Source organism: Equus quagga, chromosome 12, assembly GCF_021613505.1.
Source record: "Equus quagga isolate Etosha38 chromosome 12, UCLA_HA_Equagga_1.0, whole genome shotgun sequence".
Taxonomy (NCBI): domain Eukaryota; kingdom Metazoa; phylum Chordata; class Mammalia; order Perissodactyla; family Equidae; genus Equus; species Equus quagga.
This window is the reverse complement of record NC_060278.1, coordinates 87783905-87916091: the sequence shown is the minus strand read 5'-3', so window position 1 is coordinate 87916091 and position 132187 is coordinate 87783905. Positions and strand designations below refer to the sequence as shown.

The window sequence follows — 132187 nt, the reverse complement described above, 5'->3', positions numbered from 1 at the left end:
GCCCATCCTCCCCTTTTTGCTGAGGAAGACTGGCCCTGAGCTAACATCCATGCCCATCTTCCTCTACTTTCTATGTGGGATGCCTGCCACAGCATGGCTCGCCAAGCGGTGCCATGTCCGTACCCAGGATCTGAACCGGTGAACCCCAGGCCGCCGAAGTGGAACATGCTAACTTAATTGCTGTGCCACCGGCCCGACCCCTCAACATCATTTGAAGTTAGTTGTGAAGTAAAATGTGGGCAAATTTTGTTCATTTTTGGTAACATTGTCATGACTTTCAACTGAGTTTTGGTTAGGAATTTGCAATGTGTTTTTTCAGAAAGTGCATAATCAGGCAAATTTTGAGTGTATGACAAATGTAGCATCTTAAATAAATTAGTTCAAATTGCCCTTAAGTAGATTGTTTTAATGCCAGAAAAACAAGAATGAGAAGGTGAAAATAGTGAATAGTGATACTGGGGAAAGTATTGATGTTAATCAGCAGACAGTGACTTCATTTGCGCCTCTTTGAAAAGAGAGTATATGGGAGACAGCTTTTAAAAATATGGTTTTATCAAATGTGCAAAACCAACAAAATGACATATACTAATGTATTACTTGTAATTAGAATCTTGCAAGTGAAAGCTAAAAGCCATCAAAATTAAAAAGATACTTGGAAATATGACGTGCTGAATTAGTCAATTCCTTGAATATTTTCAAAAAAAGAAAAATATATATAGTATGATTGGCAAATTTTCTGAGTCATGATGTAGCTGTCAATGAGAAAGCCTTATTATCATTGTATTGGGTTGCATATTATGTGCCCAAAGAGAAAACTGCTGTATTTTGGTGTGTACAGTTTTTATGGTAAATTCATTGATAAAAATATATCTTAGCAATAATATGATTTCTCCTTAAATCTGTACTGTTGCAGAACTTTAGAAACAAGGCTTATGATGCTGTTACAATCTGGTATAGATTTTGTGATCCGGTTTGAGAAAGACAAGTTGAAAATTGCAAAACACTTAATGTCTGATACAAATGGTAAGGCCATTTTAAGGAGGGTTTGTTATGTGTTTGCTTAACCTCCTTACACAATGCTGGATTAAAATGTTTATAGAATTTGACAAGTGCAATTTCAGTCAATATAAATTAGTCTGGAAAAATGAAAATATAGCAAAGTTATTTAAAGATTGTTAGAAGGATCTAAAAACAATGTTATTTGGCATCCTCTTTTATATGTTGTAGTCTTTGGAAAGCACAGATCCTGCTGAAATTCATGTATGTGTTAAAAAAAAACAGTGAAAGTTGTTAATTTTATTAAAGGAAACTGACAAAATAGCCAATTGCTTGAAAACCCTTTTTCAGGGGTTGGAGCTGACCACAACACTTAGTTTATCATATCAAAGGTAGTTGGTTGTCTTAAAGGAAGGTAAGTCCACAGCAGGTTATAAGAATACAAGGATGAAATTCATTTTTTTCTAGCTGAAAAGCAATGTTGTTTGGAAAATGTTTTCAAAGTTGTTTTTGAGTAACAATGTTGGTCTATTTGATATGTTTTCTAACATTCTTAGAGAATTAAATTAGAAACTTTTTGGGAAAACCGTTGCAACATTTCAAGCCTATCCAAGCATTTCAAATGACATTACCACTATGGCAAGCAAGATTTCAGTATATATGCCTCTGGATTCGTGGTTCTCGAATGTGGTCCCTGGTCCAGCAGCATCAGCACCACCAGAGAACTCGTTGCAAATACAAATTCTCGGGGCCCCACCCCATACCTTCTGAATCAGAAACTCTGGGTGTGGGGCCAGCAACAAGCATTTTAACAAGCCTGCCAGGCAATTCTGACTTAAGCTCAAGTTTGAGAACCAGGCTACTAGGTATTCCCAAAATCATTGCAACAAATTGATGAGAACTTATTAATAAAATCAGTTTGAATTAAATGAAATAAAATTAGAAAGTTTTAAAAAATATATTTTTAAAGAGTTTATTTTTCTCCCAAAGCACCCCTGGTACATACTTGTGTAGTTTTAGTTGTGGGTCCTTCTAGCTGTGGCACGTGGGATGCTGCCTCAGATGCGGCATGTGGGATGAGCAGTGCCAGGTCCATGCATAGGATTTGAACTGGCGAAACCCTGGGCTGCTGAAGCAGAGTGCACGAACTTAACCACTCGGCCAAGGTGCCGGCCCCCTAAAATTAGAAATTTTCATTGCACCTCATCTCCTGAGTTGGTATTAGTGTTATACTGGCCTTGTAATGTCAACTGGGGAATGTTACCTCTTTTTCTGGTCTTTGGAAGAAATTGTGTATTGTTGGTATTATTTCTTTGTTAAAAGTTTGGTAGATTTCACAGCCATTTGGGACTGGAGTTTTCTTTGTGGGAAAGTTTATTTTTGCTGAGGAAGGTTAGCCCTGAGCTAACATCTGTGCCAGTCTTCCTCCACTTTATATGTGGGTCGCAGTCACAGCATGGCTGACAAGTGGTGTAGGTCTGCACGTGGGATCCAGACTTGTGAACCTGGGCTGCTGAAGCGGAGCACACCAAACTTAACCACTATGCCATGGGACTGGCCCCCATGGGAACGTTTTTTTAATTTTAATTTTTTTATTTTTTATTGAGGTTATGATAGTTTATAGCCTTGTGAAATTTCAGTTGTACATTATTATTTGTCAGTCATATTATAGGTGCACCATTTCACTCTTTGTGCCCACCCTCCAACCCCACTTTCCCCTGGTAACCACTAATCTGTTCTCTTTGTCTGCGTGTTTAACTTCCACATATGAGTGGAGTCATACAGAGATTGTCTTTCTCTATCTGGCTTATTTCACTTAACATAATACCCTCAAGGTCCATCCATGTTGTTGTGAATGGGACGATTTTGTCCTTTTTTATGGCTGAGTAGTATTCCATTGTATGTATATACCATATCTTCTTTATCCAATCATCAGTTGCTGGGCACTTAGGTTGGTTCCACGTCTTGGCTATTGTAAATAATGCTGTGATGAACATAGGGGTGCATGGGTCTCTTTGAATTGCTGGTTTCAAGTTCTTTGGATAGATACCCAGTAGTGGGATGGCTGGGTCATATGGTATTTCTATTTTTAATTTTTTGAGAAATCTCCACACTGTTTTCCATAGTGGCTACACCAGTTTGCATTCCCACCAGCAGTGTATGAGGGTCCCTTTTTCTCCATAACCTCTCCAACATTTGTTATTTTTTGTGTTGGTTATTTTAGCCATTCTAACAGGTGTAAGGTGATATCTTAGTATAGTTTTGATTTGCATTTCCGTGATGATCAGTGATGGTGAGCATCTTTTCATGTGCCTATTGGCCATCTGCATATCTTCTTTGGAGAAATGTGTGTTCATTTTCCTGTGGGAAGGTTTTTAAATGATTGATTCAGTTTCTTTAATAGTTATAGCATTATTCCAATTTTCTGTTATTTCTTATGTCCATTTAGGTATATGAGTTTTTTTCCAAAAATGGGGTCCATTACATCGAAATTTTCAAATGTGTAGAGATAAAATTGTTCCTTAGATCCTCTTATGATCTTCTTAATGCTGAAGAATCTGAAATGATGTTCCCTTTTTTCAGTTTTTGATGTTAATTCTTGGTTGGAATCTATTCTTTTTTTTTTTCATAGAGTTTGTTCTAATTTGATTGATTGCTTTCTAGGATTGCAGTACAATAGTCAATCTGGGATTTTTCTTACTGCAGCTTTAAAAAAACCAACAGAAGGGGCTGGCCCCGTGGCCGAGTGGTTACGTTTGCGCGCTCCACTGCAGGCGGCCCAGTGTTTCGTTAGTTCGAATCCTGGGCGCGGACTTGGCACTGCTCATCGGACCACGCTGAGGCAGCGTCCCACATGCCACAACTAGAAGAACCCACAACGAAGAATACACAACTATGTACCAGGGGGCTTTGGGGAGAAAAAGGAAAAAATAAAAAATCTTTAAAAAAAAAAAACAAAAAAAAACCAACAGAAAAATGATGGTTATGTAAGGTGTTAATATGAGGGAAATCCGGGTGAAGGGTGTAAGGGAGCCGTCTGTGCTGTCCTTGGGACTCTTTTGTACATCTAAAATTACTCCAAAAAAAAGTTTTTTAAAAACCCCAGAAAAATGTTATTAATCATCTACTTATTCACCCGGCTCCACTCAGAAGGACTTTGGGTTGTTTTGTAAGACGAATCCACCAGCAAATTCGAATTTGCCATCTGTGAGGAGGTTCCAAAGAATTGTAGTAAAGACTCAGAGGCAGTGACTTTTACTTAGATTCTTCTTTCTTTTTAAAATACATTTTTTTTGGATTATTTCCAAAGAAGAATTTCAAAAAGGGATCGAACCTTTGCAACTTTATTGGAATAATTATCCTATTTTAGGAAACAAGGCTTTGTGTTAAAAGGAGGAAAAAAGTAATCTGGTTGCCTTATCTTTCTATCAGATGCACTTTACCTAGGAAGGAAAGAAACCACTAGAACTAATTACAGAACAATACTAAAAATAGGTTTGTGAGCAACGGTTAAGTTGTGACAGTCTGACCAGAAGTGCTCCCAGAGTTCTGAAAGGGGCAGGAACTTGGTCTTAAAGGAAATGTGGGATGTGCAGAAGGTGGGAGACCTCACCTTTAGCATGACGGGGGATCTCTAAGGATCCCATCCGCCAGGAGGACACGTGGAGGAACTGTGGGAATTTGACTTGAGTACTTAGGGGTAGAGCTGAGTTGTGTAGAGTCTTAAAAATGCCAGTTTAAAGCTGTTTAATTTTTCATATTCTTGAGCAGAAAACCTATGTGATAAAAACAGTGTAATAATAGCTAATGTTTTTAGTGCTCACTTTGTGCCAGGTCCTTTATTAAGTGCTTTATATCTATTATCTCATATACAACTCAGAACGATCCATTGAGGTTGGTGCTGTTATTTTCTCCATTTACACGTAAGCAAGTTGAGGCTTCAGAAAGTTAAGGAAGTTGTTCAAGATTATGAAGCTTTTGTGGATTGGAGCCAAGATTGTAATTGCTTATCTATCTGTCTTCCTCCACTAGACTCTGGCTTATTCACAGATGTATTCCTAATTCCTAGGACAGTGCCTGCAGATAGTAAATTCATCAAATTAAGCATTTAAGATCTATGCATTTCACTGTATGTAAATGATAACCTAACAAACCAAAGGAAAACAGAGTAAAAACAGTAATGGATTATAACACATTAAATAGAAAAGAATCCATGAATCCATGGTGATACCCCTCAGATAAAAAAGGGAGTAGCTTCTTTTTTTCAGGAGAATATAATCTAATAAAAGGGGAAGAAATGATAAAATTAGAAAATCACTGTTTTGCAACCACTAGCGTAATAATCCAGGTAGGGATGATCAGACAATGCTAAAAACTATGGAGTGAAATGTAATTGGAGAACAAGACATTTTCAGTATAGAAGACCACAATTACTTATTCATTATAAAGGGGAAAAGATACCTTTCCAATAAAGACACCACATTAGCCATGAGATCAAACTTGGCATTATCAACAATGGGATAAATTTACATTATTTCCTCCTGATGTGAAACAATGGGAAAGATGTACCATCACCTAAGTAGTATTCTTGCTAAAAGACTTGAGCCCTAGTCTAATCTTGAGAAAATAGACAAGATCCAGAAGGTAGAGCATTCAGCAAAGTTGTCTCAGACTCTTAAAAACTGTCAATGCCATGAAAAAAAGATGAGGGGATCTTCTAGATTAAAAGAAACTAAAGAGACATGGCATTCAAAAGCAATATATAATCCTTGATTGAATCCTAGATTAGGGGGAAAACAGGCTATAAGGGATATGCTAGGGCAATTGCAGACATTTGAATATGGACTATAAAATAATATATCAACCTTAAAATTCTTGGGTGTGATGGTGTCATGGTTATTAGGAGCATGTCCTTATTCTTGGGAGATATGTGCTGAAATATTGGGGTGAAGTGTTATGATATCTGTAATTTACTTTGAAATGGTTTAGTAAAAATGTGATATAGGTATGCATATATGTAGATGTATGTATATGTATGTAAATAGATGGGAGAGAGAGAGAGAGAAAGAATAGATATAGGTAAAATAAATTGGCGAGTCTAAGCAAAGGATATATGTGTGTTCATAGTATTGCTCTTTCAACTTTTCTGTAGATTTGAAAATTTTCCCCAAAAAAGCTGAGATAAAATGAGATAGTGCAAATAAAGTACTTGGCCAATGGTAAGTGCTCAAAAAAGGGTGGGTCTTACACAAACCTATAAGCTCCATGAGGACAGGGACTTTGTTTCTTTTATTTAGCACTGTATAGCACCCAGAAACCCCTCAACGGTGCCTGGCACATAAGACGGCACTCAACAAACATTTTTGATACAAATCCTTGAGTTTGTACATTGGAAATGTAATGTGAAAAATATGATCATCTGACATAACACCACAGGATGATGTGTGGTTACATGGGACAGCTGTTTCGATGGTCTGAATATAACCGTGCCAGTTGCTTTAATTAAAATGACATCTTTGTGATTAAAAAATATGATTTAAAAAAAATTTCCCCAGAAAATTCATCTGCCCAACTGAGATGAGTTTGGTAGCTCATTTATGAGAAGTGATAGTCTCTGAGTAACATCAGCATGTTCGGTTAAGCCATTTGGGATTATTGTGAAGAAAAAATTAACCAGTTTAGGAGCTTCATTTTTTCTAACACTGACCCAAATTGACGTCAAGGGGCCTCTTATGGAAGGGGTACTCCGCCCTCTGGTGGTGCAAGACATTCATCTGCTTTCTATGGAAAAGGCCCACAGAACAGACATGAAGTGGGAAAAGGTGCCTTTATCCAGAGGTTTCTGGAAACCTGTTTCCTTAATTCCTAGTCACACATTGACCTTAAGGACTGAATTTGATGTGATCGGTTTTGACTCAGTGAATAGCCAGCTTTGGGGACTGTCTGGGCCAGGCTGGATTGAGGAAAGTACAAATTTAGGAATGGAAAGTGACATTTGTAGTTGGGTGAAAGCTGAGGTGGGAAGACTTGTCCCCAGTGTGATAAGTGCCAAGGGAAACTTGAAGGGCCATTTGAACTGTAAAATTTCTCTTTTTTTTTCCCGAGTGTAAAAGTGATACATGGCCTATATAAAAAATAATGAAAAATATTAATAAAATTAAAAAATCACCTGAGAGGCCAGCCCTGTGGCTGAGTGGTTAAGTTCACATGCTCCGCTTCGGCAGTCTGGGGTTTCACCAGTTTGGATCCTGGGCGCAGACCTAGCACCGCTCATCAAGCCGTGCTGAGGCAGCATCCCACATGCCACAACCAGAGGGACCTACAACTAGAATATACAACTACCTACTGGGGGTCTCTGGGGAGAAGAAGAAGAAGAAAAAAAGAAGATTGGCAACAGATGTTAGCTCAGTAGCCAATTGTTAAAAAAAAAATCACCTGAAATCTACGTACATTGTGATAGCCACAGTTGACATTTTTGATGATGTTTCTTTCGGGTAATTCTGTGCATAACCATATAGAGTAGGAATGTCTAATTATACGTTAATGGGATCCTAATATACCTATTCCTTTATAATTTGCTTTATTTTTCTTTCAACAATGTGTGGTGAGCATCTTCCTGTCCAGTTATAGCTATATAATTTTTAAAACATTTTAATTTTAAATTATTAAAGTTATGTATGCTTAGAATAAATTGCAAATAATAGTGTAAAATTTAGGAAAATGAACTTTCTTTCCCTACCTCCTAATTTCATTCCCTAGTGGTAATTGCTTTTAACTGTTTTATACATAATCTTCCAGATTTTGTAGTGTATACATATATAAATTTATATAAGTAGATAATTTTTTACACAAATGGGACTACATGATACATATTGGTCTTGCATAAGCTTTTTTAAGTTAACTGTGTCATGAGCATCTTCCCATGTCAGTGTGTGTATCTATTCCTTTTAGTGACTGCATGGTACTCTACTGTATCAATGAACCATGGTTCATTTAACCAGTAACCTATTGATGGCTATTTAGATTGTTTCTAACATTTTGATATATAAATACCTTGCTGGATATTTTAGTAATACATCTTGGTATACTTGTTTAGTTGTTGCTAAAACATAAATTCCTAGATGCAGATCAAAGAATGTGCGTGTTTAATTTTATTTGAAATCTTAGTATTTTATTTTGTAAATAATGATATTCAATGGCTCAAGTATTCCATTTTATTGAAATACCAGAATTTATTTAACTATGATCCTATTTTATGGTTATATTATTTCTGTTTTTGCTATCACAAATAATACAATAATAAGCATTTTTGTATGTAAATTATCATCATATCAAATAATATCATTAGGAGAGATTCCTAAAGGAGTAATGATTGAGTCAAAATGTTTGGATTTCTTTATGACAATTCATATTGCTAAAAAATTGCTTTCCAGGGGCCAGCCCTGTTGGTAACTCTGGTGCACTCCGCTTCAGCGGCCCGGGTTCGCTGGTTCAGATCCCAGATGTGGACCTACACCACTTGTCAAGCCATGCTGTGGTGGTGATCCACATAAAAAAGAGAGGAGGATTGACACAGATCTGTATCTTCCTCAAGCAAAAAATGAGGAAGATTGACAACAGATGTTGGCTCAGAGAGAATCTTCCTCACCAAAGAAAAAAAATTGCTTTCCAGAAAGATATATCAATTTATATTTTCACCATCAGCATTCTATTAGTACAACTGAGGAGGGGCATCTTTTTACACAGTTAACGGCCATTTATTTTTCTTCTGTGAATTGCCTTCTCCTTTCTACCTATTTTTCTATTGTGTTATTTGGTTTTTCCTTGTATTTTTGTAAGAGTTCATGCATCTGTTCATTAATTCATTAAGCCAATAAATAAATATTTGATTACCTACCTACTATGTGTCAGGTACTATTCTAGGTGTTGGAGATGAATGCAGCAATGAACAAAACAGACCAAAATTATACTCTAGTCAGGGGGAGGGATGCAGAAAGTAAACAATTATATGTCAGGTGGAGCTAGTGCTATAGAAATAAACAAAACAGCTAATAAGATGGAGAATATAAGGAATGCTGTTTTATATGGATGGTCAGGGAAGGTCTCTCCTTGAACAGAAACCTGGAGTCCATGAGGAAGCAAGCCATTCAGAGAGCTTCCTGGGGATGAGAACTTCAGGCAGAGGGTACACTAAGTTCTTCATAAATTCTGGATATTGACTCTTTCCCCAAATATCACTTGCTTTTTATGGTTGTTTATAGTGTCTTTACAGAAGGTTTTAATGTTATTGAGGTCAAACTTGTCAGTCTTTTCCTATTCGTGATTCTGAGTTTTATGACTGAGCAGAACTTTTTTATCCCCAAACCATAAAAATATTCTCATAGACTTCACTTCTAATATTTTTACACTTTGATTTTTAACAACTTTATTGAGGTATCATTTACATATCATAAAATTCACCCATTTTGAGTGTACAATCCAATCTAACTTAGAGTTGTATAACTATCACCACAATCCAATTTTAGAATTATACTTTGATTTTGTTATATATAGCTTTTAATATGTCTGAGATTCAGCTTAGCTTTTGGTGTGAAGTTAAAGACCTAACTTTTTTTCTTTCTCCATTGATGTGAAGTATCTCCCTTGCCACATGCTAAACTTTCATGTATACTTGGATCTGTTCCTGGTTTCCCTGTTCCAGGATCACAAACAGACAGGGTTTTATGTGGCCCATGGAGTTTTCAAAACTGGGGAATTCACATAAAATTCCAGATTTGTGGCTTTTCTGGCATAACTAGAAGATCCAGCAACAATCTACTGGAGGCAAGTAGAGACCACTCCTTTTAGATGGGCATGAGGATGTTGACCATAAGCCAAGTTTGCTGGGGACAGTCCCCCTATATGTCTGCTGTCCCAGTGTATTTATTAATAGCATCTTTTCATTCTTAAAAGTGTTCTGGTTTGAGCTATAAATTATGAGTCACAATCTCTACCATTCCTTATTGCATCACACCCAGCACTCCTCTTTCATTTATGTTACAAGACTCCTCCCCCTCATGCCCCTCCAGGGGAAAAGGTGAGGAGACTAGCGATTCTGCTGCAGAAGTTTGCCAAAAGAATGATTACATGGACTCAGAGTAGAGATAACACAACTATCTGGTAGGGAGAAATTAGGACAAGGTTCCCTTGACAGAATAAAATGTCACAATTTACCAATCCCTTTCCCTTCCTTTATTTCATTTAACTTCACAACCACTTATCCAGCTACACAACCTGCCCAGCTCCTTATTGTGCGTTTATCTGTGAGTGGATTTGCTGTCTTCCCTTGTAACCTGCATTCCAAAACAGGGACCTAGTTAGTCTGTTCTGCTCACCACTGTATTCCCAGTGACCTGTTTGGTGCCGGGAGCAGAGCAGGCCCCTAGGAACTATTTACTGGCTAAATAGGCTCCCAGGAACTATTGATTGAATGAACTAACGAGGAAATTGAGGGCGGGCAGGCAGTCGAGGTCCGCAGCGAGTCAGGGGCGGAGAGAGAGGCGGCCTGATTCCTGGCCTGGAGCCCAAGATCTTTTCCTAGTAGCTTGGCTGTAACCTCTCCAAAGAGGCAAGAAATGGGAGGGTGCGCACGGAGGAACTTATCTTCGACCCCGAGGGACCTCGCCTAAATGCAGGACCGAGGGGCCCAAAACGCAAGAGGCGCAGGAAACGCCCCACAGCTCTTTCGCACCTGCCCAGCCTGACAGCAAGACTACATTTCCCAGTAGCCCCCGCGGCGCGCACGGCCCCTGCCACGCGGCTTGTGCCTCCTCCGTCGGCCCGCTGGGGGCGCTGCGACGACCCCTCCGCCGCCCCGTAGAAATCTCCGCGGCCCCGGGGCTGCTTGCTTCCTGTTTGTCGGACGAGGAGACATGGCGGCGGCGCCGGCGCCTGCTGAGTCTGGGGCCGGCCGAGGGCGACGGGCGGCGGCAACCGTGGCGGCTTGGGGCGGATGGGGCGGCCGGCCGCGGCCCGGTAACATTCTGCTGCAGCTGCGGCAGGGCCAGCTGACCGGCCGGGGCCTGGTCCGGGCCGTGCAGGTACGAAGCCGGCCCGGAGGGGCGGGGCGGGGCCGACCGGGCGGGAGCTGGCGAGGGGCCGGGGAAGAGGCCTTTCGAGGCCGCCGCAGTACGGACCCGTCCTCTCTTGGCCCGCCGCGGGGACTCCCTGTGGGCAGTCCGGACGCTGTCAGCCGCGGCGGGGCCGTGGGCAGCGGCTGGCTAGGGGCCCTCGGTTAGGGGCCCAGCAGAGTTGGCCTGCATCGGGCACTGATGGCGTGTACGAGCCCTGGGCCCAACTCCTGGATCCTCCCTTCCCTGCGCCACGTCTACACGTCTGGGGGGACCCTGGGCGAGTTTGCTTTAGCCTCTACCGGCCTCGAGTTTCGCTCCCGTGAATTGGGCGGTGGGTCACATCGCAGTCCCCGAAAGGTTCCCCAGCCTATCATAAATGTCATTCTCTTAGGCCTTTCCTTGACATCCCCTCCACTCTAAAGTAGGTCCCCATTGTTATTCAGTCACAGCCCTGAATTCTTTTCCTTTACATTACTTTCTTAGCCTGTAATTACATATTTCTTTGTTGTCTGCTCTTTTTTTCGCTTGTATTCCACATTAGGCTGGGCTCCAACGGGTGCAAGGACTGTCTGTTTTGCCAATGTAGAGCGTCATAGTTAAGAGCGAGGACTCTGGAGTCAGGTCTGGGTTCAAAGCCCTGCTCTCTTTTGCTTAGGCAAGTTACCCTGCTGTGCCTCAGTTTCCTCATGTGTAAAACGGCGATGATAGTTAGTAACCTACCTCTTAAGGTGTTGTGAGGATTAGAAGAGACAATTGTGTGAAGTATTCAATGCATTTCTGGTGCGAGTAAAGGTTGAAGGGTAATCAGTTGGTATAAATGCTATACTTAGTATTTGGCTTATAACAGGCACCCAATATGTGATTAGTATTTTTTTGACTGAATGAAGGACACTGCTTTAGGGTAAAGCAGGATGAATAAGACCTAGGCTCCTTGCTCCTCCCCCTTTGCCTCCATGTTCCCAGAATTTATGTTGCAAAAACACCGGTAAAACATTAGCTTAATTTAAAGGCAGCTTTTGCATAAAGTAGCTTTAGAAGGAGACCCAAGAAATTAATGAAGTGGTTAGTCGGAGTAGGGTGGGAATTGGGTAGATGGGGGAAAGAATGAGAGTGAGATTTTTTGTAGTATAACATTATATATATGTAAACTTAATTTTGAACCACTTCACTATTTCTCATATGATTGAAAGGACAGAATAAAAGATAAAGACCAAGTGGTCTGTGTTGTGGAGGATTACAGATGAAAAAGCAGTTCTGGGTGAGCAGTGTTTCCCTGGACATCAGATAACCATAGATGAGTAACCTTTTCCCGCTTGCATTCTTCTCTATCTGCCTTGAGATCCTGGAAATACTTGCGCTATCCTTCTTTAAGCCAAAATACCATACTGAGTTGAGTGCGTAGGGACAGGCTGAAAGGGAAGTAACTCACTTTTACTGAGGATATACTTTGGGTCAAGCATTGTGCAAAGTATACCATGTCTTTATTTAATCCTCAATCTTTTGAATTAAGTGTCAGGATTCATCTCTTAACAGAAATGAGGAAACAGGCTCAGAAAGAGTAGGTAATCTGCCTAAACACCCGTCTTGATAATCCTCTATGTTCTGAGGGCACTAGGAAGCCACAAGTTCTTTAGCATAATGACTGAGGCAGTTTAGGACTCTTAATTTGTTTCCAGTGCTGGATGACTTGGAATGGGAGGAGACTGGACAAGCTCACCCAATAGAAGAGTGCTGGAATATTCCTGAGCCTGGTTTAGGCTGGTTCTTGTGGTAATCAATAGTTGTATACAGGCGTGGGAGCTATTTCAGAGGTTGAGATGGAGATTCCATCCCAGAACTATAGTGAGGATAAAGTGGAGACCTTCATCTTTCAAATATGTCCTTTCTTGGTAACTTTCCTTGATCTCTTCCTTGCCACCACTGCCTCCCCCACCTTCCCCACGTTACAGAATAAATTATTTCCTTACAGGTATTTCCATAGCACAGTAAGCATATCCATTATGGCATGTGGTATACTGGGAAAAACCAGATTAAAAAAATTTTTTTTAAGTTGTAGTAAACATATAACCCGAAACTTACCATCTTAACCATTTTTGAGTGTACAATTCAGTAGTGTTAAGTATATTCACATTGTTGCGAAACAGATCTCCAGAACTTTCTCATCTTGCAAATCTAAAACTTTGTGTCTGTTAAACAACACCTCCCCTTTTGACCCCTTCCCCCAGCCCATGGTAACCACTGTTGTACTTTCTGTTTCTGTGAATTTGACTCCTTTGATACCTCCTATAAGTGGAATGATACAGTATTTGTCTTTTGTGACTGGCTTATTTCACTTAGTGTATCATCCTCAAGTTTCATCTGTGTTGTAGCATGTAATAAGATTTCCTTGGAAAAGACCAGATTTTGAAGTAAGATGGACCTGGATTGAACCATCATTCTGTCACTAGCTGAGTGACCTAGGTTACATTATTTAACCTTTTTGAACCTCAGTTTCCTCATTTCTAAAATGGAAATAATAATATCTACCTCATAGGGCTCTTAGGAGGATTAAGTGAAGTAATAATGTCTAAAAAGCTTGATTAAAGTTTGGCACATAGTAGATGTTCAGTAAATAGTTGCTATAAGCTCATAGTTATTAGGCTGGACTTCTTGAAGGACTTTGTCTTATTTTTCTTTGTGTCTACAGAGTCTGAAACTGTGCCGGGCACTTGATACTCAGGACTCAGGAAGTTGTTTGAATTGAAATACTGTATGTGAGGGATCAGTTCGCCGCCTCCTCAGTCCTCTCTCCACTCCCAAACGGACCTTTGGCTTTAAAGAGTTCTGGAGTCAGATCACCTAGGTTTGAATCCCACCTCTGGTGCACTTTCTTTGTGCCTTTGGGCAAGTTAATCTCTTTATGCCTTAGTTTCTTCATTTGTAAAATAGGGATAGTCATGGGAACTAACTTGCTAAGATTGTGGTAAGGGCCAAGTGAGTATACACATAAAGCACTTAAAATGGTGTCTAAAACATAGTAAGATGCTATAAAGGTTAGTATTGTTTTTAGTAACCACTCTATATTCTCATGGGTCCTAAATCTATGCTTCCATCCTGATTTCTCCCTTTAGCTCCAGATGGGTATATCCAAAAGCTTCTCAGCTTAGATGTCTAATGAGCATCTCAAACTTAATATGTCAAATAAAATTCTTGATTCATCTTCCACCAAACCTCATCTTCCTGAAGTCTTCCCCATTTCTCTAAATGGGACTTAAGAGAAGCCTGGGAGAAGACTCTGGGCCACATGATTTATTTATTTTTAATTTTTTTTAAAGATTCGTACCTGAGCTAACAACTGTTACCAATCCTCTTTTTTTCCCCCTACTTTTTTTCTCCCCAGATCCCCCCAGTACATAGCTGCACATTCTAGTTGCGGGTCCTTCTAGCTATGGCATGTGGGACGCTGCCTCAACATGGCCTAATGAGCGGTGCCATGTCTGCGCCCAGGATCCGAACCCTGGGCTGCCGAAGCGAAGTGCGTGAACTCAACCACTTGGCCACGGGGCCGGCCCCTGGGCCACATGATTTAGAATGGGCCCGTCCTACTTGGATTTTAGTGTGCTGTATTTTCATCTCTCCCTTTCAGTTTGCCCTGTGTCAAGATCATAAAATATACTGGTATGACGCTGGTGTTTACAGAGCCTGTTCACATTTATCAGCACATTTGATCCTTAAAGCAAATCAGGTCTCATAATCTCTTGTTTAAAACTCTTCAGTGGCATCCCACTGCAGTTAGAATCACATTCTGATTCCTTACCATGGGTACACAAGGCCCTGCATGATCAGTAGGAGTTGAGGGGAAGGGATAGACTAGGAAAACCCTAGGCTCAGGGCACAGTAACTCACACGGGTCATGACCCACGACCCCTAGAGATGTTGCTTCGGTTTGGCCATCTGGGGACAAGCTAGGTTATGGCATCCTCATTTTGTTTCCCAAATGCCAGTCATTGCTTCCTTCATGACTACTGACATATCTGAATTCTACCTGAGTGTTACTTCATAGTTTTTCTTTAGATTTGACCCTTCCTTTTTATTTATTTTTAAATTTCAGTAGGCATTACTTGTTTTAGTCTCATTCTAAGCATGAGTATTTGTGAAACCTAGGGGTTTAAGTCAAATACAGTCTTCCCTTGCCTGTCAAGAGTAATTTGATACTGAAAAAACCCTGGATAGGATAAATTCTCATAAATTAAAAAATATGAATACCATTGATTTTAACAGGAAGTTTATGAATTTACAAATCATAAAATTCAGTCTTAATTATATTGAAAAAAACAAATCCCGTTAAAGTAGAAACAAGTATTAATTGGTTAATGTTTGTTATCAGAATAACCTAACAAGGTGTTTAATCTTCATTAATTATTCTTTAACACAGCTATTTACCTGCACTTAATATAGTATTTTGAGGCATTAGATATCTTAGGACTAACAAATAAGGTATACATTTATGTTTATGGAATTCAGTCTTTAATTATTTAAAAAGAAGAGCAGTGAAGACAACCGATAAAAACTGGAAATGTCTGGAAATGTCATATTCACTAAACAGGTTGATAGCTTAGGTGGCATGATGTAAGAGATTATCACTGCTATAAACTGTCAAACCACAAGTACTCCAAGAGGAAAAACCCATACAACACCTGCCAGTAATTCAACTTTGAAGATGACTGGATGGGGCCTCTTTCATCACAGTACTCAGCTGTTCACAAGGAAAACAAATCCCAATGATTATTTTTAAAGGAGACTAAATGCCTTGTAAGACAATGTAGAGGTAGTAAAAGGAATTTCTTGTGAAGCTGAATATTTGGAATATGATTGGGAGAATCTGAGTATTGTGAGCCTTGTAACAAAAAACAGCAGAGCCCTGCCCCACTTTTCACCCACAGATTCGCCCCTTGCCAGGCAACCGCTGTCCGAAACTGTAACTGTTTCTGTTGCAGGGGAAGGGTCCAGGAGACAGGAGAGCCAGTATTTCTAAATAATGTGCTTGTAAGGCTGTTCCTTGACTTTTCAATTTTAGATGTTGTCTGTTTTCTTCCTCTTCCAAAAGATTAGGATTTAATTCACAGCACCCTATGTCACATACTTTGTCTCCATCATTCTCTTAATGTAGTTATATCACAGTTTTGTCTGTTGGTGGTATTTACATTATGATGGTGGTAATGCTATAATTGTTTATGGCAAAACCATATAGTATACAATTATATTTGTTTTGTATAATTTTTTCTCTTAGAGTTAAAAACTACCGTATACCCCTTATTTTTTAAATTGAAATATAAATAGAAATGTAGTAGAAATCACCATTTTTAGTGTATAGTTCTGTGAGTTTTGACAGACACATGCAGTTGTGTGACCACCACTACAGTCAGGATATAGAAAGTCCCTTCATAAAATCCACCCCTTCCTCACCCCGTCCTCTGGCCACTGGTCGTCTTCTGTCCTTTCTCATGCCCTTTTACAGACTGTCATAGGAATGGAATCATGCTGTATATAGCCTTTTGAGCCTGGCTTCTTCCACTAGAATAATCATTCTTTTAAAATTTGCTTTGCTTTTTGTGTCCTTACAATTTATTCTCAAATTCTAAAACTCCTCTTTTTTTATTATTATTTTTCTTTTCTTTTTCCTCTTTTTTTGAAAAAGAAATCCTTGGAACTCTCCATCCTCCTCCAGTTTGGACTAGTTAGTTGCTAGGACAGCTGTACAGATGAATTCTTGGGGTTTCCCTTCACCAAATTCAGAGAATTTTACTTCTTTTTCTCGTGTTTTAGATCCTTTGTTCCTGAATCCTGTCTTCCTTTTTCTTGGGGGAGTACCTTGTCTAGTAGCCTCTTAAGACAGAGTACATGGGAGGTAACATTTTTTTTAAGCTTGCATGTCTGAAAATGTCTTTTATTCTTAGACTTTTCTGTTTCATTTAGCTGGGTATAGAATTCTAATTTGGAAGTTATTTTCCCTTAAATTTTTAATGATGTTATTCCATGGTCACTTTGTGTAGATATACATTAAAATATATAATGACTATAAAAAAGTCATGTCTATCCTCTGACATTAACCCTCTCTGCAAAATGTTTGCACTAAATGTTCTCTTAGTGTCTTCCTATTTTTAAGAGACATTTTCTCTCCTATGAAGTTTGGGCTGTGATTGTTTTAGAGAGCTTCATGAAATTGCTGAGACTTGAGTTGGTTCTCAAGAATGAGTAGAATTTGAACAGAGTAGCAGAGATATTTCTGGCACTAAGAACACTGCTAAGAAAGTCCTCATAAGCGGCCATTAGAAGACTGGAGAGGGGCCGGCCCTGTGGCCAAGTGGTTCAGTTCATGCACTCCGCTTCAGCGGCCTGGGGTTTTGCCAGTTTTGGATCCTGGGCGCAGACCTAGCACTGCTTGTCAAGCCGTGCTGAGGTGGCGTCCCACATAGCAGAACTAGAAGGATCTACAACTAGAATATACAACTATGTACTAAGGGGCTTTGGGGAGAAGAAGCAGCAACCAAAAAAAAAAAAAAAAAAAAAAAGGACTGGGGAGAGAAAGTGAAATGCCTGTATGGGAGGTAGGTGGGAGACAAGTTTAGATATGTTGGGAATAGGGTGTGGAAGGTAGTGAACGTTTATTGAACCTCCACGGTGTGCCGTTGTGCAGCAACATGTTTTTTAAAAAAAGTTTATTATTAAATATTTGACCTAAAAAAAAAAGCCGTAATAGGGGCCAGCCTGGTGGCATAGTGGTTAAGTTTGTGTGCTCTGCTTTGGCGGCCCAGGGTTTAGGGGGTTTGGATCCTGGACACAGACCTACACACCTTTCACTAAGCCATGCTGTGGCGGTGACCCATGTACAAAATAGAGGAAGATTGGCATGGATGTTAGCTCAGGGACAATCTTCCTCAAGCAAAAAAAAAAAAACCAAAAAGCAAAAAAAGAGGAAGATTAGCAACAGATGTTAGCTCAGGGCCAATCTTCCTCACAAGAAAATAAAACAGAAAAACTGTAATAAGTAATACCACAGTATTACCACAATAACTGTGCACCCACTGTCAAACTTAAGAAATTACCAATACAGTTAGTGCCCCTTTCACGTCAGTCCCTCCTCACCAGAGGTAATATGTGTTTTGAATAGAAAATGCACATATGCAAAAGGGTTACAGAGAAAAGTAAGTCTCCCTTGCAAAAAGCCCACTACCACCTTTACTAGCACCCTCCACTTCTACTCCCAGAGATAACTATGGTTATTGATTTCTTGTGTATCCCTCTAGACACATTCTGAATTTGGAAAAGCAAATGTGTCTGTGTATCTTTTTTCCTCACACAACTGGTATTGTACTATACACACTGTTGTGCATCTAGCTTTTTTCACTTAAAAATGTATCTTAGAGGTCCTTCCATAATCAGTACATATAGATTATTTTGTTTGAGGCCTTTAAAAAAACTTTGTGTTGAAATAGAACAAACAAATAAAAATGCACAAAAAATAAATGTATAGCTCAATGAACAATAACAAAACCATCAACTAATTAGCAGCCACCAGGTCACCTCTGTATCCCCTGTCAACCACTCTACTCTTCCTCTTGTCCAAATAAAATTACTAGCCTGACTTCTAACATGCGTTTGGTTGTGCTAGCTTTTATGCTTTTAGAGAAATAGAATCAAACGGTATGTACTGAGTCTGCCTTCCTTCAGTTAACACTTAGATTCATCCATGATGATGGTGAAGCTGTAGTTCATTCATTTTCATTGCTGTATAGTATTCTGTTATATTAACAAACCACACTTCATTCTATTTTGGATGACTGTTTGGGATCTTCCCAGTTGTGGACAATTATGAATAATGCTTATATGAACATTCTTGTACATGTCTCCTGATGTATTTCCACACAATGTCTTTTGGGTATATACTTAGAAGTAGAATTGCTGGGTTTATAGGATATACATAGGTTCAGCATCAGTAGCTATTACTGAGCAAGTTTCCTGAGTGGTTGTACTAATTTACGCTCCCACCAGCAGTGTATGAGAGTTCCTGTTGTTCCATGTTCTCGCTAACCCATGATGTTGTTAGTCATTTTAATTTTGGCCATTCTAATGTGTGTGCAGTGGTGTCTCATTATGGTTTTAGTTTGTGTTTCCCTGATGACTAATGAGGTTGAGCACCTTTTCAGAAGTGTATTGGCCATTTGGACATCTTCTTTTGTGGATTGCCTGTTTAAATCTTTTGCACATTTTTCTGTTGGGTTTTTTCTTTTTTCTTTTTTTATTGAAGTTCTCTCCATTTCCTGGATGTGAGCCCTTTGTAATGATGTTTTGCAAATATTTTCTCTCATTTGGTGGCTTACCTTTTTAGTCTCTAAAAAGATCTTTTGATGAACGGAAGTGCTTAATTTTAGTACAACTCACTGTTCTACAACTCACAATATCACTATTTTCCTTTATGGTTAGTGCTTTTTGTATTCTGTCTAAGAAATCTTTACCTACCCTAAGGTCATGAAGATATTCTGTTTGTCTTTTAAAAGCTTTATTGTTTGGCCTTTTACCTTTAAGTGTATGTGCCACTTGGAATTTATTTTTGGGTGTGGTGTGAGCTTTTCCATAGAGACATCCAGTTGACCCAACAAAGTTGAATTTATTGAAAAGTCTCTTTTTTCCCCCAGTGCTCTGTAGTGTCTGTTTTCATGCCTGTTCTGTTTCACTGGTCTATCCATTTATCCTTATGCTGATAGCACATTGTCTTGTTTTCTCTAACTTTATATGTGTTGACTTGGCTCTAGTATATTGAGTAGGAGTAGTTTCTCCTACTTAGTTATCTTCAAGATTTCCTTGGCTCTTCGCCATTTCCATATACATTTCAGAATGAGCTTGTACATTTTTACAACAGAATTTTAATTGGGATTGCATTCAATCTATTGAATACAATACATTCGTTCTCTCTCCCCCTTCTTCTCTCCCTCTTTTTCTTTGGTTGGTCTTCCTTAATCTCTCTTGATAGTGTTTTATAGTATTTTATGTAGTAGTCTTCATAAGTTTTGTTAGATTTATTCCTTGGTATTTGACTTGTGAGTGTGTGTGTGTGTGTGTGTGTGAGTGTGTGAAGATTGGCCCTGAGCTAACATCTGTTGCCAGTCTTCCTCTTTTTGCTTGAGGAAGATTGTTGCTGAGCTAACATCTGTTCCAGTCTTCCTCTATTTTGTATGTGGGACACTGCTGCAGCATGGCTTGATGAGTGGTGTGTAGGTCCGTGCCCAGGATCCAAACCCGCGAACCCCAGACTGCTGAAACAGAACAGGCAAACTTAACCACTATGCCACTGGGCTGACTTGTCACTAATTTTTTTTATTAGGATTTTTTTTCTTTGTTCATGAGTGAGAATGGCCTATAATTTTCCTTTCAACAGGTTTTAGTATCAGGTTTATCTGGCCACTAGTCATAGCTTTAGTTGCACCCTACAGGTTTTAATAGAAGTATTTTCATTCTCATTTATGTCAGAATGTTTACAAATTTCTACTTGGATTTCTTCTTTGACCTATGCATTTTTTAGAAGTTTTTTTTTTATTGAGTTCATAATAGTTTACATCGATGAGAGATTTCAGTTGTATGTATTTCTTGCCTGTCACCACATAAGTGCTCCCCTTCACCCCCCCCTTTTTCTTTTTTTTTTGCTGAGAAAGATTAGCCCTGAGCTGACATCGTGCCAGTTCTCCTCTACTTTATATGTGGGTCACTGCTACAGCGTGGCTAATGAGTGGTATAGGTCCATGCCTCAGGTCTGAACACACAAACCTGGGCCACCAAAGCAGAGCACGCCAAATTTAACCACTAGGCCAAGGGCTGGCCCAGAAGTATATTTCTTAGTTTCCAGACATGGGAGTTTTATAGTTATCTTTCTGTTACAGATTTTAGGTTAATTGCACTGTGGTCAGAAAACATAGTCTGTATTTCAGTTCTTTTAAATGTGTTGAAATTTGCTCTATGGCCTAGCAGCTGGTCATTTTATAAATGTTCTCTGTATACTTGCAAAAAATGTATAGAGATTAGTTATTAGATGTAGTGCTGTAGATGTGTTTTTTGTTTAATTGTGTTAAAATATTCTATATCCTTACTAATTTTTTGTCTACATATATCAGTTTCTGAGAGAAGTTATAAACATCTTCTATGATTCTGGGTTTGTCTTTTTCTCTTTTTAGCCCTGTCAATTTTTGCTTTATATATGTTGAAGCTGTTTATTAGGTACATTCAAATTTAGAACTGTCACATTGTCCTGGTCCACCTTTTTACCTTATAAAGTGTCTTTACCTCTGTTAATGCTTTTTGCCATAAGTCTCTTATGCTGATTTTAATACACTTACGCCACCCTTCTTTTAGTGTGTGTTTACATTGTGTATTGTTTCCCATTCTTTTACTTTCAGCCTTTCTATAAGATGTTTCTCTGGTAAGCAGTATAACACACTTTGTCTTTTAATTGGAGCATTTAGTACTTTTACATTTAATGTAATAACTAATATTTGGGGGGTTAAATATACCTGCTTAATATAGTATTTGCTTTTTAAATGTCCTCCCTGTTCTCTGTTCCCTTTTCTCTTCTTTCTTTTCTTTTTATTTTCTTAATGTTCCTTTTTTAAAAAACAGCTTTATTGAGGTATAATTGATTTACTGTAAAATTTACCCATTGAAGTATCCAATTCAGTGATTTTTAGCAAATTTATAGTTAGGTGACCATCACCATGATTGTTTTAAGAGTTCCTTTATGTCCATAATTAATTTTTTTAACAGCTTTATTGAGATATAATTCACATACTACACGTCACCCAATTAAAGTGTACAAGTCAGTAATTTTTACTGTGTACACGAAGTTATGCAGCGACCCCCGCAATAAATTTTAGAACATTTCATCACCCCCAAAAGAAACCCCATACCCATTAGTAGACACTCCCCAATACCCACCACCCCCTACCCTCTCTCAACCCTAGGCAGTTCCTCATCTACTTTCTGCCTTTATGGATTTACCTATTCTGGACACTTCATATTAATAGAGTCAAACAATATGGGGCCTTTTGTGGATGACTTCTTTCACTAAGCATAAGATTCTTAAGATTTGTCTATTTGTAGCAAGTATCAGTACGTCGTTCCTTTTTATTGCCAAATAATTTTCCATTATATGGGTATATATTACATATTATCCATTCATTAGTTGGTAGACATTGGGTTTTTTTCACTTTTGGGTTATTATGAATAATGCTGCTATGAATGTTTGTGTACAAGTTTTTGTGTGGACATATGTTTTTATTTTTTTGGCCCTCTACCCAGGAGTGGGATTGCTGGGTCATATGGTAATTCTCTGTTTAACTTTTTGAGAAACACCAGCCTCTTCTTCCCAAAGTGGCTGCACCATTTTACATTCTCATTTTACATTCCTCCATGTATGAGGAGTCCAATTTCTCCATATCCTCATCAGTACTTCTTATTATCTGTGTTTTAATTATAACCTTCCTAGTGGGTTTGAAGTGGCCTCTTATTTTGGATTTGGTTTGCATTTCCCTGATGGCTGGTGATGTTTAGCATCTTTTCGTGTTCTTATTGGCCATCCATATATCTTCCTCAAAAAAGTGTATATTCAGAGGCTTTGCCCAGTTTCTTTAATAGATACAGGCTTATTAGCACATCTGTTTGTCCTTAGGTGAGTTTTGACAGTTTGTGTCTTTCAAGGAATGGTCTGTTTAAGTAATCAAATTTGTGGGCATGTAGTTGTTAATAATGTTCCTTTATTATCCTTTCAGTGTTTAAGGGATCAGTAAGGATGACCCCTCTTATAGTTCTTTTATTTTAAATTGTGGTAAAATATACATAATGTGAATTTACCATCTTAATCATTTTTAGGTGTACAGTACTGTTAAGTACGTTCATATTGTTATACAACCAGTCTCTAGAACTCTTCATCTTGGAAAACTGAAACTGTGTACCTGTTAAACAACAACTCCCCATTCCCTGCTCCCCCGCCCCCAGGTCCTGGCACCACCATTCTACTTTCTGTCTCTATGAATTTGACTGCTCTAGGAACTGCATATAAGTGGGATGGTACAGTATTTGTCTTTTTGTGACTGGCTTATTTCATGTAGCATAATGTCCTCAAGGTTCATGCATGTTGTAGTACATGTCAACATTTCTTTCCTTTTTAAAGCTGAAAAATATTCCACTGTATGTATATACCACATTTTGTTTATCCATTCATAAGCTGAGGATGCTTAGGTTGTTTCCACTTTTTTGCTATAGTCAATAATGCTGCTATGGACATAGGTGTTACCTCTCTTACATCTCTGATATTAGTGATTAGTGTCTGTTCTCTTTTTTTCTTGATTAGGCTGGCTAGAGGTTTATCAATTTTATTGATCTTTTGAAAGAATTGGCTTTTGGTTTTGTTAATTTTCTCTAGGGATTTCCTGTTTTCGATATCAATGATTTCTGCTCTACTTTTTATTATTTCTTTTCTTCTGCTTAAATTGCTATGGTTAGTTTACTAAGGTGAGAGCTTAAATTATTGATTTTAGGTTTTCTTTTCTAATATATGCATTCAATACTATAAATTTCCCTCTAAGCACTGCTTTTACTGCATCCCACAGATTTTGATAAGTGGTATTTTCATTTTTATTTAGTTCAAAATACTTTTTCTCTGAGACTTCTTTGACCCGTATGTTATTTAGAAGTGTGCTGTTTAATCACCAAATATTTTGGGATTTCCAATTATCTTTCTGCTATCAATTTCTAGTTTAATTCCATTGTGGTCTGAGACCATAGTTTGTATGATTTCTATTCTTTTAAATTTGTTAAGATATGTTTTATGGCCCAGAATGTGGTCTGTCTTGCTGAATGTTCCATGGGAGCTTGAGAAGAATATGTATTCTGCCACTGAATGAAATATTCTGTAAATGTCACTTATATCTAGTTGATTGACAGTGCATTTCAGGTCACTATGTCCTTACTGATTTTCTGCCTATTAGAGGTGTGTCGAAATCTAACTATAAAGAGGGATTTGTCTGTTTCTTCTTGCAGTTCTGTCAGTTGTTGCCTCATATATTTTGATGTGCTGTCGTTATGTGCATACACATTAAGGATTGTTGTTTTCTTGGAGAATTGACCTCTTCATTATTATGCAGTGACCCTCTTTATTCTTGACACTTTGCCTTTTTCTGAAGTCTGCCTTGTCTGAGATTAATATAACTACTCCAGCTTTCTTTTGATTAGTGTTAACATGGTTTATCTTTACCCCTTTTAACCCATATATATCTTTATATTTAAAGTGTGTTTCTTTTAGACATGTAGTAGGGTCTTTTTTTTTAATCCACTTTAACAGTTTCTATCTTTTATTTGGTGTGTTTAGGTCATTACAGTGATTATTGATATAGGTGGATTAATATTTACCATGTGTCTAACTGTTTCCTACTTGATAATTTGTTCTTTGTTTCTTTTTTATCTTCCCCTTTTTCTGTGTTCTCTGGGTTTGAGCATTTTATATGATTCTATTATATCTCTTAGTGTATCAATTAAACTTCTTTTAAAAACATTTTTAGTGTTGGTCCTAGAGTTTGCAATATGTATTTACAATGAATCTAAGTCCACTTTCAGTAACACTACTACTTCATGGGTGGTATAAGTACCTTATAACAGAGTATTCCCAATTCCTCCTTCCCATTCCTTATAACATTGCTGTCGTTCTTTTCACCTAGCCATATGCTGTAATCACTCAACATATTGTTACTATACTGCTTTGAATGGTTATCTGTTAAATTCATTCAGGTTAAGAAAAGTAAAAGATTGTTATTTTATGTGTGTTTATTCCTTCTTTGATGCTCTTTATGTATATCTGGATTTCTGATCCATATCATTTTCCTTCTCTCTGAAGAACTTTTAACATTTCTTGTAGGGCAGGTCTGCAGGCTAAAATTCCCTCAGTTTTTGTTCATCTGAGAAAGTCTTTATTTCTCCTTCATTTTTGAAGGATAATTTCACTGGATACAGAATTCTAGGTTGGTAACTAGTTTCTGTTTTTCAACTGTTTAAAATATTTCACTCTGCTCTCTTCTTGCTTGCATGATGTTTGATGAGAAGTCTGATATAATGGCTTAGAGAGTTTTTTTCCCTCTCTGACGTCTTTCAAGGTTTTTCTCTTTGTCTTTGGTTTTCTGAGTTTGGTTATGTTATGTATAGGTGTAGATTTTTTGATATTTATCCTGCTTGGTGTTTTCTGAGTGTCCTGGATCTGTGGTTTGGTGTCTGTCATTAATTTTGGAAAATTCTCAGCTATTATTATTTCAAATATTTTTTTCTCTTTTTTCTTCTTCTAGTATTCCAATTACACAATACACTTTTTATAATTGTCTCACAGTTCTTAGATATTCTGTTTTTGTTTTTTTTTCATTTTTTTCTCTTTGTATTTCAGTTTGGAAGTTTCTGTTGACATATCTTCAAGATCAACGATTCCTCGGCCATGTCCAGTCTACTGATGAGCTATCAGAGATGTTCTTCATTTCTGTTACAGTGTTTGATTTTTAGCCCATTACTCATTTTATAGTTGGATTATTTGTCTGTTTATTGTTGATTTTGAGAGTTCTTTATATTGCTGGATCCTAGACCCTTATCAGATGGATGATTTACAAATATTTTCTCTCATTCCTTGGATTGTCTTTTCACTTTCTTGATAGTGTCCTTTGAAGCACAAAATTTTTGATATTGATGAAGCTGAATTTATCTGTTTTTCTTTTGCTTGCTTGTGCTTTAGATGTCAGATATAAGAAACCATTACCTAATCTAAGGTTATGAAATTTATACCTATGTTTTCTTCTAAGAGTTTTATAGTTTTCACTTTTACATGACCCATTTTGAGTTAATTTTTGTGTATGGTGTGAAGAAGGAGTTCATCTTCATTCTTTTGCTTATGAATGCCAGTTGTCCCAGCGACATTTGTTGAAAAGACTTTTTTTTCCTCATTGAATTGTGTTGATACTGTTGTCAAAAATCAGTTGACCATCAATGTGAGGGTTTATTTTTGGAATCTCAGTACTATTCCTTTGATCTAGATGTCTATTCTTATGCCAGTCTTGCTTATTATAAACTTGTAATAAATTTGGAAATCAGGAAGTGTGATTCTTCCAACTTTGTTCTTCTCTTTCGATATTATTTTGACTATGCTCCGTCTCTCGTGTTTCCATTTAAATTTTAGGATCAGCTTGTTAATTTCTGCATTTAAGCCAGCTGGGATTTTTATAGGAACTACATTGAATCAATATGGGGAATATTGCCATTTTAGCAATACTAAGTCTTCCAGTCTGTGAAGGTGGATGACTTTCCATTTATTTAGGCCTTCTTTAATTTCTTTCAGTGATGTTTTGTAGTTTCATTGTACAAGTCTTATATTCCTTTTGTTAAATTTATTCCTTTTTGATCTCATAAATGGGATTGTTTTCTTAATTTCATTTTTGGATTGTTTGTTGCAAGTGTATAGAAATTAAGCTGATTTCTCTATACTGATTTTGTATCCTGCAGCCTTGCTGAACTCATTTATTAACTCTAATAGTGTTTTTGTGGGTTCCTTAATATACTCTATGTACAAGATCATGGCATCTGCAAATAGAGATAGTTGTATTTCTTCCTTTTCAATCTGTATGCCTTTATCTGCTTTATTTCTGGTTTATTTCTTTATTTCTTTATATGCGTTATTTCTGGTTTGGGGTGTTTTGTTTTGTTTTGTTGCCTGATTGCTCTGACTAGAATCTCTAGTACAATATAAATAGTAGTGGTGAAGATCAACATCCTTGTCTTTTTCTTGATCTTAGTGGGAAAGCATTCAGGCTTTCACTGTTAATTATGATGATAGCTGTGGATTTTTGTAAACACCCTTTATCAGGTTGATTAACTTGATTCATTTTCACACGCTGAACAACCTTGTATTCTTGGGATACATCTCACTTGGTCTTAGTGTATAATCCATTGTAGGTGTGGCTGGATTTGGTTTGCTACTAGTATTCTGGGGATTTTTGTGTCTGTATTCATCAGAGATACTGGTCTGTAGTTTTCTTGTGATGTCTTTGTCTGGTTTTGGTATCAGGGTGATAATAGAGTGGGTAACTCACAGAATGAGTTGGAAAGTGTTCCCTCCTCTTCTATTTTATGGAAGAGTCTGTGAAGTATTGTTAATTTCTCTTTAAGTGTTTGGTAGAATTACCAGTGAAGCCTCTGGACTTGGGCTTTTCCTTCTTTCTTTCTTTCCTTTTTATTAAATCACTAATTTGATCTCTTTAATTGTTGTAGATCTGTCAGATGTTCTATTTCTTCTTGAGTCAGTTTCTTTTGTTTGTATCTTTCTAGGAATTTGTCCCTTTTGTCTAGGTTATGTAGTTTGTTGGCATACAGTTGTTCCTAGTACTCCCTTGTAAACCAATTTGTTTCTGTAAGGTTGGTAGTAATGTCCCCTGTTTCATTCCTGAATTTAGTCATTTGGGTCAGTGTAAGTTGGTCAGTATAACTGAAGTTTTCAATTTCGTTGATCTTTTCAAAGAACCAACTTTTAATTTTGTTGATTTTTCTCCTGTTCTGTTGTCTATATCATTGATTTTCACAGTAATCTATATTTCCTAGTGCTTGCTTTGGGTTTGGTTTACTCCTTTTTCTAGTTTCTTACAGTGGAAGTTTAGGTAATTGATCTGAGATCTCTCTCCTTTTTTAATATAAATGTTTACAGCTAAAATTTGTACCACTCCTTTTGCTAAGTCCCATAAAACCTTGTTTGTTTTCTTTTTTTTCCTTTCAAGGAAAGGACAGATGTTTTTCCATTGTTTTTGGGCTTGCCTTGGTTTGAGCTTGCTTGAACGATAGGAAATGGCTGATACTCATTATTTTTGACCTACAGAAATGGTAATTTCATATGGTCCACCCTAATACAAATCACTCTCACAAACATCTCACTGCCTCATGTTACCCCGGTATTATCTTATTTTTACAATCTAAGAAAACAAGCTGAGAAGGATAATGGGACTTGTACAAGATCATAGGACAGATAATGCATCAGGATAGACTAAGACATTATTGAAGACCGGTATGTCCTGTAATAATAGTTACAAGGAGCTTTTGATCTGATTGAGGGACAAGTGTACATGAAAATAATTCACATGTGGCCCCTGGGAATGGTATGTCCCAAAAGTGTTAGTGGAAACTGTGCCGTAATTGATTAATGATCCTCTCATTAGACTAGAAGGCTATTGCTCATGCCTTCAAACATTTACTGAGTCCCTGCTGTGTGCTTAGCATTCTTTGAGAGAAAGAAGGCATTCGTGATAAACACAACCTTGTACCTACTCTGCAGGAGCTTGAGATCTACAGAAGAAGGGGACAAATGAACCAGGTATTGATACAATAGGATAAATGTTAGATAAGGCCCCAGAGAAGGGGCACCTATGCACTTAGAAAGGAGAGAGGGGAAGGCCCATCAAGGAAAATTTTTGGTTGTTTGGCTTGCATTTTGAAGAAACAAAAGGAGCTTTCCAGATAGAAAAGACAGGGAGAAGACATTTTAGGCAGGGGAAGAACATGTGCAGAGAGGCATAGAGAGAGAACATGTGCATTTTGAGCCTCGAGTGTGAAGATAGAGAGGAAAATGGTGATAGAATAGCAAGGGTGTTGTATCACAAGGCAAGGAGTTGGACTATTAGCTTATAGGCTGTTGGGGAGCTTGTGAAGGTTTCTAGAAAGAGACCTTTGAATTATTTGTCCTGGGTAGGTTTGGAGCTGCTCGCCTTTGCCATATATGCCAGTAGTTCTTTCCTCACCAGTAAAATGTTCCTCTGTTCTCTTTTTCTTCTGACTCACAGTTCACTGAGACTTTTTTGACAGAGAGGGACAAACAATCCAAATGGAGTGGAATTCCTCAGCTGCTCCTTAAGCTGTATGCAACCAGCCACCTCCACAGTGACTTCGTTGAGTGCCAAAACATCCTCAAGGTAACTCTTAGGGGCCTTCAAGAGGCTGCATTCAGGGGCTCCAGGTGTCACAAGATACCTGGTTCTTTTTCTTCTTTAGTCTACTTTTTAAAATAGCCTGTTTTTATTGCATAAGCTGTTGAAAATTTGGGAAGTTCAGAAAAAGCGCAAAGAAGAAAAAAATCACCTACAATCCCACCACCCAGATTTAATCACTATTAAGTTACCTGTGTATGTCCTTCTGGGCTTTATTCATGCTTGTTTTGTGGCAGTGCTTGCTTAATTTAGGAGGTCAACACTGTGCCCTGGGATTGGGATGACATTCTTTTTGAGCAGCATTTAAAAGGTCTTATATTGCTGGTTCATGGAAGTAGCCTTGTGGTTGTTGATAATTATGACTAACGTAAGAAGATGAAGGGACTGGGCTTGATGGTTGGGAGAGGGCTGGAAAGAGTGAGGAGACATGCTAGGGCAGCGGTTCTCAAACTTGAGTGTGTATCAGAATCACCTGGAAGGCTTGTTAAAACACAGCATGCTGGGCCCCACCCCTAGAGTTTCTGATTCAGTAGGTCTGGGGTTACCATGTCCAGACTTTGGCTTGGGGAGGTGGATCCAAATTTGAATTTAGATCACCAGCTCTAGCTGCAGTTAAAACCCATGCAACTTATATTTGATCATAAAAAGACGTGATATAGAGGTGAAGTTTTGATTATTATATCAAAAATAAGTCATTCTAAAATATAATAGGCATCAAATAAGCTGAATCTTTACCTGTAAGAAGGGATGTTTTGTCTATGCAGCTTTTTTTTTTTAAGATTTTAAATTTTTCCTTTTTCTCCCCAAAGCCCCCTGGTACATAGTTGTATATTTTTAGCTCTGGGTCCTTCTAGTTGTGGCATGTGGGACGCCGCCTCAGCATGGCTTGATGAGTGATGCCATGTCCGTGCTCAGGATCCGAACTGGCAAAACCCTGGGCAGCCGAAGCAGAGCACACGAACTTAACCACTCGGCCTCAGGGCCCACCCCAATGCAGCTTTTTATAGATCGAAAATCATTCTCAAAAGTTTATTTAATAAAAAATGTTTTGTATTCTTGATCTTCTCACAGTCTGATTAGAATAGAAATAATTATACTCTTACACTTGTTTGAAAGCACTTTATAAAGAATTATGCATTGTTTCGTTTGGTTCCTGTAAAATCTCTGAGATGGGGGTAGAAAAAAGAAGGAAATTAGTATTTGTGAGTGCTTGCTGTGTGGTCATCATTTCTTTGTTCATCCAGCAAATACTTATTTGAAACTTACTGTCTACCAGGCATATTTAATTTTTATGGTAACTCTGAAATGGGTGGTATATTTATTTGTATTAGTCCAAAATACTTTGATTGCAGGTGAAAGTGACCCACTCAGGCTAGCAGAAAGATCCTTTGTTGTCTCACTTACCTGGAAAGCACAGATGAATTCAGGGGCTGAAGAGAGTTAGGCTGTCCATTTCTCATCTTGACATCTGTGTGTGGCCTCATGTTCTTCCACTGATCACAGCTTTAGGATGACATTTCTACAACTTGGGTCTTCCACTGAAGTGAGGGGGATGAGAAACTGTTGGCTAGGCTTAATCACCTGTGCCTGGGGCCAGGATTGAGGTGCTTGTTGGCAGCCCCAGCAGAACCATGTAGAAAGTGGGGAGGGGCCTTTCTCCTAAGGAAATAAGGCTGTTACCTGAAGAAGAGGAAAAGAGATATGGGCAGGCAAATCCGGATATCTTCTACATTCTCTTTTTCAGTTGAGAAAACCAAGACTCAGCAATAATCGGCCCAAAGCCTTGTGGCTAATATATGATGAGCCCAGATTTGTCTGTCTTCTAAGGCCAGCTTCCACTGTACTGTGTTGGCAGCAGGATTACATCCTAGTTTTGTAGATGAGAAAAATGAGACCCAGAGAAAGTAGTTTAGTCACTTATTAATTATGTGACCCCAGGCAACTTTGTGATCTTTTACACCTGTAAAGTGGGTAGAACTATACTCACTTCATGGAATTATTTTAAGGATTAAATGGGCTAAAGTATAAAAGCCCAGTGCCTGGCATATAACAGGCTATCTATAGAGAGAGTTCTGCTTTTTCTTAATGTGTGGTACCTGAACCAGCATCATCAGCATTACTTGGGAACTTGTTATAAATGCACATTCTCGGGCCCCACCCAAGACCTATTGAATCAGAAACTCTGCGGGTAGGACCCAGCAGACTGGGTTTTAACAAGTCCTTCAGGTGATTCCGATGCTCATCACTGTGTGGGAACCCCTGCTCTAGCCTGTTGTGTTCTATCTTCCCTCAAGGTTCCTGAGGAGAGAGCATAATGAGTAGGATCCTGGATTCTTCCTACTCTGGTCCCTGTTTTCACCCAAAATAGTTCTGCTTTCTTCTGTAAGCAGAGACTCTGGAGCCACACTTCCTACGTTTAAATCCTGGCTGTGTCACTTACCAGCTATGTGACATTGATAACTTCTTTGTGCCTTAGCTTCCTTATCTATAAAATTGGAATAAGTTACTATTATAGGGCTGTGAGGATTAAAAGAAGTAATACATGAAGTACTTAGCACTGTGCCTGGTACATAATAAGCGTTAAATAAATTACTATTACTACTTTTACTACAACTTTTATTATATCAGGTTTTCTGTAAGATTATTATTTTGTTTCTGTTATGGTTCATTGGGGGCTGTCTTTGGGCTCATGGGAATTCAAGTCGTTACTAAAATGCAAACTAATGTTTTGGTGTCTGGTTTGCTACAGTTGGATACTAAAACTGAATGTCGCTCTGTATACTTGTTTGAAACTAGGAAATTTCTCCTCTTCTCTCCATGGAGGCTATGGCATTTGTTACTGAAGAGAGGAAACTTACCCAAGAAACCACTTATCCAAATACTTATATTTTTGACTTGTTTGGAGGTGTTGATGTAAGTACTTGTTTATTATTATTACTACTACTTAATGGCTTGAGAATTTAACTCTTAAAATGGGAGACAGGAAACATTTCAGAATTTATAGTAAAGATTTCAGAATTTTAATCTTTAGAAGCTCACTGGCACCCACCTGTGTTGAAGCCATCGGTTTTAATTTGAAGAACTGATTCATTTGAAGTGATAATATATCCACTTTTTTTTTAAGGCAAAAAGTGAAAGGTGTGTCTCCCACTTCCCTGTGTCCCCTCCTCACAGGCAGCTGTGATTACTAATTTACTCTGTGTCCTTCCAGAGATGTTATGTGGTAGTATATGTATGTATGTAAGTAACTCCCACTGCCCCCGCTTAGGTTTATTTTCACCCCACATAAAGATGGCATACCATATATACAGGTACACTGCTCTGTACATTGCTTTGTCCATGTAATTCTCTAGCTTTGAAATAGATTCTTTTCAGTACATGTAAATCTGCCTTATTGTTTTAAACAGCTATATAGTATTCCCTGGTGTAATTATACCATGATTTATTTACCCAGTCCCCAGTTGATGGGCATTTAGTTTTCTCACACCTTTCCTATCACAACCAACATTGCATTAAAGATTTTTGTACGTGTGAGTATATACCTTTGGGATCAGAGCACAGGTGTCTTTTATTGTTTATAAACCTGTCAATTTATATACTTAAGAGATTTTATCAACCTACATCCCCAATAACAAAGTGTAAGTGTCTTTTTATCCACACCATCAGCAACAGTGTGTATATGTGTGTTTGTATGGACTTTGTTATTGAAGTATAACTTGCATACAGAAAAGTACACCAATAATTACCACAAAATAAGTTCACCTTTGTCACTCCCACCCAAATCACAAAATAGAACATTACCAGCACCCAGTAGCCTCCATTACCAAACAGTATATGTTAAATATTTTAAATATTTGTGACGCAAATATGAGGAAAATATTTCTTCATAGTTTTATAACAGCTTTATTAAGATATAGTTCACATACCATAAAATTCACCCATTTAAAGTATACAATTCAGTGGTTTTTATTGTATTCTTAGATATGTACACCATCACCACTGTCAGTTTTAGAACATTTTTATCACCCCAAAAGGAAACTCTGTGTTTTAGCTATCACTCCCCTATTCCTCCAACCTCCAACCTCATCATAGGCAACTTACTCTGCTTTCTCTCTGTAAAGGTATCCCTGTTCTGGACATTTTGTATGAATGGAATCATGTATAATATGTGGTCTTTTGATACTGGCTTCTTTTACTTAGCTTAATGTTTTCAAGGTTCATCCATGTTGTAGCATATATCAGTACTTTATTCCTTTTTATGGTTGAGTAATATTCCATTGTATGGATATACCACATTTTGTATATCTATTCATTAATGAACGTTTGGGTTGTTTCTACCTTTTGGCTATTATGAATAATGTTGGTCTTAAAACTTATGTACAAGTTTCTATGCAAATATATGTTGTCATTAATCTTGGATATATACCTAGGAGTGGGATTGCTGGGTCATATGGTAACTGTTATGTTTAATCCTTTGAGGACCCATCAGGCTGTTTTCCACAGCAGCTGCACCATTTTACATGCCCATCAGTAGTGTTTAAGTTATAATTTTTCCACATCCTCATCAACACTTGCTATTATCTGTGTTTTTGGTTTTAGCCATCCTAGTGAGTGTGAAGTGGTATCTCATTGTGGATGTCGTTTTTTTTTTTTTTGAGGAATATTAGCCCTGAACTAACATCTGCTGTCAATCTTCCTCTCTTTTTGCTGAGGAAGATTGGCCCTGAGCTAACATCTCTGCCCATCTTTCTTTATTTTATATGTGGGACACCTGCTACAGCATGGCTTGATAAGTGGTGCATAGGTCCACGCCCAGGATCTGAACCAGCAGACCCCAAAGCAGAGCATGTGAACTTAACTGCTGCACCACCGGGCTGACCCTTCATTGTGGTTTTGATTCGCATTTTTCTGTTAGCTAATGGTGTTGAGCATCTTTGTACGTGCTTATAGGTCATTTGTATTATCTTCCTTGGAAAAATGTCTATCTTCTTTTTCCATTTTTCAATTAGATTATCTTTTTATTGAGTTTTAAGAGTTCTTTATCTATTCTTACACATTTATGAGTTTGAGTTCTTTATATATTCTCTTAATAGTTTTTCAAATTTGCATCCTTCCATGAGTGAGATTGACTATCTTTTAATGTGTTTACAAGTAGTTCCTTTTCTGCTAATTGTCTGTTAGTGGCTTTTGCATCCTTTTCTGTTTGGTTATTTCTATTAGACCTTTATCTTACTGATTTTCTTAGTTCGTTTGGGCTGCTATAATGAAATATCACAGACTGGGTAGTTTATGAACAACAGAAATATATTTCTCATAGTTCTGGAGCCTAGGAAGGCCAAGATCATGGCACTGGCGGTTTCGGTGTCTGATGAAGGCCCTCTTCCAGGTTGCAGACTGCCAGCTTGTTACTGTGTCCTCACATGGTGGAAGGGGCTAGGGATCTCTCTGGAGCCTCTTTTATAAGGGCATAATCTCATTCATGAGGGTTCTGCCCTCATAACCTAATCGCCTCCAAAGGCCCCACCTCCTAATGCCATTACATTGGACATTAAGATTTAACATACAAATTTTGAGAGGACACAGACATTCAGACTGTAACAATTTGTAAGCACCCAATTTTTAAAGGTCCTTTGTCTTATGTGGGTTTTTTTCGTAGTTTGAAAATTGAATTTTGATGTTGTTTATGGTACTTTTACATGCAGAAAGGTTTCTTCTTTTTTTTTTTTTAAAGATTGGCACCTGAGCTAACAACTGTTGCCAATCTTCTTTTTTTTTTTATTGCTTTTTCTCCCCAAATCCCCCCAGTAGGTAGTTGTATATTTTAGTTGTGGGTCCTTCTAGTTGTGGCATGTGGGATGCTGCCTCAGCATGGCTTGATGAGCGGTGCCATGTCGGTGCCCAGGATCCGAATCGGTGAAACTCTGCGCCACTGAAGTGGAGCATGAAAACTTAACCACTCGGCCACGGGGCGGGTCCCCAGAAAGATTTACTTTTTAGGTTGTCAGATTGATCAGTCTTTACTTTTATGGCTTCAGAGTTTTGTTTCTTGCTTTTTCACTGTTGGATCATAAACTGTGTCTCTATTTCCTTCTAATATTTTAAAGTTTTTATCATATATGTTTAAATTTTTGCACCATTCAAAATGTATTTTAATGTAGTGAGTGAGGGACTGAGATCCTACCTTTTTTCGCCCAGATATCTGTCTTTACCCCCATTACTGGGACAGAGCATGAGAGAGGCGTTTAGCGTGTTGTTATTTTGTATCTTTATCTGGGTGGTTATTGTACAGAAACAATGTTTACTTTATAAAAACTGCAGCTGTGCATTTGCAATTTATACTCTTTGCTGTATCATGTTATACTTCAATTTAAAAAACATTTCATTTCCTTAAAGATGCCATTTTCCACAAAAGCAAAGATTGAGTGTTAAACATTTTCATCCATAGCATTAACGGTAGCCTTTATTCCTTAATTGTTGCTCAGCTCAGCAGTCCCAATGATCCTATAGCATTTACTTACTGGCCAGCCTGAGAGACCCTTCACTTCTGAATTGTTCATCAAGGAATTTACTAATCAGAAACCAATATGTTTATGGGAGGAAAAAGAATAATGTGTGTCTCTAGCCTGATGTCTCTTTGCAGTGAAAATATGATTTTCTGTTGTAGGTGCCTGTCCCATCTTAGGACATCTTTGGATCAGTGGTTCTTGATTTTGTGGAAGTTTTCTCTCCTGTTTTGAGTTAGATTAGCTTTTCCAGGATCTCAGGCTGTTCATAAATATGGGCTCTTGCTTGGGTCATTTTGCTCAGGTCATTTTGCTCGTCCCTAACCTTTAGTTGGGTCCTTTTGTTCTTGCTAAACTCTCTTGTCATCTTACTCCTGAAAGCATTTTTCAGACAGAGCTCTTTATTTCTTCCTCTATCAATAACCAGCAAGGCCCCAAAGTAACCTTCTGTTCACTATGCTGCCCAAAGTTCAACTGAATTGGAATAATTGGCCAAGCCAATAGCTAAACCACTCCTTGTCAGCTTGACCAAACCCCTAACATGACAGTGAAGAATGTGTCCTAGAGTTTGTAAAGTCAGATACCTACAAGGTCAAGTAGGTAACTTACTGGAGTGAAGCAGGCCAGAGTAAGATGATCTACATAAATTAAATGACTGTAGAGACTGTGAAAAACTGGAGAGTGTGCTGCATTCCTGCTTTTGTGGGGAAATGACTCTTCCACTCCCATTGACTATTACCTTGAAGGATGTGGGAAATCTACATTCTCACGTAAAATCTCTTAGCTTTTCAGCAGTTGTGGACCAAATGAAATATGTCTGTGGGCCAGGTGTAATTCATAGCTTGCCATTCAAGGACTTTTGATTTATTCATTGACATAGTCCATCTTCCATTTGAAGTGAATTTATTTTAAATATAATATTTATTCAGTTGAGCACCTTGTACCTTTCTTAGATGATTGTGAAAAGCGGGACGCTTCTTTTGAAGAGCATTGTCTACTTTATATGTGGTATGCCTGCCACAGCATGGCTTGACAAGCGATGTGTAGGTCTGCATCCAGGATCTGAACCAGTAAACCCCGGGCCACTGAAGCGGAATGTGCAAACTTAATCGCTGCACCCCCAGGCTGGCCCCCCAGAATGGTTTTTTAAATGCATACTTATTGTAATAGTTTAAGCAAAATGATGTGTTGTAATAAAAGTATGTAAAATGAAAAATGAGTGCCTATCATCCCCAATCCCTGTAGAAATCATTTTGAGATTCTTTTTATAAACTTATGTTTATAAAACAGCATAAATGTTCTTTAAGCAAAAGAGGAATCATAGCGATGATGTTCCGCAGCTTTTAAAAAATTAAAGCCACATTAGATCCCAGGGATTACCCAGTCTAACATGCTTATTTTTAAAAATGAGAAAGCTGAGGCCATGGAAGGACATTGACTTGCCCAAGTTCGCATAATGGGTGACTAGTGGTACAGTGCTCATTCCCCTGAAGCTCACTGCCTTCTGCCTGTGTTGGGAACAAGAGGTTCTTGTAGTAATATGACACATACTTGGGCCATGAGTTCTCATGGCAAAGATTGTTTTATAAATTGTGCTTTGAATTAATTTTGAAGATTTTATCCAATTTTTTTTTTAATAGCTCCTTGTAGAAATTCTTATGAGGCCTACAATCTCTATTCGGGGACAGAAATTGAAAAGTAAGTATGTTTGTCAGCCACTGGTCCTCATTTCCAAACCTACTAGTATAATGGTAATTCCCAAGAGTTTCTCTTCTTTTCCTTCCTGACTTTTAACAATGAGAACATGCCTTATATTCAGCTGCAGGATGTGCTCTCCACTCCCAACTAAGCAGCTCTCTTTATTCATTTTATACTACATAGAAATACAGATCTGTTGCTTTAAAAGAAAAAGTGTGACAACCACTGGGCTAAAAAAAATTGCATCTTTTTAGTTTCTAATAGTCCTTGGGTCCAGCTTTTATGTTTTCTTTGGAAATTCTTATTTCTCATATATAGTTAATTGAGGGAGTAAGGAATAACCTGATAAGATAATTTGTTTATTTTCTTAAAAAGCTATTTGTTGTTATAAAGGTGACATAAGCTCTTTGTAAAAAGTTCAGTCGTTACCAGAGTGTATATGGTAAAAAGTCAAAGTGTTTTGGTAGCACATTATTTGTTAAGCTGGGTGGTGGGTATATGGGTATTATTCTGTTGTTCTTTTTTATAACTTATGCATGTAACAAATATTATTTTTAGGTATTCAATACTTAATTTAGAAAAACAGAGTAAGTACACTTTGCTTTGGCATTAAAAGCAAGAGATCACTTAAACTGACATTTGATTAATGCCCTTCTACAAATACCACATGTGTGTGTATATATATATATATATTTTTTGTTGTTGTTTTGTTTTGAGGGGAGATTAGCCCTGAGCTAACATTTGCCACCAATCCTCCTCTTTTGGTTGAGGAAGACTGGCCCTGAGCTAACATCCGTACCCATCTTCCTCTGCTTTATATGTGGGACGCCTACCACAGCATCGCTTGCCAAGCGGTGCCATGTCCGCACCTGGGATCCAAACCTGGTGAGCCCCAGGCCACCAAAGCGAACGTGTGAACTTAACCTCTGTGCCACTGGGTCAGCGCCCTACATATATTTTTTTTAATTAAAAAAATTTTCCTCCTAATATCAATATGACAAACTATATACGGCCTCATTTGTATGTGCAGAAGTGGTTAAAAGTTTTTGTATTCATATTTGATGTCTCAGCCTTGCACTCTAAATTGGTTCTTCATGTTCTCTATCTACCCCGATAGCAAGTAGCATCTTGTAATTACCTGTTGGTGTGCTTATTTATTCTCTCTTCCTTCCACTAGATTTATAAGTTCCATGAGGTCTGAGGCTGTCTTTTTTTTTGGCTAACCACTATATCTACTGTATCTGCTCTGTCTCTGCTCTGGAGTAGGTACTGAATAAGTATTTGATGAATGAGTGAACTCTAATTCCTTTTGAAGATTAAAGGTCTAGAAATACTGAGATAAACTGATCTAGTGTTCTGGCTTGCTCTGAAGTCATGAAATAAACCGAAAAGCCGCAATAGATTGAAAGGTAGTGATGAGGGATACAGGACATGTGCGTTTTCTTAAGATCATATCATAACCCTTCTGGTCAAGCTGGCTCGGCACAGCTGCCCATTGGAGTCTTGGAGGGAGACCTAACATTTTAAGAGTTTATGGCAGCAGAGGGGTCAAGGGAAACAGTTTTTAAAAATAAAAGTAATGCCAGAGAAACGCTTTGTCCGTGGCTCATACTCAGTTTTATCATCTCCTAGTTTTTAGGTCATGAAAATTTAGTTTCCGTTTTGTGGTAGTCTCCTGTTCCTACTCACAGAGAAGTAGCTTGTTCTTTATTGGAGTTAATAGGTCAGGCGTTGTAAAAGCCATTTCCTCAAACTATCATAATCTTAATAAAAAGTTAAAAAAAAAAAGCGCCATTTCCTCAACATGAACAACAAAACAAAAAAACACTCAGTGAATCTGTAGTAAAAATGATACCCTTGTTTGCTGCTAGTAGAACTTTCATTGGAAATTTCTAATGAGCAGTTAAGATGCTTATACTTTGGATTCTAGTAGTTCTGCTTTTGGAAATGAATCGTGAGGAACCAGTTCAGCACAAGCATAAAAAGGCTACACACATATATATTAAACTGTGTATTTTTAGTCTACTTAAATAGCAAAAAAACTAAAACAAAAACCCTGGATATATTCTAAGGAAGTTATAAAGGGAACATGGCTTATTAAGTGATGATACCACAACAGGTTGAAATTATGAAGACTAGGGAGCATTATAAGAAAATGGTTACTATATTCAAACCCAAAAGCAGTGTACAAATTGGTTTGTAGGTTCTGATGGGTACCATGAAAATCTGTGGTAAACAAGGACTGGAAGCAGGTATGCTAAAAGGAAAATAATTGTCTTGGAGGGGATTATGAGGAGTAGTTCTTATGTTCAAACATTTTAATTCTGTTACACTGTATTCTCAATGAGAATAATAACTGATTATTCCCTTCACTTTCAGTAAGTGATGAAATGTCCAAGGACTGTTTGAGCATCCTGTATAATACCTGTGTCTGTGTAAGTACTCCTGCTATTGGGGCCCCATTTAAGTGCCCACCACATCTGCTATGCTTGAAAAGGGAAGATTTGAGTGGGGGTGGTAAACATGAGAGCTATCTTCAGAAATTGGAGTATTGAACCTATTTTATTTGTGCTGAGAACCAGGACCAAATGGTAGAAATTATGGTGTGGCAGAATGTCATAGTAATTGTTATGAGCCAGGGCTACTTCAGCAGGTACTGAACTCCTTTAGCCCTGGGGGTGTCCAAGCAGAGACTTGAACAATTACTTGTCAAATGAATACAAGCATTGGAAAAGTGTCTATGACCTTTAAGATTCCTTTTAACCTCATTATGCCTATTCCTTAATTTTCCTTGTTAGGAAACAAAACAAAAACCGAAGCCCCATCCATATATTGAGCAGGACACTCTACTAGGTTGACCACTAAGTGAGAAAGAATTATGAATAAAAGAAGCAATTTGGTACAAAGAAAAGAATGGATCACTTAGTGCTAGAACTTGATTTTGGGTTCGGGCTCTTGGCTTAGTGCTTATTAATTCACCTCCCTGAGTTTTAGTAATCATACTAACATCATCGTATTGTTGTGAGACTAAATGAGATGATAGATGTGAAGGCACTTTGCAAAGCAATATACAAATGTTAGTTTTTGTAAGGCACAGTACCTGTCTTTTAGGAACTCATGGTAAACTGTAAACACTGAGTCATAATACAGAGCAGAATGAAACAAATGCTGTTGTAGAAGTGAAATCTGTATGCTGTGAAAATGCAATGGAACATTTAATTGCGTTTCATTTCTTGCCTCATTCAAAAAGAGATTTCAGGCATCTTGTAGGAGCACATAAAGTCTACCAAGATCATAAATTTAGAAGTAGGTAAGAAAGAAAAGGGTAAAACAAAATGAAGGCATAACATGCATCCAGGAATTGGGCTGGCTGTAAAATCGTCTGTACTGTGGATGGGGCATAGATTTGGGTTTAAGCTTCCTAACAACCAACACAAATAGGGAAATATGTTTCAATACTTATACAGTTGAACATCTGTAAGAGTGCTGTGCAGTAGAAATGTAATGCAAGCCACTTAAGTTTTTTAAATTTTCTGTAGTGACATTATTTTAGAAAGTAAGAAAAGAAGTAGGAAAAAATAAGTGAAGTTAATTTTAATAATATATGTTATTTAACACAGTACATTTAGTCCCCCCTTATTGTGGTGTTACTTTCCCATGAGTTACCCATGGTCAGCTGTGATGTGAAAATATTAAATGGAGAATTCCAGAAATAAATAATTCGTAAGTTTTGTATCGCACGCCGTCTCGCTCTGTCCTGCCTGGGACACGAATTATCCCTTTGTCCAGCGTATCCATGCTGTATACACTTCCTGCCTGTTAGTCACTTAGTAGCCCTCTCAGTTATCAGATTGACTGTGGGGGTATCGCAGTGCTTGTGTTCAAGTAACCCTTATTTTACTTGGTAATGGCCCCAAAGTGCAAGGGTAGTGATGCTGGCAATTCAGATATGCCAAAGAGAAGCCGTAAAGTGCTTTCTTTAAGTGAAAAGGTGAAAGTTCTCAACTTAATAATGAAAAAAAAAGAATGTTATGCTGAGGTTGCTAAGATCTAGAGTAACTTTTATTGCTGTATATCATTATAATTGTTCTATTTTATTATTAGTTACTGTTAATCTCTTACTGTGCCTAATTTGTGAATTAAACTTTCTCATAGGTATGAATGTATAGGAAAAGACATGTATATATATAGAGTTCAGTACTAGCTGCAGTTTCAGGTATCTACTGGGGGTCTTGGAATATATCCCCCCCAAGGATAAGGGGGGGACTGCTGTATGTCAACAATATTATTTCAACATGTAAACAACGTAAGTAATTATTAATGAGATATTTATGTTCGTTTTTTGTACTAAGCTTTCAAAATCCAGTGTGTTTTTTAGTCGGAGCACATCTCCATTCAGACTAGGCATGTTTCAAGTGCTCAATAGCCACATGTAGCTAGTGGCACAGATAGGCACAGGCAGACCTATAAGAAAAAAATAAACTGATTATTCAGGTAATGTACAATTTTTTTTTTTGCAACTAAGTCCAGTAAGAAATTGTCCATATATAAAGAAAGATAATGTATGATGTAATGACTCCATTATTGGCAACTTCCATATAGTCATTAGTTTTATGAGACTGTTTGTTAATAATGATACCAAATGTTAATCATTGCTATTCCAGTAAAACATAGTTCAGGGGGCTACCCTCTGGCTGAGTGGTTAAAGTTAGGTGTGTTCCGCTTTGGCGGCCCAGCTTTGTGTGTTCAGATCCCAAGCGTGGACCTACTTCACTCGTCAGCCATGCTGTGGAGGCATCCTACATACAAAAAAATGGAGGAGAATTGGCGCAGATGTTAGCTCAGGGCTAATCTTCCTCAGGCAAAAGAAGAGCAGGATCGGCAGTAGATGTTAGCTCAGGGTGAATCTACCTCATCAAAAAAAAAAAAAAAAAAACATAGTTCAGTAAAAAAGAAGAAGAAACAAAAATAAAAAACATAGGATGGTGTAGTACAAGTCTGTGCTGATCTGGCTTAATTCCAGGTTCAGTGGAGAACCTATGGCTTTTAGAGTCGAAAACACCAGTGCCTCCAGGGATCTGGCAGAAAACAAGAAACGTTTGAAGTTGTCTGTGTTAGAGTGGGGATTTGTGCAAATTGTGACTAACCTGGAATAAGCATGTCCTGCCTAAAGACATTTAAATTCGAAGTTTAAAAGGTACTGCTGGTCAAATAAAACTTGGCCTACTGGATGCTAGTTTGTAGCTCCTGATTTAGATACTAGATCAAGAACCTATGATGAATATCATGAAAAAAAAAACCCTCCCCAGAAAAATGCATTTGCACATAATGTTTTGTATGTGGTTTTAGGGATTTAAGGCCTCAACCAAGAATTTCTGATGTAGCGTAGAGTTGCTTTTCCAGTGTCTGGAATGGATATCTTGCTCTTCCTTTTTTATTTTGTGGTCATAACCTATTCTACCTTTTCTCTCCTTCTCCCTTGTGATAGACGGAAGGAGTTACAAAGCGTTTAGCAGAGAAGAATGATTTTGTGATCTTCCTGTTTACACTAATGACGAGTAAGAAGACATTCTTACAAACAGCAACCCTTATTGAAGATATTTTGGGTGTTAAAAAGGTGAGCTATGTCCTCCAGCAGGTGGATGAGCAGATGGGGGAGGATGTCTCAGACATATCCTGAAACCTGAATAATGTACAGAGTTCTTTAAAAGAAAAATTCTTCCATACTCCTAGTGTTAACTTTAATTATTTTTTTGTATTACTTAAATATATTCAAGTATAAAACTAGGTTATACTCCTTATACTAATGGGTCTTACATGAATTTAAAGCCTAAAAAATATGTAAATTGAAATCAAACTAATTATAAAAGTCAAAAGTTCAAATTGACTCTGTGAATTTAATGTGATGGCTAATGTTACTTCACCAAAATCAAATTGCCCCTCTCTGATCTTTATGATGAAAGATCTTTTTATCATACCTATACTACTGTATGCTGTGTGATGACTCCATTCTCCTATCACTTTCCTGTATTTGAATTGCTGTGAAACCTTCATTCATTGGGATATGTTCCCCTTGGTGGTGATGTTTGACTTTCACTTATTGAAGTTCACCTCTGTTTTTTCACCTCTATTTTTTTCCTGTTTTTTCACTTAGTAAGTTCACTTCTATTTTTTTCTTAGTCTTCAGCAGTTAAAGGACACCAACATAGGAGATACAAATATGAGCACTGAAATCCTGCCACTGGGTCATAAGATGGACATTCACATGATCCAGAATATGCTTTTAAAGAAAACAGCTACGATTAAAATGAAAACACTAAATTAAAAATTTATCATTGAGAACTCACCCCCAAAAATCACATCCATAGACCTCTGTTAGAAAATCACTCTATTAGATTTTTAGTGTAATACTTGTTAGTACCTGGAGCTTACTTCTCCAGTCCTTGTCCCATGCCTCCATGTTGGTTGCAGGTTAGCAGATTTCTTCCTCTCACTACTGAGGAGGCAGGAACAGCCTCTTAGAGTTGTTGTTGCATGGCAAAGGGTACCCACGTGCATTGTGGTGACCCTAGCTTTCATTTCTGCCTTTCTGCTGCACTTTCGCATCGTCCAGGCAGAAGATGCACAAGTGGCCCATTGTCTGTAGGGACACATTGGAGATGTGTGCGGGTCCCAGACAGACCCTTTGTGTCCTTTGATAAAAAAGCTTTGTTATTTTTCCAGTAATTTTATGTTCCAGCCAGTGTGTGAGAGGGAGCTTCCAGGGCAGAAACTCCAGATGCCCTGGCAGTCTGAGTCTAGGATTGCTCTTTCATAACTTTTCCCACTTGTCCCTCATGCCCTGTCACTCCCTCTCACTCCTTTCTCTGTTGCCAAAAATAGTGCTGCATTCTCCTAAACATTATGGATACCGTGGTGCATTTTGAAAGGGGGATGGATCCGTTAAGAAAGTAGGAACCCAAGTCACAAACTAGGAGAAGGTAATTGCAACCCATACAATTAACAAAGGATTGGTTTTCAGAATTTATCAAGAATTCTTATAAATCAGCAAGAAAAAGACAAATAGCCAAGTAGAAAAATGAACAGTGATATGAGCAGCATTTCACAGAAGAGAAACAAATGGTCCATAAATATAAGATAAGATGCTTAACTTCATTGATAATCAGGGAAATGTAAATCAAGACCATGTAAGAAATAGAGAGCGTGCAAATGTTAGTAAGAATGTATATCACTGGAAATACTTATATACTGCTGATACCTTTTTATATCAGCAGAATATATTTATCTTTTTTTCCCCCCTAGTTGAACATGTGCATACTCTGTGACCCACCATCTAGGGAAGCACTGCTCTGAGGGCCAAGGCATCAGTATTGTGGCCTGGGTCACCTATGACCTGTACCCAGGCACACTCATGGGGAATGTCAATCCCAGAACAGTGATTCTTAGAAAGGAAAATACTAAATAGAAGCCAAGGGGTCGTGAAATCAATTCAGTGGGTCTACCACCTAAATAGAAAAGATAAAGGGTGTTGTTTAAGTTTTTGTTTCATATTTATACATTCACTTATGTGTGGTTACTGAGCTGTGATGGAAAATTTATTCCCTCTTCTTGGACATTGTCAGAATGGTTTAGAAGCCACTGCCCCAGAAAAACTTCTGCACATGTGCATCAAGAAACACATAAGAACATTTATAGCGTTATTGTTTTAGAGCAAAAAACCTAAACCAAGTCTACAGTCTATCAACAATGGAATGGATAAATGTACTCTAGTCACTCATTGGAATGTTGAAAAGTAGTGGAAATGAACGAACTGTTGCTGTAGGCAACAATATAGCTGAGTCATAGAAATTAATTGATAGAAGTCAGTTGCAGAAGACTGTATATAATATATCAGTTTTATAAAGTTCAAAAATAAGCCAACTCATGGGGCCAGCCTGGTGGCACAGTCGTTGAATTCACACATTCTGTGGTAGCCTGGGGTTCACCAGTTCAGATCCCGGGTGCAGACCTACACGCCACTTGTCAAGCCATGCTGTGGCAGGCGTCCCACATATAAAGTAGAAGAAGATGGGCACAGATGTTAGCTCAGGGCTGGTCTTCCTCAGAAAAACCCACAAAACCTCAAATCATACATATAAAACTTTTTTTTTTTTAATGGCAAAGCAATAATAAAATTCAGGAAAGTGGTTACGTCTGGCAGAGAGGCTGGGAGATGTAATAGGAAAGGCACACACATTCACTTTGTTATGCTTTATAACATGTTGTATGTATCAAATATTTAATAGAAATTAAAATATAACACAAAGAAGTGGGCTTGGAGGGTGGTGGGACCTGGTTTGTGACCCATACACTAAGTTAGACAGGGCTAGAGGAACTGCTGAGCTGAAAGTCAGTTTCCAATAACAATAGCTAACATTTGTTGTGTACTGGGGAAGGTAAACTTGGAAGAAGCTGCCTCCAAATACCCCCTCCACAGCAACTCCTGTCCTCCATGACCAGAAATAGGAGTGGGATTCATGAGGGCTTCTCGGAATCATTCACTTGTCCAGTACACATTTACTAACTCTCGCTACCAGGTCCTATGCATTGAGGCTCTGGAGGGTAGGTAAGACACACCCCTCCCTCAAGGCATGTTAGTTTATTTGGGAAATAGATGCCGGAACAGATAATTACAAGATCATGTGATATGTGCAGTGGTAGAGAAATACTCAGTCCAGTGGAAGTTAAGTAAATTAGTGGGATGAAAGGTAGCAAGTATTATTTGAGGAATATAAGTAAGTTTCAAAAGGAGAGAAGCTTGTATAATACACAACATTTGCAGATTTTAAGCAAGAAAAAAATGAGAATATAACCAAATAAAAAGCATTTCATAACATTCAATACTCATTCATGATAAAAGCTAGGAATAGAAGGAAAATTCCTTAACTTGATATAGGACATCTGTTAAAATTTACAGCAAACATCAAACTTAATGTTGAAACTTTGGAAATATTTCTATTAAAGTTAAGAAAAAGGCAACAATACCTGCTATCACTTACTCTAGATAGTTGGTTACATGTGCATGTGCACAAGGAGACACACCTATAGGAATGTTTATTGCAACGTTGTCGAATAGTGAAAAATTGTAGTCTGCCTAAACGTGTATATAAAAAGGAGAATGATTAAATAAATTGGGGAGTAAAACTGAAAAATGAATGAACTAGAGCTACTGGTATCAGTATAGTTGAATCTCAGTGTTGACTGAAAAGTAAGGTGTAATATATCATTCACACTGTGCATGCAGAACAATACCATATATTTTTATGAAAATATTCGTAAGTGTAAAAACGTGCGTAGGAATAATAAACACAAAGTTCAAATTACTGGTTACGTCTGAGGAGAGAGAAGGGAATGCAGTTGGATAGGGGCCTTCAGCTGTATTTGAAATATTTCATTTCTTAAAAAGAAAACGTCTGTAGCAAGATTGGCAACTTATGGTTGATAATGAGTGGTAGACATTTCTTTCTTTTTTTAGTAGGCAAAATGAGCCACTGAGCAAATGTGTAGAATAAGAACGGTGATACTCAAAGGATTTAATCCTCAGACCAATCCTAAGAGGTAGGTTAGTCCCATTTGACAGTTTAGCAGAGACTTAGAAAGGTTCCATAGTTTACCTAAATTTGCACAGCTGCAATTTGCAGAGCTGGGATTTGAACCTAAGTGGTCTAGCTACCAAGCCTCATTCTTAGGGGAATGCAAGAGGGGCACATCCACTCTCGAGTGAACTGAGTGTGGGGATTGTTTTATTTGTGTCTTCTATAGGAAATGATCCGACTAGATGAAGTCCCCAATCTGAGTTCTTTAGTATCCAATTTCGATCAGCAGCAGCTTGCTAATTTCTGCCGGATTCTGGCTGTCACCATTTCAGAGATGGATACAGGGAATGATGACAAGCACACACTTCTTGCCAAAAATGCTCAGCAGAAGAAGAGCTTAAGCTTGGGGCCTTCTGCAGCTGAAATCAACCAAGGTAAAGTCTCTAAGTTCTCAGAATTTTGAGATTGTCACTCTGAGACCCCTTCCTAAATCATGTAGCTCTTTCAATATCTCTCTATATTAATTCATGTGAGGGCTCCTAGGGTCTACTTAGAGTACGTAAAATTTGTGTGTGTGTATCTCTTCATTATTTTGGGGGGCCAAGTCCATAGCCCTCATCAGATTTTGGGTAGGTCCAGAACCTCGAAAAAATTGAGAACCATTGTTTATCAGAATTACAAATACGTATACCTTTTGATCCACTCAGCCTCTTCTAGGCTTTTATCCTATAGATATATAGGATATGATGTATATTCAAGATTATTCATGGCAACATTGTAACAGCAAAAGACTAGGAACAACCTAAATGTTCAACAAGAGACTAATTTATAGAATATTTATATAATGAAAAACTGTATAGCTTTTAAGAAAATTGAATGAAGAAGATCTCTATGTACTGATATAGAAAGATCTCCAAGGTATATTAATGGTAAAAGGGAAATGCAGAACTGTGTGTATAGTATGATGCTTTTTGTATTAAGGCAGGAGTGGGGAGTCAGATCAAATGTATTTGTTTGCTCATAGACAGTGTGCATAAAGAAACTGAAAGTATACAGAAGAAACCTAAAGTGGTTTACCTCTTGGGAGATGGCTGGAAACTGGGCAGCTGACAGCTGTGGAACTGGGACTTCTTAGTGTATTATTTTATAAATTGTTTGATTTTAGAACTATGTGAGTATATTAGTTATTTAAATAAAATCTTATTTTAACCCATCTACCCCAGCTATTACTTTTTGGTAGCAAAAGGACTCTTTTCTATTGATAAAGTATTCTAGCCTAAGCAGATTTTGGGGAAATTTGGCATATATCTGTTTTGGTTATAAGAGTATAAATGATCTGTATTTGAACTAAAACATTTATGTATCTTAAAAGCTAGTTCTTGAACATTTACAGGCTACAAAAACATATCACTGTGTACCTTAGGGTTGACCAAATAACCAAGGTGAAATAATAAAAATTTATCATTAAAAAGCAGCAGTAGAAAGCCATGACCGTCCTATGGCAGCCCCAATGATGCTTCAAAAACAGTACTTTGTTTCTGAAGTCCAGTTGACTGGACGTGTGCATTCCCAGGCCTAGCTCTGCAGAATACTGGGTGCTACACAGCAGCCTCCCTTCTAAATACTGAATATGAGTCCTCCATTAACTGTTAACTTCCTAGTTTTAGTTATGAACACCAGATGGTCATAACTGTATTTGCAGGTTATTGGAGAATATGATTTTACACGTTTTAGTCACATGTAAAAACAGAAGTATGTGAACTCTCTGGATCCTAGGTTAGTGTTTCTCCCTCCAGGCTTGTTTTTCTTCCTGAGTCCGTAGATCCAAGGCCTTCCTTGGTCTCTGTAGGCTTTTCTTTCACCTTCCTCCTTTCCTAAGACTTTTGAGTACTCATTTTAGTAAATCGTAAGATATACGTTCTTAAAAAAAGCGTGAATTTTATTATAAGTAAATTAACTTCGAAGCTGATTTAAACACACACATACATATACACTAACGAAAGCTCACATTTGTTAAGCTCCTGCTGTATGGCAAACTTTGAGCTAACTACTTTACCTAGAAGTGATTTTATTTAATCCTCCAAGCAGCCCTATGAAATAGAGATTAGAATCCCCATTGCACAGCTTAGGAAACTGAGGGTCATAAAGTTTCAGTATTGGATACCTGTGTGCTGAGGCACTAAATAACTTTGCTCTTTTAGTTTTTCATGTAAGGAATCTGATCTGGCAGATTATTTTAATCCTTAAGTAAAACCAGCATTACCTCTCTTTCTTGGGGAATGAGGTGGTCTAGTCAGTTGGTTTTTTAAATTAACTGAGAGTTAATCCCAAGCCCAGTTTTCCTTGATTTGGGAGATTAAAAAAAGAAAGTCTTTATAAAGTGTCTAGGTTCACTTTTATACCTGTGTGGCTAACCATGATAATCTACATGTGATATTTGCTTATATCTTAGGTTGAAGCTTTATTAAATAGGCACATGACATTGTACAGGATCTGACCCTTCTCAACTCTGAACATAATTCCTATCTCCCTGCCTCCCCACCCCCACCCCACACACATTTTTCTCTGGTCAAATGCCATGGGAAGGCCAAGGTGAACGTAACTAAGTGACTAGTAGATGAGAAAGATCTTAGTCCTCAATGTTGTCATTATTTAATTGAACTCTAGTACTGAGTACTTCTAAATAGAGGTATGTGTAGTGGTCATCTCGGGCTGCCGTAACAAGACACCACAGACTGGGTGGCTTAAATAATAGAAATTCATTTTCTCACAGTTCTGGAGGCTGGACGTCCAAGGTAAAGTGCCATCAGCATTGGTTTCTAGTGATGCGCCTCTTCCTAGTTTGCAGACAGCTGCCTTCTCGCTGTGTCTGCACATGGCCTTCCTCTATGTGTGCGCAGAGAGAGAAGAGAGATCTCTTCCTCTTGTGTAAGGACACCAGTCCTATTGGCTTAGAGTCCCACTCTTTTGACCTCATTTAATTACCTCCCTAAAGGCTCTGTCTTCAAATACAGTCATGTGGTGGGTTAGGGCTTCAACGTATGAATTTGAGGGGGAGGGAACAATTCAGTCCATAACAGTATGGAAAGCTAAAGTGTGTAGGATGTTGCCAAAATGTTTTGTTTTTAATCAACTGTGGCTGTGAGCTAGTTTTCTTGCCCAGTGAAATGATGATTTATACTATCTTCCTGGAGCTCAGATAATAAAAATGTCAGAGCCTTTTTGGGCTTCTCAGAACTGCCAGTTGTCCCTTCTGTCAGTTCAGATGGGAACAGATTGTTCTATCTGGAGAGAAAAAATCATTCAAGATTTTAGTCAGAGATTTAGATGAAGCCACAGACCAGATAATTATCAATTTACAGGTGACACCAAGCTGAGAGGGGCTGATTTATGCAACACATGAGCTAGGATGGAATTCAGAATCATCTGAGAAAGCCGGAAAGCAGAGCTTAAACTGTGAGAGGAGAATTTACATGAGTATTTTGGAAATACTGATGTATTAATATGAGGAGAGAAGAGGCTTTTGTAGACATTCTCAGAAGTTTAGGTGTTTTAGTTGTCAACTAGTGTTAAACTAACATTAACCAACAGTATGTGTTAGCTACTGATAAGGCTTTGAGAATTACAAAGACTGTATGATGCTGGTGTGCCAGTTCCCTGAGATTGTATATAAGCTGATGAGTGTAATTGGGCCAGTGATTTTTTTTTTTTTTTAAAGATTTTATTTTTTCCTTTTTCTCCCCAAAGCCCCCCCGGTACACAGTTGTATATTCTTCGTTGTGGGTCCTTCTAGTTGTGGTATGTGGGACGCTGCCCCAGCGTGGTTTGATGAGCAGTGTCATGTCCGCGCCCAGGATTCGAACCAACGAAACACTGGGCCGCCTGCAGCGGAGCGCGCGAACTTAACCACTCGGGGCCAGTGATTTTTTTGGAGGGGAGAGAATCCATAGCTTCATCAGCTTTTCAAGAGATGAGTGACTCACAAAAGCTCAGGAATCTCTCGGGTGGTGACAGTCAGTCCCTGAACTCTGAATGCTGGCCAGGTCCCATCTGAAGGGCTGTGTTTAAGTGTGCAGGGTGGGCACACTAAGTCTTAGGAACTGTCCTGTGAGGAACAGTTAAACTGGAGCTGTTTACCCTGGAGAAAAGAGGCGTGAAAATAAAAATCTAGCTTTGTGAAGATTTTCATGTAGAATCCAAACTCTTTTATTTACTTATTTTTGGGAAAAAGTAATACATATCTAAGGTGTTTTAAAAATTCAAAAAGTACAACAGGAACAGGAGGTGTACAGTACAAAGTCTGTTCCCCGCCCCATGCAGCCTGTTACCTTTTTCTCATGTGTCCCTCCAGAGCTATTCTGTACATGCCCAATCATGGGGGTGGAGGAGGGAGAGAGAGAGATGGGCTCATCCCTGTTTGTACAGATGGTGATGTAAATAGACACCATTCTCCCCACAGCTTTTTTCACTTAACTTTATCTTGTAAAGCATTCCATTCCAGTACATATAGAATTATCTGATTCCTTTTTACAACTACGTAGTATTCCAGTGTATGTGTGTACCATAATTTATTTAACCAGTCTTCTATTGATGAAAATTTGGTTTATTTCAAGTCTTTGTGCCTACAAAAAACAACCTTTTGTATAGAATACAATATGCTGGATATTTGCCTTTTAAGCTTTGATAGATGTTGACAGGTTAACCCTCCAGAGAAATTACTAGTTCATCTTCCCACCCTGTACACACTTGCCAGTACAGGACCTTTTTAAACTTCATGGTGTTTGTCGAGCTGATAAGTAAAAAATGGTATCTCAAAAGAAACCAAAAAACCCAAAAGCTGTCTCAGTGGTTTTTTTAATTGATGTGAAAGTCACATAACAAAATTAACCATTTAAGTGAACAGTTCAGTTCCATTTAGTACATTTACAATTTGTGCACCCGCCAGCTTCATCTAGTCCCAGGAACATGTTCATCACCCTCAGAGGGAGCTCCATTTACGTTAGGCGGTTATTCCCCATCCCTGCAGCTGCTGGTAACCCACCTGCTTTCTGTCTGTGGATTCTGTCTTCTGGATATTTCTTATAAATGGAATTGTACAATATGTGACCTTTTGTATCATGTATCATGCTTCTTTCACTTGGCCTGATGTTTTTGAGGTCGATCCACGCTGTAGCATGTCAGTGTTTCATTCCTTTACATGGCCGAATAATATTCATTGTATGTATAGTACAGTTTGTTTATCCGTTCATCCGTTGATGGATGTTGGGTTTTTTTTCTCCTTTTTGGCTATTGTGAATAGTGCTGCTATGGACATGTCTGTACATGTATTTGTTTGAGCACCTGTTTTCAGTTCTCTTGGATATATACTTAGGAATGGAATTGCTGGGTCATATGGTAATTCTGTGTTTGACTTTTTGAGGAAAAGTTAATAATGTAGTTTTAATTAGCTTTCTTTGTTTTGACTGAGGTCAAACATTATTTTATAGTTACTAACTAATTTATAGAGGATGGAAAGGGGGCTAAGATTATTTGTCAAGCTCTGTGCTGGGACTGAATTTGTATGACTTCATATAATCCTCCTGACTAATTCCTTTGTTTTATTTTATTGATTTTTTTTTTTTTTTGAGGAAGATTAGTCCTGAGCTAACATCTGCCACCAATCCTCCTCTTTTTTGCTGAGGAAGACTGGCCCTGAACCAACATCCGTGCCCATCTTCCTCTACTTTATATGTTGGACGCCTATCACAGCATGGCCTGACAAGCAGCCCATAGGTCCACACCCAGGATCCGAACCGGTGAACCTCGGGCCACTGAATCAGAACGTGCGAACTTAACTGCTGTGCCACCGGGCCAGTCCTTATTTTACTTTTAAAGAATTTTCTTGGTGCCAGCCCGGTGGCATAGTGGTTAAGTTTGTGCACTCCACTTCAGCAGCCTGGGGTTCACAGGGTTAGAGCTTGGGCACAGACCTAGCACCGCTCGTCAAGCCACACTGTGGCAGCATCCCGCATAAAATAGAGGAAGATTGGCACAGATGTTAGCTCAGCAACAATCTTCCTCAAGCAAAAAGAGGAAGATTGGCAAAAGATGTTAGTTCAAGGCCACTCTTCCTCACAAAAAAACAAAGAATTTTCTTTAATATTATATTGAGTTTTACTTGAAAATTTTTCATTATGGGAAACTTCACACATGTTACAGTAGAGACATATATATATATGACACATAAAACACTATAATGAGCCCCATTTACCCATCACCTTGCTTCAACAATTGTCAGCTGATGGCCTCTCTTTATCTTTACCCCTCCTCACTCCTCCCTACCTAATTTTGGATTATTTTGAAGCAAATCCCAGATATCATAAAATTTTACCTATATATATTTCAGTGTTTCTACAAGATAATGATTCTTTTTAAACATAATTCCAATACCATATTAAACTCACTCAAAATTAATAGTAGTATCTTGATATTATGAAATATCTAGTTAGTTAATTTTTGATTAGATGATAGGTTCACATGGTTCAAAAAAAATCTACAGATTCAAAAAAGTGTTTGCTGAAAAGTCTCCCTCCCACTCTTATTCCCAGTGTCCTAATTCTCTTTGCCTTTGGCAACTGCTGCTGTTTTCTGTCCTTCCAGGAAGATTTAATGCACATACAAGCAAATATGTAGAGACATTAGCCCTTATTTTAAAGAAGGTTAAGTGATGGAGCCAAGATTTGAATCTGGATTTCCCTGCCTCCAGAGTGTATTATGTTCTCTTATGCTGATCATAATTTCCATCTGACTCATTATTGTAAAATGGGATTCATGGAGATAGGAGTTGGGTAATTATTCAGTTTCTTTACCTAAAAAAGAAAAAAAGAGTTCTTTTTTCCTGCTAGTACATGTTTGTTACAGGAAAATCAAACTGTAGATAAGTGATTTTAAAAGGAGCACTTATATCCTCTCTTATTCAGGAACAACCACAGTAAATACCTTGGTATATGTCCTTCCATTCTTTATTTATTTTTTAATTTTTTTAGTGAGGAACATTGGCCTTGAACTAACATCTGTTGCCAATCTTCCTCTTTTTGCTTGAAGATTGTCACTGAGCTAACATCTGTGCCAGTCTTCCTCTATTTTGTATGTGGGACACCTCCACAGCATGGTTTGATTAACAGTGGGTAAGTCATGCCTGGGATCTGAACCCACAAACCCCGGGCTGCCAAAGCGGAACTTGCAAACTTAACCACTATGCCACTGGGCTGGCCCTCCTTCCATTCTTTATGTGTATATTATGTGCATATTTAAAAAAGCAAATTTTTGAAGAAAATGGGCTTAAACCAATATTGTTTAGTAATTTTTTTCTTTAACAAGTAAATTTGAACATCTTTTTAAAGTCACTTTATAAAGTTGTATGTGTCATCATTCTTAGTGTCTGTGTTGTGTTCCATTTTATTGAATATATTGTATTTAATCATTATGCTATTAATACCACCATGTAGTTATCTCCACCTTTTGCTATTATAGAAACCACATCAGTGACCATCTTTTTAAAGATATCTTTGTATATATTATTGGTTATTTCCTTATGGGAAATTCCCAGAAATGAACCTCTTGGCTCAAAGAGGCACAGATTTAAGACATAAAAGTTATTCCAGTTTATATTCCCACCAGTAAATATAAGGAAACCTCTTTCCCTGCACCTGCTAAAATTGAACTTCTTTCTATAACTTAATTACTCTTTTACCTTGGCCTGGCATTTCATTTTAAAGGGAAGCTCTGACTATTTGCTATTAGAATAAGAATCATTCCTATTATGCAGGTAAGGATCAGGCTGTTTGTTGAGGACTTTAGAGCTGATCTCTGTTTTGAAGTCTCTCTTGTTTTCTCCTTGACAGCGGCCCTTCTTAGCATCCCTGGCTTTGTTGAGCGGCTTTGCAAGCTGGCGACTCGAAAGGTGTCAGAGTCAACAGGCACAGCCAGCTTTCTTCAGGAGTTGGAGGAGTGGTACACATGGCTAGACAATGCTTTGGTGCTGGATGCCCTGATGCGAGTGGCTAATGAGGAATCTGAGCACAATCAAGGTACTTGGGTGGGTCTTCTGAGAGATGGGGAGCTTTCCCTTGAGCTCCTGCATCCATTCTTGACCTCTTTTCCAAGGAGGATTAATTGAAATTTACTCAAAGTAAACTTTTCCCCAGGATAGTTCTAGATCATGACAGTTAAGACACTTCTGATAGCTAGTGACAGAAACCTCTTTGAACTCAGTCAAAGTGGACCTGATTGCAGGGAGGAGGGACTGACTGGAACCAATAACCAGAGCATTCTTAGGAACCCAGAGAGTTCTTTCTCTCTGTCGTCTTCTTTCTGTATGGGTCTTTAGTCTTCTCTCTGTCCTGGTGAGTAGGCTGTCTAATAAGTGAACAGACTCCTAATCTCAGCTCTAGTTTCCTGGTGAAGGACTCTGGCTCATCTTGGGTGGGGTGCTCAACCCTGAAGCAGTTGACTCTGGCTAGCAGGATAGGGTCAGATTGTATAAACCCAGGATTTCTCGCTGTAATCATGCTAATAAAAGTGAAGGGAGGAGTTCTGTTTCCAGGATGGCAGTGTGTGCAGAGCTCTGCAGACCTGCTCCCCAGTGAAGCTATAAACAAAACAAAAACCATCCATGTGGAGTCTGTAAGTTGTTCTAAGAGCATACAGCAAATGAAGAAACATTTCTTCAAGAAAATTTACTGAAATTCAATGAGAACAGTGAGAGTCTGTGACATTGGAAGTTCCGCTTGATGGAAGTTCCGCTCTGGGCAGGTGTGGCCCAAAAGGCAGGTGTGGCTCCCTCTCCCTGTAACTCCCAGACAGGGAATATGGTATCTCATTGAGAGTGCAGCAGGCCACCAGCTTTTCTCATCCCCTCCAGCTTTGAGTTGAAGAGGCTAAGTTTTTTTTTTTTTTTTGATGAAGATTGGCCCTGAGCTAATATCTGTGCCCATCTTCCTCTACTTTATATGTGGGATGCCTGCCACAGCATGGCTTGATAAGCAGTGCTAAGGTCCATGCCTGGGATCCAAACCTGTGAACCCCAGGCCACCAAAGTGGAGCATGTGAACTTAACTGCTACGCCACCAGGCTGGCCCCAAAAAGGCTAAATTCTTGATAGGTATTACCAAGAGGTCAGGGACTCCTTTCTTGTTTTTTTTCTCCCGACATTATTGAGATATAATTGATTTATAACGTTGTGTGAGTTTGAAGTGTATAGCATGTTGATTTGATACATTTGTATACTGCAAAATGATTACCATCTTAGCATTAGCTAACACCTCCATCTTACCACATAATTATCATTTCTTTCTTATGGTAAGAACATTTAAGATCTACTCTCTTAGCATCAGTCAGATATTAGCTATAATCACCATGCTGTGTGTTGGATCCCCAGAATTTGTTAATCTTATAACTGGAAATTTGTACCCTTTAACTAATTATTTCCCCATTTTCCCCACTCCCAACCCCTGGTGACACCACTCTACGCTGTTTCTCGAAGTTTGGGTTTTATAGATTCCACATATAAGTGATAAATACAGTATTTTTCTTTCTAGGTCTGACTTTACTTCACTTAATTCACTTATTTCACGTAATGCCAGGTGCTCCTTTCCTCCACCTACCTCCATACTAAACTTACAGTATGGAAACTCTACCCAAGGCCCAGCAGGCCAAGAATTCTATGGTCCCTATTGCCCTTGCCCCAGCTCACTTGTAGGACAGAGGTTCCATGCAGGGAGATGCAAACTGAGAAGACTAGAGGCTACCAACTCTGCTCAGAGTAGTGGCACTGAGATTTTGCCAGAAGGAGAGGTAATAGAAGGTAGGGAAGTTCAAGCCTAAGGGCATTCTCAAAAACACTGTAGATTTTGGTGGTAAGCAAATAACAGAAGGGTGTTAGCTCTCAAGGGAGCACAAAAAGCTGAACCATAGACCGGGGTAGTTCACCAGCAAGAACCAGGGAAACAGCTAAGAAGAGCTCTTCTGAGATCAGAAGCAACCTCACCCTCAAAACCCAGCCCTGCCCAAATTTAATTGAATCAGACTTTCAAGCAGTTTATGCTTCCAAGCAATGTCAATAAAACAGTAGAGGGGCTGGCTCCGTGGCTGAGTGGTTAAGTTCGCGCGCTCCACTGCAGCGGCCCAGGGTTCGGATCCTGGGCGCAGACATGGCACTGCTCCTCAGGCCACGTTGAGGCAGCGTCCCGCATCCCACAACTAGAAGGACCTGCAACTAAGATATACAACTATGTATGGGGGGTTTGGGAAGATAAAGCAGAAAAAAAAAAAAAAGCAGAGCATTCAGCCAGCAGTTAGTGGACCCTGACAGCTGAGTTTTATGCCAAATGAGGCAGAAAGCTTAACAGAGAGATCAGGGAAAGAGCCAAAGAGAGCCGTGTTAAAACTGTCATCCAGGGAGACTGCTCGTGCACATGGCCGCACTCTCTGAGGTGCTCGCCAAAGGGCTCATCAGTACGTGGAGAAACAGACTTTATTGAAATAGGTTAGCCAGATCAGTAAACAAACAAAACTAAATAATACCAAGCCCTGAAGGAGAGGAAGGGGGATCAGTATCCAGAGTTGCTACAATATTTACCTAAAATATCCAGTTTTTAACAAAAATTATGGGGTGCAAAGAAACAAAGTATGACCTCTACACAGAAGAAAGCAGACAACAGAAATTGCCTGTCAGAGGGCCCAGATACCAGATTTAACAGAAACTTCAAAGCAGCCGTCATGAGTATTGTCAAAGAACTGAAGGAAACTGCTCAAAGAATTACAGGAACCTATGATGATCAAATAGAGAATATCAATAAAGAGGAGATAATAAAAAGCCTAATGGAAGTTCTAGAGCTAAAAAGTATAATAACTGGAATGAAAAATTCACTGAAAGCAGGAAAAATATTCAAAGAAGTAATGGCTGAACACTTCCCAGATTTGATGAAAAGCATTAATATACACATCTGAGAAGCTCAAAGTACTGCAAGTAGGATACACTCAGAAATTTACACCCAGACACATCATAATAAAAATGCTGAAACACAAGCAGAAAATCTTGAAGGTATCAAGAGAAAAACAACTTACCATGTTCCAGTATTCCAGCAAGATTAATAGCTGACTTCTTATCGGAAATAATAGAAGCCAGAAGGCAGTGAGATGACATATTCCAAGTGCTGAAGGAAAAAACTCAACCAAGAATTATATCCAGCAAAACTTTCAGAAATGGAGGTGAAATAAAGACATTTCTAGATAAACAAAAACTTAGAGAATTCATTACTAACAGACCTGCCTTATGAGAAATATCAAAGGGAGTTCTTCAGGCTGAAAGCAAGTGACTTCAGATGATAATTTAAATCCACATGAAAAAACAAAGAACGTCAGTAAAGGTAATTATATAATTATAAAAGACAGTATAAATGCATATTTCTTCTCCTTTTCTTAACTAATTTAAAGAGCAGTTGTGTAAAACCTTATGTTTATAATTATGTTGTTGAACCTGTAACATATAGAAATGTAATATATTTGATAATAACAGCACAGAAAAAGTGGATGGGACCAAAGTTGTATTGGAGTAAGGAAGTTATACCAGATGGTAACTCAAATGGACAGGAATCAGTGAAGAGAACCAAAATGGTAAATGAGAGATCAATAAAATAAACTCTGTAAATATTTACTTGTTCTCCTTTCTTTTCTCAGCTTCTTTGACAGACATAAAATTATATAAAGTAATAAGTATAACATTGTAACATATAAGAGTATATATACAGTGTATTATAGTGCAATATATTGTATTGTTGGGTTGTTAACATATGTAGATGTATGCATAACAATAACAGCACCAAAAGGGGGAAGAGGGCATAGAGCTGTAGGACTCTGGGGTTAAGTCAGTGTGAATCTGAGAAAGATCTGCCAAGATGTATATGGCGAGCCCTGTAGCAACTGCTAAGAAAGGGACTTTAAAAATAATGTTATACTAGAAAATATTCACTCAGTGCAAAAGAAGGCATTAAAGGAGACATGGAGAAATTAAACACATGAGATATATAGAAGACGAAAAGTAAAAAGGCAGAAATAAGTCCAACTTTGTCTATAACACCATTAAATGTGAATGGATTAAACAATTCATTCAAAAATAGATTGTCATATTGGAGTTTTAAAAAGATCCAATTATATACAGCTTACAGGAGACACGCTTTCTATTAAAGATAGAAATAGGTTGGAAGTAAAGTATAGAAAAAGATGTATTATAGGAAGAGCAACCATAAGAAAGCTGGAGTGGCTGTACTAAAGACACTTTAAAAATGCTATCAGAGATAAAAAGGGACATTTTGTCAAGAAGATATAACAGTTATATATGCATCTAACAACAGAGCCAAAAAGAAATAAATGAAGCAAAAACTAACAGATTTGAAGAGAGAAATAACAGTTCAGTAATAATAGTTGGAGACTTTAATATCCCACTTTCAATAATGGATAGAACAACTGTACAGAAGATCAACAAGGAAATAAAAGACTTGAAGAACACTGTAAACGAACTAGACTCAACAGGTATGTGTGGAACGCTCTACTCAACAACTGCAGCATGTCCCTTCTTCTCAAGTGCACATAGAGCGTTCTCCAGGATAGTCCATATGCTAAGCTGTAAAAAATCCTCAGTAAAGTTAAAAGAATTAAAATTATACAAACTATGTACTCTAGTCACAGTAGAGAGATATTAGAAATTAATAGCAGAAAGAAATTTAAGAAATTCACAATATGTGGAAATTAAGCAGTCCACTTCTAAATAACCAGTGGTTCAAAGACAAAAATCACAAAGGAAATTAGGAGATATGTTGAGATAAGTAAAAATGAAGACACAACACACCATATTCAGGGAATGCAGCCAGCGTGTGTAGAGAGAAATTATAACTATAAATGCCTACCTTAAAGATCTCTGATCAGTAACTTAACCTTTCACTTTATGTCATTGAAAAAAGACGACCAAACTGTATATTCCCAAAGCTAGCAGGTGGAAAGGTATAATAAGATTGGAGTGGAAATTAATGAAATAGAGAATAGAAAAACAATAGAGAAAATCCACAAAACCAAAAGTTGGTTCTTTGAAAGACCAACAAAATTGACAAACTTTTAAGTACACTGACCAAGCAAAAAAGAGAGAATATTCAGATTACTAAAATCAGGAATGAAAGAATACATTACAACCAACCTTACAAAGATAAAAAAGACTCTTAAAAACCAGTATGCTTAATAATATAAATGTAAAAATTCTCAACAAAATAGTAGCAAACCAAATACAGCAACATACAAGAAGGATTATACACCTGACCAAGTATATATACGTAAGGGGCCAGCCCTGTTGCTGAGTGGTTAGTTCACATGCTCTGCTTCGGTGCGCCAGGGTTTTGCCAGTTTGGATCCTGGGCGTGGACATGGCACCACTCATCAAGCCATGCTGAGGCACTCACAACTAGAATATGCAGCTGTGTACTGGGGGACTTTGGGGAAAAGAAGAAGGAAAAAAAAGCAGATTGGCAACAGATGTTAACTCAGATGTCAATCTGAAAGAAAAAAAGTATATATACATGTCTAAGTGAGATTTATGCAAGGTTGGTTAAATATATGAAAATCAATCAATTAATGTAATACACCATATCAATAGAACAAATGACAAAAACTTACATGATCATTTCAATAGGTGCAGAAAAAGCATTAGTTAAAATCTAACAGCCCTTCATGATAAAAACACTCAGACTAGACATAGAAAGGAACTTCCTCAACCTGTTAAAGGGCATCTGCAAAAAACCCACAGCTAAGGTGCTTAATGCCAAAGACTGAAAGCTCTTCCCTCACTAAGATTAAGAAACAAGACAAGGATGCCTGCCCCTTCCATTTCTATTCAACATTGTACTGGAGATTCTGGCTAGGCAATTAGGCAAGAAAAAAGGAATAAAAGGCATCCATATTAGGAAGAAGTAAAGATATAACAGTTATATTATATCTCTATAGACAGATGGCATGGTCTTATATAGAGAAAAACCTAAGGAATCCACTAAAAAACCACTAATAAATGAGTTCAACAAAGTTTCAGGATAGAAGACCAATATACAAAATTCATTCTATATAGTAGCAATCAACAAATCAAAAATGAAATTTAAAAAAAATTTGTTTTATAAGAGAATCAAAAAGAATAAAATACTTAGGGATAAATTTAACAAAAAATGCAAAACTTATAGTCTGAAAATTATAAAACATTATTATTTGAAAGAAATTAAAGAGAACATAATCAGTGTAAAGACATCTCCATGAAAGACATCTTGTGTTCATGGATCAGAAGACTCAGTATTGTTAAGGTAGCAGTATTTCACATCTTGATCTACACATCTGTATACAGTTTGAGTACAATCCCTGTCAAAATCCAAACTGGTTTCTTTACAGAAATAGAGTAGCTGCTCCTAAAATTCACATGGAAATGCAAGGGACCCAGAATACTGAAGAAATCTTGAAAAAGAAGAATAAAGTTGGAAGACTCACACTTTGTAATTTTAGAACTTACCACAAAGCTACAGCAATCAAGACAGTGTGCTACTATCATAAGGAGAGACATACACAATGAAATAAACTGAGAGTTGAGAAATAATCTCTGACTTACATGGTCAATTGATTTTCAACAAGAGTGCCAAGACCATTCAACTGGAGAAACAATAGTCTTTTTAACAAATGGTGCTGGGACCATTAGATATCCACATGCAAAAGAATGAAGTTAGATACCCCCCTAGATGATATATAAATATGAACTCAAAAGGATCAAAGACCTAAATGTAGGAGCTAAACCTATAAAACCCTTAGAAGAAAACATCGGGCTAAATCTTTGTGACCTTGCAGTTGGCACTGGTTTCTCAGATGATATCTAAAATACAGGCAACCAAACTGAAAATAGATAACTTGGACTTTATTAAAATTAAAACATTTTGTGCTTCAAAAACATCAAGAAAATGAAAAGACAACTGACAGAATGGAAGGATGTTTTTAGGGGGTGAAGGAGAACATTTTTGCAAGTCATATATCTAAGAAGAGACTCGAATCTAGGATGTATAAAGAATTCCTACAGCTCAAAAATAAAAAGATAACCCATTTCAGATTATGGGCAAAGGATCTGAATAGACACTCTTCAAAGAAGATATACAAATAGCCAATAAACACATGAAAAGATGCTCAACATCATTAGCCATCAGGGAAATGAAAACCCAAACCACAATTGGATACCACTTCACACCCCCTGGGATGTTTATCACTGAAAAGATAGCAAGGTTGTGGAGAATTCAGAACCCTCATTCCCTGTTGGTGGGCATGAAAAATGGTGCAGCCACTTTGGAAAACAGTCTGGCAATTTTCAAACAGTTCTCAAAAAGTTAAACATAGAGTTACCATATGACCCAGAAATTCCACTCCTAGGTATGTACCCAGGAATAATGAAAACATATGTTTACACAAAAACCTACACACGAATGTTCATTGCAACAAATTTGTAATAGCCAAAATATAGAAACGACCCAAATTCTATCATCTGATGAATGGATAACAGTGTGTGGTATATTCACACAATAGAATAGTATTCAGCAATTTAAAAAATGAAGTACTGATGTATGCTACAACCTGAATGAATCTCGAAAACATTGTGCTAAGTGAAAGAAGCTAGACACAAAAGACCACATATTTTGTTATTCCGTTTATATGAAATGTCCTAAATATGCAATTCTGTAGATAGAAAGCCATTTAGTGGATGTCTAGGTTGAGGAGTTCGGTGGGAAATGGGGAGTGGCTGCTGATGAGTATAGGAGTTCTTTTTGGGGTGATAAAAATGCTCTAAAACTGGTTGTGGTGATGGCTGCACAACTCTGTGAAGACAGTAAGAACCACTCAATTGTACACTTTAAATGAGTGAATTGTATGGTATGTGAATTACAGCTCAAATCTGTTTTTTTTTTTTTTAAATGAATGGGTATGCCCCAGAATGCAGTACAGACATATGGAGGGTGATGACCACGGTAATGTTTTGTGGAACTAAAGAGATTTGGAGGGAAGCGCAGACCTCTTAAGCTAGTTTTCCCATCGTCCTCCTTGGGAATTACCTTGTTGCTAAGCTCTGGCTATTGCTTTGAGAACTGTATTTCTTGAAAATATTTATCCCAGAGAGTTTCTTGTCAGGCCTGTGCAAACTGGGCACCAAAGATTGGCAGATTTGGGGAAGAGTCCGAGCTGCCTGTGTCTTTCTCCACAGACATTTATACTGAGGAGGGCTTGTGTGCCATGCCCTGCACCTGCTTCTGTGTTTTTTGAGGTAGAATTTTCTCAATTATATTTTCTACAGTAAACTTTTCTTAAGTCTTTGCCCGCTGCTACTTTAGTTGCCATTAAGAGCTTGCAAATTAAAAAGAAGACAAGTAGCAGGCAAGCATTGCCAGAAAAACTCAAGAGTTAATTTTTTACTTGTATTTAACATATACTTACATGTTGCTTACATGTGCCAGGCATTGTTTTAAGCAGTCTTCAGTATATTAAATCCTTAAATATTTGCAACCTTGGTAAGAGATAGGTACTATTGCCATTATTCCTGTTTTGCAAGTCAGGATGGATACTGAAGCATAGCAACACGAGCAAATTTACCCAAGGCCGCTCAGCTAGTGAATGGTAGAGCTGGGGCTCAGACCCAGAAGTCTGGCTCCAGAGTCTGTGCTCTTAACAACTGCCACGCTGCCTCTCAGTCATGGTTCATTCAGCAGCTGGGCTCCTTCCAGGGTTGTGACTTTATATTAGTGACATAACATGGCTGGAAAAAACAGTTCTAATTTATAGGGTGGAGTCAGGTCCTTATGTTGTGATATCACCATGACCTCTGCAAGCACCTTACTTAAATAGATTTGATAACTACTACCCTGTACCGTATAGTTTTTCTGGCCTTTGCGAAAGGCCTCTAGGATAACAGTTCCCTTAGGAGCTTGAAGGGACCTTAGTAGTTGCTGATTCATCCTTTTACCTTAAAATTTAGGAAAACTAAGGGGAAATAACTCCTAAGGTCTCCTGACTCTGACCAGCACCCATTTAAAATAATAGGAACCTAACAGTGAGGCTTCTCAAGAATCAGTTGCTGGGCTTTTCTTGTGTTCTCATTTGTTCCTCACAGTCACCCTAGCCATCCACTCTAGTACTACTGTTACTCCCATTTTACAGAACAGTCTCAGGCCTAGTGAGAAGGTGACTTGCCCCGTGTCACACAGCCAGCAAGTTGTAGTTCCAGAGCCCTCAGTCTTCATCGCTTTGCTCTACTGGCTTCTCAAGAGTACACGCCACTGTGGCTCACATGACCCACTGAGAAGTTTTTAACTTGGTAGTGGAATAATGAGATTGTTTACCTAAAACCCAAAACATGATGCCTGGCACATATCAAGTGTCCCCTAAATATCACTTAGCAGCTTCTGTTGTTACTAATAATGAAATTGGGTAAAATGAAAATCTGCCAGTAGATAATATGTTCATCTGTATCACTAATAGCAATCGTGATGCCCAGTCTGCCTTAGAAAGCTGAACCTTAGAAAACTTTAGATGGTGGTTCTTTGAAAAATGGGGGGAAAAGTCTTTAAAAAGGATCCCTCTCAGTCTTGCAGCAGTGCCTTCTCGTGGAATCTAGGCAGAGGGACCAAGTAGTCAGAGTCTTTTGTGACCTGAAGAGAGTTTGACACAATTTGTGCTAGATGTCTATCTGGGGACTTTTTAGGCTGGAGGGTAAGGTCTGATGGTAGAAAGGGAGAGGAATATGGGGAGAAGGAATGGATCACATTACTGCTTCACTGTGTCAGAATATTTTTACTATGTTAAAGTTGATGAGAAAGAATAGAACTGCAGAGTCAGTTTTTCTTTTTTTTTTACTGAGGTGTAATTGACATACAACATTAGCTTCAGGTGTACAACATAATGATTCGATATTTGTATAAATTGCAAAAAGATCACCACAATATGTCTAGTTAACATCTCTCACCATATTTAGTCAGAAAATTTTTTTTTTCTTCTGATGTGCAGAGTCACTTTTTCTAAGTTTGTAAGTTTGCTTGGTTCCTGAGGGCCTAGAGGAGTTTCGTGGCTTTCAAAGTCTCTGTCATGGGCTCAGGGCCCAGTCCAATGGCTCTGTTACCTCAAGTCTGTTCAGAGCAGGTTTGAGGGTTTTCCTCAACCCTCAGAGAAGGTAGTCTTTCCTCGCTAGCAGTGACTCAACCCTTTCTCCTGGTGGCTGTCTCAGCCTCCATTGTATTCCCTCCTCCAGGGGCTTCTGAGGAGAATGGCCTGCCTCACACTTCAACTAGGACCCAGCTGCCTCAGTCAATGAAGATTATGCATGAGATCATGTACAAACTGGAAGTGCTGTATGTCCTCTGCGTGCTGCTGATGGGGCGTCAGCGAAACCAGGTGGGCCCCTCCCCCACATCTCAGAACAGGGGGAACCCGGAGCAAATGCTTCCTGGGCGCTTGTGGTGTGCCAAGTACTCCATTAGGTCGCCTCTCAGAGTAGCTGTCTCTCCAGCCCAGCAAAGCATGGGGGTTGTTTTCCTTACCCCTATTTTACACATCAGGAAATCAGTCTTGATTCCAGAGCTTATGGTCTTTCCACTGTACTTTGCTCCAGGCATCATTTCTAGGCAGAGCATTGGTGCCCAGGGCCAGAGTGGGGAGCTTAGCCATGTTGCCTGACCTTGTTAATGTGAAGAATTAAAGAGTCAGTGTCTGGCAAAATGACTGCCTTGTGGATGCAGTGAAGGAGTTGCCAGTCTGATGGGGGCCCAGGATGGTGGGCCAGAGCCCAGAGCTATGTCAAGTTTTGAAAACTAGGCGACTTGCTGGAGTTCCCTGAGCCTTGAAGCAGTTCCAGGAGGGAGGAGCAAGGGCCCATAACCTACAAAAGGAGAAGGAGGGCTCTGGAAGTATGCAGCTCTCCTCTTCAAGATAGGGGAGAAGTAGCCCTCTCCTAGGCATAGGGGAGGGGGTAATAAAGCGGAGAGGAGGCTAGGAGCTCAGCAGTTCTTAAGCACCTTTTTGAGTCCGACGCTGGACTCTCACAGAGCTCTGTGTGAGATAGGTGCAGTTATCCCATTTTACGAGTGAGGAGCAGTTTTAGATAGGGTAGCCAGGGAAAAGACTCAGTGCAAAGATGACATCTGGCGTGGCAGTGTCCTGAAGAAAGTGAGGTAGCCAGGCCTGCTGATCCCTGAGGCAAGGTGGAGGTGAGCAAGCCCCTGAGGTGGGAGTGTGCCTGGCGGATTGGTGGAACAGTAAGGAAGCTGGGGGGATGGACTGAAGCAAACAGCAAGGAGAGGAGGCCTGAGGGGTCGCAGGGACCCAGATCCCATCAGGCTTTCATAGGCTGTTTTAAGGACCTTGGTGTTTACTCAGAGTGAAATGGGAAGTCACCCCTCTGGCTGCTGTGTGAAAGAGATGATAGTGGCTAGGACCAGCATGTTGATGGTGGGTGTGGTGAGAAGTGCTTGCATTCTGGATATTTGCAGGTAGAAGAGGTGCGATTTGCTGATAGTTTGGATGGGGCATAAGAAAGGAATTAAGGATAGCTTCCTTAACTCCTTCCCAGGTTCTTGGCCTAAGCAGGTTGGAGGATGGATTTGCCATTTATTGAGATGGTTAAGACTGGTAAGTAAGGAATGGAGGGGGAGGCTTAGGGAGGAAGGTGAGGAGTTCAGTTTGAATAAGTTAGGGTCGAGGTGTCTGTTAGAATTGGCACTTGCATTACCTGCACCTGGAGTTAAGGTAGAGGTCAAGGCTGGAAGTATAACTTTGGGGGTCGTCAGCATATGGTTGGTATTTAAAAGCAGCACACTGGATGAGATGTCCAGTGTTGGGGCTCCTTCCTTCAACATGGAATATATTTGTTATAAAAAATAATCATTGTGATGTCTTACATGTGTTGAGTACTTTTACTTTTTTGAGGCATTTTCACAGTTATTCGTATTTGAATTTTGGGGTATTTGGTATTTTATACAGTAGGTGGTGACCCCCTTCTCCCCTCACCTGGTGCTTGAGAAAACCAAAACCAAGGTACAAAAAGGGCTGTGTTCTCAGTCTCCAGGCCTCCGTAGAGCCAGGATTTAAACTCTGCTGCCCTGACTCTTCTTTCTGTCCCCTCCACAACAGTTCCCTGCTCCCTGGGCCTTTATGTTACCTAGTTTCTACGAATTTTGTTCTTTAGTTCAACTGTGTGATGACAGCTGCTGCTTCCTTGGGAGGGACTACTGGTTGGCCTCAGAATCCTGCCTGACTGAGAACCAGTGTTATGCTGGCACGTCCTCATTTGCACAGTCTGCATTTACTGTGTTCCTACTGTATGCCAGGCACTGTGGGGACCTGGATCAGCAGACCCGCCTTGACTCGGGTAGCAAGGGAAGAATGTTTCCCTGGCTGGGTCTCCCGGAAGGCTTCTCCTTAGAATGGCCTTATTGTTGTGCATTTGGGCCAAGTTCTCTGACCAGTCTTGGCTAAATTGAAATCACTAGACTGAAAACGATCCCCAAATGTCATAAGTTCTGTGCCTGTGGTGCTAATGAAAATAATCAATACAGTACTCATTTTTTCCCAGCACTTTCTGTCAATCAGGCCCTGAGCTTTCTCCACATTACCTCATTGAGTCCTTTCACCAGCTTCATTACCCCTCATTTTCCATCAAGGGACTTGGGCTCAAAGAACATTGCCCAGAGTCACAGCTTTGTCAAGTTCTGGTCTCCCAAGATAATTTCATGCCTTTGGTGGTCTGGAAAGGGGCAGGCTTTAGGATCAGAACACCTGAGTTAGGGTGACATTTCCACCACCGCCTTGCCCAAGTCGGTCCTGCTGAACTTCCCTTTCCCCTTGTAAAATGGAAATTAATGAGCACTGGTGCTGTGCTGAGGACTTTACTTACATTTTCTGACTTTATCCTTACAACAGCCCTGAGAAGAGGTAGTGATAGCTTTGTTTTATGTTATGTAAAAAATCGTTTTTCAATAGATAAATAATTCACATGGTTCTATGTTAGGAGATATAAATAAGTATCAGTGAAGCCTTTCTCCCCTCTGATCCTGAACATTCTGGTTCTTCCATGAAGCATCTAATTCTAAGTTATTAAAGTATCCTTCTAGAGACATTTTATCCTTATAAAAGCAAATATATTCCTGTCTTGTTTTCTTAACACAATCAGTAATATAGCATATACACACTTGTTTTCTTAATATGTCTTGGTGAATTTTCAGTTCTACACGTAAAAGACCTTGATTCTTTTTTACTTGTGCCTCATATCCCATTGAATGAATGCACTATAATTTATGCAACCAATCCCCGTTGATGGAAGTATAGGTTATGTCTGTTTTTTTGGTATTACAGCTAATGCTGCCATGAGTAACTTTGTACATATGTCATTTAGTATTTATATGGATCTGTCTGAGAATAAATTCCTAAAAGTAGAATTGCTGGTCAAAAGGAATACGCATTTGTGATTTTTAGAGATACTGCCAAACTATCTTCCTTCTACAAGTAGTACCAATATGGCCTCCCACCAGCAGCATATGAGTGAGTGTGCCTGAGGCCCAGCTCATCAACACAGTATTATAAAACTTTTTCTTCTTTGCCAATCTGAAAAAGTGAAAAATGATCTGAATTTCTTTCAGTATTATAAGTGAGGCTGAGCACTTTCCATGTATTGAAGAACCTTTTATATTTTCCTGTCTATATCTTGTCTATATCCTTTGCCCACTTTTTTTCTGTAGGGTTAGTCTTTTTGTTTAAGAAATTTGTAGAATTCCTTATAGAGGAAATTAGCTTTTTGCCAGTGACACAAGATTGCGAATATGTTCTCCATTTGTCATATTTGACTTGTGACTTTGCTTATTGTGAGTTTTGCCATGGAGAATTTTAAAAGGTTTATGTGGTTGAATTCAACAATATTCCCTTTTGGCTTCTAGGTTTAGTATAAAACTTGAGAAAGTCTTTCTCACTGTTTGATAATTTAAAAAAAAACTTCACATAGATTTTTCTAGGATCTTTAGTTTCTTTTTAAAATATTTTTATCATGCCTCCAGTTGAAATTTATCCTGTGAAGCATGAGGGGTGTTTTTATTTTAATGGTTTGAGGAGGGAACAAACTAGAAAGGTTAAGGATTTTAAGGTTACAAAGTTTGTACATGGTGGCACCGATAGTCAAACCCAGGGCTAGCAGAAACCAAAACTCATATTCTTAAAAAAGGACCTGCTGTAGAGTGGGAGTAGGGTTGTTGTGAGGATTAATGAGCAGAGTTTAAAAGTATCTTTGTGTGGAATGGGAGAGGTAGTGAGGAGCAGAGTAAGTGTGGATGTTTTCTGTAAATCTCAACAATCTCTACTAACTGTTGCCTTCTTCATCCTGAAGGTTGGTATTGTATGTGCTGAGCATGAGGCTTTGCTAGATCTTCACAGCACATTTGTCTTAATATTTTTGCCTTTGTACCCCTGTATCCAGGTTCACAGAATGATCGCAGAGTTCAAGCTGATCCCTGGACTCAATAATTTGTTTGACAAGCTGATTTGGAGGAAGCATTCAGCGTCTGCCCTTGTTCTCCACGGTCACAACCAGAACTGTGACTGTAGCCCGGTGAGCAAGGGACCCTGGCAACAGATGGGCCTTACTTACTAGGAGTAGTTGTTTCAAGACCTGCTGTTGAGCCTTTGATATCTCCTTCTTTGAGAGTACAGAAACTGGAAGTCATAGCCTATATAAGCCTGTCATTAGAAGCTGCCTTGAGGAAGGATCTGACCCCACCCCTCTACCCATGCAGAAATCCCTTTTGAGGCCCTCCAACCAGCTTCCCTTTGTACATTTCTGGGATGGAGAGCTCACTTCCACTGAGGCAGGGCCATTCCATTACCTAGCAGCAATTTTTTCCTCATTCTGTACTCTACCCCATTGTGATGCACACCCACTGACAGTAGTTTTGCCTTCTAGAATCACGCACCGCCAATGGTCTGCATCCAGAAAAGGCTTTAGGATGCTTGCTTTTTTTAAGGGATCAAGGGCTCACCTCCACCTGGTCTCTCTCACCATGCCCTAGAGAGAGCACTGAGCTGGGAGTCAGGAGGCCTGTGGTGCCACTCAGCTTGTTGGGAGAGCTTGAACAAGTCACTGAATCTTTGAGCCTCTGTTTCTTGCAAAAGGAAGATCACCTTCCCTTGACTGCTGGCCTCATGGGCCATGCAGAGGCTCGGCCACCAGCGTGATGGGGAAAGTGCTCTTGGACCTTAAAGTGCCGCACAACCATCCTCCCTGGTCTCTGTGCTACCTTCTGGGGGCTTTCCCCAGTGCCTTATCTTCCAGGTTACTGTGTTTCTCTTTGGCCTTGTCAGGTTTGCCTTTCACTCATCCATTTGAGTTTTTAATTTCAAGTGAATATATTCCATATTTCTAGACATTTTGTCTGGCTCTTTGTCAAAAACTACTTAGTCTTTATTCATTGTATTAATGTTTTGTTTTCTATTGCGTTTTATCTCTTTTAACATACTTTATCATGGGCTCTTTCGGATTGCTCATGGTACTAATAGTTGCGTCTGAGTCTTCACACTCAGCTCGGGGTGGAGTGTTGCCTCGTGTTCTGTAATGTTTATGGAGAGGTCTCCTTCAGGCGGCTTGTTTTCCCTGAGTACCTCTGTAGCCTGGGCTCTGGAGGTGTTTCTACAGAGTGCTTTGCTTTTGTTTGCCAGGTATTTCAGGCAGGGGCTACGATGTTCCAGGGCCAGTTTTCATGCTGAGTGTCTTGGCCCTACTGCTCTGGTAGTGTGAGCCCAGGGTCCTCCTCCTCCTGGGGGCTCCCCTCCACCACCAGCAGCACCCTGGCAGAGACAGGCTTCTTTGCCAGCTCCCTGGGCTGGTTGGTGGGGTTTTTCTAGCCCTTCTTTCAGCAAATATATACACTCGCCAGGCATGACACAGGCCCAAGGTTCTATCTGGTCCCTGCAGGGCACTAAAACTGAAGCCCTGGCATGAATAAGTCTCGTTTCCACTTCTCCACCCCACCTGGAGCTGCAGACCTTCAGCTCTTGTGCTCATTGCTCGGAACGCAGTTCTTTTTCATTTCTGATTCCTATGGATTTCTGTTTCTTTTTAAGAACTTAGCCTTAGACATTTAAAAGAAGTTTGGTTATTTTTTATCAAGTATGTTGGGGTATTTTTAGCAGGAATGGTCCACATTAGCTTAATCTGCTGTTGGCCAGATGTGGAAGTCAACAGAGGGTTTTTTTACTAAAGAAAAGTCCTCATTGTACATGAGGACAGAGGCTCAGAGAAGCAAAGTGACACGCCCAGGCTCTCACCAGAGCATTGTGTTCTTTTGGAACATTGTGACTATGGTTCTAACGTCAAGGATGCACATGTATTTCAGGACATCACCTTGAAGATACAGTTTTTGAGGCTTCTCCAGAGTTTCAGTGACCACCACGAGTAAGTACAAGCCGTCCCTGGAAGGAGAGTTGTTGTGCTGTCTTCTCTCCTCTCTTTATCCCATCGCTGACCTCAGCTCAGGAGGAGGACCTGGGAGCTGTGAGAGCTACTGTCACCTCAGTGTTACCACATGTGGCTGCCCTTCCTTTATGCCGGGCACAATGCTGAGCTTTCCCTTAGCCCTCACAGCCACCCTAGGAAGTGAGTCCGGAGGTTACTGGCCCTTATTACCCTTGGAGTCAATACATCTCTCAACAGTCGGTCCCTCTGAACCAGGAGCAGACAGTTGGCTATTCACAGGGGCAGCAGGAACCTCAGATGGGCAGAGTGGGCTGAGTATTTGCTTACTGAATAGATGGAATATGCTTCACCAGCACAAGGACATGTGCTCTCTCCCATTTTCCTTGAAACACGTTCTGCCCTCCTTTTTTTTTTTAGCCTTTGATAGAGAATGTGTGGGAGAATGATTCTCTGCTGTAATGAAAACAGTGCAGAGGAGGGGTGAATGGCAGTTGACCCTTGACGTTAGTACTGGAGAGACAGTGTGGTGGGGACCTTGATGAGCTAGAACACACAGGCAACCACTGCTCAGCTTTTGCCAACGGTTGGTGTACAGGAAGCTGGGCCCACTGTTGCATGGCTTCTGGGAAAGCCCGAAATTAACATTTATGTGAAAGGTTCTGATTTTTAAATGTGGTTTAAATTCTTCTGAAACATTGTCTAAACTAACGGAACATGCCTCAGGACAAATGTGGTCCCAAGGCCCTTCACCTTGCAACTTTCGTCTGGATCACGTTGATCATGTTGACCATCCTCTTTGAGAGGTTCTCTGTCTGAAGGCCTTAAGCTCCAGAAGTATGTGAACCCTCTGAACAGCACCAGTGTGTTCTGAATGTGCACTTTTTTCCCTGAGGAAATGGGTCCCTAGCTTTCATCAGACTCTTAAATCTGAGCACTTGTGTGTGCCAGGCACTGTGCTAGACTCTGGGGAGACAGCAATGAATGAAAACAGCCATGCTCTCATGAAGGGTACGGTTCCGGAGGGGAGAGGGACATTAGTCAGAGAATTAGACCATTGAATGTACAGTGACAAATGGAGATAGTATTCTGGAGGAAAAGAGTGTGGTTCTGTGAGAAATCATTTGACAAGATCCTGACCTGGCCGGAGAGTGGTCAGGAGCTCTTCCCTTCAGAGGTAACTTGTCAGCTGAGCCCTGAAGGGTTGGAAGTAGTAAATTGGGTCGAAGGGAGGAGTGAGAGGGTGAGTGTTCTAGCTAGAAGCCATGATGTGGGCAGAGGCCCCTGTAGGAGGAAGCACGGTCACTTCAGGAAGGCCAGTGTGGCCAATGATGCGAGTGACAGGGGCTTGGCTCAGGGTGAGGCTGCAAAGGTGGTTGGTAGCCTGGCCACAGGGCCTATGAGTCATGTCCACTGGCTTGGATTTTATATATTCTGAAGCGTTGCAAAACTAGGAGTATTTTGAACAGGTGAGTGACCTGTTATGATCAGATTCCTGTTTTCTGAAGATCACTCTGAGTGCTGTGTATGGAATCACTTGCTGGGGGGAGGCCATTTGGGAAGCTGCTTCTGTCCACATGGCTTGGGTGATGGAAGGCCTGGATGTGAAAGGTGAAGGAGGGAGTGTCACAGCCAACTCAGGGCTCCTAGTGGGAATGCTGGAATAGGATCAGGTTTAAGAAGTAAAATGACAAGTTTGATTTGGACATCACTGAGTTGGAAGTGCCTTTGAGAAATCAAAAAGAAATGTTCAATGACAAAAGAAAGGCCTGGAGATGCTCAGGGAAGGTGCTCTTGGTGACTGTGGCAGGCATAGGCTGGGGTTGGGGCCCATCGCCTGAGAGCCCGTGTGCCCTCCTGCAGAATGCTGGCTCTGGGGTAAGCAGTGACAGGGGAGGGTTCCTGGGGATTCTCAGGTTCTCTTCACAGGAATGGGCAGGGAACTAGCCCAGTACTGACCCAGCAGTCCTGGTTCTTGTCCTTTAGCCTCTCACACCCATTTGTTTCAGGAACAAATACCTGCTGCTCAACAACCAGGAGCTGAACGAACTCAGTGCCATCTCTCTCAAGGCCAACATCCCCGAGGTGGAAGCTGTCCTCAACACTGACAGGTGAGCATGGGCGGGGTGAGCATTGCTGCCTGCATGCCCCAGGGCTCGCAGATGGGTGTACACAGGTGTGAGTACTTGTCCTGTCTCACTCATGTGTAGCTCCAATGTCCTGAGGGCGCCTGTGTGTCAGGGACTGTCCTAACGTCACCTGCGTTGTCTCATCGGAGCCCCACAGCAGTCTTAGGAGGGAAGTGCCATCATGACCGCCACTTCACAGATGAGGGAGCAGGGGCTCGGAGAGGTCACCTGCCAAAGGTCATATGTGCCCTGCCCCCTCGTCACTCATCTTTGCTGACATGCTCCTTTCTTGCCTTTTGCCAAGTCCCATTAGCTGGGTTATGTTTGCCCTACCTTCTGAAGAAGGTCACAGGCTCACGGCAGTCAGGGCAGGGAGGACTGTATCCAGCAACAAGAGTCACAATTCCCCAGGCTTTTTTTGTTTTTTAAAGGCTGGAGAACTCATCGTTCAAGTGAAATCGTGCCCCAATGTCTGTAGTGGATAAAAGTAGAGCTGTTCTATTTGAAAAGGGAGTTTAAGGGCCAGAAATCTGGCCTGCCTGGCCCTCTCTCCCTCATGATGCAGCCTAAGTCATTTCCTCATCAAGACCAGGAAGCTGAGGCCCAGAGGCACGGGTACTTGTCCAAGGCCAGCTGGAGCTGAACCTGGGACCCAGGATACTCCGTGCCTCAGCCTGTTGGCAGAGACGTCACCCCATTTGGTAAACTCTGTCATGGTGTTTCAAACTCACTTTTGGTGTAAATAGCTCTCCCTCCAGCAGTTCTGAGTCTTTTTTCTGATTCTGGATATGTTTCCGGCCTCTGATCACTTGCCATTGGGTCTGGGAAGGGAAGACTAGCCTAAGACGCAGCGTGAATGCACTTGGCTATTCAGTTCTAAGATTCAGGAGTCTTTGGGGTGCTCTGGGCCTGGGTAGAGCAGGAGGACATCCTGCTGGCTTGGAAATGTCCCCGTGTTTTTTCACCCACCTAAGACAGCAGAGAGACCCAGCCCCAGGACCCCAAAATAACAGTCCTTCAGCCAAGTGGAACTTTAGCCCCTATCAGCCACTAGTATCCCTGTCTGTTTTATTTCAGGAGTTTGGTGTGTGACGGGAAAAGAGGCTTATTAACTCGTCTGCTACAGGTCATGAAGAAGGAGCCAGCCGAGTCATCTTTCAGGTAGGTCTGGGGACAGGCACCAGCCACTCCGGAGGGGCCCAGGAGCTGGGTGTTTCTCAAGTGGTTAGAAATACCTCCTGTAGTCACCATCTTCCACCCTGGCTGTCTGGTTACTGTGGGGGCGAGGGGATTTGGCTGCCGTCTTCCCTTTTGTTGACTTAGCAGGTATGTGTTAGCTTCTGCTTTGCCAGCATTGTATTTCAGAAATTGACCAAGCATTCACCAACCACCTATTCTGTGCTGGCACTGGACAGGTGGAAGAAAAATAGGAGATATAGTCCCTGCCCACATGGAGTCCCCTGGATTGTGGGAAAAAAGCATGAAAATAAACCTGTTTCAATGCAATGTGGAAAGAAATGGAGCCAGGACCTGCCCCAGGAGCTGTGGGAGCAAAGGAATGCCCCTTCCCCAGCTGGGGGCTGGTGGGGTGGGCATGGACAGGGAGGGCTTCTCAGAGTTCCTTAAACTCATCTAAACATGAGTCTTGAAGGCTGTGGACAGGAGTAGTGGTAAGGGAGGCATTCCATCAGGGCCGAGTGTGAGTTGTCAGTAGGCTCCTTGCCCAAATGTGCCCCTGTCAACTCAGCCTGCCTTGTCCAGCCTCCCCCTCATGGATCCCAGCTCTGCCCTCTGGGACCACTCAGTCAACATCAGCCATCTCTTCTCTAAGACAGCCCATCAGAAGTGAGCTCAGTGGCCCATTCACACACATCCATCCAATTCCTTCATGCATTCCTAGCCCCTCTCGTCCATATCCTTCTGTTCTTCTGAAGGGGCAAAGCCTAGAGTTCATTTTCACATGTGTCTCACTGGGGCCAGCCCTTTGATCCTAGTTGCCACCTTCTTTGAGACATAACTCCTTCCAGACAGAACCAAATAGAGGACTGTTCCCCACTGAGCTGTCAGCTCTGTTAGGAGGGGGACTCTTGCTGTGTCCCCACAGCCCACCATGAGGCCTGATGCCTGGTAGATGTTCAGTAAGTGTCTGTTGAATAGAAAAGGCAGCAAACATGGGTGAATGGAGCATGGGCCAAAAGAGGGCAGCCTTAGCCACCTGGGCCAGGGGTCAACATTTGGGTCGCAGGTTTTGGCAAGCCCGGGCTGTGGAGAGTTTCCTCCGAGGGACCACCTCCTATGCTGACCAGATGTTCCTGCTGAAGCGAGGCCTTCTGGAGGTAATGGCCTGGAGGAACCAGGGTGTTGGGTGTCCCATTCTCCCGTCAGCCCCATGCATTGCTTTCCTGTCCTGAAACCTAGACACCTGGTGAGAAGCAGACTAGATCTTTTTATTTTAAAATGTCAGTGCAGATTGCCCTAGTATTTTCCCTGAATCGACAATTCTGGGTTCCCCGTGGGTGCGGAGGGATTTGGGAGGTGGCCATAGAGGAGTGTAGGAGTCTAAAGAGTTACCCAGCAAGGCCTTTTGACCCTCAGGATATTTTGCTACTAACGAAAAGTTAATTTCCCTTTATTAAAAAGTGGCCTTCAGAAATAGCAAAACTTACAAAAGTGGGGGGACAAAATGACCAAAGCTATAGTTGGCTTAAAAAAAAAAGGGATACAAAGAAAAAACTGACCCATGAATTGTAAAATCCATAAGGAAAAGAATTGATTCAAATCATTATAAAACTTCAGGAAAATGCAACATGGAAAGTTTATCGTAGAAAACTATCAGATAAAGGGTTAAATTGGCTTTATGTTCTTGATAAAAGTTCATTCATTTCAGTGTAAACTTTTTCATTCATAAGCATAGAGACAAACCGTGGGGTCAAAATGTGTCCCGTTCCCTTAAATCCTGTGCTTCATCTACGTAAATGGCCTCAGTTCTCCGGCAGTGGCCGATGTTACATCGGGAGACAGCTCCCCTCACCTGTGAGCTGGAGAGCTCTGGCCATCTTGGTAACCACAAAGCAGGTCAGAGGCTTTAGATCTGAGCCTTGGGCAAACAAGAGAGGTCATGACTACATACCCCAACCTGCCGCTACCTTCTAGTGAGGTATTTCAAGCCTGGCCCTGCCCTTGGAGCCACCAGCATCCTCAGATGAGATTCTAGACCGGGGCGCAGGTTCTGTTGACCTGGATGCTTGCTTAAACCAAACGTCATGTGGTCTGAGCTACATTCCAGGCCCTGGTGGAAGGCAGGAGGGGCAGCTTAGATGAGCACAGCCTGGGGGCAGCAGCCACAGCTGCTTGTTGGCCCCAGGGCTCAGCCACTCTCCTTCCTTTACCCTGTCTTCTCCCACCCCCAGCACATCCTGTACTGCATTGTGGATAGTGAGTGCAAGTCGAGGGATGTGCTCCAGAGTTACTTTGACCTCCTGGGGGAGCTGATGAAGTTCAACGTTGATGCATTCAAGAGATTCAATAAATACATCAACACTGATGCAAAGGTAAGACTAAGCCAGGGCTCCACAGGGTTCACTGCACTGTCCGGAAGTTATCTTGAAGCCCTGGACCTTGCCAGTCTTCAGGTGCTGGTGTTAAATTGGAGAATACTGGGCAGTCAGTGGGCAGTCTTCAGCAAACGTTCATTAGCAGTATGGTGGGTGCCATGATGAGGCCAAGAAGGACGGGACTGGGCCTGGTATGTTAGGTTCACAGGGTGTGTGTGTGTGACAGAAACCCAGCTCAGACTGGTTGAAGTAAAAATGAGAGCAGTCTGGCACCCTTCATTGCAAAAGGACACTGGGCATGGTGTCAGAAGGTCTGTGTTGAGTTCTTGCTAGAGCTGCTTATTAGCAGGTTGTAAGTGCAGGTCACCCAACTTGCTTGAGCCTTGGTCTTGCTATTGGTAAGAGCTCAGTCGGGGCAGATCAGTGCCCCTTGCAGTGATTGCCCGCCCTGGGCCGTGGCCATCTCCAGCCAGGAGCCCACCACTTGCGGTCTGAGCTTGGGCTTTGCTCTAGTTCCAGGTGTTCCTGAAGCAAATTAACAGCTCGCTGGTGGACTCCAACATGCTGGTACGCTGTGTCACTCTGTCACTGGACCGATTTGAAAACCAGGTGGACATGAAAGGTAAGAAAAAGCTGTAATGCCAAGGCGAATCCATCCCACACGCAGCCTTTAGCAAAGAGAGAAAAATGGCTGGAAGTAGCTGCACGAAATGACCACGTGGCTGGAGTCAAGGTGGTAGCTCTCCAAGTGGTTTTCTTTGCTGCTTTTGCTTTTCTCTGTCACCCATGCTTCCTTTAATGAGCATGTACATTTTAATAAAGGTAAAAAACCATTTTTGCCAGCAAAATGCAAAAAACACCCCTCCTCTCCTGGCCTGGAATTGCCTGGATGAGAGGGACATAGGTGATGAAGCTTGGGGGAGAGCCTCGGAGAGGTGGTCCCTGAGCAGGACTGAAGGAAAAGGTGGGGTGAACCAGTGGGGGCTCTAAGGAGAAGGCAAGCTGAGCCTAGGTGGCAGAATGGCTGGAGATGTGTTCCTTCTGCAGTCCACTTTTTCTGTACTTGTTTTGACAGTGGGGGCTCCCAGCTTCAGAGTCAGAACCCAAGGGGGGCCTGCCCAGAAGCTTGGGTAGGAGGCCTCTAGGCCTGAGCCACTGATGAGCTTTTGAGCCTGCTGTTCACACTTCTGCCTCTCTGCCCCCAGTTGCCGAAGTCCTATCCGAGTGCCGCCTGCTTGCCTACATATCCCAGGTGCCCACGCAGATGTCCTTCCTCTTCCGCCTCATTAACATCATCCATGTGCAGACGCTGACCCAGGTGAGAGCCTTGCGGACGTGAATAGGGAAGGGAAATTGGAAACAGGTTCCCTCTTCCCAGAACCCAACAGAGTTGATCTCTCCTTCATCCCAGAAGTGCATCTCTTGAGACCCATCTCTTGGTTCCAAGGAAACCCTCCCAGCTATTTTGAGGACTTTTGCCAATAAGGGATCCGTGCCCCATTTTACAGATGGCACCTGACGAGGGAGCAAGTCTCTGAGGTCGCACACATATCAAGGCAGAGTTGGGATTGGCACTGGGTTCTGGCTCCCAGTTCAGTGCTCTCTGTGCCCTGCCTGCTGTGCAGGCTTTGAGGTTGGACCTGATGTTGACTCCCTCCTCCCTAAGTAAATAACTGTGCAGTCGTCCCTTCTCCGAGGTTCACAGCACTCTTCTAAAATGGGGGTAATACCAAAGCTCTCAGAGGTGGTTCTTTTGTTCCTTCATCTAACAAATGTTTACTGAGGCGAAGCCCTGGGCTGAGGATGCACAGTGAACAAAACAGACTGAGCCTCTTCCCTCCAAACAGCACCCCAGTCTACTGCTGAATGAAAGTTAGAGAACTGCATCTGACATGTGTACCCTGCCCTGTCCCGGGGAGAGGGAGGCTCTCCTAGGAGGAGCTGGTTCTGGAGAAGGAGTAGACTCTAGACTGAGGGTGGTGGGTGTGAGAGGGACCAGGAAGGTACTTGGGGAAGGATGCTGGCAGTACTGGTGTCATTCCTGTCCTCAGTCCTCAGATGTGTGCAGGGGCAGCTCAGGGCATGGCCTGTGGACCCTGCTAGGGCCCTGCAGAGTCTGGGCCTGGGATACCCTCCTCCCTACCTAGTGGCACCCCAGGTCCACCAGGGGCCGCTGGAGCTACTGGCATGCACCTAACTCGGATGGCCTGGGGCCTTGCAGGAGAATGTCAGCTGCCTCAACACCAGCCTGGTGATCCTGATGCTGGCCCGACGGAAAGAGCGGCTGCCCCTGTACCTACGGCTGCTGCAGCGGATGGAACACAGCAAGAAGTATCCTGGCTTCCTGCTCAACAACTTCCACAACCTGCTCCGCTTCTGGCAGCAGCATTACTTGCACAAGGACAAAGACAGCACCTGCCTGGAGAACGTGAGTGCCCCACCCTTGAGTGAGTGGTGGGTGGGCAGCGGGCACGCAGACCCAGGGCCCCTCAGAGGGGCATCCAGGGTGCGTGGTCCCTGCCTGGGCCATGTGGCAGGCGGCTTTTTATCCCCTTACCAAGGCCCTCCCCGCGGGGTGCTGGGCTCGACCTGGGTCCTCCAGGCGCCCCCTAGCCCCTCTCTCTTTGCCCAGAGCTCCTGCATCAGCTTCTCATACTGGAAAGAGACTGTGTCCATCCTGTTGAACCCAGACCGCCAGTCACCCTCTGCCCTTGTCAGCTACATTGAGGAGCCCTACATGGACATAGACAGGGACTTCACCGAGGAGTGACCTTGGGCCAGGCCTCGGGAGGCTGCTGGGCCAGGGCTAGAGCGGGTGAGCGTGGGTATGCGTGCCACACACCCTGGCCTGTCCCCACCCTTCCCCTGCCTCCCTGCTGCTCTCTGCCTGCCCCAGGTCTTAAGGTACAGGCTTGGAGGGAGGGAGCGTCTAGAAGCCCTTGGCCCCTGGGTCTAAGGGCCCCAGGGCATTGGGGGAACCTCAGTTCCCTCAAGATCCCTATGTTGAGGACAGGGGCACTACACCCACTCTTCCTTCAGAACCCTGGGGCTCTGGCCCACCCAGAGGTAAGGGGACTTTTAAAAATAGCTCTGTCTGAGCTCCTGCCCAGTCTCTTGGCTGTCAGTCCTGGGGTGGGGAGGGAGATATGGACACCCTCCCCTAATCTGTGAGCCAAGCTTGCCCTGGCCTTTGGACCCAGGCAAAGGCTTCTGAGCCCTGGGCAGGGGTGGGGGATACCACAGAATGCTACCTTCCCCCAAGCCTGCCCGTCTGCCCCTCCTATCCTCCCTCCCTCGTTTTCCTTTAACTCCTCTGGTTCTGTTTGCTCATTGGCCGCTGTGTTCTTCCCAGGGGGTTCCCCCAGAAGTGGGGGGCCTTTTCCATCCATCCCTTGGGGCACAGGGTAGCTGTGCCCCTCTCCACCCTTACCCCAGGGCAGCGTCTCCTGCCTGAGCCCACACACACAGGAGCCTGGCTGAGAGCACACCCTTGGCCCCTCCTTGTGTTGCCAATTTATTAACAACAAATAAACCAATTAAATGGAGACTATTAAAGAACTTTATTTTAAATGACTGATGTGGACCTCACTTTTCTCTATGGGACCACGTGCTCCTCTCCCCAATCCCAAAGAATGAGGAGGAAACCGGCTGGAACTGCAGACCTGGCATTTATTCAGGGTGTAGCAGGGCTTGGGACTGCTGAGGCTCAGCAGATGGAGAGGAAGAGACGACAGGATCGGGTGGGGCAGCCTCAGCTGAAGGCAGGTGAGGGGCAAACAGCAGGCATCCCTCTTCAGAGCCCAGGGCCTCGGGCATCACTCCTTGTGCTAAGGGGAGGGGGGGTGGAATGAGCTGCACCACCCACCTCCCCACCACCCCGACACAGACGGCAGGGTGCTGCCCCACACCACCCCTCACCTTGGGGCCTAGGGCATCCCGGGTCCGTGCCCGCAGCTTGTTGGCCTGAGTTTCTGCCATGTCTGCCCGCTCCTCTGCATCGTCCAGCTCATGCTGGGCCTTGCGATACTTGGCCAGGTTAGTGTTGGCCTGCTGCTCCTGGGGGCACAGGCAGGCCTGATCACCCTTTGGTAACTGAGAGTCAGTCTTGTCCTCATCCCATCCCCAGAAGGGAGCTGCCTTCTCCAGGTCGTCAATTCTCCCACCTGCCGTGGCCCTTCTCCCCCCTCACCAGTAACCACGGCAGGAAGGAGGGGTTGAGACACTCCTTCCAGAGTTGCCTGTGTGCCACAGCTGGCCCGTCAGGGGAAAGCATATGGGGTCCCTTCAGAGACAGCTAGGTCTCATCTCTTACTGAAGCTGTTAGAAACTTGTCTCTCTTCCTGCTGGGACAGTGGGGTCACTGCCCTTTAGGGGCAGTCTGCCTATGCACAAAACCAAGAGTGGGGAAACCATGGCCCAGAGATGGAGCAGGGCCGTTTGCTGCTGGTGTCTCACCTGGCTGCAGAGCCTGGGGCCAGCTGTTGAAGCTGGGTTACCTCAGGCATCCTGACCAGTACTAGGCCCCAGGTGCCCAGACCCCCGTGCACTCACCGCCTCCTCAAACTGGCGTTTGTAGCTCTTGACCTTGCTCTGCAGCTTGTCCACCAAGTCCTGCATGCGAGCCAAGTTCTTCCTGTCCTCCTCGGCCTGGGCAGGCAAAGGGGACTCAGGTTTTGCCTGGACCAGGCCAGCTCCAGGGCTGCCCCTCAAGGCAGACCTAGTCCCCCACCTGGTACGCAAGCTCCTTGACCCGGCGCTCATGTTTCCGCACCCCCTTGAGGGCCTCGGCATGCTTCTTCTGCTCTGCGTCCAGCTCGGCCTCCAGCTCCCGCACCTGTGAGCAGCCAGGGATGGGCCTGATGCCTCAAGCCTGCCCTCAGGCTTGCCACCCTGCAGGGGAAAGGACTGGGAGGACCACACACACCTTGGCCTCCAGCTTCTGCACCTGCTTCTTCCCGCCACGGAGGGCGGCTTGTTCCGCCTCCTCAAGCCGTGCCTGTAGCTCCCGCACCGTCTGCTCCAGCGTCTTCTTCATCCGTTCCAGGTGTGCACTTGTGTCCTGCTCCTTCTTTAGCTCCTCGGCCATCATGGCCGCCTGCAGGAGTGGAGGTGGCACGGTCAGGAGGTGAAAGTCCCTTTGGGCTCTCCTCCAGGCCCCCCACAGCCCCAGCCCAGTCTCACATCGGTGATGGCCTTTTTGGCCTTCTCCTCGGCTTCCCGCCTCTCCTGGGCAGCCTCTTCCACCTCCCCGCTCAGCTGGGACAAATCCACCTCCAGCTTCTTTTTCTGGTTCAGCAGGCCTGTGTTCTGGGGGGAAGCAGAGCCTCAGAGCCAGCCAGCAGGCCACCGCCCCACACATCCCTGTGTAGCCCCTGTCCCCACCTGTGAATGCAGGAGGTTGAGGCGCTCCGTGGCCTCTAGCAGCTCCTGTTCTGCCAGCCGCCGGCTGCGCTCTCCCTGCTCCAGGGCAGCCCGCAGCTCTTCCAGCTCCCCGGCCAGCAACGCAGCCCGCCGTTCCAGGGCCTGTGCCTGCTCGCGGAGCTCAGCCACTAACCGCTGCTCCTCGTCCCTCCCTGCCTGCTCCTCCTTGAGTTGGGCTTGCAGCAGCCGCGTGGCTGCCTGTGCCTCCATGGCCTGGCGAGTGGCATGGCCCAGCTGCAGCTCCAGGTCATTGAGGTCGCCTTCCATCTTCTTCTTGAGCCGCAGGGCCTCATTGCGGGCCCGTGTCTCTGCATCCAGGGAGGCCTGCAGGGACTCCACTGCCCGCTGGTGGTTGCGCCTGTGAGAGGGAGGGATGAAAGGAGGGGTCGTGGCCTTAGAGAAGGGTGGGCACAGACACCACACCTGCTCTTACAACCAACCAGGGAACGTTGGAGACGTGAACCCATTTGAGGAATAAGTGACTCATCCCTCCCTGGTTTAAAGCTCCTTGTGATTGCCTGTTGCCCATCAGGGCAAGTTCATGGACAAGAGTGAGGCTCCAGAGCAGACAGACGTGCTGAACTCTGGCTCCACCCCAACTGTGCAACCTTGGGCAAGTCCTTTAGCCTCTCTGAGGTTCACCTCTAGACTGTAGACAGCAATGCCGACCTGAGAAAATCATGTAGGAGGGACAAACTAGGTGTCCAGTCCATGTGCACGACGGGGCTCCACAAACATTGCCTTCCTTCCTTTCTGCTACTCTCAGGTGGTTGGGATGGGAGGGGCTGTGTTAGCCTGGGGAGGAGTGATGGCCCCACCCCGCACCTCAGGTTAGTGCACTCCTCGTCTTTCTCTGCCAGCTTCCGATCCACTTCAGCCTTAACCTGGGATAGCTCCAGCTGGATCCGCAGAGTCTTGGTCTCCTCCAGCTCCAGGGCCCCCTGGGGTGCAGAGCAGGCAGTACAGCCGTGGGGGCCATGAGCTTGTGTTAAGGGTGAGGGGAGGCCAGGGGAACAGCGGGTCAGTGTCTATCCCACCCCTGTGGCCCGCTTCTGACCTCAGCTTCCTCCAGTGCAGCCTGGAGCTCACTCTTCTCCCCTTCCAGCGCCTTCTTGGCTTTCTCCAGCTCCTGGATGCCCTTCCCACTGAGGCTGACCTGGTCTGTGAGGTCACTGATCTCCTCTGTAGAGTGGACAGGGCACTGAGGGGCCACCCCTATGGCTCATGCTCCAACCCAGGTCACTTCATTTACTCCTTATTCCAGGGTGACCCCACCAGGGCCCTCTTTGTGACTCCAAGTTGCTCCCAATGACCCCAGACCAGCTCTCTGACCCTGGGGTGGGTCATACCCTGCAGGTTCTTGTTCTCCCGCTTGAGTGTCTCCAGGGCCTCAAGAGCCTCCTCGTGGCTGTGCCGCAGCCGGAAGAGCTCGGTGCCCAGGCTGCGGGCCTCCCTCTGGGCCGCTTCCAGCTCCCGCTGCGTCTCTTCCTCCTGCCGCCGCCGCTCCTCCAGCGCCCGCTCCAAGTGCCGCTGCTTCTTGTCCAGTGCAGCAGCCGCTGAGGTCGCCCGCTCCAGCTCCAGGGTCACATCCTCCGACTCTGTCTGCAGCCGCAGCTTGGCCTTCTCCAGCGACGAACACTTGGCGTGAGCAGCCTCTACTCCCTCCTCTGCCTCCTGTAGCCGCAGTGCCAGCTTCTTTCTAGGCCACGGGGGCAGACAGGGTATGGACTGTGTAGCTGAGGGAGGCTGGCAGAAGAATGGCCCTCGCGTCTCCCTTCCAGCCAACCGCTCAGAAGTGCAGATATCACCCTGTGTGGTAATGGCCTGGCCAGCAAGGCACTCACTTGGCCTCCTCCAGCTCCTCGGTCCTCTGGATGGCATCTGCCTCATACTTGCTCCTCCATTGGGCCACCTCGGCGTTGGCCTTGGACAGCAGCCGCTGCAGCTCAGCCTGGGCCTCGGCCTCCTCCTCGTGCTGCTCCCGCAGGAGGTCGCAGTCATGCCGCAAAGCCTGCATGGCATGGGCCAGCGCACTCTTGGCCTGCAGGGACCCCAGTGACCTCAGCATCTGGCCGGTGGCCCCAGTCCCCACCCTGCCTACTCTGTGGCAGCCAGTGGCCAGCCCACCTTGCTCTCCTCTTCCAGCTGCCTCCGCAGTTCCTCCAGGCTCTGGGTGGCTGAGGCCTTCCCACGGCTCAGCTGGCTAATCAGAGACTCTTTCTCCTCTAGCAGGCGGCTCAGCTCCCCTGCAGGCCAAGGGGTGAGCTCGCATGTCAGGCGGCCAAGGGGCTGCACCAAGGCCCCCGTGTGCCCCAGCTAGCCCCTGGCCTCACCACTCTCGGTCTGCAGCCGCCCACGCTGGGTGCTCGCATCTGCCAGCTGCCGCTGCAGCTCCTCCACCTTGATTTTGGCCTCACTCAGCTGATCCTCGTAGGCCCGACACAGCTTCTCTGCACTGGCCTGGGATCCGGGGTCAGGAGTCAGAACAAGTTTGTGAATCACAGGGCAGGATCTAGGGCTGCCATAGAGACTGGGCCCCGAGGTTGGGAACTAGAAAGCTAGACATGTGCCCAGGAATCAAAGGGAGAGCGAGGCCCAAGTTCAGGGTCAGAGATTCTACTGCTGGACTATGGTTTAAAAGGTGGGCATCAGAAATGAGATGACTAGACCCAAGGCCAGTGAGGTTAGGATGCTAAAGTCTGAAGTCAGCTTGGGACAGTGGTCAGAGGTCAGCTGTCAGGATTAGGTGGTACAAAAGTCAGGAGTCAAGACTGGGTGCTGGGATTTAGGACAGGAACAGAGTCAGGACAGGTATTAGGTCAGAGTACAGAGGTCAAAGACTGAGAAGTTGGAACTGGATGCTGGGTCAAAAATGACCTGGAGTCAGGGCATAGAGATTAGGAGCCAGGGTTTGAGGTCAGGATTGGTGTGGGGTTGGGGTTGGGTGCCAGATGAATAGGTCAGTGCTCAGGATCAGGTACAGGGTCAAGACTAGTGTGGGGTCAGATTGGTATGGGGTGGTCAGGGGTCGGCTACTGGAGTCAGTATTGGTTTAGAGTTATGATGAGTACAGGATCTGAGCTAGGGGTCAGAATAGGATGCTGGAGTCGGGTCAGAGGTCAGGGTGAGGAAGGAGGCAGACACCTTGCCACGGGCCAGAGTCTCAACACTGGCACCCAGATCATCCACCTCCATGCGGAGCTCACTCTTCTCCTTTTCCAGCTTCTGCCGCACCCGCTGCAGACTGTCCACCTGCTCACCCAGCTCGGCCGCGCTCTCTGCCTGCTTGCGCCGCAGGGCAGCCACTGTGGCCTCGTGCCGCAGCGCCGCCTCCTCCAGCTCCCGCCGCAGCCGCCCCAGCTCTGCCTCACGCTTGCGGCAGCCCTCGCGCTGCCCCGCAGATGCGCCACCGGCCTCCTCCAGCCGCTCGCTCAGCTCCTCCAGCTCCCGGGCTGCCTCTGCCCGCTGCTTCTCCACACGGGCCCGGGCTGCCCGCTCCGCCTCCAGCTCCTCTTCCAGCTCCTCTGCCCGAGCCTAGGGATGGGTGGGCGGCAGCTGTCCCCTCTGTGGGCTCTGACCCCAGTCCCCGCCTGCCCTCATCCCCCACACACCTGCAGCTCCTTGATCTTCTTCTGCAGCTGGGCCCCAAGGAGCTGCTCGTCCTCCACCCGCAGGTTCAGCTGACTCAACTCTGAGTCCTTCCTGGAGTCACGGGAGGGGGGCATGAGGCAGCCCTGGTCCTAACTTCCATTAACCTGCCTGGGTCCCCAGTACCCGCCCCCAGCACACCCCCTGCCTGAGGCACTCTGCACCCAGAGCTAGCCCTGAGTGACCTCACCCTGTGTTCCCTCTCAAGCCCCGGCCCCAGAGGCCAGTCAGGGTCCCTTGGTCCAGGGAGGGCAGGACACTACGCCCTGCACCCTAGTGAGCCCCTCTCTCAACCCTCCCTTTTAAACTTCTGCAGTAATGGGGAACTGACTGGAGTCCGGAGGGAATAAGGCATGGGGTGCAGGCTCACGAGGCCACCTGCTGGCCAGGGGGTCAGGTCTACTGCCTGCCCCATACCTACTTCTTGAGCTTCTCCTCCAGCTGCTGCTTGTCCTGGGCAGCATCTGTCACCGACTCCTGTGTCAGCTTCAGGTCACCCTCGAGCTTGCGTTTGGCCCGCTCCATGTCCATGCGCAGCTTCTTCTCCTGCTCCAGGGAGCACTCCAGCTGTGGAGCAGGACAGGGTGGGCTGGCTCAGCCACTGTCCTGGCTGGCCCAGCCCCTCTGCACAGCCCTCTGCTGTGGGCCTGACTCACATCTTCCACCTGCTGCTCCAGCCGGAGCTTGGCCTTAGCCAGTGCGCTCACACGGTCCTCCTCGGCCTGCAGGTCGCCCAGGGCCTGCTGGTGGGCCTCCTGCAATGCCTTCTTCTCCTTGGTCAGCCGGGCCACCGACTCATCCAGTGCTGCCATCTCCTCTGTCAGGTTCTTCACCTGTGCCAGGGCCAAAGTCACCATGGGGATGTCTCTCCTGCACTCTGGTCTGAGCAGCCAACCACACCAGGTCACAGCAACTGCCCCTTCCTGCTAGGGGACCTCAGGCAAGTCGATTCACTCTGAGCCTCAATTTCTTCATCCCTAGGATGATAATACCGTCCTCCTCGAGTTATTTTGTGGGATTAGTGAGCAAATGCTCACAAAGTGCTGGGCATGGTGCCTGGCTCAGAATGAGAGATCAATAGATACCAGCTATTTTTGGTATCAACAGGTGTTCCAGATAGATATTTCCTAGTCCTGGCTTCCTCAGTGAGCACCTGTGAGAACCTAAATAAGCAGCTCCTCCCACCTCCCCACCCCACATCCCCCCGCAAGCCTCGCTTTCCCCTCCTGTATAGTGGAGTCAATACTCCTGGTCCTTTGAACGACATGGGGCTGTCATAAGGATTCAGTGATAGAAGAAGGCAGGTGAAGGCTCCTGGGCAATGCAGAGCTGGGGAAGTGGGGTTCCTGCCTTCACGGGGCTTGCCCTCCAGGATGGATGACACTCACTAGCATTTCCTGAGCACTTGCTATGCGCTGGCCCTGTGCAGAGTGCTGGCAAAGGCCAGCTACACACTGAATCCTCACCTACCTCATGAGATACGTGCTGCTATGAACCCCATTGACAGATGAGGAAATTGAGGCCCCTAGAGAGGAAGAAACTTGCCCAAGGCCACACAGCAGGGGCCTGGCAGAACCAGAAGTGGGACCTGCAGCTGCCTGGCCCCAAAGCTGGCCCCTAGGCTCTGGGCCTTTCCCTACAGCTGGCCTGGCCCACACCTTATTCTCCGTGGCTTGCTTCTCCTTCTCAGCCTTGGCCAGTGTCAGTTCCAGGTCATCAATGTCCTTCTTGAGCTCCGTGCACTCGTCTTCCAGCTTGCGCCGGCGGGCAGCCAGGTCAGCATTCACCTCCTCCTCGTCCTCCAGCCGCTCGCTCAGCTCCTTCACCTTCGCCTCCAGCTGCACCTTGGACTTAATGAGCAAGTGGCAGCGCTCCTCAGCATCCGCCAAGTTGTCCTGTTCCTGGAGGAGGACACAGGGAATGAGGCAAAGTTAAGGCAGGTCCAGGTAAACCAGCTGAGGGATACCAGGCCAGGCCCTGGAGAGGAACATTCATTCGTCCATGCAAAGGTTTGACACCCATGCTCCGCTGGGCTCTGGGACCAAGGAATGCCTATGACCCACTTTTGGCCTTGAATGGGCTCAGGTGTGGTGGGATAAGGGCTCAGGTAGAGGGATGGATGGGGCGGCAAGAGGGGAACATTAGACAGGCTGGAGGCAACCCAGACTGATGCCCCAACAAGGGCTCTAGGAGCAAAACCAGCTGCCAGCAATGCCCACACTGGGCTGAGTTCTTCTGGGGGGTCCTGCGCGGCCATGGAGGGCTCTGGTGTTCTCTCCCACCTCACCACCTGGCTGCATAACTGTCTTCTGCCCTAGAGGGTGAGTTTTGTGACCACAGGCCTGTCTCTGTCTTCCCACCAATGTATCTCCAGAGCTACCAGGGGGGCCTGGTACACAGGTAAAGGTATTTGCTGAAGGAAAGAATGGCTCTGTGGACTTGGGGACATGCCGGGCCCTTGATCACTGCCATCTGGTTATTATGCTACCTGCCACCTGGGTTCCCATGGCCCTTAATCAGATAAGGGAGCCTGGGTCTGTCTCAGGGACGGCATGACTGGGAGAGCTGGGGAGATGGGGCTCTACTTCAGCTGTGGTGGGAAGCCCTGGCAGCGCAGGGGGTGGCAGCACTAGGACACCTAGACAGACTAAGTCTGTGGGTGGGGAGGTTGGGACCATGAGAGGCTGAGCATGAACACGAGCCCACAGACCTCATCTTGTGGCACCTCTGGAAGAGAAAGAAAGATCCAGGCAAGGCATTGGCACCCAGAGCATGCTAGTTCCATCCTAGCCAGGGGTCTGGTTGGGGTATTTCCTCAGAGCAGCCTGGGGTTCTCTGGGGATGCCAGGGGCACCAGGTCACTGAGGGACACCCTGTCCTCCTTCCCCTCCCCTACTCACTGCCTGCAGCTGCAAGGCCAGGTCATTCTTCTCCTGGGTGACACTGACGTGCGTCTCCTCCAGCTCCTGGCGCTTGGCCTCAGCAGTAGCCAGCGCCCCTCGCAGCCCCCGCAGCTCAGCCCGCAGGGCCGCCAGCTCCTCTTCAGCCTGCGCTGAGCGTAACAGCGGCTTCATCTTGAAAAAGAGCTTCATCCATGACCAATTCTTGACAGCATTGAAGGCACGGATGTTCCACTGGATGGTGAACAGGGCATCCCTGGGGAGGGGCAGCCAGAGGTGACCAGCAGGCTCAGTGCTGCCCCTTCATAGTAAGAGCCGTGATGTGCCCTGAGCACCCACCCTGGGCCAGGCATTGCACTAAGTAAGCACTTCAGTGTGTTGTCTCATTTGATCCTCCCAACAGCCCTCTCAAGTAGGTCCTAATGCCTCTGCTTTATAGATGAGATCCAGGGAGAGGCCCAGGGTTACACAGGTCTGCCTCCAGGGTGGGCACTCATGAGCCCTGAATGTCCTGTTGGCCCTTGCGATTGTCCTGACAATACCAGGAGTGGTAAAGCCACTGGGCCCTGGGGTCAGACTGCCTGGGCTCACATCCCCGCCTCCCCCACCCCCCCGCAACTCTCCCTCACCGCCCCCCCGTAGCCAGCTGTGAGTGTGTCTCTCTGACACAGATAAGCGCAGCCTCTGCCTCTTAGCACTGGCCTGTACTTTAACCAAGATAATGCAAATAAAGCACCTTGCCCAGGGCCTAGCACTTAGGAGTCTTGGAAGACACTAGGTGCCATTATTACCACTCTGGGCCACACTCTGGGGTGGCCTGGAGTGGAGAGACAGAGTCTCTTACCCTAATTTTTGAGGTGAAGAAATGGAAGCTGGGGGTTGAGGGGCACAAAACAGAACCTTCCCCCTTCAGAGACACCCCTAATCAGCCATAGGGGATGCTCTGACCCACAGAACAGTATGACAGGGTTCTGAGAGCCTAGTGGTACTGAGAGCCGAGGGACAGTGGCTACACCCCTAACCCTGTCCCCTACTCCCTTCCCACACCCACCTGCCTCCAAGCAGGTGCTGGTACTCAAGGCGCATGAGGCGGCCCCTGCTCCGCGCCTGCAGCAGCGTCAAAACCTTGGCCAAACGCTGGTCCCGAAGCTCCTCCAAGATGCCTAGAAGCCCAGCCTTGAAGAACACCTGGGCAGGGGAGTGAGGTGTAACTGCCAACCACCCACATGTCCCCTGTCCAGTGTGACCACCCATTCCTAGGTCAGCCCTAACTCCCGGGTGCCCTGACCTTGGTGTGTCCGAACTGGTACTGAGTGTGGTCGATGTCCAGCGAGCCCAGCAGCTTCTCTGTGGCCTTCCTGCTGTCCATGAAGGTGTCATCCGGGATGGCGCTGGGGTTCAGGATGCGGTACCTGCAAAAGCAGGGAAGGGCTGGTGAGGAGGGCATTGGGCGGGGTGTCAAGGGCTGAGGAGGCTGGAAGAGGTAGCAGGGAAATATTCCTGGGCCTCTCAGAGGCTGAAGCAGAGGCCCCAGAGGGGCGTGCACTGAGCAAGCTGGCAGAGGCATGTCATAACACTGGGGGTTGCGTGTACTCTGCTTTAAAACCTTGGGTTGCATTTACATGCATTCAGTAGTTAAGTTCTTTAAGAAGCTGCAGTATTTACAAAAGGCATGCAGCACTTTTATAATTTTTTAATTTGTAATTTTTTAATTTAATTTTTTTTGAGAAGGCAAAAAATATAAAGAAGGTGATATGGTATATAGCATATCACAAACTGAAGAAACATTTGGGAGAGAATTCTAATCAACAAGAGCAAGGGTTCCCGCATGTTCACTTCTAAAGCGGACACAGTGGCACATGTGTACAGGGCCATGCAGGTCAGGTGGGCATGGCCACACAGTGAAGGCAAAACCCTAGAAACACAAAAGTCACCCCTCCAGGGGCCTGATTATCACAGCACATTTATGAGACCGTGGGATATTTTACTGCCAAAACAAGGTGGATGATGCTGCACGTCAGAAAACATTTACCCAAAACCACAGAACGGACATCACCGAGAGCGAACCGTAATGTAAACTATGGACTTTGCTGATTAGGATGCGTCACTGTAGGTTCATCGACTGTAATGAATGTCCCACTTTGAGGAGGGATGTTGATAATGGGGGAGGCTTTGTGTGTGGCGGGGGTAGTGGGTATACAGGAAATCTCTGTACCTTCCCCTTAATTTTGCTGTGAACCTAAAACTGCTCTAAAAAGATAAAAAAATTTTTAAAAAGATGATGATGCAGACTTATGTCTGTTGATAAGGAGCAATCTCTTTCTCTTATGCGAAAAAACAAATTCACAGAATGGGGGCACCTGTGCGCCCATGTGTACAGTATTTGCACAGACGTGTGTAACGGTCAGTGTGGATGACCAGTTACTTCTGGAAGGGGAGGGAACTATGGACGCCTGTAGCCTGACAAAAGCAAACCTATAAAGGGAATGGGGGTGAGGCAGCTAATAGCACTGACTGAGTGCCCACTAGGTGCCAGACATTATACAAAGTCTAGTCCACGTGAACCCTCGATCAGCGCCCACATCTGTGTCCAACTCTGCCTGCCCCCTGAGCTCCAGACTAACAAGTCCAGTCTTCCCCTCGACTTCCCTTCTAGGATATCTGCTAGGGACATTTCAGAGTTGACATGTTCAAAGTACTCAATCCACTCTTCCCCCATCCCCCCCCAAAATAAAAAAATCCTATCTTGGTCTCTCAGTAAATCTACCACCAACTCCCCAGCTGCTCAGGCCAAACACCTGGGAGTCACCCTTGTCTTTTCTTTCTTATTTTGTATCCAATTCATCAGCAAGACCTGTGGCTGCACGTCCAATATTTACCCCGAGCCTGTTCGCTTCTCCTCCCGGCCATCCCTGGGTCTCAGACACCACCACATCCCACTGGGATGCCTGCCCAGGGTCCGTCAGTCATCACCACCCCGCCTCTGCCACCAGTCCCCCTGCATCCCCCTCTGTGATTGAGGTTTCTGTCTGTTTGGCTCTAAAATGTGTGCCTTTCCCACCTCCTCAGGCTGCTGCCTCCACCTGGGTGGAGGGCAGAGGAGAAGGTGGCTCTGGGGAGGGAGCTGGGGAGGAGCGGGAGACACCCACCGCTGCCTGAAGTCGGTATAGAGCAGCCTGTTGGGGAATCCTTGGCGGCAGATCCGGATCCCCTCCAGAACTCCATTGCAGCGCAGCTGGTGTAGCACCAAGAAGGCATCCATGACTCCTGGACATGGTGAGGGTTAGAGGAAAAGGTTAGAGGTCAACAGACACACCTTCACGCCCTGGAGAAAGACCAATAGTCCAGACGCAGGGCTTACTTTGAGGCTGTGCAGGCCCTGTGGAGGAGGAAGACCCAGCTTCTTGTCTGCCCTGTCCCCTCCCTCCACTGTCCCCCCACCCTACCAACCCAGCCCTGAGGTGACTACCTGGGGTCTTGTTCTCATTGGGGACAATGCAACGGACGAAGTGGGGCTGTGTGGCCCGCAGGTTGGTCATCAGCTTGTTGAGGTTCTCCTGGGGGTGGGAAGAGGGGGGAAGGCACAAGAAGGCAGAGAAGCAGAATTGGAAACCGCAGTGGATCAGCCCGTTAGGGATGGGGACGGGCGAGCTAGGTGCCTAAGTGAGCCTCGGTACGTCTGTCCTTCACTCTGTTCCTTGTGACACTTTGCCCTCTTCTGCTTGACTTGGCCCCGCCACCGTCACCAAAGTCTTCATCCCCTCACCCAATCCCCATCCCTCCCACAGGCCCCTGTGGCTCCCACTCCATCCCTGCCAAACCCTGCCCAGGCAGCATGGGGACGGGAAGCAGCACAGACTTGCTGTGATGTTCACGTGGAGAGGAGTTAAACATCACTGCAAGTCTTAACAGCCGCCCGCCCAGGGTGCAGGGGACAGAACAGGGAGCCAGGGATGGGGTTGGAGGTTGGTGGGGTGAGGGCCTGCTCGGGGCCCAGACTGGGCCTCACCTTGTGCAGCTGGGACACCGTCTGGAATGATGCTGCCTTCTTACGCTTCTCTTTTACCCCAGACTTGGGGGGCTCGGCTAGGAGAGACATGGGACCAGTCACTCCAGGGGACGTCACTCTGAGAGTCCCCTATAGAATCTTGTCCCTCAGTACTCACTGGAGCAGGAGCCTGCATAGTTCTCGTAGAGCGTAGCCAAGAGCTTGTTCTGTGATTTTTGAAAGATGGGGACCACCGTCTCATTCAGTGGATCCTTGTTTTTCTCCAACCAGCCCACAATGCTATAAGGCACCTGCCAGAGACCAAGCACGAGCTGAGCCAAGGTGGGGGAACCCAGAGGAGGGAAGAGAGTGATCAAGAGCTGGGGTTCCAACAGGCACCTACCACGCCCGCATAGTGGACCACCTCAAAGTGGGCCTGGTATTTGCGCTTCTTGTCAGGCCGTGGTTGCTGGAAATTGGGTGACTTCCCCGCGTGGTTATCATAGAGCTTGGCCCGGAAGCTGGCATCTGAGGCCTTGGGGAACATGCACTCCTCCTCCAGGATGGATAGGATGCCCAGTGGCTGGGGACAGGGAACAAACTTGAGGGGCCTCCATCAAGCCAACCTACCCTGGCTGGGCTGGACCCTCATTTCCCAGAGCCCCTCCCTCTGGGAGCCTTCCCAGACTCCCCAACATCAGCCATTTGCCAGGAAGGACGGAAACCAGACTTGTGCCCAGGGGCCCTGTCTTCTAAGAGAGAAAGAGAAGTTTGTGGCTTGGCTTCTAACCCTCTTCTGCACGATTCACAGCTCCAAGTTGTCCTCTGTGCTTATAAGAAGCATGCAAACTCACACTGGCATCTCTGTACCCACTCACCCCCCGGCATCCATGGTCTCACACACACACTCACACGTGGTACAGTCAACAAAAGTAGCTGAGTTCAAATTCTGGCTTCCTCACTTACTAGTTGTGGGGCCCTGAGACCTCTCTAAGCCTCAACTTCCTAACCTGCAAAATGGGGAAATAAAGACTTTCAGTGCTGCTATCAAAGCAAAAAACTGTCGATCCCCTAAATGTCCAATAACAGGAGGTTACAGAAATGCATGAAAAGCATCTGCTGATCCATTGTGCCTTCCTCAACAACGTTCAATGTTAAAATACATTTCAGAGAGAAAGATGAGGAAGGAGTCTGTGTCTTAGAAGAGAAAATGGATGCCCAAGATAAAGGATTTGGAGGAAACTAACCAAAGTGCTAAAATACAGCTTGTGGTAGAATTGAGGGAAACATTTTTTTCCCCTTTACTTCTGATTCTTCAAATTTTCTTTGATTTTTCTTTCTTCCAGTCTTTGTACAATGGAGCAATATATGTAATGTTTCATAATCAAATACACAAATAAGCAAACATGCCCTTCCCTGACCACTCCCAGAGCAGTTCTCAGGGTCCAATGAAACTGTGGCTGCAGTAAGGCCTTGTGAACTGCAAAATCACACGCACCCATGAGGGGCCATTGTCAACAGTGCTGGGACTCACACACACACACACACACACACACTGCTCACAGATACTCACCAACGCACATTCACACACACACACACACACACTGCTCACAGATACTCACCAACGCACATTCACACACACACACACACACACTGCTCACAGACACTCACCAACGCACATTCACACACACGCACACACACACACACACTGCTCACAGACACTCACCAACGCACATTCACACACACACACACACACACTGCTCACAGACACTCACCAACACACATTCACACACACACACACACACACACACACTGCTCACAGACACCAACGCACATTCACACACACACACACACACACACTGCTCACAGACACTCACCAACGCACATTCACACACACGCACACATTCCCATTCATACACGTGCAGACAGACACGGTCACAGCCACACTCACATGCACAATCACACACCTACATGCACGCTTCCACACACTCGCTCGCATACAAGCACATTCACTCCTGCTCCCTCACTGCACCCACCCTCCCTTCCTTGCAGTGACCTTGCCCCGGGCCCCACCTTCTCGATGAGGTCAATGCAGGGCTGCAGGTCCAGGCCGAAGTCGATGAAGACCCAGTCGATGCCCTCCCGCTTGTACTCCTCCTGCTCCAGCACGAACATGTGCTGGTTGAAGAACTGCTGCAGCTTCTCGTTGGTGAAATTGATACACAGCTGTTCGAAGCTGTTAAACTGCAGAGGGAGGTGCTGGGCTCAGCAGGCCTCCTTGTGAATGAGGAAAGGGAGGCCCATAGAGGAACAGGGACGTGCAAGAGTTTGCTCCTGCCCCCACCCATCCGTGGTCCTCCACCCGGGAAAGAACAGAGCCTGGGGGTGTGGGCCTGCTCTCACCTCGAAGATCTCAAAACCAGCGATGTCCAGGACCCCGATGAAGAACTGACGGGGCAGCTTTGTGTCCAGTGTCTGGTTGATCCGAGACACAAGCCACCGGAAGAGCCGGTCATAAGTGGCCTTCGCCAGAGCCCCCACGGCAAACACCACCTGGAGAGGTGGGGAGGCTGGGCTGGGACCTGGCAAGGAGAGCACCCTGCCCTGGCTGTCCCCAGGTGCACCCTGGTCTGCGAGCAGCTCACCTGCTCCACACTCTGGCCCTTGGTCACGTACTCGTTCCCCACACGCACTCGGGGGTGCAGAAGGCCTTTGAGGAGGTCTCCACTGCTGACCCCCATCAGGTAGGCAGCCTTGTCAGCACCTGACAGGGCACACAGGTGGGATAAGAAGGAGGAGGTCAAGACTACAGACACTTTGGGGCTCTACTGGCCTCAGCCTGGGGTTAGGAGAGGGAGGTTGGGAGAGGTCAAGTTCAGGGCCTGCAAATTGTATGGCTCAGGAGGGTAAGGGTCTGGAGTTGAGAAGCCAAGGCTTACATCAGGGCCAGGTAAGACTGAGGTCAAAGGTTGTGAACAAGGGTTAAGGTTAATAGTCATGGACAGGACGTTGGGATCAGGGTCAAGATGATGACCAGGTTGGGCCAGGGTGGGGCCCCTCACTCTCAGTGCCATCGGCCTCAGCCTGCTCCTCCCGCTGCTTCTGCTTGAACTTCATGTTGCCGAAATGCAGGAGGGCACCCACAATCTTATAGCAGGCACACTTCTCATCCACGCTGAAGCCCAGGATGTCCATGGCATGCTGCGGTGGGGGACAGCGGGATCAGAGAAATCTGGGCCCCACCAAGGGTCAGCCAAGCAAGGGGCACTGAAACTGCTCCCTGCTCTCCATCCAGCTTCACACATCCCCACACTGCAGGCACCCCACTCTGCTCCCCTTCCATCACAGACATACGTCAGTGGCCATGAGCTCCTCCCCATCATCCATGTTGTCCACGGTGATGACGCCCTGGCTACAGAAGTGGTAGTCGTAGGGGTTCATAGACAGAAGCAGCATGTCTGGGGGACACGGAGCAGAGAAGGGCAGGTCCAGCTGTGTTTACCCAGCTACCCTCCTCCTCCCATCCCTGCATGGTGTGTCCTGGGGACCAGCCTGGCAGGAGAGTCTAGGGCCCTCCTAGGACTTCTCTGTAGCCTGAGTTTTTCACCTCCACCCTCATGCCCATGGATCCTCTTTCTTTATGGTTCCCTGAGGAATGAGCCCCAGTCCCTATGTCTCACTTATCCCTCGACCATTGCTCATGGCCACCCCTCTGGCCAGACTCTGCCGTTGACGGGCTTGCAAGAGAGGGGAGTTTGGCCTAGACAGAGCCATTGCTCCTTCTTTGGTGCTGGATGGGGCCTCTCTAGTCTCAAGACAGCAGGAGGAACAACCTTGCCAGGACAATGTTGCTAAAGGCCCTATTCCCTAGCATGAGAGGAGAAGGCTCGGCAATAACCAGAAGTCCCAAGGGAGTAGAGGGACAGAAGGGGCTCTGAGTCCCCAGGAAAGAAGGATGTCACAGACTCCAGAACAGTGAGGCAAGAGACATCCCAGGGCCTGGTCTGATGGGGCCAAGAAGACACCAGGCAGCCCCACTCCCGCCCAGCCACCCCTGGCCCTCACCCTGCAGCTCTGGCTTCTTCCCCGAGAGGATCTGGTAGTAGACATGGTAGCTGCGCTCACCGGGCAGCTGGAAGATCACCCGCGACTTTTCCAGGAGATCTAGGAGAAAGGGAGGCGCTGGCCTACCGTCCCCTGCACCTCCCCAGAGTGGGTCACCCCAATAGGGTTGAGGGGCAGGGGTGTGTGTGGAGGCGCTGTGTCCACATGCGTGCCAGCATGTGCTGAAGGGTGTCTCTCCATTGGTGCACGTGTCACAGTGCGGGAATGTGTGTGTGTCTGTCTGTCTGTCCAGGTGTCTCTGTATGTGGGTGTGTGTGTGTGAGGGGTCTTCATTTGTCCTTTCCTTCATCTATGCTTTCATTCCTTCATCCATGGACCACACTCCCTTCCTCCAGAGCAGTGCTGGTGTGACGGTGTGTGCGTGGAGCAAAGTTTCCAAGTGTCTGCACATGGTTAGTCAGGGCGTGAATTATAATGTTCCCTGTCCATCACTACATGCCTGTGCTTATCCATCAGTATCTGGCCATGCATCCCAAGGTGGGGAGTGGTCAGAGCAGCGGCCTCTCTGTGCATGCAGCCTGGGCACCTGGTGTCTGTGCAGCAGGGGTAGGTCAGGCGGGATGGGGAACAACCCCAGAGAGGTGTTAGGAGAAGCTTCCAGGAAGGATGGGGACTTGAGTTTAGAGATGAGGCTGGGGCAGGAAGGGCAGAGGCCTGCCCTGTCAGGGCCAGAGAAAAGCTGGGATGGGGTAAGGGCCCAATCATGAGGAGCCTGACTGGACAAATAAGGATTTGGGTCTCCAGCTTAAGGTGATGAGATCTACAAAAGGTTTTTAAGCTGGAATGTGATGTGGTCACATTAGTATCCATGAAAAGATCACCCTGGCTGGAAGATCAAGCAGAGAAATGGAGGCTGAGAGACCACGTGGAGGCTGGTGGACTGTTCCAGGTGAGAGGTGAGGTGGCCTGAGCTGGGCAGTGGCCAGAGGATGGAGAGAAGTGCCTGGAACAGGCAGGAGCCCCAAGGACTTGATGATGGATGCCCAGCCTGAGTGGAAAGACTCAGGCCTAGGCCTCTGTCCCCAGGCCCTGCCCTCTCCCACCCTCTCCCAGACTCACAGCTGTCAATATCGGCAGATGCCAGCTTCCCAGAGGGACCAAAGTGAATGCGGATGAACTTGCCCTGCGGGCAGAGGAGTAGCCTCAGTCAGAGAGCTCAGCCAGCGCTGCCCTTTTCGCTGAAGGCTTCCACCACCTACGTCTCCCTGCGGCTGACCCGGCTCGGCCCCTCCCACCTCTCCCTACGTGGCCACTCACAAAACGGGATGAGTTGTCATTCCGCAGGGTCTTGGCGTTGCCAAAAGCCTCCATGGCAGGGTTCGCCTCAATGATTTGATCCTCGAGGGTACCCTGGTGGTGGCAGGTGAGGGGGCTGTCAGCCCTGGTGCTCACTCACTGGGAGACGAGAGCAGCCCATGGTCCTGGGTATCAGCCCATCCCAGACAACTCTGTTCTGGAAGGGGAAGGGGGTTCCCCAGGACCTCACAGCCATTGCCTGCCCCGCTCACATGGCCCCATACTTACCCCAGTCTTCGTAGCCAGAAATTGCTGGGGGGAGAAGGAAGACAACATCAGAGGGTGTGAGGTCTCACCAGGCCGGGGGCAAGGTGGGGGCAATGGTTAGCAGGACAGTAAACGTTAGTCACCCAAATGTGTAGCCCCGCACCCCACTCCCCATGCCTGACCCTCGCAGGACTGTTAGGAGAAATGCTGGAAAGTAGGAGCAAGCATGGCCCTAGTCAGGGGCTCGAGGTAGGGGGCTGCATCCAGGGGTCTCCTCCTCATGGCCCTTCCCCTCCCCCAGCTCTGTCTCTGGCCTCTCCCTATCTCTTCATTTCCCACACACCAGGAAGTGGCCCTTGCCCCAAACCCAGAGATTCCTGACTAAAATTTACTCCCCTTCTGAGCTCAAATGCCCCCTCCTCTAGGAAGGCTTCCCTGATGCTCTGAGGCTGGAAGAGACTTCTTCCCACTTGACCTTTCTTACCCCTCACCTCCCTCTGTGACAGCCCTTCACACTTCTCCTTTGTACTGTGATTAGGTGTGTCTTCATTGTGAAATGTACACCTACTATTATTCAAAATAGCCCTGCCAGGTGCATATTATTAGTCCTTATTTGTGAATAAGGAAACTAGACTTAGAGAAGGGAAGTGGTCTGCTCAGGGCCACACAGCAAGTTGGGGGCAGAGTAGGCACTGAGCCCAGGCATCTTGCCTCCCACGACACCCAAAGCCACCCAAATGTCTCATCTAGAGGGAATTTCTGAATCCAGAGGAGCACCCCCATTCCTCTCCTAGCCTCATCATTGTCTTCCCTCCATTTTCCTTTCCTTCTCTTCCCTACGCTGGCTGGCAGCAGCCTGGGAGAGAAAGGAAGGAAGGGATCCTGGAGTGACAGGTGCTGTGCCACCAGGAGATGGTTTGTCATGCACCTCCAGGGAGCCCAAGACTTAAAAATACCCTCATAGATATTTCTGGGGGAGGGACGCAGGAGAGAAATGGCAGGAGCCCCCTCCCCCAAGTGCAACCTCACACGCTCAAGTCCAGCGCTTTGGAACAGGGCTCTTTCTGGCAGGTGTGGTCATATTTGGAACCAAGGGGAGGGAGGGTAATAAGGCTTTTAAGTTCCAGCACCCATGGTCCCTGTGGGCCAGCCTGTCTCTCTCCTTCCCTTGCCTGACACCCCCTGGGACTCCACAATGCAGGGCTCCATTCTGCCCAGGGGCCTCCCTGCCAGCTCTGGCCTCTCCCTGCCCTCCGTTCCTGTTACTGGACTAGCCCCAACTTTCTGCAGCATCCTCATAGACTATTTAGGGGTTTGGAAAATGGGATAGGGAGGGGAAGGAGGAAAAAGTGCCCAAAAGTCAACAGCAAAAACAAAACAAAACAACAAAAACAACCACCACCACAACAAAAAACCAAAACTGAAATAAAAATCAAAAACCAAGAAAATCAAATGGGGAAAAAGGAAAAGGCAAAAAGAAACAAAAATGTACAGTGGAAAAAAGAAAAGAAAAAGAAAAAAGAAAAATGCCCCAGAATAAAGCAAGGCTCAACAGGCCCAGGAGAGGGGACTGTGTGGGAGGAGGCCTTGGGCTTCTGGAGAGAAAAGGTAGCCAATTTTGGGGTGTTTGGGGGGGGCATACACGGAGCTCTGAACAACTAGCCCTGGGGCTGGGAATGAATGTTGTGCCTCAAAAACAAAAACAAAAGAAAATACTGGGCTCCCATTGTTTCAGAAATTTTTAAAAATGGTACAGAAACCATCGGGTGCAAAACTGCCCCCCTAACCTAGCCATTAGGAATGCCAAGTGCCCTTGGCTCTGGCTAAACCCTGCATAAGCCTGCTTGTTTGACTGACAGCAGAAATGAGTCTTTGCTGCACGATAAACCAAGAAAACAATCATTTCTTAGTAAAAGCAGCCTATTTGGTAAACATTTTCAAGATTCGAAGGTCATGACGGAAGGGAAAGTTACATTAAAAGTGTAGGAATAGCAATGTGGTCCCACCCTCTGTGTTAGAGATGGGAACATTGAGGCAGGCCCGGAACTGGTCACACAGTGTGGCAGAGGTGGCCACAGCCTCTCTGGTCAAGCCTTGCTCAGGCCAGAGTCCCCCACCAGGGTAGGAGGCTCAGGCAGGGCTGGAGGCTCTGGGGAATCAACATTTTAAAAAGAAAAAAAACAAAAGAGAAAGAAAAGAAAAACAGTGAGAAGCAGCAGGGAGCGGCGCCCGCGTGGGCGAGTCTTACGGCCTTCTTGCCCGGCCCGTCTCCCAGGGCAGCGACGATGGCAAAGTACTGAATGACCCGCTTGGTGTTAACCGTCTTACCGGCCCCCGACTCTCCGCTTGGACGACACAAACATGAGTCACCAATGCCCATCTGGCCACTCTAATTCCTCCCATTCCCCAACACCCCACCATCTGAGCAGGGCCCCTCTGCCCTCCCCCCACCCAGCTCCCAACTCAGGACCCCCAACTCAAAACCCCCGAGAGATAGATTAGCGCTCAGAGGTGTTGAGCTGTTTACAAAGCAAGCCAATGTAGACCATCCCTGTGAGATGAGAACACACCTGATCGTTTACTGAGCACTAATTTAGTGCCAGACGCCGTGTGGGCTCATTGAAGCCTTAGAAACCCTATAAGGCAGGGGCCATTAGCGCTCCCATTTTACGGATGCGGAAATGAGGCTCAGAGAAGTTATGTGCCTGTCCCTGCTGTGTGCCAGGCACGTACATTAACTCGCTGATTCCTATAGCTCTATGTGGTAGGTGTGTAGGATTGTTCTGTTTTGACTGATGAAACTCAGAGGCCCGATGCCAGCAGGAAGTGGCCACAGGAGAACCTTAACCCAAGTCTTTCTGGTTTCGAAGGCCTTGCTCTTGCACCAGGCTGCATGCACACACTCACACACAATGTCCATATTGGCTTGGCTGGGCGTGAACTTGCCATGTAAGAATTCTACCACTTTCCCATGGGGGCAAACAAAGGATCAGAAACAAGATTCAGAGATAAGGAGATGGTAAGAAGGAGGAAAGGGAAAGGAATCTCCCCCCTCCCCTTGAGCCAGAATCAGAACTCCCAAAAGATCAAAAGGTGGAAGAAGATTCCAGGCCCTGGGAGAGAGGGTAGCAGGGCTGGCCATCACTCTGCTTGGGTATCCCTTCCCTGCCCATCACCTATAACGCACATGCCCAGGATGGGGGCAGAGAAAATGGTCTAATTTAGCTTTAGCTGGGACACCAGCTCCAGGTGGTAAAAGCCCTGCCCTGAGTACTCTAGAATCAACCCTGGAAATGATTTTAATTCTACTCCCTTCCTGCCAGATGGCCAGCACTTCCCACCCTGTCCCCAGAGCCCCACACTCACGTGATCAGCATGGACTGGTTCTCTCGGTCTGGAGGAAAGGAGAGGGGATAGAGAAGTTAGCCAAGGTGAGGGACTTGCCACAAGTGGTACACCTTGGGTATCCATGACACGGGGGCAGCCCCTCCACCCCCGGGGACCAGAAATGGGAAGGACTAGCTGGGACCCTCCAGACTGCAGGCCAGCTCCCATTTGGAGAGACAGAATGGCTTTGCTAAAGTGTCCAGCAGCATGAGAAGGAGGGCAGGGCAAGTGGAGGGAAGGGGGTCCTTCACAGAGGCCTCCCTAGAGGGTTGGGTTGGGGAGAGGAGTCAAGGCGGCCCTTACTGCGCAGCATGTCATTGTAGGCGTTATCTGCCACCGCATATATGTGGGGCGGGGCCTCCGAGCGGCGCTTTCCCTTGTAAGCGGCCACCACAGAGGCCGTGTAGACTGGGAGCCATTTGTAGGGGTTGATGGTGACACAGAAGAGCCCCGAGTATGTCTGAGGAGACAGTTGATGGGTGAGTTTTTGGAGATCCAGGCCCCACTCCTCACAAAAGGTGACCTTTGCAATATTCCCCAAGGAGCCACATAACGTGCCAAACCATACCCAAACCTCCAGCCCGCGGCCCCGCCTCCACAGCCCCATGACATCACCCTGCCCCACCTCTAGCCACGCCCCCCACTGCACACAGCTCCGCCCTTTCCCCCCGTGGCTCTTCCTCTAGCCCCGCCCCTGAAGCTATGGTCCCGCCCCCACCGCGCACAGCCCCGCCCCTCCCGTGGCCCCTCCCCGGCCGTGGCTCACATAGATCATCCAGCGAGCGTAACGCTGGCGCAGGTTGTGCAGCACCGATGCCTCGTTGAGGTGCGTCATCATGGCCATGTCCTCTAGCAAGTCGAAGCGGGGCGGGTTCATGGGCTGCAGTTCGGCTTCACGCACCGTCAGTACCTGCCAGGGAGGCCGTATCGTGGGGTGGCGGCCAGGCAGGAACCGACTAACCGACTAACGCCCCTGTACACTCTCCCAGACCCCCTTTCATCCAGAGTGCGCTGGCCAGGAGCTGCACCCTGCGGGGCAGAGGAGCTAATCCCAGGAAAAGGGAGAGCCAAACCTTCTGGTCTTTGGTCTCTACGTTGACTCTGCCCCCGGTAGCCTCAGACTTGACCTCGGCCTCCACGTAGGCATCCTGTTCATCAGGTACCCACACCCGCTTCTTCCCTGGATTTAGGGGAGAACATGGGGGCTTTGAGAGTGGCTGAGGCAGATCCAGGAGCTGGTAGCCCAGCTGGGGTTCCCAAGCCATGTCCATAGAGCTGTGCCCCTCCCAGGAGCCCCTCTATCAGAATGCAGGAGTATCTAGAGAAGATCCTTCCAGACCCGGGCTCCTGGGAGGGGTCCCTGGAGATCTCCTCAGAGGATTCCCTGATAACAATTCCTCACGCCCTGGATTACACGCTTGAGTTCAGATTCCTGCTTCTGTCATATTTGCCCTGTGACCTCAGAAAATTCCCTCGTTCTTTGTGGGGCTGTTCCCTCAAAGGCAAAATGTTATGGGCATCTCCTGAGGTCCCATATGGAGCAGCCCTCAACATTAGGCACATAATTCTCAGGGGGTTCCGCCTCCCCCATTTCACTGAAGCCTCAAACCTAGGTCTCCTAACTCTGTCCTGTGCTCCTTCCTGCCTGACCAGCTGGCCCCAGAGCCCATATTTCACGGTGGTTAAAGGCACAGACTCAGGCTGCAGATTGCCAGGCTCTGTTCCCTGTCCTGCCACTTATAGCCAAGTGCCCTAGTCAGGACCAGCTGCATAACTTGCAGGCCCTCTTGTTAAAAAAAATTATTAAAAGTTTCAAGATGATGATAGCAGAGTGTTAAATCAAGCATGAGACCCTTCTAAGTGTGGTGCACTGTGCAACTGCAGAGCTTGCACACTCCTGAAGCTGGCCCTGCTCCCTACCTCCCCAGGTTGTTGAGATGATGCATGGAAAGTCATCTGCTCTAGGCCTGGCACACAATGAGCACTTGATACACACTGCCTATTGTTATTATTGTCCTATGAGCAAACCAGCTCATAAATAGTAGTCTTTATTCCTGTCCCTAATAAACAGAGGCTTTGGCTCTACGGAAAGCACTAAAAATAATTCTAGCACAGGTTTTACGGACACGTGGAGGCAGCCTGCACACATACCAGTCACTCTCATCTCAGAGGCCTAAGGCTCCAGCCACGGAGTGCAGCTCTGGAGGGCAGGTGATATTGTCCCATTTTACAGAGGAGCAAACTGAGGCTTGCTCACACACACACACAGGGTCCCTGGGAATTTAGCCTCAAGGTCCCAGACTCTGAGGGAAAGGTCCAGGGCTAAAGCTGTCCCAGAGTAATCCTTCATCCCCAAGCTCAGTACCACCCCTCCCCACTCCTGGTCTGAGTCCATAATGGCTTCCTTGTGTCTGTGCCCCCTCTGCCTTTACTTACCATCCCACAGGACAGAGTGCACCTTCATTAGCTCAGGGTAGCTCTGGCGGAGGTAGCGGGCAGACTCCCCGAGTTCACTCACATCCATCATGGCAGTGGCAACGAGAGGTGGGAGATGAAGGACTAACAATCTTGGAGGTTCAAGGCGGTCCAAGGCAGCAGGCACTGGAAGATGGCAGTGACGGAAGAACTGAGGGACCAAGGGCCCCAAACTGGAGTATGATCCAACAACCCACAAGGCCTAATTAGGTGATTTCCTGGGGCTCCCTACCTCAGCCTCCCTAGTGAGCCCCCAAAACACCCATGCATATTCTCAAACACCCAAGCATCCTCTCCTACAGACACGGAGAGACTTATGCCCACCCACAGGCACCCTTACCTACCCATCCACTTGCCCTCCCTTCAGCTCCAACCCTAGCCCTGGTCACCCACCTCAGCACCACGGTGAGGGCTGGGAGCTGGGCTACCCCTTTTATTGTCGCTGTCAAGGTCAGCGGAGGAGAGCTATGTCAGCAATCTCCACGTGTCACAGCCCCCCCAGCCTGGCTACAGGACACAAAAGGCAAATTCCCTTTTATCTCCACCAGCACGGCCCCTGGGCTATTTTTACCTCCCATTGTCAGGGGATCACAAAGGCGGAGAGAGACACTCCACTGAGAGACAGGGAGGCTGGGATTCAGAGACTGACAGGCACAGGGACAAAGCAGTGAGAGATTTGGGAAGACTGAGAAACTTGAGAGAGAAACTGAGTCACAGGGAGTCTGATACACCCAGAAAAAGACCGACACCCCTAGAAACGGAGAGCAAGGGGACTCCAAGATGGGGAACCATAGAATGCCCTCTGGGACTATTTGGTCCAACCCTCTTTATACATCCAGGGAAACTGAGGCCCAGGAAAAGGAAAGCACTGGCCAAATCTCACAGATCAGCAGTGGCAGAGACCAGGTCAAAGAAGCAGAGAGTGAGACATCCCTCTCCAAGCACCTGGATGCTGTCTCTTTCCCCCACCTCTGTCCCTATCTCTCTGGGATCCCCTGAGGCAATCAGGTCTGAAGAAAACCAGACCTGGGAGCATAGGCATAAAAGAAAGATTTGGCTGAAGAAGAATTAAATCGAGGAAATTTAGACCAACCAGGAGCACCTTCATACCCTGACATTCAAGATTCACAGGAAGCCAATTTCCCACTCTTAGCCAACTCTTAACAGGAGTTGGGGGTGCTGGCACTCAGTCTGCCTGATATGGGCTTCAGAATGTGTCAGGACACTTTCAGGCTCTCCTGTCCATCACCTCATTCAAGCTCCGGTGACGCCACAGAATTTCAGAGTCAGAGAGTCAAAGGATCCTGGAATCTTAGACACTGGACACATAGAGCTGCAGAGGTCCAGGCCAAGATTCCAGCCAGACGTCAGGCTGAGCTCACACAGAGAAATCTTCTGTACCAACGGGCTGCCAATTCCAAAAACACAGACGTGTCTATATTCTATAAAATATGTAAAAATAATTTCAAAGATACATTTTCAACCATATATAGTTCAAAAGAGGCAAACTTAACATATGATGATAAGAATGGAAGAGTGGTCCTTTGAGGGAGGGTAATGATGGAGGGGGCACAAGAGAAGCCTCTGGAACGCAGGGAGCCTATACATAGTCATGTGCTGCACAACGATGTTTCGGTCAACAGTGGACCACATATGCGATGGTGGTCCCATAAAATTAGTACCATACAGCCTAGGTGTGTGGTAGGCTATACCATCTAGGTTTGTGTAAGTGCACTCTGTGATGTTCACACAATCACAAAATTGCCTAACGCTGCATTTCTCAGAACATAATCCGTCATTAAGCGACACATGACTGGACCAAGCTGAGCGGTGGTTACACGGGTATGTTCACTCTGTAAAACTAACTGAGCTGTACGCTTAAGATGTGTGCACTTACTATATGTATGTTACAGGAAAACTTTATTAAAAATACATGGCCAAATTTGGCAATATCTATCAGAATTACGAATGCCCAGACCATTTATCCTACACATATTAAATTTATTCTACAGTTATTTTGTCATGTTATGAAATGATACAGGTCTCCTTTGGGTGGACATTTAGATTGTTCTCAGACTTTATGCCGTTATAATCAGGGCTGCAGTAATATTCTCATAGTCTGATGAATTTTCACAAATAAACACGCTGTTCAATAAAATGAAATTGATATCATCCTCCTCACTCCCTCTTTCAGTCACCACTCCCTCACCTACTATCCTGACGTCTAATGTCACGGATTAGTTTTCGAAATTTAAATGAATGGAATCTTTCTTCTCTCTCTCCACATTATATTTGAGAGAACATCATTGTGGTGGGGTTTTTTAACATTTTTTATTATTGTTGTTTTTCCTGCATTTTTGAGTGTCCCTCTGGATTTTCTTCTGCTTGAACAACATTCTTTTTTTTCCTTTTTTTTTTTTGGTGAGGAAGATTGGCCCTGAGCTAACATCTGGGCCCATCTTCCTCTATTTTGTATGTGCGACACCGCCACAGCATGGCTTGATGAGCAGTGTTTAGGTCCATGCCCAGTATCCAAACCTGTGAACCCCCAGCTGCCAAAGCAGAGTGTGCAAACTTAACCACTACGCCACGGCGCCGGCCTCCAACATCATTGTGTGTTAATTCTCTTCATAGAACTTAGGTTGTCTCTTGTCTGCCTCATTCCACTAAAGGGCAAGAGCTTGGTCTAGTCCCTAGCACCTTGCAGAGTACCTGCACATAGTAGAAAGTCAATAAATACTTGTTGAGTAGGAGGATGAACCAAACTTGGTAGATAGTTTAGATTATAGGGTTTTAATCTCCGTTTGGGGTCAGAGGCTAAGAAGGTGGGCCTGAGCAATTTATAGAAAGCTCAAGGGGTGGGGAAAACTCTGCCCACTATTCAAAGATGCTCAGAAGGCAGGGCTTGTTGCCTAGGGTCCAAGCAATAGAATTAGCCCAGAGAATCAGAACCTCCAACTAGCCTAGCCTGTACCAAATATAATGTGAGTCAGAATTCTAGAATTACCTGCTCAGTGTATAAACCTGGGGCTGAGAAACGAAACCAAAAGACATGAGTCTAGAACTGCCCTGTAAGTTTGCTTCTACTACCCAGGGAACACCTTCCTGCTGAGATGAGCTCACAGACAAACGCGACGAAGCAACGAAGAAACCCAAGAGGCACCCAAGAGACGCAAGAAATGCTGCAATCTGCAAGGACTTCAGGTACCAACTTCAAATACAGTCACGGGTCGCTTAATGACAGGGATACGTTCTGAGAAATGCATGGTTAGGCAATTTTGTTGTTGTGTGTACATCATAGAGTATACTTACACAAACCTACATGGTATAACCTATTACATACCTAGGCCATATGGGACTAATCTTATGGGACCCACCATCGTATATGTGGTTCATTGTTGACCAAAACGTTGTTTTGTGGCACATGACTATGCCACGTGCCACATGGCACAAAGCGGTACAGTCATGTGCCTGAAGAGCAGTCCTGGAGCAGAGGGAGCCCACGTGATTTGTGTGGCCTCAGGAGCAAACCAATGGGGCAGTTACAAGGAAGCTGAGTTTGAACGCACACCCAAAAAAGGATTTTTCACACTCTGAGCCAGTCAGCAATGAAAGAGGATGCCCTGGAAGAAGGTGAGCCTGATAACAGCAAGGAAAAGTCAAGCAGAGATTGCACAGGGCTTGAGGCTTTGGACTGGACAAGCTCTGAGATCTGCTCCAACTTTAGGACTCTAGCATTCCAGGATTTTAGAACCTCTGGAAGCTTTGTTTCTTGATAGCCACCTTCTCACCCCGACTAACCTACCCACTGAGTAGCCACTGCACACAGTCCAAAGTCGTTCTTCTCTTCCCAATGTTATGAGTACAGAGCCAAGACATATGTGCCTCCCAGTTTAGAATCCTGGGTGTTGGAATCTGGGGTCATTAGAACCCTGAAGCGCTAGAATCCTGGGGCAAAAGACTTGAAGCAAATATATACGCAAAATGTGTACAATGGTTTGTTAATTACTCTCTTTTCCTGTATCTTTTATATTTCTCCTTCCATTTTTTTTTTAAGACTCCCAGGGTTTTAGGAATCAGGAGCATCAGGGCTGGAAGGGAGATCATCTCATCCAGGCCCTCAGCTTAGCTGAGGACACTGAGGCCCTGATGGGGATAGAGGGAGGCCCAGGCCAGACTCCAGGATCCCACTCCCAAGGAGAGCTCTCTACTCCAGCACGTGAAAACCAGGAAAGGAGAAAGCAACTTCAATCAGGACCAGCATGAGGGTGGCTGGCTCTCCACCCTCCTGGGTAGTGTGTCCACCCTCCTGGGCTAGAGGGACTCTCTCCAGAAATCACTCGAAGAACCACAATCTTAAAGGGACTTAAGGCACTGACAGTGCTGGGATGGGCTATCAGGGAGGGCTGGGTCTTAGGGAGCTTTCAGGGCCTCAGCATTCCCGGGCCCTTAGACCCAGGTGGCTCTGGACAGGCCTGTCACTGCCCTCAAAGACTGAAATGCTCTTGGCCGAACCCTGCCTACACCCCTCAAGGCAGAGCCCGAGAACCTTGGGCCTACCTGGGAACAGAGTTGGAGGGAAGGGGCAGGATCCAGGGTGGAGGGTAAAGTGGCCAAAGACAGAGATGAGAAGTCTTAGGATGTAGGGGGCTGGAGCCAAGCGGGACACCAGGGTCCAGGTGTCCCCAGCTCCTCTCCACCAAAGGCCTCAGATCAGTAGTTCCACGAGTCCTGGAGTCCACAGCTTAGCAGCAGCCAGACCTGGAGGCAGCTGCCGAGCCGGGGCTATTCTGGGGAGATTTCCATGGGCAATGAGCTGATGGGTCAAAGCCCAAAGGGGCCACAGTCCCTCTGGCCTCTCCTCTTCTAGCTCAAGACACAAGTCAGGAAACTGAGTATTGGAGAAATTAAGGGGGGGCAGGCAGGTAGGCAGAGAAGATGTGATTTGGGAACCAGCCCCAGCCCAAAACATATCTGCCACCAGTGCACTCCAGTGCCTTTGAAGTCCTTCTTTGGATAAAGACACTTAAGGACTCTGTTAAAATGCTTCTTCAGCTCGGAGGGACACACGAATTCAACTCAACACACATCCGACAGCTTCTAATCTATGTCCAGGATGGAACAAGACACTCATTGTCTAGGAAAGGAAAGATGTCAGAATGGAAGAGTTTGAAGGATAAAAGCAAATTTGATACCCAGACTGGCAAGGAAAAGGGCATGACAACAAGGTCCCTTCCTTCATAGAGCAGCAGTAAATAAACTAGCAAATATGGTTTTTAAGGTGATTAAAGATTGTGGCACATGCTAAAAAAGGACTAAACAGAGTAATGCTGTGGAGGGAAATGGGGATGTACTCTATTAGGTTAGTCAGGGGGCCTCTCTGAAGAAGTGACATTTAAGGTGAGAGCTGAAGGATGAGAAGGAGCGGCCAGGGGAAGAATATCCCAAGCAGAAGGAACAGTAAAGACAAAAGCCAAGAGGCAGAAAGTAGCTTGGTGTGTCGGAGGCCCTGTCACAATGCTACTGCATCTGAGGCGGGAACAAAGGGGAGGGTTTTACAAGGTGAGGTTAGACAGGTAGGTAGGCAGGCGCGGGTCCCTGAGAGTTTTGTAGGACTTGGAAAGGCCTTTGGACTTTATTGTAAGTGTGACGGGAAGCTGTTAGGGCAGGAGAGTAAGTGGTCAGAAGTTTACTAATGATCACTTTGGCTGCCACATGGAGGCTGGAAGGGACAAGAGGTGCTGCAGGCCAAGCAGTGAGGAGGCTGCAGGCATATAGGTGAGAGAGGAGGGGCCTGCACAGGGAGAGGCAGGAAGGTAGAGGAGAGGGGATGGAGAGCATGAACCCGAGCTCCAAGCCTGGAGCAGCCACATGGGCTGAGGTTGGGCCACAGAGGGCAGAAAGGGAGTTGAGGCTGGACGGAGAAGTTGGGACTGGACTACGAAGGGCCTCAAAAGCCAGATTAGGATTTGGTGCTTTATCCTGCAGGAGCTGGGGAGCCATCAAAGGCATTTTATTTTATTTTTTTCATCAAAGGGCTCTGAGCAAGGGCATTTGACAATGTGGTCAGATTTATGTGTTCACAAGATCCCTGTGGCAGCTGGTGTGGAGGATGGACTGAAGGGGCGAGACCGGTGGCAGGAAGACTTATTTAGGAGGCGGCTACCATAACTTTCCAAATTCGAGGTGGTGAGGCCCATAGAGGGGCCCTCTACCCTGGCACTCTGGGGGTGGTGGGGGCCCTCCTTGTCCAAGGCTTGTCCCTATCCTTGGGCCCTGCGCAGCTGCTGAGGGCCCGAGTGGGCCCCAGCTCTGATGCTTCAAGCAGAAAATAGGATGAGGGCAGCCAAAAGGCATCAAGGCTGTTTATCCGGAGGAGAGATGCCGCAGCATGGATTTGTAGCTGAAAGGTTACTAGGGGGAGGGCGTGAGGAACCAGCTGTCCCCCATCCTCACGAAGGGCAAACAAAGGAGGGGACTGTGGCCTCAGATGCAGCAAGAGGGAGGGAGGTTAGACCCATGAAGGGAAATGTCCTGACAGGCATCACAGGATGAAAGGGCCCTTTAGTGATCAGGCTAACCAATTCTCTTGTTGAACAATTGGAGAAACTGAGGCACACAGGTCCTTGCCCAAGGTCACGTAGTGAATCAAAGCTATGACTGGACCCAGCAGCACAACCTCTCCCTTTCAAAGACCCTAGGGGCCTCCCAAGGGTACCCCAGACTGCCCTCAGAAGAGCCTGGGACGCGGCTGCTCCAGAGAGAGATGTGCATGTATAGCCCTCCCGGAGACGGAGTGGATGGAAAGACCTGTGCTAGACTGGAGTGGTCTGGACCCCAGCAGGGCTCTGGTCTAGGTGTCTGATTCACTGCATCCTCGAGTTCAACCTTTGTCTTAGGCCCTCACTATCTCAACAACTTTCTGCCTCTGCCCTTACCCCCAACCAGTCTCAGTGTTTTTGGCATTAGGTGGGAGTCCCTTGTATCTTCAAGGGTCTTGGTCTTCCTGTGTCACCCTGTCTCTCTCTGCCCTCCATGACCCAGTATTTCTCTGTCTTGGTCGCTGACTCAGTCTCTCTGAGCTAAGCTGGGCTGGGCCAACCTCCCACCTCGAGTGGGCCCTCGCTGGTAGCGTGCCCCCATGTAGACAATGCTCGGGCCCAGTGCCCAGGCTGGAACAGGTGACAGCAGCTGTGGATCTATCTATAGCTCTCTTGCCCTTCAATTGTTCCCAACTTCAAACAATGTTTAGGCCCTGGATTAAAGACAGCCCCCACCAGCCCTGCTGAAATGGGTCCCAGGGGGCATGGGATGAGGCACACGAGGGCCACATCGTGATCTCTTGTAAGTGCCTAACTCTGTCTGGACCTCCATGTTCCCACCTATAGCTATGGGCTCTAAGGCCTTCCAGCTCAGAGGCTGTGTGAGCAAAGGACCAGTGAATGAGGGAACAACGTGTGTATGAACAGCAGATTTGTTCATGGGCACATAAGTGTAGTGACATGTGGGTTTCCCTCCTCCTGCTTTGGTTGACAGACACTCATGGGCACTAGGATGCCAATTCCATGAGGGCAGAGACCTTTCTTATTCTTGGCTATATCCCAGCATGAGCCTGGCTATGGCAAGTGTTCAATATACATTTCTTACCTTGGCCCTTAGGAAGAGTGAGGGCGTGCTATGTAGTGGTATGACTCAAACATGAGCAGCAGTATAGATTAGTGACAAAGAACACCTTATCTAAAGGCAGAATTCCCGGGATCAAATCCTGGCTGTGCCAATTACCAACTATGAAATCTGGGAAAATTACTTAATCTCCTAACAATGGAGATTCATAAAAAACACCTACCACATAGGATTCTGATGTGCATTATATGAGTTAAAACATCTGAAGTGCTTAGAATAGTGCCTGGCACGTAGTGAAGACTCAACAAATTACTGTTACTTCCAAGATATATCATTAAATGAAAAAAGTGCGGAGAAGAATGTATGGGATATCTTATCACCATGTAAAACGGGGCGAAAGAAGAGTTGTGTATTTACGTGCTTACCTCTGGAGGGACCACCTTTGGAAGGCAGTAACAAGAAGCCGTTAAGAGTGGTTGCGTCTGCAGAGGGGAATAGGTGTCTGGGGGCTATGAAGGGAGGGAGATTGATTTTTTTCCTTGTATTCCCTTTTATACCTTTCAATTTTGAATCATGTGTATGTATTATCTATTTCTTAAGTGTTTGCTAAATAAATAAGGGTCACTTCCAACATGATCCTTGAAAAAGTGAACCCCTACTCTGGGCCAGAAGGGAGAGCCTAGGTAAGGACTGGTCCTCAGCGTGTGGGCTCACTGCCCGCCCTCAGCCCTGGGTCTGAGTCCCTGGGACAACCTCTTTCCTCCAGCCCAATAGCAGACAAGATGTGTCCATGCGAAACCATCCCAGAGCTAATGGTAAGCCAGAAGGGAGGCTTCCCAGTTTCTAGGCCAAGCGGCAGGGGTTCTGGAAACAGGCTCCTGCCCTCTTCCCTGGCTCCAGCCCCCAGCTCTTCAGCCCAAGCTATTCTTAGAGTCCAGATAATGCCAGCAGTTGCTGCTGCTCATATCAGCTTCCAGAACCTCCCAGCCCTGAGAGGCCCAGTGCTGCCTCCAGCCCCTGGAGCGCTGGCCTGCCAGGTATGGGTCTCCTGCTGGCTCTATCCTCTGCACTGCATGAGCCACACACATTCTGGCCACAAGTAGGTAAAAGCGTTGGGTGGTGGGTCCCTCTAAGACTCCCCTTGCCAGGCAGCTGGGTGGAATAGGAAGGGCTGAAGGACACCCTAGGGTATAGGGTATCCCCCTGAGGGTCACCATCCAGATAGTCTGGCCCAATCGCAGGCTCCAAACTATGCTCAGAATATGAATGAAAGAGGTGAGGGCTATGGACATGGGCTAGCCAGGGAAGCTGGGGTGAGAGGAAGGCAGTAGCAGGGAGGGGGCTTGGGACGGCCAGTGCATGGAGGGAGGGAGGAAGCCAAAAATAGGAGGTCTGGGGAAGAGACAGCAAAAGAGGGTCTGTCCAGCTCTGCCCCTTCCTTGCTATGTGACCTTGAGCAGGTCTCTCTTCCTCTTAGAGCTTCAATGTCCATCATAAAATGGGTATAACCTTATTCTATTGGGTGGTTATGCGGAGTCAATGAAATAATGTCTACAGAGCTTCGCCTGTGCCTGATATATAAGCACTATAAAACGTCTGGTGATAGTATCATTAGCCCCATAAGAGCAGGCAATGTTTCTTTTTCATCTTTGCACCTGCAGGGACTAGGTTGGACCTAGGTTGGGCACATGTTAGGATTGCCTCTTCAAATCCTTGCTATGCCATTTACAAGCTAAGTGAACCTGAGCGAGTTACTTAACCTCTCTGAGCCTTAGGTTCCTTCTCTGAAAATGGATATTCAAAGAGTACCTGCCTTATAATGCTGCTGAGAGAAATAAATGAACCAAAGTGCTTAGCCTATGGTAAGAGGTCCACAATGTGAAAACGCAAGTCCTGTGGCTATGTGTATGTTAGGGTAGCATGGTGGGGAAGCCTTGGGTCTGCCTCTCTGGGGGTGGAATTTGAGGTAGTTCCCAGGGCAGCCAACATTTTGGAAGAGACAGCCTGGTGGGCCTACCATGTGGGAGGAAAGTCCCAGGATCTTATAAGGCCACAGCCACCCCACCCTCAAAATCCTGTGCCACAGCCCAGGCCCTCCCTGGGGTCTCAGGATCAGGACAGGCTTGTCCCAGCTTGTGTCATCTTCCTATTTAGTTGAGTTCAACAAACACTCTCTGATGCCTCCCAGATTGGAACCGGTTTGGGGCTTGCTCTTTAGGTCCAGCAGTCTGCCTGGTGGAGGAGACAGGCACCGAGGTACAGACAGTTCTTAACAATTGACACAGAGCCTCCCAGGCTAAGTGCCACCTAGTGGAGTGGGGAATAAGGTAAGAATGTCTGTCCTTCTCAAAAGACCAATTAGAGGTGGAGTGGGAGGGTAGGGTAAGTTATGGCTCTGCTTTTGCCCTTGCGATCACGGCCAGTCAGCTTGGGAAGTGAAGGGCAGAGAGAGGCTCAAAGAGTTAAGCTCAGAAACCAACCCAAGGAGTCTACCCTGGGTCTCTTGAGGTGTTCAGGGTGACCCTGCACTCTCCCACATCCCAGTGGATACCGCCCACCTCTCTGCGAAGCTGGACTTGGCTAACTTAAGGTCAAGAGGCCTCCTCGAACACAGCCCTCAGGAATATTTTTTATGGGTTGTAAATGTTGTTATTACAAATATTTCTATTGTCCTACATAATGCTTTAGGCCTTAAATTTCATTTTTTAATTGAAATTTTTGATATAACTATATATTCACAAGCAGTTATAAGAAATAATACAGAAAGATCCCCTGTAGTGACATGGATACAATCCCCCAAGCTTATCCAGATTTTCCCAGTTTTACATATACTTGTGTGTGTATATGTATTAAGTTCTTTAAAAAAATTTTTTTTAAAGATTGGCACCTGAGCAAACATCTGTTGCCAATCTTATTTTTATTTATTTTTTCTTCTTCTCCCCAAAGCCTCCCAGTCCCTAGTTGTGTATTCTAGTTGTAGGTCCTTTTGGCTCTGCCATGTGGGACGCCGCCTCAGCATGGCTTGATGAGTGGTGCTAGGTCTGCACCCAGGATCCGAACTGGTGAAACCCTGGGCTGCTGAAGTAGAGTGCATGAACTTAACCACTTGGCCATGGGGCTGGCCCCTTTAAAATTTTTTTTTTTGAGGAAGATTTGCCCTGAGCTAATATCCACTGCCCATCTTCCTCTTTTTTTTACTGAGGAATATTGCCCCGGAGCTAACATCTGTGCCCATCTTCCTCCACTTTATATGTGGGATGCCAGCTCAGCATGGTTTGATGAGTGCATAGGCCCGTATCCAGGCTCCAAACTGGCCAACCCTGGGCCACCGAAGTGAAGTCCACGAACTTAACCACTGTGCCACCAGGCAGGCCCCTGTATTAAGTTCTATACAATTTTATCACCCAGATAGGTTCCTGGGCCCACCACCATGGTCAAGATACTGGACAGTTGCAATATCGAAAAGGTGCTGCCCTTTTATAACCACACCCTTCTCCCTCCCATCCTTAACCCCTGGCAACCTTCAATCTGTCCTCTATTTCTAAAATTGTCAATTCAAAAATGCTATATATATACAAATGAAATCATATAGTATGTAATTGTCTCTTTGGTCTTCTGTTCCTCATCTGTAAAGCAGGAATAATAACAGCACCGATTTCATAGAGAATGAAATGAGAGAATACTTATAAAAAAGAAAACATGCAATGTCTCGCACTTAAGTGTTCAATACAAGATTGTTACTGTTCTTTTTCTTATTATCATCTCTAAACTTAGCAAAATAAACAAGGGAAATACATACCACCAATACAGAAACAATGCAAAGGTCCCCCAAAAGTGTAATTCCTAAGATCGTGGGACCCCATTCTCAACCTTACACAATTCTCTTCTGGCTTGTCTCTCTCCAGCCCCATTCCTTCTTGGTGAAAGTTTGGGGAGATGGAAAGGCAGGACTCTAGCCTCTCCCTGGGGAAAGGCTCCCATCACTGGTTTCAAGGTGACAACTGCGTTCTCCCATATATAAAGCTGTCCGTCTTGCCCAACACTTCCTAGCTCCAGGGTCTCCCTACAAACAGCCAGCACAGTCTATGCCCAGAGTCCTGCCATCTTCTAGCCACAGACAGAGTAAAGGGTCGTCTCCTCATCAAAGAGCTACATCCATTCTGCTTTCACAAACCCATCCATCCAATCATGCAAATATTTACTGAAAAATAAACTTTGCTATTATTCTGGGAAATCCCAATGAGATATCATTTCACACCCACTAGACTGGCAAAACCGAAAAGCCTGACAATACTGAATCTTGGTGAGGATGCAGAACATTATTGGCAGGAGCGCAAATTTGCAAAGTCAGTTAGGAGAGAAATTTTGTATTACCTAGTAAATCTGAATATGCTCATGACCTTCAACACACTGCACAAGAAGGCACATTTTAGACTTTTACCATTTGTAATAGCAAAATACTAGAGACAACCCAAAGGACCATTCACAAGAGAAATGGTAAGTGAAATGTGGTATTTTTATGCAATGAAACCTATAGAGAAGTGAATATGAATGAAGTAGAGTTACCCTTATCAATATGGATGACTCTCCTTACATAAGGCTGAATGGAAAAATTGCACACGAAAATATGCAATGTTATTTAAAGTAAAAAAAAAACAGAAAAAAATATTATCATATATTGTTTAGAAACACACACCTAGTAAAAGGATAAAAAATGCATAAGACCTTCCTCAAACCATACACACATACATACAAAAATTAACTCAAAATAAATCAAAGACCTAAATGTAAGAGCAAAAGCTATAAAACTCTTAGAAAGGGGGGCCGGCTGCACTCGTTCAGATCCTGGGTGCAGACATGGCACCGTTCATCAGGCCATGCTGAGGCGGTGTCCCACACAGCACAACCAGATGGACCTGCAACTAGAATATACAACCATGTACTGGGGGGCTTTGGGGAGAAGAAGAAGAAGAAAAAAAAGAAGATTGGCAACAGATGTTAACTCAGGTGCCAATCTTTAAGAAAAAAACTCTTAGAAGACAACACAGGTGTCAATCTTCATGATTTTGGATTAGGTAACAGTTTCTTAGACATGACACTCAAGGCACAGGCAACCAAAGGAAAAACAAAAGATGAATTGGACTTCCATCAAAATTAAAAACATTTGTGCTCCAAAGGACACTATCAAGAAAGTGAAAAGACAACTCAGAATGGGAGAAACTATGTGCATATCATATATCTGGTAAGGGTCTGGTACCCAGAATATATAAAGAATTCTTATAACTCAACAATAAAAAGACAAATAACCCAATTTAAAAATGAGTAAAATATCTGAATAGACATTTCTCCAAAGAAGATATACAAATGGCCAATCAGCATATGAAAACGTGATCAACATCATTAGTCATTAGGGGAATCCAAGTTGAAACCACAGTGAGATACCACTTCATACTCACTAGAGTGGCCCTAATAAAACAGACAGACAATAACAAGTGTTGATGAGAATGTAAAGATTGGAACTCTCATACATTGCTGGTGGGAATGTAAAATAGTGCTTTGGGAAACAGTCCGACAATTCCTCAAAAAGTTAAACATAGAGTTCCATATGACCCAGCAAGTCCATTCCTAGGTGTATACCCAAGAGAATTGAAAGCATACATCCACACAAAAAATTGTAGATGAATGTTCATAGCAGCATTATTTATGATAGCACATAGTGGAAACAACCCAAATGTCCATCAACCGATGGATGAACAAAATGTGGTGTATCCACACAATGGAATAATATGCAGTCATAAAAAGGAATGAAATACTGACACATGCTACAACATGGATGAACTTTGAAACCATTATGCTAAGTGAAAGAAGCCAGATACAAAGGCCATGTATTTTATGATTCCATTTATATGAAATGTCCAGAATAGGCAAATCGATAGAGACAGAAAGCAAATTAGTGGTTGCCAGGGGCTGGAGAGAAGGAGGAATGGGGGAGTGACCACTAAGAGGTATGCGGTTTCTTTTTGGGTGATGAAAATGTTCTGGAATTAGACAGTCGTGATGGTTGCGCAATCACGTGAATATACTAAAAATCACTGAATTGTATACTTAAAAATGTTGAATTTTATGGTATATGAATTATATCACAATAAAAAAATGCATAGGGGGACCGGACCAGTGGCACAGCAGTTAAGTTCACACATTCTGCTTTGGCAGCCCAGGGTTTGCCGGTTTGGATTGGGGGTGTGGACCTACGCACCACTTGTCAAGCCATGCTGTGGCAGGCGTCCCACATATAGAGTAGAGGAAGATGGGCACACATGTTAGCTCAGGGCCAGTCTTCCTCAGCAAAAAAGGAGGATTGGCGGCAGATGTTAGCTCAGGGTTAATCTTCAAAAAAACAAAACTGTATACGAATAATAAACACCAAATTCAGAAGAGTCTTTACCTCAGGGAAGTGGTACGTTGGGGAGGGGCATACAAGAGCCTTCTGCTACGTTAGCAATGTTTCATTTTGCAAGCTGCGTGGTGGGTATATGGATGTTTGTTACACTAATCGTTATGCCTCAAAGTTTTCATATTAAATAAAACTTAAAAGTATTTACTGAGTGTCAAGTGGATCAGGCACTGGGCTACCTGGGTGGTGTAATGTTGAGTAAAATCAGATCCCATCCTGCCCCAAAGTACGTGGCTAAGTAGTAAGTGGAAAGAGGGAATGTAAGTCAGTCAGTCATCTCTTCTTTCTGGGCTTCTGTTTCCTCATGGATGAACTAAGAGCTGGACTAGAAAGTCTCCGAGGTTCCTGGGGGCTGAGGAGTATGTCTCCCCTTTATCAGCCCACAGCTTCAAGAGTTCTCCAAGCACCATGAGAGCACAGGGCCTGGAGTCAGTGCCGTCAATCACCGCAAGTGGGCCTAAAGCAAAGCCCAACTGAGTCTCTGTTTCTTCTCAGCGAAATAGGGACAGTAACTTCTCCCTCCCAGGATTACCCTGGTGGTGTCAATGAGATAACACATATGAACTGTCCGGGACGGGCCCGGCATGCATTAAACCCTCAACACATGGGATAGACCTCACTTTTATTCCACAGGCATTTCCTGAGCAGCGCTGCTGAGCCAGTCCTGTGCTAGAGGCTGGAAGACACAGAAATTCCACTCTGAGTGGCCAAGCAATAGCCACCACCCAGGTGGAGACAGCCTCATAAATACCAGGCAGGGTGATGTCATTATGTCATTGCTAAAAAGAGATGCAGACCACGTGCGATGCAGACCCTGGGACCACAGAGATGTCCCAATCAAGAGGCCCTCACAGGGGGAAAGGCGACATACAGCGTTAAAGGATTGGCCTCCACGCTGAGTGCAGCCCTCATTGTCTTTTTCCACCTAATTCAAACTCAAATGTTCCCACAAACCAAGAACGGAGACCGCAACGGATTCAAGTCAGCTTTGGGAAGGCTGAGCTCATGGCGCATCCCAAAGTGTGTGTGTGGGAGCACAATGGCTAACAGTGCCATGCTGCGTGATCTTTGGCAAGTCAGGACACCTCTTCAAGCATCCACATCCGAGCTGTAAAATGGAGATGATAACAATACTGACCTCACAGGGTTGTGGTGAAAAGTGAGATAATAACTGCAAAGCTATTCGCCAAGTACCCGGCACTTAGTGAGCGGACCAATAAAGATTACCATTAGGAAAAAAACAGATTCCATTTTGAAAGCGGGGGATGTGGGGTTCAGAGAGGTGAGAAGACTTGCCCATAGTCACACTGCTAGTATGTGGAGTCAGAATTTGAACCCAGGTCTGAGACCTCAAAGGCTCAGTGCATCATAATCTCCTTCTGCTCCAGAATCTTCAGCAGGTTCCCAGTAGTCCACTAAATGGAATCTATACTTGCCACAGAGTGAGGAACCAGCTTTGGACCAGAGAGACCTCAGGCAAATCCCCTAATCCTGGGTTCCTTGATCTCGGATCCCTGAGTGGGCCCTAAGTCTCTGAATTCCTCCACATGGTTTGCAAAAAAGTTCTGTCTAATGGAGATTTTTAAAGGAGTCTATGGCCAGAAAAGTAACAAACTACTGACTTGACCTCACTTAGCATGTTTTCTTATCCACCCAATGGAGATACAGTACCTACCTTGAAAAGCTGTAAGGAAATTAAATGAGGTAGTTTATGAGAAGTACCTGAAACATCCTAAGCTTTCACCTAAGGTTGGTTGCCTTTCCTTCCTCCCTACGCAGCTTATTTCCATCATTCAGCAAATATTATTGAGCACCACTATGTGGCAGGCAGGCACCATTTCAGGTGCTGGGGGTGAAGTGTTGAACAAGACAGATATTGTCCCTGTTTTCATGGAGCTCATGCTCTAGTGGAGGGAAATATCAGATGAATAAAATTAATAATTTCAGATACTAAAAGATGCTATTAAGAAAATACACAGGATAATGTGATATAGATTGATGGGGTGGGGACGGCATCTGAAGAGGAAACATCTGAATGACAAGAAGGAGCCAGTCATGCTCAGATTTAGGGGAAAAACATCTGGGCAGAGAGAGCAAGAAGGGCAAAGCCTCGCTGGAAAGACTCTTGGCCAAGAACCCCTAACTCCCAGCCCCACTACAAGCTGAGTGCCCTTGGATAAGTCATGTAACTTTTGAGGCTCAGCTGCCACACTAAAAATGGGAATAGAAACACCTTACCTGCCACAATGTGAGGGGACTCAACCAAAAGGCTGTTAAGGTCTGGAATCCTACCCAAATCTCACCAATAGACACTGATATACGCCATTTGGCAACATCTTGGAAGAGGGGAACCTGCACAGAGAACTCTGGGTCATGATTTTTTGTTTTTAATTTCATGCTACAGTGGAAATAGCTTCCTTTGCTTCTGGTAACACAGTGGGCTTTTCCTGCCACCTGGGGCTATTATAGTAACTGCTGCTTCAGGCTCTCCCTCAGGTACAAAAGCAGACAAAGAAGTACATGATGGAAATACCGTTGTGGCAATAACCACTTATTCCTTCCCTCCCTCCAACAAGATTGGAGGGCTCAGTTTGTCCTGTAGACGGAGAATGTAAATGCTTTGTTTAAGGAGTTGGAAGCATCCTGGCCTCTGGTTCGGGCCACTGATTTATAATCAGTTGTTCTCCTTCCTATCTCTTTAATCTGTGACCTTCTCTCCATCTCCTCACCCACGGCCCCGGCTCAAGCTTCATCATCTCACGCCAACTCCCTCTGAGATCTCTCTCTGGCCTAGTCTCCCCACTTCCAAACCATTTGCCACACTGTAACCAGCACCTAATACACAAAACAGACCTTCTCTCTCCCCCCACTTAAAATCCTTAGGCAGCTCCCCATTGCTCACTGGACAAATGCCAAACTCCTTAACCCGGTATTCAAGGCTCCCTCTCCAAGACTGAGCTCCCAACAGCCTGCTCCGACTCCCAGACCCGCCTCAGTATCTAAACCAAACTCCTCACTGTCTCTAAAACAAGCCTAGCCACACTCAGAATTACATGCCTTTGCTGTTTCTGTTCCTGCTATTTGGAACACTGTTCCTATTCCTGCCTCTCGCCTCCACCCCTACTTCCTCACTGCTTACGCATTCCCACCCATCCTTCAAGACTCCAAAAGCCTGATTCCCTGACTCCCCAGAAAAGCACTGTTTGCCTGTCCACCTCCTTAATCACACGTGAAAGCAGGGGTTCTGTCTTACTCATGGTTAATTGCCCACAGCCTGGACTGATGAATTCAGTTCAACTAAAATTCATATCAGGAGCTTCAGATTGAGAAGAATCCTATTACAACCCAGAGAGAAGAGACAGTTACAGAATTCGGGGGCTGTCAAGGGGGCTGTTAAGGTGGGGGTAGGGATCAAGAATCTGCATTAAAAAAAAACTGCCCCAGATTCTGATATAAATGATAGTGGACATTTTGAAAAACACTGGGTCACCCTCAAACGTTCGTAACTTAAAAAGTGCTGGAAAAATGAAAAGGCTTTCCTTTCGTCTCTAAGGCTTTTCCTGCCGCTGTTCCGGGGCTAGAGAAATCAGGCGGCCTTTTCTGGGGCCCGGCAGGGTAGAAAACAGAAGCCTGGGTTCCAACAGCGGCTCAGCCCTGAACGTGCTATGGGACCCTGCGCCGGTCTCTGCCCCTCTCTGGGCCTCTATTACCACACATGGCCCCATCAACTGTGTCCCCGAAGTAGTGACTATCGGAGTGACTATCGAAGGAGTGACATTCTGGGCATCAGTTTTCCCATCTTACACTGGACGTCACCAGCTCTGACACCCACGAGCTACGCAAACCCGTACCTCCCAGCAGACCCACCCTGCTCCTCCCCTCCTTCCCAAGGTCCTGTCCGCCTGCGTCTAGCCGATGCAACCCTAACGCCAAGGCAGCCCTCCCACGGACTGCCCCTTCCCGGCCGCCGTCCAGCTCCACAGGCACTGGTCTCCGCCCCTGACCTGATCAGTTGCGGCCCGCGCAAGCGCATTGGGTTGCGCCGAGGCCCCGCCCCCTGGGCCTCGGATAACGGCGTGAGGGGCCTGAGTACGGTGCGCGGCCGGACGACGAACGAGTAGGTTGGGGCGCAGCAACGGCGGCCGGCAAGGGTCATGTTTCCTTGGGAGGAAGCATGTGAGGGAGGGGTCTGGCCAGTGATTGGAACCCGGAGGCCGGGAGATCTTGCTGCTCAATCCCGTGGCAGGGACGGGGAAACTGGTGCCCACTGAGGAGGTTGGGCTGGTGCGTGTCCATCCCGGATTCCCCAGATCTCCTGACTCCAGATCGGGCTGCTGTCGGGGACGCGGTCCCGGTGAAACTAGAGCTAGAGTTTTTTAAAAAAACTGGGAGCGATAGGAGCAAACTTTGTCCAGAGTGGGAGCGAGCGGGCCAGTGAAGTGAGGCAAGCCTGGACAGGAGAACGTGTTGTTGGCCCGGGCCCCACGCAGGCACTGGCCTCGCCCTTGGGATAAAGTTCTACTGGTTTCCTTGTGGGCGTTTTCAGGCTTTTGGTGATCTGGCCCCAGGCTGTCATTCATTCATCATTCATTCATTTAACATATGTTGAATACAGTAGTAGGCGCTAGAGGTAGAGAAGTGATCAAGATAGACACTGTTCCTACGGTACGGGGGAAAGAATGGGCTGTATAAGCCCTGGGCGGAGAACAGGGACGGCTTCGGAAACTAAGTCATGCACGCTGATCAAGGGTGGCGGAGAGTGTTCCAAAGAGAGACAGCAAGCAGTACGTGCCAAAGCCTGGAAGCCCGAAAGAGGCTAGTGTATCCTGGTCGCTGAATATACCTCTCTCTGAATCTGTTTAATGCCCAGGGAAGAGATGATGGTAGCTGGAGCTAGGATCTTAACAGTGGAGATGGAGAGAAATCAAGGAATTCAAAGTACCATATATTTAGAAACAATCCTCAGGATTGGAGGATAATGGGGTGTAGGAGAGAAGTACATACAAGGCTTTGGTGCCTGGGTGGGGTTCATCAGAGGAGGAGCAGATTTGTGGGGAGACAACAGCAAATTCTATAGTGGTTGTGTGGAGATTCCCAGTGAAGTTGGATATTCTAATTTGAAGGTCAGGAAAGCACTTCTGTAAAGGTAGAGATTTGAGTGTCATCAGCAAAACAAAGCTACAAGAAGAATTGAAACTATAGAATGAGAAAAGCAAACGGCCCAATTAGTACTTTTCATAGCGATTATTTTATGTCTTATCTTTCTTGGTATCCTCATTACCTAGTCAAGTGACTGGTGTTAAACGCCAATCATTGTTTACCAACTAAACAAAAGCACAACAGCAGGCAGAGATGTTGGAAGCCTAGAGTTGTGGAGAGGTGAGGGCTAATTGCTTGAATGTCAGAGTCACAGGTTCTAGTCCTGGCTCTGCTACCTGGCTGGTGTATGACCTCTGACAAGTCTCCCACCTGTGATGTGGGTACAGCCAAAAAAGCTCTCATGTATAGAGTTCCGAATACTGCTAAGGAACTGCACACAGATTTTTCTCATTTAATCCACACGCCAATCTTATTTTTAAAGGAAGTTACATTATTATGGATTCAAACCCAGAACTGACTGACTGATCTCTGCTCTGACTGCCCTTTTCTATCTTACCCAACAGAGATGTTGTCAGGACCCTCTTGAAATCACATGCTCATTCTTTCAAAACATTGTGCTGAGGCTAGCAGACTTTCATAGTTGGTCTGTCATGGGGAGAGGGTCATGGAGCTGAATGTGATAAGAGGTTACTTGTCGTTCTCTAGCTCTCTTCCTGGGGGCCGCTGAGCTGGGCAACCATGTTCTGTTCCTCAAATCAAATGACAATAGTCAGGACAGAATTAATGAACAACGTTTCCAGATTTTTATCCAGATGTTCTTCAACCACTGGGGCTGCTACAAAATGAATGAGTATCAAGCTGTGAGTTGGTTCACCTCTGTGTGTCTCTGGGCAGCCAGTTGAACTTCTGTCCCACTAGGCACTTGGGCTTCAGTTCTTTCTATCCTGCTAATATGATTTCTCAAAAATATTTTCTGTCTTTTGGTGCTGTGATGATAGATGTCCATACAAGGAGTGTAATCATTTCCTGCTGGTAAGTTTGCTTCAGTTAGTATCAGGGAGGAGTTCCCCTTATCTGTATTTCATAGTATTCCACAAAGGGCTCTTTAACCACCACCCCACACCCCGCCACGTAATTTATTTGAGATCTGCCAACAAGGTTTGTTGGAACTAGAAGAGAAATTAATAATCTATTGCAGTGGTTCCCATCCCAGGAAAATCTGTTAAAAATACAGGGCTTCATCTTCTCCTTCCCTTCAGATCTCTTGAATCTCTGAGTAAGGCCCAGGAATCTATGTTTTTTCCCAGGTTCCCTAGAGTATTCAGCCAGGTTTGGAAACCACTGGTCTACCCCATTCCCCTTGTTTCACAGGGAGGTTATCTGCAGCTCTGGGAGGGGAAGGAACTTGCCCCAATCACATATGACGTTAGTGCCTCTTTCTCCAATGAAAAGCATTGGGCTGGGAGTCCAGAGGCCTGGGTTCAAGTCCGGGTTCTACCAGTCATTACCTTCGGCCAGTCATTTCACCTCTCTGAGCCTCTGCTTCCTTACTGTGAGAATAATGCCATCGGTGTACTAGGAATCAAAAGAGAGAGTAGTATTGGAAATGCTTTATCAGGCTTTCTGTTTTGTGCTCATGGAAGTTGTTAGGAACTACTAGCCAGTGTTTGCTCTCCTATACCACACTACCATTTTCACTGGTTGCTGGCCCTAGGCCATCTGTCACCAAGCTCTCCCTTCTCCTTCTGTTGCAGGTTGGGATGGCCACTGGCTGGGGGAGCCTCTTACAGGATGAGCAGCAGCTGGAGGAGCTGGCACGGCACGCTGTGGACCGGGCCCTGGCTGAGGGAGTGTTGCTGAGGACCTCACAGGAGCCCAGCTCCTCGAACGTAAGCCCCTGGTCTCTCCCCACAGCACTGACCACACTGCTTTGGATCCTACAGCCCATTATCTGGCCTCTGCCAGGCTGGAGGCAGCTCCTTTGGATCAGAGACCGTGTCTCTTTTGCTTTATTTTTTTCAATAACTAAAATTGATTTCTAGAAGTATGTGAAGTAAAAAGCAGCATACTAGAGTCATCAAATTTAAGTCTGGGGTTTGAAGTGTGATATAAGCAAGTTACTTAACCTTTCTCAGCTGCAGTTTCTTCAAGTATAAAAAAGGGATAATAATGGGACCTACCTCCTTGAGTTGGTAAGAGAATTAGAAAATAATTCATGTGAAGCACTTTGCCCAGTGAGCTGTTATTTTTTAAGACCCACTATTTATACTACCTTCTCTGTAATTGGTTTATGGTGTATCCTTTCAGGTCTTTCTCTGTGCCTTTATATACATATATATGTGGTTTTGTTTGTTTTTCCTTTAACAAGCTATCTTTCCAACTCCTCCATTAGGGTCAGCTTCATTCTGATGCATAGTATTCCAGGTGTGGATGGATCACAGTTTAACTTTCCTCTGTGGATGGCTATTTAGGTGAATTCTAATGTTTTATGACTACAAATAGCACTCCAGGGAACATCCATGTACATGCCTATTTGGGCACCTGTATGCGTGTTTCTCTAGGGTTGATATATAAAAGTAGAACCGCTAAGTCCAAACCACATCTTTTAAAAGCCTCATTCTTAAAAAAAAAACCTGTTGGGGCCGGCCTGGTGGCACAGCGGTTAAGTGCGCACATTCCGCTTTTGCGGCTTGGGGTTTGCTGGTTCGGATCTCGGGTGAGGACATGGCACCGCTTGGCAAGCCGTGCTGTGGTAGGCATCCCACATATAAAGTGGAGGAAGATGGGCACGGATGTTAGCTCAGGGTCAGTCTTCCTCAGCAAAAAGAGGAGGATTGGCAGCAGATGTTAGCTCAGGGCTAATCTTCCTCAAAATAATAAATAAATAAATAAATAAGCTTTTATCTTGTGACTAGGTAAAACATTTTCATGGTTCAAAATTCGGAGTCTAAGAGTTAATGGTTTAACCCTCTCTTCCACGTTCCCTAGCCACCCAGTTCTCCTGCCCTTAAGGTCACCTGTGTTTTATAAATAAAATATTTATTCTTTCAAATAGTTTATTCATAACAAGAAAATATGTATATATTCCTTTTTCCCACTTTTTACACAAAGAAGCATACTAGACAAGCTCTTCTGTGCCTTGCATTTATTTTGCTTAACAGTATACCTTATGATTATCTATATTAGTAACTAAAGAGCTGCCACCATCTTTTTTTACTAAGCTACATCTGTTTTGTCTCCATGTGCTCAGACCCCTGGTGGAGATTCCAGACTCAATAAATGTTTCCTGAGATCCGAGTGAATGAGAATGGCTCTTACCTAAGTAGGTTGATGCTGTGGAAGGTCTGCCTCTAGCTTTGGGAGTATAATTGTTTGGTTTGTGGACCTTAGATTTAGATTTTTTGAACTGCTTGTCTGAACCCAGGATGAAATGTGTTCTCTTCCAAGATTTTACTTCTTCTGTTAATCAACAAATATTGTGTGAAGGTCCAACACTTGGACTTTCTGGAAGCTGATGGAGCCTAGAAAAAGTACAGCCCCCAATGATATTCCCAATCCGGAAAAAAAAGACAGGCAGTGTGTGTGTGTGTGTGTGTGTGTGTGTGTGTGTGTGTGTGAGATTGTGTGAGATTTCATTCCAAATCTTCACTAGGTGCCTCTTCTATGCCAGCCCATTCTAGGTACTGAGGATACACAGGTGAGGTAGCCAGAGGCCCTGGTCTCCTCTGGAGCTCGTGGTCTAGTTGGACAATGTACCACAAGACAAAATTAAATAATGTCAGTTCTATAAGGAAACATGGACATCCTGCTGCAAAACATTAGTTATCATTTATTGAGCATTTGCTATGTGCCAGGCACTCTTCTAAATACTTTGGGATTACTAACTCATTTAATCCTCACCACTTCAGAGATGAGGAAACCAAGGCCAGGGAAGTTAAGTAACTTGTCTGAGGTCATTTAATTGGTGGTATAATCGACAGAGGCAGCATTCAGACCCAAGGAGTTTGCCTCCTGAGTTCATGCTCTGGAATTCCATGCTTGACTGCCTCTCCCAGGATACTGTATAGGACACCTGAAAGAAAGAGCAATTCATTAGTGGTACTAGATCGTTGAACTAGACCTTAGAAGACAAAGAGGGGAAAGGAAAAGTATAGCAGAGACCCCAAAGCAGGAAAAGGAGAAGAATTTTCAAGAGAATGCAGCTGAATGCGGGGCGTATAAATGGATACAGTGGGAAAGAAGGCAGGCCCAAACCAGACAGCCAAGAGACTTTGCATACGCGTGAAAGAAGAATGTGAACTTTATTCTATAGATCAGGGCTACACACCAGCCATGTGTGACTGAATAGTTGGCTCCTGCAGCGTTTAGGGAGTTAATTTATTTTTTTTAATACATGAACAGGTGTCAGAATTCAAAAGGGTATTCACTTTAGAATAAGTCTCCTTGCGCCATGGTTTCCCTCAGAGACAAGCGTTGTTAAGTTTTTTCACCAAAGTGTCTTTAAAAAATCAGAGCCAACTTTTTTTTTTAATCATGAAATTAAAAAATAATCTGGGGGCTGGCCCGGTGGCCGAGTGGTTAAGTTTGCGCGCTCTGCTGCAGGTGGCCCAGTGTTTCGTGGGTTCGAATCCTGGGCGTGGACATGGCACCTCTCATCCAGCCACGTTGAGGCAGTATCCCACATGCCACAACTAGAAGGATCCACAACGAAGAATATACAACTATGTACTGTGTACCGGGGGGCTTTGGGGATAAAAAGGGAAAAAATAAAATCTTTAAAAAAATCAAATCTTGATACCCAGCTGGTCTTGAAAAATCAGATCAGCAGCAACCCTAGCCCACTTTCCTGCATGGCAACAGTTGGCTAGAGTGGAGTTCTGGCTGCCCCCTTTAGGTGAGATGGGAGTTCTTGCTCCTTCCCATCATTCTCTGTTGTTTTCCTGACTGGGAAGCAGAGTATTTATTGTTACGCATGTGCTGTAGTTTTTTGTATAGTAAAAGAATATTTCTCTTGTCTGTGTCTTATCACAAGTGGAAGACTGTGTTTCAGCCTTCAGCCTATGGACAGCAGAGAACAGCTGTATACTGTTGATCCCGAAGTCAAGTGGGCATAAGGAGTCGTGGGGACAGAGGCAGAGTGAAGCCTTATCAGAAAACTCTTTGGGAGTTTTTCAGGCCAAATGGGTCTTGTTGGAAGAGCAGAGTTCTGAGTTTTAAAGCCGAGGAAATGACCCTGTAGTCATCACACATGCACTCAGGGTATTAGGTCACCCCTTACATAATCTGCGGTAATTCCCACTCTAATTCATAAAGACTTCAAGCTGAAAAAACCTTACTCTTACAAATATCCTTCCTCAGTTTTGTCTTAAAATAGATGCTGAGGATGTCAATTTGGGAATTATCTACCAAAATTCTAATTAGATTTACCCTAATTACCTGACATTGCTGCTTTTAAAAATTTACAATGTATAGACCTTCTCACTCGCAATACCTAGAATGTATGTTCTAGAATATTCATTGAAGCAGTGCTTATAATGGGGGGGAAAAAACCACCTAAATGTTCATAATAGAAGGCTAGATTCAATAAATTATGGTGTATCCAAAGAGTGGAATACTATACAGCCATTAAAAATAATGAGAGTGCTCTATTTGAACATATATGGAAATCTCTAAAATATTTATAAATTTTTATATAGATAATGTATATACCTGTTTATAAGTGTCTCTGAAATATTAATACATAAAAGTATGTATCGTATGCTTCTAGGTGTGTAAAAAAAGAGAAAATATGTATGTATACATATACATTAGATTAGTCTAGAAGGATATGTGAGACGTTAGTATACCATTTGCCTCTGGGAAAGAGAACTGGGTCATTGGGACCAGGGTGGGAGTGAGACATACTTTTCACTATGTAGCCTTCTGTCTCTTGAATTTTGTATCATGTGTTTGTATTATCTATTCAAAATAATAATATTCCTAAAATAAATATATAAATGCCAAGTTTGAACACCATAAACTCGTACTACCGTAATGACAAACTGATATTAACTGAGAGGTTAAAGTCAGGAATGCTCCATAATACAAGTCACAAGATCATCTTATAATCACTTACCCAAGTTCTATTTCTTTTGTTGTTGGGAATCTCAGAATGCATTATCCTCTTCTAAAAACAGTGTCCTAGATGGTATTTGGGTTTCCTGGCTCTGCCAAAGGCCACAGAACTCAGAATGCAGCTGAACTCAAAGCTTGGCAACCTGAGTCACCATCTCCAACACTGCGGGGAGACCACTCCCGGCTTCTACTCTGGGGGCCAGAGTTCACTTCTGCTGCAGCCCTACCAGCAGGACTCTCCCTCTCTCCCAATCAGAAGGCAAGGGACAAGGGTGTGAGTTTCTGTCATAGGGAGGGCCCTGGGCTTGGATATCAACTGGCTAGGAGCAGAGTGTCTGTGTGTATGTGTGTGTGTGGTTTAGTAACCATCCTGATTCAAATCCCAGTGCCACTTAACAGCTTTATATAACTTTAGACATGTTGCTTAACTGCTCTGAGACTCAGTTCCCTTATCGATATATTAAGTATAGATAATAATAGTATCTTCCTCATAGGGTTAAATGATGGATCCATGTAAGTATTTAAAACGGTGCCTTGCACACAGTAACTGCTCAATAATTTTTTGTGTTTGTCTTTGTTTTGGCTGTTTTGCTTCTGCCATTTTTTTTTATGTAGAGGATACAACATTACAGAGTCCAGAAGTTCTCTTTGTACCTCTTCCTCATCCTGTTCTCCTCCCTCCTTTCCCAGAGGTAGTCCCTATTCTGCAGTTTGCAGTCCCCAATAAATGTAGGCCACACTCTCCATGGGGTTACATTTGCAGGAAGACAACCCATTCATAGGTGTTTTACCCCTGCCCACTCTCTCTCCCTAATCAGGTGGTGAGCTATGCCCCCTTCACGCTCTTCCCTTCACTGGTCCCCAGTGCCCTGCTGGAGCAGGCCTATGCTGTGCAGATGGACTTCAACTTGCTGGTGGATGCTGTCAGCCAGAATGCTGCCTTTCTGGAGCAAACTCTCTCCAGGTACTGGGCAGTGGGGCAATGGGGGGCTGGGAGCTGCTAGAACCGAGGGACTGAAAGACTGGGGAGCTATGAGGTGTTGCTCTGGCAGCTGACTTGGTGAGGTCGGGGACAGGTATCACAGGAGAAATAAAAAGGAGTAGAAGTCAGGGGAGCAGGTTTCTAATCCTGGCTCTACCACTTATTTATATGGCCTCAAGGAAGTCCCTTTATTTCTCCGGGCCTCAATTTCATCATCTGTAAAATGGGGAGGTTGGCCTAAATCTAAGGTCCCTTCTAACAGTGACATTTTCTGTGATTCTCTGATCCGAGACCCCCTGCTTTGAAGACTGAAATTTCCGTTTGGAATTAGGGAAGGTCTGCCTAGTTTCAGAGAAAACAGAGGGCAGGGGAGGTTATTGGGTTTAAAGTCAGGTTTTCTACTTCTTCTCCTTGACCCTTTCTTGTCAGTCAGGCCTCTCATCTCTGGGTGGGATGAGTATAGCTGGCCCCACTGTACAAGGGGACGAAGATACAGAACCCCTGAAATGGCTCACTCCATCCACCCTTCTCTGTCTCTTTTCCCTTGATCTTTTTTTCTCTTCAGGCCCTAGGGCAAGGGAAATTTCTTTACTTTAGAATTAAATATATAGAGATATATATATTTGTGTATATGTGTGTGTACATATATATCAAGAGAGACTAGACATGTATATAATTGCATGCCTGATTAATTTTTCAAGAAAAAACATTTATTTTGTTAGAGACAAAATCTTTATAAAATGTGCAGATTGGTGTGAGGGTGAATGAGAAGGGTAATGGTAAGCAGTTTGCAAACCATTGACTTGGAGCTAAAAACCCAGTAAGTCATGAATATATAAACCATACCACTACCTTTCCCTAGATATTTCTTGGGATGGGCATAGCTTTTGTACCTGTAATTCTGGATTGTGGGAAATATGAGCATCCTGATTTATGACCCTTACCCTAAAGATGCAATTATGTGGGAGACCTTCCCTGCAGCCCCTCTCTGCAACCCCTGCCTTCCTTGTTCCCCTCTCATCTGAAATACACGCAAACTCTAGCTTGTAAGGAAGAAGACTCCCAGGATCACGTATGCTAGAATAGCAGCCTAGCGTCTGGAGTTGAATGGGAGCACCTCTCTATTTATTTATTTGTTTTTCTTGAGGAAGATTAGCCCTGAGCTAACATCCATGCCCATCTTCCTCTACTTTATATGTGGGATGTCTGCCACAGCATGGCTTGATGGGCGGTGCATAGGTCCGCACCTGGGATCCAAACCAGCCAAACCTGGGCTGCCAAAGCAGAGCACGCAAACTTAAGTGCTACGCCACTGGGTGGGCCCCTTGAGCACCTCTTTAGAAAA

General features: G+C 44.5%; 3 protein-coding genes across 7 annotated transcripts in view; 2 read left to right on the top strand and 1 right to left on the bottom strand.

The window, feature by feature from the left end:
• The first annotated feature begins 10884 nt into the window (after nucleotides 1-10884).
• On the top strand, nucleotides 10885-80695 carry TRPC4AP (transient receptor potential cation channel subfamily C member 4 associated protein). 2 transcript variants are annotated; one of them, XM_046678304.1, is made up of 19 exons: nucleotides 10885-11075; nucleotides 28985-29113; nucleotides 31925-32041; nucleotides 37272-37329; nucleotides 39709-39764; nucleotides 42818-42946; nucleotides 47131-47338; nucleotides 54788-54973; nucleotides 65242-65384; nucleotides 69451-69582; nucleotides 71363-71421; nucleotides 73449-73550; nucleotides 74646-74729; nucleotides 75814-75904; nucleotides 76979-77119; nucleotides 77636-77744; nucleotides 78328-78440; nucleotides 79344-79550; nucleotides 79755-80695. In XM_046678304.1, the coding sequence occupies exons 1-19, from the start codon at nucleotides 10908-10910 to the stop codon at nucleotides 79890-79892; spliced, it is 2370 nt and encodes a 789-aa protein (XP_046534260.1). In that variant the 5' UTR covers nucleotides 10885-10907; the 3' UTR covers nucleotides 79893-80695. The 2 variants fall into 2 exon arrangements, with proteins under 2 accessions (XP_046534260.1, XP_046534259.1); XM_046678303.1 differs by having other exon boundaries at nucleotides 65218-65384.
• MYH7B (myosin heavy chain 7B) lies at nucleotides 80664-104680 on the bottom strand. 3 transcript variants are annotated; one of them, XM_046678302.1, is made up of 41 exons: nucleotides 104531-104680; nucleotides 103168-103274; nucleotides 102861-103004; nucleotides 102398-102554; nucleotides 102074-102101; nucleotides 100956-101052; nucleotides 98729-98752; nucleotides 98462-98554; nucleotides 98264-98327; nucleotides 97145-97243; nucleotides 96434-96537; nucleotides 96142-96280; nucleotides 95725-95843; nucleotides 95483-95632; nucleotides 95153-95323; nucleotides 93483-93662; nucleotides 93258-93390; nucleotides 93101-93177; nucleotides 92561-92648; nucleotides 92241-92358; nucleotides 90380-90503; nucleotides 90143-90279; nucleotides 89092-89347; nucleotides 87850-88092; nucleotides 86848-87024; nucleotides 86613-86758; nucleotides 86155-86245; nucleotides 85688-86077; nucleotides 84877-85003; nucleotides 84671-84789; nucleotides 84388-84584; nucleotides 83893-84242; nucleotides 83601-83725; nucleotides 83369-83484; nucleotides 82505-82901; nucleotides 82304-82429; nucleotides 82047-82217; nucleotides 81852-81956; nucleotides 81674-81769; nucleotides 81041-81178; nucleotides 80664-80949 (listed from the first exon to the last, which is right to left on the bottom strand). In XM_046678302.1, the coding sequence occupies exons 1-41, from the start codon at nucleotides 104619-104621 to the stop codon at nucleotides 80938-80940; spliced, it is 5826 nt and encodes a 1941-aa protein (XP_046534258.1). In that variant the 5' UTR covers nucleotides 104622-104680; the 3' UTR covers nucleotides 80664-80937. The 3 variants fall into 3 exon arrangements, with proteins under 3 accessions (XP_046534258.1, XP_046534256.1, XP_046534257.1); XM_046678300.1 differs by lacking the exons at nucleotides 100956-101052; nucleotides 102861-103004; nucleotides 103168-103274; nucleotides 104531-104680 and having other exon boundaries at nucleotides 102398-102485; XM_046678301.1 differs by lacking the exons at nucleotides 93483-93662; nucleotides 102074-102101; nucleotides 102398-102554; ... (1 more) ...; nucleotides 103168-103274; nucleotides 104531-104680 and having other exon boundaries at nucleotides 98729-102053.
• An 18004-nt stretch (nucleotides 104681-122684) lies between these two features.
• GSS (glutathione synthetase) overlaps nucleotides 122685-132187 on the top strand; it is a 23961-nt gene continuing 14458 nt past the window's right edge. Inside the window, exons 1-3 of one of the 2 annotated variants that reach the window (XM_046679017.1) lie at nucleotides 122685-122763; nucleotides 125501-125635; nucleotides 130679-130824. In XM_046679017.1, coding sequence (XP_046534973.1) covers nucleotides 125507-125635; nucleotides 130679-130824 — 275 coding nt within the window. In that variant the 5' untranslated portion in view covers nucleotides 122685-122763; nucleotides 125501-125506. Of the gene's footprint in view, nucleotides 122764-122798; nucleotides 122931-125500; nucleotides 125636-130678; nucleotides 130825-132187 lie in introns of those variants that run through there. The other variant, XM_046679016.1, reaches the window with a different exon arrangement.

Bases quoted from the DNA above. Each gene is read 5' to 3' on its own strand.
- TRPC4AP (XM_046678303.1), top strand. From the start codon at position 10,908: ATGGCGGCGGCGCCGGCGCCTGCTGAGTCTGGGGCCGGCCGAGGGCGA. The intron at 32,042-37,271 runs GTAAGTACTTGT...TTTTTTTAATAG, and splicing joins ACTTGTTTGGAGGTGTTGAT to CTCCTTGTAGAAATTCTTAT. The intron at 71,422-73,448 runs GTAAGTACAAGC...CATTTGTTTCAG, and splicing joins AGTTTCAGTGACCACCACGA to GAACAAATACCTGCTGCTCA.
- MYH7B (XM_046678302.1), bottom strand. From the start codon at position 104,621: ATGATGGATGTGAGTGAACTCGGGGAGTCTGCCCGCTACCTCCGCCAG. The intron at 93,391-93,482 runs GTAGGTGCCTGT...GGTCTCTGGCAG, and splicing joins TGGTCCACTATGCGGGCGTG to GTGCCTTATAGCATTGTGGG. The intron at 89,348-90,142 runs GTGGGTGTGGGA...GCCCCTCCCCAG, and splicing joins CAGCACCTGCTTGGAGGCAG to GGATGCCCTGTTCACCATCC.